Source organism: Lagenorhynchus albirostris, chromosome 1 (assembly GCF_949774975.1).
Source record: "Lagenorhynchus albirostris chromosome 1, mLagAlb1.1, whole genome shotgun sequence".
NCBI lineage: Eukaryota > Metazoa > Chordata > Mammalia > Artiodactyla > Delphinidae > Lagenorhynchus > Lagenorhynchus albirostris.
The window spans coordinates 90,966,126-91,100,473 of record NC_083095.1 but is presented as its reverse complement, the minus strand read 5'-3'; the positions used below and the strand labels follow the sequence as shown (position 1 = coordinate 91,100,473).

Sequence of the window (134,348 nt, the reverse complement as noted above, 5' to 3'; positions counted from 1 at the left end):
ATCTTGCCATCTCATTGCACACGATTCCTAGTGACCTCCTATTGTTCAGGGTATGCAGCAAAATATAGGCCTCCAGAGACAATTTCTATACTCTGTAACTAGACAGTGGTATTTGAGATTATTTTATCTTGCTTATAGCAGATATTATCTTGATTCTTCTCTGCACAGGAAGTGAGCAGATTGGGAGTATGATCAATGATGTATTGGAAATATTTCTACTTAATGGGAAAACTCTTTCAAGCAGAAATCAAACTATGGGTAAGTTTTCCAGCGGCACTGCTAAATGACCTTTTTGCCTCCACCCGGCAAAACGTTTTCATCAGAACTGGTTTTTGAGTTTTGTTGAGGGTAAGGTTTGGCTCAAATCTGTGAGGTGGTGATTATTAAGACAGCACAAACAATTCCTCTGTGCGGGTTCTGTCATTGGTTTTCAATCGGGATGACTGAAAGAGTCCTCCTCGTGTTTTATCAGAAACTATTCAAGTGACTTCCAGTTGCCCGAGCAGCAGAGTTGTGGTGTAACACAGAGATGAGGAACAAGTCTCTGGGGTCGGCATGCTTGGTTCACATCCTGGCCCTGCCACTTCCTATCTGTGTGAACACTGGTAAGTTACTCAGTCTCTTTGTGCCTTTAACTTTCTCATCTGTAAAATCAGTTGTGAATAACGCTGTGCTGTAGACTCATTGTGAGGGTTAAATGAGTTAATTTGTATAAAGGGTTAATGTGCTAATTTTAGAAAGCACTAGTTTGTACTTAGTGCTTGCCTTTACTATATCGGCAATATTGACAAGTTACTGATAACTTTTGCATCCAAGATTCTGGGGTGAATCATTAGCGATTGGGATAGGTACTATGCCTATTAAAACAGGGGGAAAGGTAGGTTGGTGAACAGATAGCAGATTATAGAAAGGAGTCTGGAGATACCTCAGTAAAACCCCTTAGAGGCTCTTAGTCAGGTAACTGTCATGCTAATCAGTCAGGCTAATGTCATGAGGCTGTATCAGAAATTGAGACAGAATTACAGGTACCTATAACTCATTTTGCTCTTAAAGGCCACTGGTGCAAGGCATTTATCTGTTCAACAAAGGGTTCTGCCTTTCCATATGGTAGGTGTAGGGAGTAGTCTCATTTCAGACTCAGCTGGGTGGTGCTGGTTATTTAGATCAGCTAAGATGAGGCTGGGACTCAAAACAAGTATTATTCACCGGCCTTGTAGAGGAACTGTGAACTTACTTGCAGTTATTTCTGCCACTTCTGGTCTCCCTTTCCTTCAACTGTTCCCTCAACTCTGGTCCTCTTTCAGGAGCCCATCTATTTATTCCTCAACCTTTTCCCTCTCCCAAAGACTATGAATGCCTCTGATAGCCATCAATTTCCTCTTTCCTTGCTGACTGACTGCTTGACTGCAATGTAGGGTGAATTGGTTTTGGTCTTAGTCTTATATCAACTAGACATTTTCTCTCTAAGCTTTTTATCTCTAACTGTGAAGTGAAAGTCTTTGTTCTCTATTAAGGGGATTCAGACATTCTGGAGCAGATGGGAGGTGGTTTGGGGTATATGGATGAAATTACACTATCCACAAACCAACCCTGAAAGGCCTTTCAGACAGGTGGGTAAGGTAACAGGGGGAAACTGTCTGGAGGTACTGTCTATCTTTTCTCTTGTCCTCCTTGACAGGGCTCTTGGGAAAAGGCAGCTAGGGGATAATCTGGCTATGACAGTGGACATCTATTCCTAGAAAGGGTTAGCATTTCATGAAATTTCCATGTTCTCCATGCTATAACTATCCTTTATATCTCACATTTTTTCTAGCTCTAAAAATACCGATTCTAACCTCTCTGTCCCCTCCCCTTTCCCCCAGAAAGTCTAAGGTACACAATAGGCCATGAATAAATGCCATGAATGGGGCCTTTTTTGTTAAAAGAATTTCTCTTTAGTAGGATTAGAAATAATACTAAGGTGGAGTTGATGATATCTGAAAAGCTTATGGGTGTTGAACTTTCAGAAACAATGCTCATACTTCACAAAGTTTTCTTATCTTTGGTTTTTGGGGTCTTTTTTTCTTTTTGAGATAAAGATGGGGCCTTGTTAACATCACAGGTCTAGTCACCAAAATGGAAGGTCTTGTTGGGTGTCTTCCTTGGGAGACAAATGGGAGCATCCGGCACCTGGGCATATATCTTAGTGAGTACTTCAAAAGCCTGGGTCACAAAGGAGATGACTAGCATCATGGACATTTACAGCTTTCAGTGTGTCCCGTTGACTTGGTTCAATGAGCTGTTCTTGGACCAAATTACGAACTGGCTACAAGGTATCCCAGGCTGACACTCCAGTACCTACTGGGGTTCAAAGAGTCTCCTTAAGGTGTGAGTTTGGTCCAGAAGATCCGTAGCCAACACAGATGTGTTCTAAATCTACTACGAGATGAAAAGTGTCAGGGACTCTCACTGAGACAGCTGGCTGTGGAGTGCCTTAGACCTGAGCAGTAATCATATTTGTAAGATATGTAGAAATGTTGTGGACAGTGTGTGGGAGTATAGCATGATATTTACAAACAATGACTATGATTTTGATGAGAGTGTAATTTCTAATACAATCACGCCCTAATTTGGTGACCTTGGGAAGTTACTTAATCTCTCTCAGCTTCAGTTCCTTATCTGTGAAATTGAGCTAATAGAATGGAAATAGTACCAAACCCAAAGGATTGATAAGAGTATCAAATTTCATAATAAATGGAAAGCACCTAATTTAGTGCTAACTCTCAGTACATTTTAATCCTTTTTTTTTTTTTTTGGTGTGTTAGGCAGTTCTGTGTTCTCAAGTGACACAAATATTTTTGTATTTATTTATCTCCTGGTATAGTCCTCCATTCAGTTACAGAGTCAGAATTTTGTAGTTGGAAAAAATTTTTAAATTATGTAATTCTATTTTTTTAATTTATCAAATGAAGAGAATGAAAACTGGAGAGGCTGAATAACTTACATTGAGCCATTACTTCTTAAGGTTTGATTATCTCTTTAACAATTACCAACAAGGATAATAAATAATGATAGCAAGTTATGTTTAAACAGTGTTTTCTTTTTCTTTTTTTAAAATATATATTTATTTATTTTTGGCTACATTGGGTCTTCGTTGCTGCGTGTGGGCTTTCTCTAGTTGCGGCGAGCGGGGGCTACTCTTGGTTGCGGTGCACGGTATTCTCATTGCGGTGGCTTCTCCTGTTGTGGAGCACAGGCTGTAGGTGCATGGGCTTCAGTAGTTGTGGCGCACAGGCTTAGCTGCTCCGTGGCATGTGGGATCTTCCCAGACCAGGGCTCAAACCCGTGTCCCCCGCATCGGCAGGCAGATTCCCAACCACTGCACCACCAGGGAAATCCCTAAACAGTGCTTTCTGGGTTTCAAATTACTTTCCCGCTCATTATATGTAACTTGGTCCTCCCAACATTTTTGTAAAACATGTAGGATAGGTTTCTTTATCCTTGTTTTGCAGATATGGAACTTAAGTTCCCATTAGGTAACTTTCTAGGTCATATTGCTTGTTCTTGGCTAGGCAACATTAGAATTCAAATCTCAGAGTTTAGGCTCCTAAACTGAAAAACTTTTCATGACGTCTTAAAAATCCTCATTCATCTCAGATCCCTGGGTTTCCAGGTATATTTGTAGAGCTCATAGGGCACTAGAATTAAAAGGGATGTTGTTAAAAATCCTCTGGTTAGCTTCCTCAATGAAGTCTACAGAGATAAGATGACTTGGCCAAGGTTGATAGCTCTATCGGTGGCAGAGTGGAGACTGGACTTCTTGTTTCTTGTCTCCACCAGGTCATGATGAAAACTCCCTTTTTAATGCTATTTATAAAAGGGGAAGAGAAGGGAGTATCAGTATGATCCCAAGCTAGGGGATTTTATTGCAAGAGATCCTAGAAGGAGAAGAAATAGAAGGGTCAAATTGTGGCATGTGGGGAACTTTATGGCCTATGGTTGCTTGTAGGGTTTGTATGAACATTGTGGACCTATGACTCTTATTAGGAAAATCATATCCTATTTATTCTTTGGACTGAGGGGTCCTTATCTTTGACACCTAATTCTCTAGAGCAAGGGGGGCAGAGTCAGGAATATGGAGAGAGTGTCTGGGTATTGCATAGGGGCAGATGCAGGAAGAATAAAGATATTATATGTGGCTAGAGTTATCCTTATGCTCTATTCATTAGAAACCTCATTGTGAGGACAGAGGAAAGTGAGGAACCCCAACAATGGTTTATCACTTACACAGCATGGTGGATAAATTAACCATACACCTTTATTGAATTCAGTGAATGAAATGATCTTCCTCCAGCACACTGAAGGAAATTACAGTTGTGTCCACCATGTGCCCCAGTGGTATAACCCTAAAAACTATAAAGCTGAAACGCTCAGGCAAGTGCATATTCAAATGTCCCTTTATCAAACTCTTCAACTTCACCTTCCCATGTAGAGGAAGGCATGCTACTATATGGGTCTAACAGGATTTTGAAGCATCTGATGATAAGCAGTCCCAAGAAGATACACAAAATCCCAACAAAAGCGAAGCCAGTTTTTTGCTCCAGAGTCAACGAGAAAGCTGACACTTCGTTGACACTCATCTTAGCTGAAGAGTTGCCACAGTTGGTACTACTCATTATTCACTGTCACATCATTTTGGCTCTTCAGAATTCCTGCTGGAGTCACCTCTTGGCCTAGATACAAAATTGGACTCAGTTTAGTTTTATCCATACATGGTATTAGGTAGGTAATGGTTTTGTAACATCTGGCATTTTTCAAACTCTCTTGACTTAACTCACAAAAGATATATGAAAACATTATCAGATCTGGATCAGGATCAAATTAGTATTGGAGATGCTACTTCTATTGTAGTAATTACAGAATTGCCTTTGTGGACACACAAAACTATACCTCTGTACACTAAATATAAAATCAAGTATGAAGGGGAATAGTCAAATAATTAACCCTAAAAGCATTTGATTCATTAAGTTAAGTCATTGAGTTGATTCATTAAGTTAAGTGATTCATTAAGTCATTGCTTCTTTGACCCAAGTTGTCATCTAATTTTCATTTCATTTTTGCCTGTATCAAAAAAACCATAAATAATTATAGGGTATAAGCTGGTCAAGCTCTCTAAAGTCTATGTTTTAAGGTCTATCTCCAATGCCATTTTGTCTGATAGGTTCTGATCCTTTCAAATAGGTGTAATACCTTCTTTCTTTTTCACCCCCCTCCTTAGCTTTTAGACTTAATGTTCTTGTATTTTCTTTTCCACTACCACTTCATACACTAAATGCTAATTTCTTAAAAAGAGAAATTGTGTTTTTAAAATTATGTTAAAAAGAGCAGTACCCAACATAGTGGCTTGCAAGTAACAAGCCGCGGTAGCTGTGGACCATTAACCATCTCACCACCATCTCCACTGGCTCTCACACCCTAAATAGACATAAAATCCAAGTTAAACAGCATGTTTTCTATGAAATTCAGCTGCAAGTCAAGCTCCCCAGACCCCTTGCCTACCAGATTCCCACTATCTCTAAGCTCCTACTATGTTGAGAGTCTAAAACTACAGCAAAAGTGTTCAAAAAGCGTGTGTTGAATTGAAGCAAAATAGATTTTTCCACTTGCTGTCTTAAAGTTAATTAAATTAACTAATGAAAAATCAAGATTAGTTAATTAAATCAAATGGTTACTAACCCACAGCTGCCCTTCTTGAGAGGACTGTCACCAAAAAGCTTCTCATCTAATAACTGAGAATAATAGACTGCTGGTGTTTTTGTCTTTGTTGTTGCTTCTTTTGATAATTTTAAGGATTGTGTTTATTAAAATGACTGGCCCTTCAGGTTCTTTGGGGTTCAATTTTCAGAAAACAACTGAGACAGAACAAGGAATGGGAGGTAAGGAGTGGAGAAAGGGAGTGATTAATAACAACAAACCTTGTAGCTTTCAAAATTGTTCACCAACTTATACACGAGTTAATATCAAACAATATTTATTTTATACTGGCTTGGATTACAAAAGAGCTCTGTCTTCAAACCTTAAGTGTTAGAAATATTCAATACATTGTGGGATATGCTGGTTATTTGACTTTTTTGTTTAATAGAAGGAAAAAATGTTGTTTCAACCCAATTTGTTGAATTTCTTTACACCAAATCATTTTTTTACCCTAATAAATATGGTATACTGAATATATTTTAATTTTTAAAAATGTCAGATCACTTAAGTGTTTCGGAGTGATTTTTCTGAAGATTGAGCTCTTGTTGTACAATTTATCCTGTAGAAAGTAGGGGAGACTGGACTAAATAATGACCTTGGGACTTAACTAGAACTTTTTTTTCTGACCAGATCTTTAATTTTATTGCTTTGTCATTTAAAGGTCTTTTGTTGAGATTCATACACCCTCTGGTTCATTTTTTTAATGGGTGGACAAACTGAAAAGAAGGATGTTTCTACAGGGAGATGCTGGATCAACCATTTGACTGATTCAGCCAAGTAACTTGTTGAATTTTTTTTTTCACAAGAGCCATGACCTTGCTAGGCTATACCATTTGACTATTTCCTCGGACATGTAGGTAAGAAGAGGCAATAAGCCTGGTTTACTGGTGGACACAGTATACAAACTCCCTTCAGTGAAGGACTTGTTACCCAGCACATGGGAGGGCTACCAGCAGATAATCTTCAGCTGCTAGCTCCTTCCATGGATTGCCTCAATAGCAGAGAGCTGCCTCTCTGTAACCCAAGGTTAACCCAAGGTTACTTCGCTTCCAACAGCAGACAGTTTTCAATGACTGATTAATGTGAAAATTAAAAGGCCTGGCCATCTTGAACTCTGAAGAACCGTTCTAGGGAGGGAGATGCAAGAGTGAGGAGATGTGGGGATATATGTATAGGTATAACTGATTCACTTTGTTATAAAGCAGAAACTAACACACCATTGTAAAGAAATTATACTCCAATAAAGATGTTAAAAATAAATATGTAAAAAAAAAAAAAAAGAACCATTCTAGCTCTAGAGTTCATCCCAGGGAAAACCAAGGCTCTTCTTTCATCACAGTTCAAATTCTGCCCACTCCTGCTTAACTCCCCACTCTTCCACAGGTGTTGAGCCCAAGGGCACTACTCAGTAAACATCCTGCACACTACTCTCTGTCTCAGAGTTTGGTTTCTGAGGAACCTAACCTGCAACAATTGGTATCACTATAATTAAAACATCTGGGCAGTTTTAAAGATCTGTGCATTTTTCAGCTAGTTCATTTTGCCACCATGCAGAAATAGCCTAAACTGAGTATAGTTATGACGTTAGCTAAATTTATTTACATGTTTTTAAAAATCATGAAGTAGACATGTACACAGGGTCATAACTGATCATTAGAAGACTTAAGTCAGTTGGCTCTTAGCTTGTGATTAATCCACTAGACTCTGTTATTCTTATAAAAACCCACCAACTGACCAAACAAACCAAAAGAGACATTTTCTAGCTGTGGCAATAAAACACGCAACTCATTTTTCACCATTAAATTAAAACAAGGTATTTTCCTAGTTAGAGATACAAAATCTCTTAAATTTTTTATTACTATTTGTCTAACGTATGGCAGACATACGTTATATGTCTGTCATATGTTAAAACACAGCATAATGTTTTGTTCTTAGAGTCTTAGGCAATCTCTGAATTGAATTACTTATTTTAATGGAAAAATAACTACTTCTCAAGCAGTTACGACCGTTTCTGGCATGTTGTAGGTATTTAATAAATATTTGAATTGGATTAAACTAAATGTATTGAAAAATATAATTTTTGATGAATAAAGTTCTGGTTTTAAAAAATCTAATTTTTAAATTCAGAAAACGTATTTTAAATGAAATGAACAAGAAAACTTTGATTTAAAAAATATCAGCTTTGGGCTTCCCTGGTGGCGCAGAGGTTGAGAGTCCGCCTGCTAATGCACGGGACACGGGTTCGTGCCCCTGTCCGGGAAGATCCCACATGCCGAGGAGCGGCTAGGCCCGTGAGCCATGGCCGCTGAGCCTGCGCGTCCGGAGCCTGTGCGCCGCAACGGGAGAGGCCACAACAGTGAGAGGCCCGCGTACCGCCAAAAAAAAAAAAAAAAAAAAATCAGCTTTGAAGATACACATTAAAATTCAGCAGCTCATTCAGAGTTCAATGTTTCTGGTTTTTTAAAATAATTCATTAATATAGCATTCCCAGAAAGACTCACATGATTTGTAATATTCAAAGGTAGGGAAAGTAGATCTTTTCTATCAGCCTTGTTAGTTCCCTTTCATTATCTATGGAAAGGTATGTAGCCATCATATTATTTTGGCGTTAACTACCAGGAAGTAGATAGTTACATTTTGGACTCAGTCAGAATGCCTTTGTTAGCTTAAGACTTCTGGTATAATTACCCCTTCTTCCCCTGACTTTGCCTTCTTTATTACTTGGCTGCTCTGGTTACCCTTAGCTAAGAAGGGTAAGATACTTCAAGGATACTTAGCTAAGATACTTCAAGAGCTTTTGGAATTGGGTAGGAGTACAAACAATGAATGGATATATAGAGCCACTGTTAGTAAATGAATAAAGTCACCATGTTTTATACTGTCTTGGAAGAACAGATAAATGGTTGTCTCATGGCTTTATACATAGTTTATAAGCCCTCTTTGGCTATCTATTGTTGGTACCAATATAAATGAAATGCAGGACAAAAACTGGGAGCTGAATGAGGTTAAGGTATTATATAATAATGAATATGGCAATTACATTTTAGTTATTCATTCAACCAGTATATATATTGAATGTCTGCTCCATGTCAGCACTGTTTTTGGTCCTGGATTATAATGGTGAACTACAGAACAACGTGCGCCTGCCATGAGTGGAGAAGGAGACAGACTCAGTTATTTTTAAAATTGTCTATCTATTATGTATCAGGTAGTCATAAATGCTACAAAAGAAAGCAAGCAAGTTAAGAGGAAAGAGAATGATAATGAATAAAGGGCACTTCTTTAATTGAAGAAATCAGCAAAGGCTTTCCTAGGGAGATGACATTTGACCTGAAGTCTGAATGATTTCAAGAAGGGAGCTGTGAAAATATCTGGAGGAAGAGCATTGAAGTTTGAGGAAACAGTCATTGCAAAGGCTTTGAGGTGAGAGGATTTCATACACAATATGTTCAGATAAAGAAATTGACCAATAACACACTAAACTCCCTACTTGTACAAGATGGTTTAATGGTTATCAGTTGACAAAGAAAAGGCAGAAGTACTTTATATACTTCTGTCTTTTTAACCCATGTAGAATGCTCTTTAGAAATGACCCCAAAATCAAACAGTAAAAGGAGACAAGAAAGTAGTAGAATAATGTTTAGCTGCATTAGATGAGTTAAAACTCCCAGGATAAGATGATTTATAACTTGATGAGCAAAAACCTTTGAGAAATACCTGACCATGAGGCGTGCTGCCAGAAGTATGGACTTGGACAGACAAATGTCTCAATTTTCAGAAAGAGCAATGGGAAATTGTGAAAATTATATATTGGTAACTTGGAAGTAATCTTTGTTACAAATCCGTAATTAATTATTTTAATTAATTAAAATTAATTTAAATGCTAATTTGTTAACACTCACTAAAAGTTAAGATTAGGTTAATAAGAAGTAATGCCAAATTCACTTCTCTTTTGGAAAGTTTACTACTAACATGGAATATCAGGGAAATAACATCGACATGGTTTAGTCGATGCAAATAGCACAGCAATGCATTTAACCATCTCCCATGATATCTTTTTGGGGAAGATGGTGAGATATGCCTGGATAACATTATTTTTATGTAGAGTCATATTCACTGAAGTATCCTAATAAAAATTGGGCTCTGTACTCATAGAGACAGCTCTCTAATGTAGTATCACAAAGGTCTAACTCTATCTACATCCTCTTCAGTGTTTTTGAACAGTAACTAGGTTGAAGACATTGAAGTGATGATTATTAAATTTGACACAAGGCGGGGCTGAAAACTATAAGTTAGCTCACAGAATCAAGATTCAAGACAATTCTGATGACTGGAATTCTGGATTGAAACCTGAACATAAAATTTAATAAAAAGAATTTAATAGAAACACTTCTCAAGTCCCATATTTAAGAGGGAGGGAGGGAGATACACCAAACTTAGATGGGGGACACTTGACCTGGAAGTTCGTGTGAACAGATGTTTTCTTAATATCTTAAAAGGAAGAACTCTGACTTTTATATTCATCTTAAAATTCTACCTTACACCAAAGGTGAAAACAAAATAGAAGCCAAGGAGAACACCTGAAAGGGTCGTACTCAAATGCTGAAAAGAAAAAGTCTGGCCATTGCTATAGGCATTGTGTCCACACAAGCAAATAAGTGAAAAGCTAAGCAATTGCCTAACAACATGTTCAGAAAATAGATACCCTTGGGAATTTAAGCCATATATGTAGTGGTTAAAATACCAGTATTTTCAGGCCTAAATTTTTCAAATATTTGCTCAAACTTTCCATTTTGCTTGCTCTATTAAATGAACGACTTGTCTCATTTCAACCCCAAGTCTAATGTTTTTGAGAATATACTGCGAAGTATGCTGAGCTCTGTACCTTTCAATTAATATAGAGCATAATATGATATAAGAGTAATAACAAAATATTAAGAATCAATAGAGGTCTTCAGATGCAACACTGATTTCTTCATTAATTAATAAGGTATCCAAAATTACTGGACAACTGTGGATAAAAGATACATTTCTTTCACTTTCTCTAATCTCTGGAACAGAAGCAAAAAAAAAAATCAGCAGGTTCTGCAAAACAGGCATTTTAATGCCTACCTCAAAGGGAAAATATCTTAATATCCTGTTTATAGGGAAATAGAAAATGAAAGAAATATGTGAGAATTTAGACCATGAAGTTACAAAACTAAATAAATAAACCCTTATGAGAAAAAAAAATTTGAGAATAAAGAAATGAATTTTTAAAATAAGAGTAGAGTGTAAAATTATGTGGTAAAAGTTATTTTTAATATGCGCTGCCACAAAAAATGGGTAAAATTATCAACATTGTACAGTTTAAATATCAGGGTCTATGTGTTTTATGATTAAAGTATTTAAGTATATTTCTGTAGTACTACTGCAAATGATAAAATATTGCCTCAAGCCGTGTTAACTGGAATCAATGTTTAAGTATTCTAGAAATGAGAAAATGAGTTGAAAGCATAGTATTTCCTTCATGGCAATTGTCAGGCAATGGGATTTCTAAGTTCTGATGAGTCATAGGATTGGGCCAAGGGTATACCTGTAGATACCAGTAGGCCCAAATCTCATGGAGCTGCTTTGTAGTTAGTAACCAATAAATAAGCAAACACAGTCTTTCTATGACCAGTCATACAAATCATACTATTGTAAGTAGTCAAGCAAAGATAACAGTATTTTTACACCTGATTTATAGACTTTCATATACATGAATGTTATGTGCAATTTTTTTTCTGTGAAATAAGTTCATTGATTGGAGATATAAAAATTCACTTTTCAGAAATGTATAGTCATTTAATCATGCAACAATGTGTAACTGGAGAAACCAATATTGAAAAGAATGTGCCTATTAAAAAAAGAAATTCCTGTATTTTATTTTAATCAACAGGTTTTTTTCCTCCGGTTTATTCATCTATTAATAATATTCCAAACAATATATCTAAAATAACTATTATAGTGGAATATGGTGTTCTAGATGAAAACTATTATGATACTGGTCATTAGATATAATAATCTCTAATGCTAATGATATGAACATTCATAATTTAATGAAATGAGACATATAGGAAAACCCAAGCTTAAAAAATAATGAATTCTCCCATATATACACCCCTTCAAATATCAAGATTATTAAATCCCATTAAAAGAGGGAAAAGAAGCATTATTGAGGCCACATCTGCACAGAGCTAGTTAGTAGTTTGGAATGGAATATGTTGTAATCAAAGGAAAACCTTAAATAACAAACCCAGATGTCTTCATCATGATGAAGTGCATAAATTTCAGGCCTCCCCAGGAATCCAAAACCTTGAGATATGCCAAAATCAACCTCCCCCCAACCTTTCAGATTTCAACCTTTAGAGAATTTCCCTCTTAAGAGAATCTTTGAATGGCTCCTCAAGGACTCTGACATTCCTTTTTTTTTCCAGAAGCACTGGAAACCTGGTCTGAAAATTCTCAAAATGTCTCACTAGAGAAACCTGGACTGTCATTATCATTCTGCCTTGTTTGTCTCCAGTTCTCTTTGGACATATTAAACTTAAGAAGCGTAGAAATCACCTACCAAACATTATGGAAGAAACATCAGCAAGCACCCAACAAATCCACTTTTTTTTTTCTTTTGTCAGCAGCATCAGCAGAAACATTAGGGCTCTTTCTTCTTTAGAATTTGAACTCAGCAGACCTACAGACTCCTTCCCCCTCTCGTCCCTCCCCACCTCCTTTCCTGCTCCCTAGCTTCAGAAATACCAGAAAAGGAGACATGCTTTTCATCTGGACCTGCATTAGAATCTTGTCAGTTAATGCGAAGGGTAGGGGGAGAAAGTTACTCCGCAGGGAGAGACGTCTCACCTTCCATGCTTGTTGCCATGGAGATGAAATCCAGCCAGTAGATTTAAGTGTTGGCAGGTTTGTCTGTGTTCGCTGATCGGTTCGGTAGCAATGTAAAAGACGTGTCCTGGGAACCTGCGTGGAGTCCCAGTACCGCGGTTATCGCTTTACTGGCCTACGCGTGTAAATGTCTGTATCTGTCGGTGAGGGGCAGAAGACGTGTGCGCGCGCGAGTATATTTGCAGGAAAATGTGCACGAATTTCTTCCATGTGGCAGTGTGTAAATATTTGCGCGCGCGTGTGCGTATGTGAGGGCGTCTGACCGTGTGTGTCTGTGAGAGAAAAGCGGTGGACAGTGAGAGGGGGTAGGGAATCGGCCACGGCAGCAACAGGCTTCATATAGTCCTCAGCTCTGCAAAAAAAATAAGAAGGCTTATTTTCATTCATATCACACTTGGAGGTTAGCAATCGGAGTTCATCACCAATTTGTCTTTCTAAGGCAGTGGAGGTGTTAATTAATGTATTGTTAAAATACTTGTTTTCCTCTTCTGTCTGCGTCAGTAGCTGTGCCGCGGGCATTTTGTTGTGCTCGGTGACTGCAGTCTCAGTCGGGGAGTAGGCAATCAATTCCTATGTCTTCTCATCCTATAAAGGAAAGACGTGGGTGACGGGTGTATTGGTTTAACTGGGGACCGCATGCGTCATTTGGAGTTATTTTTCCCTACCCTTCGCCTTGCCTATGCAAACCCAACAGGATCCCCTCCTCTTCTTAGGAGTAGGTGCGTAGGCGCTGTCCGTAGTGCTGAAATGTTGCGTAGTATGACCTACCTCCCACAGACGAGCTACAAGACAGCAAGCGAGGAACGCTCCGACAAAGCCTACAGGAAGTTGTGAGACACGTTTTCTGAACGGTGTTGAATATATAGAAACCAAACCTAAACCGCATTGAAAGCAAAACAAAACAAAACAAAGACAGGCAAACAAACTCAGTTGTAAGGTTCCAGTTCTGTTCATCTTTGGATACTATATCCAGAACCTACGAGTTGCAAACACTTGTAGATTCCTTTAAAACTTAATTATTGACTTTATGAATTATTAACTATTCAGAGATTGGGAAAAGTGTAGATGTGGAATTAGGTCATTATTCATGTAAAAAAATGCTGAAAACAAGTAAAAGTGTGTTATAGTTCAATAATAAAGTGAAGACAAACTTTATGTTCATTTAGAGTATTTACTAAAGTAGGAAATTTCATGGTCTTACAAAAAATGCGCAACGTATGACTGTGAGTTCATACAAGACTATACTCAAAAAAAGTTATTCTTTTTCATTTAAAACTATTAAACACCCTATAATATAGGCCCACCAAGGAAGAGAGTGGAAGAAGTGTCTTCTTCTGGGAACATGTTCATTGCCATGGTTTTATTGACTCTTTTTTAAGCTTGCTAAGGGCCACATCCATTTTTGGTACTATATACTAGAGCAGTGCTTCTTGAAATTGAATGTGAATCCCCTGGGGATCTTGTTAACATGCAGGTTCTCATTCAGTAAGTGTGCGATTGGGTCTCAGATTCTGAATTTCTAACAACATCCCAGGTGATTCCAGAGGTTGCTAGTCTCAGGACTAAACTTAAAATAACAAGGTTCTAGAGATACTGTGTTCTGGCCATGCAGTCACCCACAGAGTATGCAAAAGGCAGTCATTATCTTTCATCTATTCTCTGTATGTTTCTAGACTGTTGCAAAAATATTCTATTCAAATAAGTTCAGAGATTAACCATTTTATTTGCACAATATTAACAAACTGTTTATGAATTTATCATTTGATTGATTTTGACATTGTCTAGACACATGCTACAGTCTGCTCCACTCTATATTTCCATACTATGATCTGCAACCACCCATTCTCTTTGCAAGCCAAGCTTAAGAAAGCAGAACCAAGTTACATGATTCTACTACTGGTATATGGGCCCCACTCCAAGAATTTGTTATCATGATTGAAGACTTAAACTTGTCATTTTATGACTTTAAATATGGTTCTGTAGTAAATGCTCATGATACTGATTTTTTAAATTTAGACATTATAGATCTAATTCTCACCCAGTTTAGAAAGTGGAAGAGGACCATTGTTTCACAGACCTTTTGAATGAAATCTGATCTGTCATATCATTGACATAATACATTTATACTTAGATTTTGAAGAAATCATCCTCTGGATGATTTTCCGATTTTTAAAAAAATCTATACCTACATCAGTTGTACAGTGCTTTCAGTTAATGCTTTTGAGTTGATGCCAAAGGAAAGTTTTGACTATAAATTAGGTTCCTTGGTGTTAGTTGGTGCATGACCTTGACCTTTTTCAAGCTATATGAACAGTGGTGATGTTCTGAAAAGTCTGCAAAGTGGTTCATTCAGGAAAGTGTAATGGATTAAACATCAATTATGTTCCACTTCCTTTGTTATATGGTGGGATACAAAGATGAATGAGATTTGGTCTCTGCCCTTGATGAGGTATTTTGCAAAACAACATGGCAGATTCTACAAAGTTCTATAGAAGCACAGAGATTAATAATGTATGTTTTATTCTCCATTACCAAAGAAGTGATGAAGCATAGCAAAGTAGAAAAACCCAGGTGTATTTAAAATACAGATGTATTTCAGGTCATTGCCAATGTCTGCTGCCCAACTTTTAATTTCAAATTGTTGAAAGATATGATATATATGAACGCTTTTCTAAAGCACACATGGTTAACCTGTACTTCTGGATTGTCTATGATTTATTTTCAGAGGAATCCAAATTATTAGAAAGGTAAATATATGGGTGGCATTGTTTAGACCTCCTCCAAATTAATTTCCTTTACTATGCATTGACTTTACACTTTCAGCTTATATGCAAGTATTTTATATAAAGCAATCCTTAGCTTACACAGCCTGCTCTATGTCTGCTATGGGATTGTTACTAAAGACTTGCCCAACACATGCTTTACTATTCCTAATATGACATCCCTCAAAAAACATTTTTTTCCATACCAATTTCATGAATTGAACTTTCATACCCCTCCTCTTCACTTAAATCATCCCAAGGTAAGTGGTGTGTTCTCTTCTTATATACAATATATATCCTGTAGCTGATCACATGTGCCTTTTCTTTTAGTTACCAGGGATGTCAGGGTCAAATTAACAGCTAAAAATTAGTAACTATATAAGATCTTCAGGCCTCTATATGTGTGTCCTTTCTTTATTGCCTTGAATACTGCAATTTTTTTTTGCTCAGGTATTGGTATATTATTTTCTTTTAATTATCTGTTTTAATGTGTGTCCTCATATAAATGTCCTCATGGAATCAGAAATGGAGTAAATAAATAAAAAAATAAGTAAATAAGTAAATTTTTTCTTCACTTTTTGGCAAAAAATGTTGACTACGGGGTGAATATATATGGTTGTTTTATAAATTCGTTTTTAACAAGATATTAAGTATAGAAGAAATGATTAGTTAGCTATGAAGATAAAAATCTAACTTATTGTGACGAAATAATAAATGTTAAACTAGTAGAAGAAAATTTCACTTTATATAACTACAGATCAACTTTATTTCAAAACACATTGTTTCCCTGTTTCTCCTTCTATACACTAAATAGTGTCCCTTGTATGACTAGGACTTTTTCTTATGTCAGCGGGCAGAAGTATTTTATCTACCTTGTTAGAAGATGTGGTAACTATAGAAATTTAAAGAACATGACATCCCCATTCTAATGAATATACTATAGTATAAGGGTGTCACAAAGGAACCGAAAGCAAGAATTTCCTCCAACAAGTCAGCTCAGGATTCTTTTCAGAGGAAAATTTTCCTTGCTATGAATTCTACTCACCTTGATTCCAGCTGACTTCTTGCTCTCAAGTTTTCTATAGTGGGATCCTCTCTTGAACTTATTAGGCCAACATGTTACCTCCAGCTTTTCATGGAAATCTACATCTTGTCTGGCTTAAGTTTGTTTATTCTTTCTGAGCTAAAATGTTTGAGAGTAGCTCTGCTTTTCTATTTGAAAAATATTGTTATTTACTCAAATATTGGATACTACAACTTACAAATGCACAACTTAAAAAATATATTAAAGACAAATTTGAATTACTTTTGTTATAAACATTAAAAAATTAATCCAATGCTTATTTAGCTTTAAGTGGTATTAGATAATTAGCTATGTCCAAAAGTCACTTGTTTGCTTTCTAAAAATACATTCCTGTTTTGGAATTTTTAGGTACTTATGCCTTATTTTCTACATAAATGGTTTTAATCGTTTTGGAGGATTAAGAATGATTTTGAAATTTCAATAGGAAATATATGCCCTCTCCCTAAAAATATACACATGTAGATAATTTCACTCACAATTCAGAGCATTCATGGCCACTTGGATGTCCATTTTTGTAATCCCAGAGTAATCCAAGGAATGCTTTAAAAATTTCTGCTATAAATGAATGGTCCATGGTCTCATTCTCAGTTTCACAACTAAGTATTGACTGTCTTAAAGTACTGTATTTTTTTTAACATCTTTATTGGAGTATAATTGCTTTACAATGGTGTGTTAGTTTCTGCTTTACAACAAAGTGAATCAGTTATACATATACATATATTCCCATATCTCTTCCCTCTTGCATCTCCCTCCCTCTCACCCTCCCTATCCCACCCCTCCAGGTGGTCACAAAGCATCGAGCTGATCTCCCTGTGCTATGCAGCTGCTTCCCACTAGCTATCTACCTTACATTTGGTAGTATATATATGTCCATGCCTCTCTCTTGCTTTGTCACATCTTACCCTTCCCCCTCTCCATATCCTCAAGTCCATTCTCTAGTAGGTCTGTGTCTTTATTCCTGTCTTACCCCTAGGTTCTTCATGACATTTTTTTTCTTAAATACCATATATATGTGTTAGCATACAGTATTTGTCTTTCTCTTTCTGACTTACTTCACTCTGTATGACAGAATCTAGGTCTATCCACCTCATTACAAATAGCTCAATTTCGTTTCTTTTTATGGCTCAGTAATATTCCATTGTATATATGTGCCACATCTTCTTTATCCATTCATCCGATGATGGACACTTAGGTTGTTTCCATCTCCGGGGCTATTGTAAATAGAGCTGCAATGAACATTTTGGTACATGACTCTTTATGAATTATGGTTTTCTCAGGGTATATGCCCAGTAGTGGGATTGCTGGGTCATATGGTAGTTCTATTTGTAGTTTTTTAAGGAACCTCCATACTGTTCTCCATAGTGGCTCTACCAATTCACATTCCCACCAGCAGTGCAAGAGTGTTCCCTTTTCTCCACACCCTCTCCAGCATTTATTGTTTCTAGATTTTTTGATGATGGCCATTCTGACTGGTGTGAGATGATATCTCATTGTAGTTTTGATTTGCATTTCTCTAATGATTAATGATGTTGAGCATTCTTTCATGTGTTTGTTGGCAATCTGTATATCTTCTTTGGAGAAATGTCTATTTAGGTCTTCTGCCCATTTTTGGATGGGATTGTTTGTTTTTTTTGTTATTGAGCTGCATGAGCTGCTTGTAAATTTTGGAGATTAATCCTCTGTCAGTTGCTTCATTTGCAAATATTTTCTCCCATTCTGAGGGTTGTCTTTTGGTCTTGTTTATGGTTTCCTTTGCTGTGCAAAAGCTTTGAAGTTTCACTAGGTCCCATTTGTTTATTTTTGTTTTTATTTCCATTTCTCTAGGAGGTGGGTCAAAAAGGATCTTGCTGTGATGTATGTCATAGAGTGTTCTGCCTATGTTTTCCTCTAAGAGTTTTATAGTGTCTGGCCTTACATTTAGGTCTTTAATCCATTTTGAGTTTATTTTTGTGTGTGGTGTTAGGGAGTGTTCTAATTTCATACTTTTACGTGTACCTGTCCAGTTTTCCCAGCACTACTTATTGAAGAGGCTGTCTTTTCTCCACTGTATATTGTTGCCTCCTTTATCAAAGATAAGGTGACCATATGTGCGTGGGTTTATCTCTGGGCTTTCTATCCTGTTCCATTGATCTATCTTTCTGTTTTTGTGCCAGTACCATACTGTCTTGATTACTGTAGCTTTGTAGTATAGTCTGAAGTCAAGGAGCCTGATTCCTCCAGCTCCATTTTTCGTTCTCAAGATTGCTTTGGCTATTTGGAGTCTTTGTGTTTCCATACAAATTGTGAAATTTTTTGTTCTAGTTCTGTAAAAAATGCCAGTGGTAGTTTGCTAGGGATTGCATTGAATCTGTAGATTGCTTTGGCTAGTATAGTCATTTTCACAATGTTGATTCTTGGATTGGAAGAAAGTCCTGTATTTTTTAAACCACCCTATTAGTTTTCTCTTTTCTTTCTTTAGAGTTCTTCCTCTAGGTTATTTTACCATCTCTAGAGAGTAGCCAATGCTGAATATGCTGAAATAGGATTAGAGAGTACTGTAATAAGATGATTAAATTTGATTATGAAATAACGGTGGGATTTTTGTCAACAGTGAAGAAATTATCTAAGTGGACTCATAAGTGAACTGAGCATATGACACTTCAGTGTAGATAATGATCTAATGCAAGTCTATTTGATGAGTCCCATTGAAAATGAGATGTTATGTTTTGGTGGTAAACTTTTCTGCAAAGAAAAATGCACTAAATGTGTCAGTTCAGAGTGAACTATTTAAATGAAGTTTCATTTAATTGATTTTAATTTTACTGCCCATAAGGCTTTCATTTAGACTGTACTTCAAGTCCTCTCTATATTTACTGTTGAGTATAATGAGTATGATAGGGTACCGTGGGCACAATCTCCATGAATGTGTGAGCCATAACCACAGTGTAATATTTAATTGGCGTAAGTTATTTTGCTGGGTTAAAGAAACAGAGAAATAGAATCAGTTTATTCTGCTACAGTGTATGTTTCTGTAATATGAATCAGTTAATATGTAATTGACAAAAGAATGGGGATGTCAAAAGAATGTGAAAATTGGTTGGTTTATACACGACTTTCCCCAATACATTAGTGTTTTGACCACCAAATAAAAGCAGTTTAACTCTAAGTCTACTAACAAAGCTGAATGCAGCAAGTTGTGGAGGAAAGCAGTCCTATACACACTGCTCGTTCACTCCTCCTTCTTCCTCTTGGCTCAATTTGGCCATATGCTCTGTCTTGAAAATGCATATTGAGTAATTATTCCTGATCTTTGTGCATTTGCCCTTGTTTTCATAATTCACCCTTTACTTACACTTTTTCATCATTCTTAATTAAAAAAAATTTTGTGGAGTTCTAGATATATTGTAATGTATATTTTAACTTGTATTTTCATTAGGTTTATAAATGTTTTTGTAGTGTTTTTGTGAAATTTCATGGGTTTTACATTGGTTTTTCCCCAACATGAATTTTTCCCTAAATATTGCCAGTTGTTTTTTAAATTGAATGAACTTTATTTTTTAGATAGTTTTAGGATTATATAAAAATCAAGCAGAAAGTACAGAAAGTCTGGTAACTTTCCTTCACCATTGGTGGGAATGTAAATTGGTACAGCCACTATGGAGAACAATATGGAGGTTCCTTAAAAAACTAAAAATAGAGCTACCATATGACCCAGCAATCCCACCCCTGGGCATAGATCCAGAGAAAACCATAATTCGAAAGGATGCATGTACACCAATGTTCACTGCAGCACTATTTACAATAGCCAGGACATGGAAACAACCTAAATGTCCATCAACAAAGGAACGGATAAAGAAGATGTAGTACATATACACAATGGAATATTACTCAGCCATAAAAAGGAATGAAATAATGCCATTTGCAGTGAGATGGATGGACCTGGAGATTGTCATACAGAGTGAAGTAAGTCAGAAAGAGAAAGACAAATATCATATAATATTGCTTATATGTGGGATCTAGAAAAATTGTTCAGATGAACTTATTTGCAAAGCAAAAGTAGAGTCACAGATTAGAAAACAAACTTATGGTTACTGGGGAGTGGGAGGCAGAATCGGGAGATTGGGATTGACATATATATACTATATATAAAATAGATAACTAATGAGAACCTACTGTATAGCACAGAGAACTCTACTCAGTGCTCTGTGGTGACCTAAATGGGAAGGAAATCTAAAAAATAGTGTATATATGTATATATATATATAACTGATTACTTTGCTGTACAGCAGAAACGAACACAGCATTGTAAAGCAACTAACTATAATCCAATAAAAAAATAAGTTAAAAAAATCACCTGACATAAGTAAAAAAAAAAGTATAGAAAGTTCCCATGTATCTCTTTCCCCCTTACCCAACAGTTTCATCTATTATTAACATCTTGCATTAGTGCTGTACATTTGTTACAATTGATGAACCAATATTGATATATTATTACTAACTAAGGTCCATAGTTTACATTAGGGTTAACTCTTTGTGTTTTACAGTTCTATATGTTTTGCCAAATGCATGTCATGTATCCAGCATTATAGTATAGTTTCACTTCTCTAAGTATTCCTTGTGCTCCACTTACTCATTCCTCCTCTTCCCCCTAACCCACCATGTTAACCCCTGGAAGCCATTGTCTCTATTATTTGTCTTTTCCAGAATGTATGTATGGAGTCATACAGACTCTTACCTTTTTCAGACTGGCTTTTCTTCATTTAACAATAAGCATTTAAGTTTCCTCCATGATGTTTCATGGCTTGATAGCTCATTTCTTTTTATCACTTAATAACATTCCATTGCATGGATATACCATAGTTCGTTTAGCCATTCACCTATTGAAGGACATCTTAGTTGCTTTGAATTTGGGGGAATTAAAAATAAAGATGTTATAAACATCACATGCAGGTTTTTGTATGAACATAAGTTTTCAACTCATTTTGGTAAATAAGTAAGGGTATATTTGTCTTTGTAAGAAGCTACCATGCTGACTTTCAAAGTAGCTGTACCATTTTGTATTACCACCAGCAATACATTAGAGTTCCTGTTGCTTCACATTCCTCATCAGCATTTGGTGTTGTCAGTGTTTCAGATTTTAGCCATTTTAATAGGTATGCAATGGTATCTAACTGCCATTTTCATTTTCGATTCTCTCATGGCAAAAGATGTTGAATATCTCATGCTGATTTTTCATCTGTATATCTTCTCTGATGAGGTGTCTGTTCAGATGGTTTCCCACTTTTTAATTGGGTGGCTTGTTTTCTTATCGTTGAGTTTTAAGAGTTCTTTGTATAGTTTGCAAATATGGCCTTTATCAGATACATGTTTTGCAAAGATTTTATCCCAGTCTGAGTTTGTCTATTCATTTTCTTAAGTTGCCAGATATTTTTAGGGAATGGTTTTGTAGGACATGAGTTGTTTTTGTTTTCAGAAATGCATGCATTGTTAAAGAAGAAACACTTGTATACTTGATATCAGATTTCTAAAACTAAACCAGCTAAACTGAGCTCACACCTCTCATAAGCAAAGCTAAGATGAGTGAGTATTTAGTGAGATTGGAAAGAGTCTACAAAGGGACCTTATCTCAATACTACATAAAAGTTGGTATAAAATAAGTTGAAGCTAGTGGCTATTGTATAAAACAGCACTTAAAACTATGAAGATTTTAAGGACAGATTATAAACCTGATATTTTGAGGACTGATTAATTTCAATATTTTTTACATAGTATTCTGTATACACAGTAATTCTTATATGACTGCCCCTAAGACTTTAGATGATGCTCAAAGCAATAAACAGTTGGGAAGAGTAAGATATGATTTTTCAGAAATGTTTTTGGCACTAGTTTCCAGAAGTACTAGGAGTCCAGATGCAGAAATCAAGGTTGAAGTAAATGGACACTTATGCAAGCCTATATTTCCTTAATGACCTTGGGACTGTCAGACAGAAATACCATGCATAATCTGAAGGATACTTTGGGAAATTCACAATTGAGATTTGTTAATGCACTCAAAAGAATAATATAAATTACAAATGTTTTTACATATTTAACCTTATTTAGAGATGCAGGGATTCCTGCGTCTAACAGACACCATAAATGAATGGATGGATGAACAAATAAATATAGTTATTCTCTCCTTTGTTTTGGGATACCTCCCTCAGAATATATACCAAATGGCTTAAACACTGTACCAAATATTACTTACTGATACTCAGCATCATCCTCACTCTTCTAATCTCTCCCTTGTATGACATTTCTCAGACTCTGTTGCCAGCGGTATTCCAACCTAAATTCTACTAATGAGAGGCACTGGTATAAAATTTAAGGGGAGGGAGAGGAGAAACCACCAATCTCAGCAGAAGCAACCTTGTACGCATCAGCAAATGGCAGATGAGATTTATGCCAGCAGCTTCTGGGCATAAGGAAGTTCTGAAACTTATCTGCTGCCACATGAAACAAAGATAATTGGTGATGGTTCCCATGATTCCTTCCTTTCCTAATTTTTCAAACCCTAGCAATAGCTCCTAGAGCTTTGCTCCATCAATCCTACTAATTATTGTGTAAACCTCTGTCTTTGTGCATTAGCTCCTACATGAAATATCTACGACTGGATCGAAAGCTTTAATTCTTTTCCTGACTGACTACCGAATAAAGCAAGAAATGAAAATCATGAAAATATACCTAGTCAACTTTGTTTATATACATCTGTATGTTTACAGTTGTGTGTATATACGTATATATTTTTAGCATGTTTAAACAGTTTGTGAATTGAAATATAATGACATGAAATCACTTCAGCCTACGATATATCACATTTGTATACTATACTACTGAAAAAATATTGTTTCCAACAAAGTAGGCTCATACGCAGCCATCAGGAATGGTGTAACCCTTGTTTTAAAGGGTTGCAAAAGGGTAGAATTTTTGCATTCTGTTCAGTTTCATGAAACAGGTAACAGAAATCAAATGCAATGCCTAAAGGCAATGGAGGTTCTTTCTCTCCCCAAACAAGAAGTTTGGATATAGGCAGTCTAGGGTTTACACAATGGCTCTGTGAGGTCATCAGTGTTTCAGACTCCTATTTTTCTAATTTGTCATCCTTAGCTTGTGGCTCTTGTCCTCAAACCTGTTACCTCATGGATTCAGAGGGATACTTCACCCTCTAGCCTCACAGGAAACAAGAAATGCAAAGAACTTATTAGGAAAGATCCTTCTAGAATCCAAGTGTATTTATCCTTACAACTTCTTAGATAGAGTTGTGTCCTATGGCCACTCCCAGTATTTTAGCTGGGCATATTGCTACTAGACAAAATTGGGATTCTGTCAGTAAGAAAAAAAAGGGAGAATGGATATCAGGCAGGAAACTTGTAGTGTTCTACAGCATACAGGAAAGGAACAAATAAAAATAAATGTAAATGATGTCCTCAGAGAAAATAAGTTTAAAGCAGTATTTGTGTGACCACACTGTAGAGGAAACTATTCAAGCAAATTGGTTATTACAATAAAAAATTATGACCATCAGGATTAAGTTCAACTGTGCATAATAGAAAGACTCCAAATAGTAGCAAATTAATCAGGATAGAAATTTTCCTCCTGTTGGAAACAAGTTTGAGGTAGGAATGTGAGCGTTGCTACTGTGGCTTCATGGTGGCATCGGAGACCCTAATTCTATTTTCCTGTTCTGCCATCCTCAGTACTTAGCTTTCAGTCATAAGGTCATTTCATGGTCCATCACGGTTGCTATTGGTGCAGACATCATTTCTCCATTCCAAGCCAGCAGCAGAAGGAAGCAAGAGAGGACAAAGAGGCCATTCTTCCAGTTAAGTCAGTTCCTTCTAAGGAACCTCCTACTCAGTCCTCACAACATTTCTGCTCATACCTTAATGGCCAGAACATAGTCACGTGGCCATGCACAGTGGCAAGTGAGGCTAGGAAATGTGGACTTTTGGCAGTATTCACAGTCATCTAAAATAAATTTCTGTTATCAAATCAAAAGAAGAATTGGATTATGTTAGTTATGAAGTCTATCATCACCATTTATAGGATTATATTCAAATATGCAGGACAGTGTGTGGATTGAACTTTATTATTCAACACTCCAAGAAATGTATTTTCCCTTCTAAATGTTGTCATTGAAAATTGAGAATGATATTGCTAAAAGGGGCAATTATTTAAGTTAAAAACAATATTTGCTATAAAGTAACCATTTTCATTAATACTCTTTGAGTTAGGATACCAAATTTGGAATAGTTACAAATATTACCATACAATATCCATGGCTTTGGGCAAATGAAGCCTAATTCATGGAATTACTCAAGAGGAGGGAGTAACTATGCCTATAGGAAGGGAGGTAGGGCAGAGCTGTTTGAAATTTGCTCTTCTGATCTTCCTTTTAATGGAGTTACTGGGGTGAGATTGAGGAAAAGGCAGGGTGATTTAAGTTAAGAAATTAGAACGTGAATAAAAATTGAGACTCAAGTAAGTTACCAGGAATTACAGCAGTCTTTAGTCTCCAAAGAAAAAAACTGTCCCAATATTGCTTACAAAAATCAATAGTAAATCTGTTAATGGGCAATGACCCTAGCATTGTAAAGTGGAAAAATGAAACAATTATCTAAGGAATTCAAGCAAAACTCTTGGTATTATCTGAATTATTTGAATAATTGAGGTGAAAGTGGAATTTCTGCCTGGATTATTCAGATAATTGCTTAATTCTAAACTTCTCTTGTCTAGTAGAGAACTTTCTTCAGTATGTAATTTTCGAATGGTAAATGCTAAAAAATAGACTCCTAAGTTAAGCAGAGTAATAGAAGGAGGGAGAAGGAGAGAGAGAAAGGGAGAGAAAGGAAGAGAGAGACAATAAGTAGTTAATTGTCAGAATAGACCTGTTCTTTCCAGTGACAATAACCAACATCCACTTTTTCACCATAGAATTCTATGGTGAAAAGGTAAATTATATATGGATTTCAGTATAACCTGTTGTATTTTTTAAAGTTATAAATTCCTTTCTAAGTTCCAATTCTCTAAAGTTTGGAAACAGTGGCTTCAAATCCAGCCATTTCATTTTGTAAAGCCAAGTAAACTGACTTAAAAATCATAGCATACTTTTTCTTTGACTTCATATTATTGGTCTTTGCCTTCAGTTCTTTAAGGCAAATTAAAAGGATGCTAGTTGCTACTCTATTCTCTTCTTTGGTAGCAGAACCCTAGGCAGTGAGCCCAGCTGAAAAATTATTTGCCCACCTCCCTTACAGCTGGGTGTGTCGTGTCACCAAGTTCTAACCCGTGAGTCGAAGTGTTGGGTGAGATTTCTGGATAGAATTCTTCCTTTCTGAACTGCTTCTGGTCTCCAACGTGACAAGATGCCTAGATCTCCTGTAGCCATCTTGGGCCATAGGGTGACCTTAAAAATGTTAGCCACACACTAGGATGGTGAAAGGTTAAGATAGTAGAAACCTGAGTTCATGGTCATTGTGGAGCTACTGTATCTGCTCTGGAATGCCTCCCTCTGCACTGTTTTTACTTAAAAGGGTAATAAGTTCTATCTTGTTTAAGACACTGTTATTTCTAGGCTCTGTTACCAGCAGGTGAACACAATTCCTAAATGATACACATATTAAAGTATTATTTGAAAATATTTTGGAATTTTAGGGTTAAGTTTCCAGATATGTATAATGGTTCTCCCTCTCTCTCCTTTCCGTCTTCCTTCTGCTACTCTATTACAAACAACTGTAAACACACACATTTCAATTTGTGAGATAAGACTATGTGAGGTTGTATCGGTAATACATTTTGTGCAATTGCAAAGGAAAGATTTTGCAGTAGGAATTGTGAGAAGATAAAAGCTAAAGCATTAACTCGAGGATTTTTCAGTATGTGTATATGGACTAAAAAAAAGTAAATAAGGAAGGAAGGAAAATATAGAAATGGAATGTAGCAATAGGATGTTAGTAAATTTTTTATTTTTTTCAGGTTTAAGGAAAGTACAATATTAATAGCAAGCGAGGGAGGCGAGCTCAATCTACAGAGCACTCAGACGGAATAGTAGGTATTAATCATTTTCTCTTCAGAAGCTGCCCCAATTCTCTCCATCTTTTGAGATTCAGCTCTTCTATGAAGTTCTCACGGCCCGCCTATAGAAATTAACCTCTGCTGTTTATGCATCTGTCAGGACTAGGGCTAAAGTACAGTGAGGGAGGTGTTTGTCTTAGGCACACCATTTAAGGGGTGCCAGAAAGCTCAGTAATCAAGATAAATATTTTAATGAAATATTTTAATTACCACACTACAGCATGCAAGCCAGTTTCCTCTTTTTCTAAATAAATTTTTAATTACACTTCACATTTATCTCTATTACAGCACTCAAACAGTGCTTTTTATAAATGTTCTCTCCCAACAGAATAGGCTGTACTCATTTTTGTATTCCTCATGTGCCTACTACTCTATTTTAAGCATAAAGACCTCCTAAAAATATTAAATTGAATCTACTGAAGGATTTTGCAAGAATATACTATATTAGAGACTGCAGAGTTAAGTTTTTATCTCAATTCAACAATAGCCAAAGAATAACGAGTGATGAATGTTTTCAAAGTACCTACAATTCAGTTCTATGAATATCACCTGACTTCTCTTTGACTAAAACCCTGCTCAGCCTGGAGAAAGGGAATTGTAATACTACTTTATATTCATATAACACTCTGCCCTACATAAAGTGTTTTCTTTTAATCCTCATCTTAATCTTGCTAAGTAGGTATTATTATCCTTATTTATTATGGAAAGATTGAGAAGTTAAGTGATTTGCCCAAGGAGTTACAGGCAAAAAGTGTCAGAGCTGGGGTTCTAACCCAGGTTTTTTGTGTCAAAATCCAATGCCCTTTCTGTACTCGGAATGCTAAATCTTAGGGGATTGACTGAGGAGAAACAATTCATTCAGCAACTATAATAGCCTGTGTTGTATGTATGAAACAATGTCAGTAGCACCCTAAACAGCAGTATTTTACCAATTGTACTCATCATGATTAAAATTGTCCTGATTCTTACGTGTGTGTGTTTGATGAAGTAGCTCAACTCTTCTGGCATAGTGTTGGATGTTTTATGGCATTTTTTAGTCCAGGGAAAAAACCTACACATTGAAATGTCAAAGAATGGGGGAAAGTGAAGAAATTATGTATTACCTGAGTGTTAGTTTCTAATACAGTTTTACTGCTAATGTGTGCATGATATTCTGCAAAGCATGTAAATCATACATGTTTGTCTCTTTATGAAAAGAAAGATTTGGTAAAGTCTTTGAACTTTTCAGCTGAAAACGTTTATTTCAACATGAAATATTATTATAGTACTCCCAAGTTAGGAATTAAGTTTAATGGGTTTCTTTTTCATACTTAGAGGAAAAACTCTATGACTATATTTTAAAATTCCATACGGTAATTAAATTTGTTTGAGAACCTATAACTGCTTCAAATATAATTTCCATCAGTATATAATAAACACAACCCAAAACCAAAATGTCCATTATTGGCCAATCTAGTAGAAGATTTCTTATGAAAAGTATAGTTTCTCCTCATTGATTGCTACTTGGAGAATTAAAAACTTTAGTCTTTTTGTAAGCTCATGGCGTCATTCTCAAGAACAACCTGAACTCAAAGAAATTCAAAGCCATTCATTTGGTGAATTGCAACCTGTCATCAATAACTATTTATTGAATGTCCACAGGGTGCATAGGCATTGAAGTGGCAAGTGATTTATTTGCATGATTCAAAGGATTTCTAAGGGAAGATCCGAAGATTTGAAGACGTTTTTAAAGATGCAAAGCTGTGTGTGCTACTCTAATTTAAACTGCCCCTACACGGAATGGTTAGAATAGTCTGGGTTTGAGGACTCTAGGGATTTCAAACACCCAGAGCCGACTTTTTTAAGCGAAGACCCCATTGGGTGCCAAACGACAGATGGGGCTGGTGGTGAGAACACGGCCCCACCAGGGGCTTCTGGACAAATCAAGCCCTCCCCGGGCTGAAGCAGGGCCGATTGCGGCCGCGTCGGTCATGGCCCGCCACCCCATCCCATCCCTCCCCTCCCCTCCCCTCCCCTCCCCCCCATCAGCTCACACCATCTCCCAGTCTCCAAGCCCCGACCGGTTCTCGCGAGATCCGGGCAACTGAGCGCTCGGGGCCTTTTCAAATCGGGATCCGTTACCGCTTTCCCAGCCGCCGCCATTGTGGCGCTCGGAGCCCCTCAACGCAGGCGGCGCAGGCGGAGGCCGTGGCGGCGGGATGGCCGACGCCGACAAGCCCGAGGTGCTTAGGGCAGCTGGCAACGACAGCCCGCATCGGCAGCCCGCGGAGCCGCCGGGCGAGCCCCGGCGAGAACCTCACCCGCCCGAGCAGGAGAAGCAACCGCCGCAGCACAGCAGCAGCTCCAATGGCGTTAAAATGTATTGTCTTTTCCTCCGGGGACTGGGACGAGGTGGGGGGGGCGGGAAGTCGACCGGGGGGCCCCACGCAGGGCTGAGCCTTGGGCCGTGGGCGGCGGGAGGTGCAGGTGCAGCCGGCCCTCCCCGTCCGCCCCGAAGCGGGGGATCCCGGGTGTGGGCCCGGGGTCTGGCGCCCCTCCCCTGCTTCTGGCCCAAGACCGTGAGTCACCCCTTCTTCCCTGACTTCGGCTGGAAAACCTTTCAGCAGAGGTCGGCGGCCGCCACAGTTTGCAGAAAAATGGTCCCCCTTTTAAAGGCCAGTAGTTAGTGTTCATCACTAGGGAGTAACTAGGGATGACATCATCGGACATTTTCTCTTAACCACCGAAGACGTTTGTAAAAGGAATATCCCCCCATCTCCCCGTCCTCATTCTGAGCTTTATAAGTTCACTGTTGTTTTCTAAAGTATGTATTCATTTCTTAACTGATATATAGCAAGAGGAAGTTTAGTAATATGCTGTGAGACTGAATCCATTGTTACCCTTGAATTGTTAAGAGGTACTTTAAAAAGGGAACTGTGCGTGGTGCCTTGCTCCGCCCCGCCTCAACTCCCTCCCCCTGTTTGTCAGCCACGCAGGCTATTTTGAAAAAAAAAACTCAGTGCGGGATGGTAGGATATTAATTTTGGTAAAATGGTAAAATAAGATCTTTTTTAGTTGAAAAAACCCCACTACTTTTAAGATTGCAGCTGTCATCAGTACCGATAAAGAATGTAGTCGATTCGAATCCATAATAATGCTGTGCTCCCCTTTGTTCTTGTTATATAGGGGGAATATGAAGTCAGGCATTTGATTTGCACATGCCCAGCTCTTTAAACCTGAAGTTGAAAGTATGTTAATAATTTAGTGAAAACACTAAATTTAGTAGAAAGTGAAAGTGAACATAAGGTTCACACAAAAATAGGAAAGGTAAATGTTCTTACTTTTCTTTTGTATAAGAACCTGTGTAAGAACAGACCTGGACCAGTCTGTTTAAGGGTTGACTGCAGATAGATAAGGTAGGTCTCCCAGCTCTGTTATGTACTCTTGCTCTCAACTGGATTTGAATAGGATAGGCAGTATCTTCCAGGCAAAATAGAGGTGGAACGTGGTGCACTTAGTAACTGAAGACCCAGAAAGTGAATGAAGCACTTTCTACCCTGCCTGCCAAAATGTGGGCTTTCAGGGACTTGGCATCATAAATACAAATGAAAACTAGGAGAATGATAAAAGCATTTTGTTTATACCTAAATATGGGCCTGCCACCTCCTGAACAAAAAGTACAGCCTTGAATTATGGAGAGAAGCCATGCTATAGTTGGGTATGATTAGTTTAATAGTCTTGGTACAGATAAAGCTGGTATCTAAACCTCCATTAGATCTAAAAGGCTCTAATCCCTTTTAAAGTCTCACTGGGGTTTAGCTAGACAGAAGAGGACAGAGGTGGGAAAAGAATCCCTTTCACTTCTGATTGAGGAAGAGGAAAACATAAGGTGAAGCAATGTTACCAGTAAATACAAATGCAGATTCTTTTCATATTGCTTATAATTCATCTCTCTCCCTCTTTTCCCAGTTGAGTAAAGAAGCCAATTTACTGTCAGAGGTTTCTTGTACTGCTTATTCCTTAAGAACATATAATGGTCTATCATGGGTCACTCACATTGAATAACTAGGGACATTTACCTGCATCAGTCTAACAGCCTTTTTTTGTTTTGACCCTGGGCACCAACTGGAGTAGTTTACAACCCAACACATAAACCTTGAGTTGATTCACCATATATTTTTAATGATAAGAATTCATAGAGGTGATTAAAAATTACCAAATATTGCCTTAAAATATATGTTGCTTAAAAGTGGACAGAATGCTGTTTGTCATCAAGACTGAAATGATTTTTACTGAGGTTAATTCATAGTAATTAAGGATGGAGGCAGCTATGTCAGAGACAGCTATGTCTTAACTCCTGTTTGTATTTCCCAAGTCCTTATATTTAAAAAGGTGCAATAAACATTTAAGAAATGCAGAAGTGAACTTATATGATCATGAAACTCATGTACAGAGGATTTATTTGGCATGTTCACATCTTTTGACAAGAAATTAAAGATGTTTCCGTAGGTCTCGTCTTTTTCTTTATGCCAAAATGGTATACTAGCTCTCCTTAAGTGAATAGAGAGAAAAATAGCAGTATTGTTATAACTCTTTATTATTCATGTGTGACTAAGTAACACCTTGGAGCATATGGAGATTCAGAGTTACATTACAGTGGTTGTATAAAATATTAAGTATTGGTGCAAGGTGTAGTGTTTGAAGTAGAGTAGTATTTTTTATTATATTAGGAGTAAAGAATGGAACCGGGCTTGATTTTGGATCTCATAGCATTATGCTTTTTAAGTCACATATTGAAACTGTGTGTCCTCATTTGATGTTGGATACTGATTTTTCAGAAATTGATGTTAATTCGGGTAGACATAATTTAGTCTTAAGAGTAGATAATGTTTTTGTGACTTAGAATCATCACAGTCTTTATTTCAAGTACATTACAAGGGAGATTGCTTAGATGAATAGTTCTGGAATTATTACATGGAATTCTGGATATAGTGCCAATATTTTGATATTATGTAGTATCATTTTCCTACGAGTTTTCACATATATCTTTACTGTCTTTCCCATAGTGTATTTATGACTTAGAAATGAGTTCAGAAATTGAGTAATTACAGTTCACTTTCTTAATAATCAGACTACACCTCTAGCAACTAAACTGATCTACCTTCCATAGTAATCTTAATTTATGCATTGTAGATGAGCAGTTTAACAGTGTCTTTAAGATGCCACTAATTGGGGAAAGCTTGAAGAAATCTCTCCCTCTGGTCATCCCTTGAGTAATAAAGAACATATCCTATATAATAACTTTACCTCTTAATGAAATTGTTAGATTGTTGTAAGCTTACAACATCCATGTAAGAATAAAAGAACATAGCGAGTGATTCAGAACTTTGTTCAGTTTTCACAGTTGGTTTCATCTAGGAATAAAATAGGCAGGGGAAGGTGTATTTGGATAGGGACTGTATAGATGTCTGCTCACCTGAACAGAGACTTAGTTTATTTTAAAAAACCTTCATTGAATTCAGCCTGTTATGTAAATAGGTTCTTTGGGGGATTAAAAAGAAGGGTTTGTTCTTGTATCCACTGTACTCAGAAACCAGAGAAAAGTGCTCTGTGGCTTTTTGACTGCTTGCTGCCATTTATAGGAGTGCCACTCTGTTCAGACAGGTAGGTACTTGCTAGAGTTGGACAGTTGAGAAGACTGCTTCCAGGCATGCTGTTTCTGATGAGGGAATATGTTTGATAGTGAAGGTGTCCCTGTCAAGGTCTAAAGAGGTAGCAAAGCATGTTTGGCTCTAATGTGTCTTCCTTGATTTTAGCAGTTTTTCTGGCAGACAGTAGCATCATCTATGGGTTCTTAATTGACTATTCATTCAAAAATTAATATTTATCAAACACATGTTACCACGCTAGATGCTGCTGACACCAATGCAGATAGTTTTTGTTCTCGTAGAGTTTTACATACTATATTTATGGCTGCGTTGTTACCTGCTCAGAAAAACAGTGTCTGAAAACTTCACTATATTGTGGAACAAATGACTACAGTAAGAGGTGTGTGTGGAGCACTGCAATGTATAGATTCCCACAGTCGCTTGGCTTAGAAGATAATATAGAGCCTGGATTATGAAACCTGATTGGTTGTCAGAATAATCCAGAAAGCTTTAAAAGATTTAGATTCCTGGATGTCATTCCCAGAGATTTTTCTTAGTATATGTTTGTGAAAAATTGCTTTAAAATCGAAGTTTTAATTAAATAGTTTTAAATTCACTAGGGTAATTAGTGACTTAAAAGAAATATATTTCTTCTGTAAAAAAAAATTACTTTTGAGAAGTAAATTGCATTTTTAAAATGTATCTCCAGATTTTTATCTTTAGGGTTTGCTTTAAGTGTATACTTAACATGTTATAGGTGCTTGGTGGATAGCATCATATAGTTGTAATGTGATTGCAATCTTATAAATTAAATATTTTTCCAGTTAGGACCTCATTAAAAAGTAGATTTGTAGGGCTTGCCTGGTGGCGCAGTGGTTGAGAGTCCTCCTGCCGATTCAGGGGACACGGGTTTGTGCCCCGGTCCGGGAAGATCCCACATGCCGCGGAGCGGCTGGGCCCCTGAGCCATGGCCGCTGGGCCTGTGCATCCGGAGCCTGTGCTCCACAACGGGAGAGGCCACAACAGTGAGAGGCCCGCGTACCGCAAAAAAAAAAAAAAAAAAAAAAAAAAAAGTAGATTTATAAAATTCTGGTTCATGTTGCATTTAAGTACTGCTTCCCTTCTCCATCCCATCCCACCATTTTAGGTGATACTACTAATAAAAATGGCATGATTCTATGAAGTATGCTATCCTAGTTTATAGATTAAAACACAGAAAATATTGGGCATGAAAATAGGATACCTTATCATTTTTCTATGTTGACCAATTTGGGAAGAGACAAAAATTATGAGAGTCGTATGGGAGTATATAGATAAAATTATGTTTTAATTATGTTCTTAAAGCAGTGGAAGAGGAAAGTTTTGGGAGGAAACCATTAACCTTTAAGAGAGAAACTTTTTCTGGGTCTCATTTTGCAAATTAATTTTTGTAGAGTTCTGAATGAGGCCCAGAAAGTTAATTCTCCATTAAAGGTGGAAGTTTTAATATACTCTAGGAATAAAATCACCCATTTTACCCTCTTGTCAGGTTCTAACAACGTTTATTAAGTAGTATGATGGGAAAAACTAGGTTTGTTTGAATGCTGCAGCTATTTAATACAGAATAAAAGGAGGGTTGTTAAATGAGAACTTTGGTAATATGCCCAAATCATTGCTTTGAAAAGACACTGAGTAATTTCAAAGCCAGTAGGCTGACTCTCCAGCTGCTTTGCTGAGGTCTAACTTAGGGGAGAATTTTGTGAAGTGAAGTGATAAATATGAAATATTTATTTAACGTAGACTTACATTATGGAAGCCCTGCTGAGGTTTTCTTTTTGTTGTTCTGTTTTTTGTTTTATTTTTAATTCACAGGGAGAATGATGAATCGGTCAAAGAAGAGAAATCTGAATTAAAAGAAAAATCTACAGGAAATAAGAAAGCCAACAGATTTCATCCTTATTCAAAAGATAAGAACTCAGGCACTGGAGAAAAGAAGGGTCCAAATCGTAACAGAGTTTTTATTAGCAACATCCCATATGACATGAAATGGCAAGCCATTAAAGATCTAATGAGAGAAAAAGGTAACTATTTTTGAGAAACCCATTGTTGGATAATTTTCATATAGAATGAGAGGGAGCTAAGCAAACTTTTTTTTATTCCTCTTAGCCACACAGACTCAAAAAATTGATTTTTTTGACACATAAATTAATCTTTTCCTCTTCTTTCACTTGACACAATTTCATTACAAGGTAGTACGGATAAATGAAGTTTTTTTTTTTTTTTTTTTTTTGCCATTTTAGTGGGGTAGTAGCGAACCAGCATATGCATGCCACCAAGAATTTTGTTAAAGTGATTGCTTTGTCTAGTTGAAGTTTTTATAGATTTTTAAAGGCCTATTGCATTAGGTAAGCAATATATTTAGCGTGTTAACGTATGAATAATAAGGTCTGATTATTTTTTTTTCCAAAAGCTGTTTTGTTATTATCTTGGTGGAGTCTGGAATCTGGCTGTGGAATTCATTTTGTTTGCATTGTCATGAATGCCATGATGCTGTCTCTGCAGTTCTATATTAAAATTGTGTTACTGCTGTTGCAGTTTTGTTTTCAGAATAACCTGAAAACCTTCATTTTATATACACGGTTGATTTTGGGGAAAAATATTTTTAATACTTGATCTTGTAAAAGTTAGTTTTGTTATCTCTTGAAAAATTGAGTTTCAACAGTCCTGCAAACTACTTACTTGGTTTTGAGGCTGATCTCTTCTAATAAATAAAAAAAATTTTGCATTGGTGTATCTGTTGTAAGGTGACAACTATTTGATTGGTTTTATTCATTGACTTTATTTAGAAAGTGTGTGGCTTGCTGTGAAGCATGACTTGTAAATTTAGTTTACTGACGGCAAACAAGATTGAAGACATTCAGGTAGAAAGTCACCTTAAAACAGCTGTTGTGTGTAGGCGACCAAAGTTATTTGAAAAGTGCTAATGTTGATGTTTTTAATATGATAGGCTAAGGGACCATTTGTATGTATATGTGCATTTGTTCACCAACTATATCATGCTGGCCAAAATATGATCTGTAGCATGAATTAGGTTAATATGGTTGTTAGCTTTTTTAGAGAATGTGGATGATGTACATTTCTGAAAATTAGTTAAATTTACATAGCCATTGACAGGAGGTATGTTGGTCTGGTTTTGATTGTTGGTGAATAATAGGTGCTTTTCTGTAGAGTTGTGCACAGGTGTGCAGTAAAGCAAGATATTGGTGTTTAAATGTATTGTTTCTTGGTATCTTCCTTTTGTATGTCTTATGTAGTTGGTGAGGTTACATACGTGGAGCTCTTTAAGGATGCGGAAGGAAAATCAAGGGTAAGTGCTGTGGGCAATCATCTGCTTGAGGTTTAAAAGTTCCTCAGCAGTTTACTTTTTGTATAATACTTGTACCAGTTTTTGGAAACTTAAGTTTCATTTTGCTTTACTTTATTATGAAAGATTTGAGGCTTTATACTAGCAAGTCTGACACTTATACAAACCAAACTAGCTGCCTTGAAGGGATGGGTTTTGTAAATGCTCATAAAGGGCATTCACTTTTCTAATGCTCTAAGGTAATGCTTCTTAGCCAATAGATTTTAATATAGGATATTTTTTGTTGTGTTTTGATGTCTTTAAGGATATTTTAAAAATCACTGAATTGATAATATTTCCTAAGAGTTCTATGAGAGGCCTATAGCTTAAAGGTGTTAATTCAGAATGTACATTTGAAACTTGCACTGAAGAGCCTAATTTGGTAGCCTGCAGGACTACATAAAAGGCAGTGCTCTGACCAATTGGTATGAATAACATTGATGATTAAATTGACATAGAAGGAATTGGTTGATAGTAGATTTTGAATTTTAGCAAGAAAGCAATATATTGAGGAATATAATGGAAAGCTTTTTAACAATGTTTAATTATACTAGCAAAAACCAGTTGGGTGCATGAGAAATAAAAACTTTGTCATCACATTCAAATGGCACTTTGAACAGTAATATTGACAAGGAATTATATAAAAAATGATTCTACTAATTTGTTTCTTTAGCATAGTTCTTTTTTTAATATACTTACAACTGGATGCTATTAAATTGTGTGCAGCCAGTTTTGAGAACTTTAACATTAGATTAATATTTCCTATTTTGATTTTAATAAAATTGAAAATTTTACATTAAAAATTATTTGTGTACCATATATCTTTCAAAAATATTCATAACAATGTAAAGATAGGTATTTGAGAGCCTTCAGTTACTTCCTTGAGTTACTTTTGATTGAATTTGTGGGATGACATTACTTTAGTTTTAAAGAAGAATCATCTAAAAGTAAAAATGTGCTCCAAACTTGTTAGATGCTAGATTCTACAATCTTAAATAGATAGATCTGAAAATTTACAGAAAATTTGTGGTCACGTGCCTGTTATATTCTGGAGGTCTAAAAGACAAAGAATGATTGTATTATTGATTTTTAATGATTTAAATGTTAGAATCTGCCATTAACTTCGTCTACTGATCCAGAACTTTTTTTCTTTTGCATATATTGACAAATCTACCTGGATATAGGGTTGTGGGTAAGAATTTTCTTTTTTTATGTATCTTAAGTCAAATTTAAACTTATGATTGGAAAAAAATCTTAGTACATAAACATTTCCTATAAATTTTTTCCCCATTAAGTGTGGTTGAATTCAAAGATGAAGAATTTGTCAAGAAAGCACTAGAAACTATGAACAAATATGATCTTAGCGGAAGACCCTTGAATATCAAAGAGGTAAGATTTCTTATATTTGGAATAATTTAAACATTTGAATTATAAGGACATGTCTTGTTTGGATTTTCATCTAGTAAGGTTATTTATCTGATTACAGCATTTTTTTTTAAAGAGTAGATGCTTACTAAAGCATTATATAATTGATGATAGTTTTGCTTGTACATGATTTTCCTATTTGCCCTTAAGCTGTATCCTATGTATATGATTTGTTCCAAGTTATTATAAGCAGGGGTATATGATTTTAAAAAATTACAGGACACAGAAATTTAAAGATGACAAACTTAAGGTGCTGACTTTTTTATACCAAGTTTATACTTGGTATAAACATTTTCAGTTTTTAGACTGTGTTATTAGATTTAAGAAATATTGTAGATATTCTAGTTGATAATTAAAGTTTGCTTAATAATGCAAATACCTTATGGATTTGAATAAAATTGATACTCACTTTTAATAAAATTAACCTGAAACTATCCCAGATTAAAATTTAAGAAAAGTTATAAATCGGTTAGTGAAATTTATAACTGGAACTTGGAAACCTTTAAAGTGGAGATGTTCCCGTTGTATGAAACAGTGTATAAATATGTTGACAAAAAGAATGATTGGACAATACATGAAAACCTGTTTACAGTTAGGTGTAATTTACCTTGGAAATGATTAACTTGAATAGAAGTCATTTTCATGTCTTTCTTTAGTTCATATTGTTGATCTAACTGAATAGTTGATCACAGACCACATAGGTATATATCCTTGCTAAAGTCTATAGTAAAAAATGATAGAGGATGTAACTTTGGGTCCCTGAAGAGTTTCCACCAACATGGATGCAAATCATTGTAGAGCAGTACTGTCAGTCACAATTTAATTTAGTATGGTATTGGTTTGAGTCCCAGATCTATCACTTTCTAGCTGTGTACTTAGTTGAGTTATTGTCTAAACCTTAGTAATTATAATAGTATACAGATAATACTTACCTAGTTAGGGTTTTTATGAGGATTAAATGGAGATACATTTATGAGGATTAAAAAAACTCAGGCTCTGGCATCAGAGAATCTGACCCAGGGCAAATTACTTAACTCCTCTGTTTTCTTATCACTAAAATGGGTATGATACTAGAATCTATCTGATAGTGTTGAGGACTCAAAGAGTTAATATATATAAAACAATAAATGTTACATATTTGTTATAATTATATAAAGCACTTAGCACAGTGCTGAAAATATTGTAACTACATAATAAATGTTAGCTGTAATAATAATTTTTTTTAACTTAAAAAAATTAATTTATTTTGGCTGCATTGGGTTTTTGTTGCTTTGCGTGGGCTTTCTCTAGTTGCGGCTAGTGGGGGGGTTCTCTTCATTGCAGTGCACGGGCTTCTTATTGCAGAGGCTTCTCTTGTGGAGCACAGGCTCTAGGTGCACGGGCTTCAGTTGTTGTGGCACTTGGGCTCAGTAGTTGTGGCTCGCGGGCTCTAGTGCACAGGCTCAGTAGTTGTGGCGCAACGGCTTAGTTGCTCTGCGGCATGTGGGATCTTCCTGGACCAGGGCTCAAACCTGTGTCCCCTGCATTAGCAGATGGATTCTTAATCACTGTGCCACCAGGGAAGTCCCTGTAATAATAATTTTGATTGTTGTTATTCCTGCCCAAGGTGGGAGTGTTACTGGTCCTTGGTCTCTTGTTCCTGGATATGAGATGATAATAGCTTAAAATTAAAGGCCATGCTGCCAACAAATACAGGTATCCCATATCCCTTTATTGGAGTCAGCTTCTGAATTTCTCTAATTCTATTTGAGCCTAGGGGCTTATTCTTTCCTTTCTTTTTAAATATTTTGACTGAGATGTAGAAAATTGGTAGAGAAAGTTTAGACTGTTGTAATCTGTGCCAGCCATTTATTTGGTAATTTTTATGCATAAGCCAGGACCAGTTTTCCAGAAATGTGCTGATACCCTAATAATTTCCCATAAGGGTGACATTTGTAGAATAGCCACCATTTGGGAAATTATTATTTTGAGAATTATGACTTGCTTTTTTATGATGTTTCCTATTCCTCTTCAAATGACCAGTGTTATATGGAATTTCCTGGCAGTCCAGTGGTTAGGACTCCGTGGTCTCACTGCCGAGGGCTGGGGTTCAGTTCCTAGTCGGGGAACTAAGATCCCACGAGGCTCACAGTGTGGCCAAAAAAAAAAAAAAAAGACAAGTATTATAGATTCTGTGTCTTTTTTTAACTGGAAAAAAAGTTTATTGGATGCTAAAGGCCAAGCCCGTATTGTTTGTGTTCTTTTAAGTTTTAACACATTGTAGATCCTCAGTAATATTTCAGAGACCCTATAATAGAGTTATGTGATCCAAGTTGATATAGGATACTCCCAGTTTTTACTTCCTAAAGAGAAAAATGGTTGAGTTTGGCCTGGCTAAATGATGAGGTGTTCTTTATTCAGTTAACTTTTTCGGATTAATATCTCTAAAGGTCCCTTTCTTGGAATTATCTGATTTTCACGTGGGTGGCTGGGGTCAGTGCTGAGAAATACTAGTTCGAGTCTAGGGAAAAGTATACTTCCGATATTCATTAACAGATATTAGAATTGCATTTTTAAATTTAATTAAGTGAGGTTTAGTAGCAGTTGTAAACTTATTAGAGGCCCTCTCATAGCAGTAGCAGGCAGTGACTGGCAGGCTGACATCTAAGGAGAAAAGAGGAATGAAAATCATGCTACATAGTAGGTGGTTTTACATAATTTGTATTTTATATATGTTTTACATGTGTGTTCATATTTTTGTGTGTATATATGTTTATATATATATCATACCTAAAAAATCAAAATATAACAATGTTTTATTAATGTTAAGATGTGAAGGACAAACAATCTGACTATCGTAATGGTTCATGAAGCATCTTCCCTGCTATGTCCTCCTCCTTCCCCCATAGGTAACCACTATTCTAAGTTTTGTATTTGTGCAAGATTTTGAAACCTTAGACCTGAAGCATTTATTTGTTAACTTAAAAGAGTTTTATAGCATTCTTCAAAACATTAATTTCTTTGCTTTTGTATTTCTTTTTATTTCTTCATGGTGATGGAATACATTGGATGCCAGAATACCTTTATTCTTACATTCATTTCACCTTCTATTTTCCAGCCTTCCTAGAAAATTTATTAAAGTCATCCAACTTTCTTTTTATTAGTATTCCCAGATGGAGGCCAGCAGAGTAGAGTTGATGGTTACATATATCATAATCATTTGGTATTGCAGATGATAGTCTATCTGTGTGTTTATTTGGTTTTTGTTTGTTTTTTGTACTCTACTTACTGAGATGAGTGAGAAGTATGTTTAAGCTTGCCTTTTTTGCTTTGTTTAAAGGCAGCATATTTCTCTTAAAAGTCAACGAACTTAAGAAAACAAAAACCAAACAATGTTTAGTACCATTCTTCATGCCTTTCTTTATGTCCCTTCTCCTTCCATCTCAGATCATAATCATTGTTGAGGATGGAAAGAGGTTGGAAAGTGGATAATTGTATTTTGTTCGGGAATGAAATTTCCACATTATAACAGTTCCCCTCTACCCCAGTATTCCTGGGTTTTATAACAGGCTGTTCTTCTGTTGAAAGCTTTGAGTTAGTATGAATTTGTCATTACATTGGGCATATAGTGGTGGGAATAAGAGTCACAGTAAGTATTTTGTTCCTCTTTGAGTTATGTGGATTTATGTGTGTGTGCCATATACTTGTATACCTGTATGAGGGCAAAATTAAACTAATTTCAAGTTCTTAAGTGACTTTAGTGATTGGAAAGAGATATTTAATTGACATCCCTGGAGACTGAAATCTCTTGTCTATCCACAGGTTTTTATGGGACTGAATTCTCTGGATGAGAAAAAAGCTCACTCTTCAAGAGGGCCACTAATTTGAGCCAGTTGGGATAGCTGCTGTAGAATTTGAAGTTGTTATTTTAGTGATATAGACTTACTGATGTATCTGGTGGCATTTAACATTCACTGTGTGTTATAGGATCCTGATGGAGAAAATGCTCGTAGGGCACTGCAACGAACAGGAGGATCATTTCCAGGAGGACATGTACCCGACATGGGATCGGGATTGATGAATTTACCACCTTCCATTCTCAATAATCCAAACATTCCTCCTGAGGTTATCAGTAATTTGCAGGCTGGTAGACTTGGTTCCACAATTTTTGTTGCTAATGTAAGTTTAAGCTTTACTCTAAAAATTTGCCATTCAGATATTTAGTTCTAATCATGAGATTATTTAATTAGATGAATGGGTCATAGGTTTATAGAACATTTTGCTTGTTTTTGACTAAGCAAAACAGTAATTATTGTAAACTCAAACCCAATTTAAGTCCATAAATATAAGGTCAGAGTGTAAATACAAGTATTTAGTATTTTTTAAAACGGAACTGTGGAATTTATAAACACTTAAGCAGTTCTTGAAATTATGTACTTACATTGTGTGTGATTTTTGTTCATATTGGTAAATGGATTTCTTTCTTTAGCTTTGATACTTGATATTTGTGAATGTACATGTTGTAGTTGGTTTGTCATTTGTTCTAAGCTTTTGGAAGTCAGTGATATCAACCATACTTTCCAAAATCTGAATTTCTGTCAGTAAAAATAGATATGAAAGTTTCAAATGTACAAAACAGGATTGAGCAGCTCTGAGAGACTGTTTTGGGAATTAAAAAAAAATAAGGGTAAGGAACAATGTAGATGTAGCTTAACCGATCTTTAATAATTTAAGATGTTTCTACGTGAATACTATTGATATACTGTTTAACAAGAATTATAGTTCTTTTTGAGAGTTTAGAAAAGACTTGTATTATTTATAAGTGGGGAGAGGAGTTAATAGGTGTGTAACTTTATATAATTTTATATTAAGCTTGACTTCAAAGTTGGTTGGAAGAAGCTAAAGGAAGTGTTCAGCATAGCTGGAACTGTAAAGCGGGCAGATATTAAAGAAGACAAAGATGGCAAGAGCAGAGGAATGGGCACAGTCACTTTTGAACAAGCAATTGAAGCAGTTCAAGCAATTTGTATCCTGATTTACACTTTAGCATTATTTAATAAGGTTGAAGAAGTTTGATACCGTTTTGTGGGGATTATGGAATTTAAGGTTGCCTGGCTTAGAAATATGTATTAGAATTTGGTCTCCAGCACATAAAACCTTTACTATGTCCAAGTACTAAAGTCACTCTTAAAACTTGAATTAGCCATATTGTATAGGCCTGGTATGAACTTTTTTCTACTTTCTCTTCCTACCACAACTAATTGTGTACATGCTGTTGACAGTAATGTAATTCATTGTACGTTAATACAGTTGCTTTAAATGAAGCCTTGTTAATTTTCTTTTTGCAGTGGTTGAATTAAAGATATTTATAAAATAAAACTATAAGGCAAAGAACTGAAGATTTTTGAGTATGCGGAAGAGACTAATACAAATAAGTAAAATACTAAGGATGTTTTTTAAAATATTAGAGATAGTCTGATGCTAAATATGATTATTAAAAATGTGTTTGTGTTCAAGTATAATTTCATAGTTGCCTAACTGGCTTTCCTTGACTGAACCAACAGCTATGTTCAATGGGCAGTTTTTGTTTGATAGACCTATGCATGTGAAAATGGTGAGTTCCTGTATATCACTTCAACTCTCCAACCTCTTCAAATGCTCTCTTCTATGTTACAGATCTTTTTAATTATATATTAACCATATAATAAACTTTTTTGCAATTAGGATGACAAGTCTGTCCCTCATGAAGACTTCCGTTCACATGATAGTAAAACACCACAATTACCACGTAAGTAAAAGCTATTATTAGAAGTAATACAGACTATTCTTTTTCAATTTCATGATATGCTAAGCAAAACTTCATTTTTGTGCCTACTTCCCAAGTTGCCCACAGTTTGGTGTTTGGAGTTATGGAGCTAGTTTGGCATAATTGATTATATGTGACAGACACTTTTCTTTCTTTTTGTAGTTTTTCCTGATTATAAAAGCAATATATACTAAAAAATTTGTTAAGCTCATATGTGAGGGGGAAAAAAAACCGTTGTGATTTTACCACCCATAAGTAACCTCCATTATAACATTTTTGTGCATTTCCTTCCGGCCTTTCCTTCTAGGTGTATTTTTTTACACAGTTGAGAACTACCATATAAATAATTTTCTATTTTTTTGTTTAACAAAAACATTATTCTATGTTAAAAATTCTTTCCAAAATTTATTGGCTGTTGATAATCTATCATATGGATGCTCCGTAACTATTTCACTGTTATGTATATTGTAGGTATTTTAACATTTTCCCTTTAATCACCAATAGAGTTTTTTCTTTTTCTTTCTTTTTGTATACAAATCTTTGGTATGTTTTTGGTTATTTCCTTAAGATAGATATCTTTATGTAGATTTACAGGTTTTCAGGTATGCTTATTGATCAGTATTATCAAATTGTTTTCCAAAGAATTATAAAACAGCAATATGATGTACTTAACATCTGTGTCTCAATACCCCATGTTCAAAATGAGGATGCTTGATAGTACCTACTTCATGGGGTTGGCATGAGTATTACATGAATTAATATATAGTATATGTAAAGCACTTAGAACAGTTCTGGCATAATGTAAGCACTCAGTAAATACTACCTCGTGTTTTTACTTTTTGTTGTATTTTCTCTGGTTATTATTAAAGTTTTTTTTCCATAAAATATTTAAAATATACAAATATAAAATCACTCGTGTAGCTGTGTAGACCATATTTGTTTTAGGTGATTTTTCTTTAAAATAAAATTTTACAGATAAAGATTCTTCTCCCCTACCACCTCCCACTAGATACCTTACCTAGAGGAAACAACTTATGAATACAGTGTTTATCATTTAGGTTTTAATAATTTGATCACACATTTATACATCCATAAACATTATATGAAATTGTTTTGCTGGATTTAAAATTTGGTGTGAGTGAAATTATATTGTGCCTATTATTCTGCAACTTGCTGGTTTTGGTTTAACATTGTTTCTGAGATTCATTTATGTTTGCTAGATTGTAGCTCTAGTTCCTTTATTTTAACTGCTAATACCACATTTTACATATATATTTTTTAGGTTATTCTAATTTTCTGTTATTAGAAACAATACTAAGTTGAGGAGTGTTTTGTTCTTTTTCTCTTAGAATAATACGTTCTCAATGTTTGCTAGAAATTATTTGTAAAACTGTCTGGCCTTGTTTTATTGTTTGTGGGAAGATTTTTAACTATTTATTGTTCATATTTCCTATTGCTTCTTGACTCAATTGTAATTTCTACTTTTCTGAGAATTTTACCGTTTTTCCTCATCTTCAGATTTATTGGCATAAAATAGTCTCTAAATTTTTGCCACATCCATAGTTCTTTTTTAAATTCCAGTGGTTTGCAATTTCTCTTTTTTTCTTTTTTTTTTAAATTTATTTTTTTTTTGCTGCGTTGGGTCTTCACTGCTGCGCATGGGCTTTCTCTAGTTGCGGTGAGCGGGGGGGCTACTCTTCATTGCGGTGCGTGGGCTTCTCATTGCCGTGTCTTCTCTTGTTGCAGAGCACAGGCTATAGGCGCGCAGACTTAAGTAGTCGTGGTGCGTGGGCTCAGTAGTTGTGGCTCGCGGGCTCTAGAGCACAGGCCCAGTAGTTGTGGTGCACGGACTTCGTTGCTCCGCAGCACGTGGGATCTTCCTGGACCAGGGCTCGAGGGCGTGTCCCCTACATTGGCAGGCGGATTCTTTTTTTTTTTTTTTTTTTTTTTTTTTTAGTTCAATAATTTTTTTTATTGGAGTATAATTGCTTTACAATGGTATGTTAGCTTCAGCTTCACAACAAAATGAATCAGTTATATACATACATATATTCCCATATCTCTTCCCGCTTGCGTCTCCCTCCCTCCCACCCTCCCTATCCCACCCCTCCAGGCGGTCACAAAGCACCGAGCTGATCTCCCTGTGCTATGCGGCTGCTTCCCACTAGCTATTTACCTTACGTTTGGTAGTGTATATATGTCCATGCCTCTTTATCGCTTTGTCACCGTTTACCCTTCCCCCTCCCCATAACCTCAAGTCCATTCTCTAGTAAGTCTGTGTCTTTATTCCTGTTTCACCCCTAGGTTTCTCATGACATTTTTTTTTAAATTCCATATATATGTGTTAGCATACGGTATTTGTCTCTCTCTTTCTGACTTACTTCACTCTGTATTACAGACTCTAGATCTATCCACCTCATTACAAATAGCTCAATTTCGTCTCTTTTTATGGCTGAGTAATATTCCATTGTATATATGTGCCACATCTTCTTTATCCATTCATCCGATGATGGACACTTAGGTTGTTTCCATCTCCGGGCTATTGTAAATAGAGCTGCAATGAACATTTTGGTACATGACTCTTTTTGAATTATGGTTTTCTCAGGGTATATGCCCAGTAGTGGGATTGCTGGGTCATATGGTAGTTCTATTTGTAGCTTTTTAAGGAACCTCCATACTGTTCTCCACAGTGGCTGTATCAATTTACATTCCCACCAACAGTGTAAGAGGGTTCCCTTTTCTCCACACCCTCTCCAGCATTTATTGTTTCTAGATTTTTTGATGATGGCCATTCTGACTGGTGTGAGATGATATCTCATTGTAGTTTTGATTTGCATTTCTCTCATGATTAGTGATGTTGAGCATTCTTTCATGTGTTTGTTGGCACTCTGTATATCTTCTTTGGAGAAATGTCTATTTAGGTCTTCTGCCCATTTTTGGATTGGGTTGTTTGTTTTTTTGTTATTAAGCTGCATGAGCTGCTTATAAATTTTGGAGATCAATCCTTTGTCAGTTGCTTCATTTGCAAATATTTTTTCCCATTCTGAGGGTTGTCTTTTGGTCTTCTTTATGGCTTCCTTTGCTGCGCAAAAGCTTTTAAGTTTCATTAGGTCCCATTTGTTTACTCTTGTTTTTATTTCCATTTCTCTAGGAGGTGGGTCAAAAAGGACCTTGCTGTGATTTATGTCATAGAGTGTTCTGCCTATGTTTTCCTCTAAGAGTTTGATAGTTTCTGGCCTTACATTTAGGTCTTTAATCCATTTTGAGCTTATTTTTGTGTATGGTGTTAGGGAGTGATCTAATTTCATACCTTTACATGTAGCTGTCCAGTTTTCCCAGCACCACTTATTGAATAGGCTGTCCTTTCTCCACTGTACATTTCTGCCTCCTTTGTCAAAGATAAGGTGACCATATGTGCGTGGGTTTATCTCTGGGCTTTCTATCCTGTTCCATTGATCTATCTTTCTGTTTTTGTGCCAGTACCATACCGTCTTGATAACTGTAGCTTTGTAGTATAGTCTGAAGTCTGGGAGCCTGATTCCTCCAGTTCCTTCTTTCGTTCTCAAAATTGCTTTGGCTATTCGGGGTCTTTTGTGTTTCCATACAAATTGCAAAATTTTTTGTTCTAGTTCTGTGAAAAATGCCAGTGGTAGTTTGATAGGGATTGCATTGAATCTATAGATTGCTTTCGGTAGTAGAGTCATTTTCACAATGTTGATTCTTCCAATCCAAGAACATGGTATATCTCTCCATCTATTTGTATCGTCTTTAATTTCTTTCATCAGTGTCTTATAATTTTCTGCATACAGGTCTTTTGTCTCCTTAGGTAGGTTTATTCCTAGATATTTTATTCTTTTTGTTGCAGTGGTAAATGGGAGTGTTTTCTTGATTTCACTTTCAGATTTTTCATCATTAGTATATAGGAATGCCAGAGATTTCTGTGCATTAATTTTGTATCCTGCCACTTTACCAAATTCATTGATTAGCTCTAGTAGTTTTCTGGTAGCATCTTTAGGGTTCTCTATGTATAGGATCATGTCATCTGCAAACAGTGACAGCTTTACTTCTTCTTTTCCGATTTGGATTCCTTTTATTTCCTTTTCTTCTCTGATTGCTGTGGCTAAAACTTCCAAAACTATGTTGAATAAGAGTGGTGAGAGTGGGCAACCTTGTCTTGTTCCTGATCTTAGTGGAAATGCTTTCAGTTTTTCACCATTGAGGATGATGTTTGCTGTGGGCTTGTCATATATGGCCTTTATTATGTTGAGGAAAGTTCCCTCTATGCCTACTTTCTGCAGGGTTTTTATCATAAATGGGTGTTGAATTTTGTCAAAAGCTTTCTCTGCATCTATTGAGATGATCATATGGTTTTTCTCCTTCAGTTTGTTAATATGGTTTATCACATTGATAGATTTGCGTATATTGAAGAATCCTTGCATTCCTGGAATAAACCCCACTTGATCATGGTGTATGATCCTTTTAATGTGCTGTTGGATTCTGTTTGCTAGTATTTTGTTGAGGATTTTTGCATCTATGTTCATCAGTGATATTGGCCTGTAGTTTTCTTTCTTTGTGACATCCTTGTCTGGTTTTGGTATCAAGGTGATGGTGGCCTCGTAGAAGGAGTTTGGGAGTGTTCCTCCCTCTGCTATATTTTGGAAGAGTTTGAGAAGTATAGGTGTTAGCTCTTCTCTAAATGTTTGATAGAATTCGCCTGTGAAGCCATCTGGTCCTGGGCTTTTCTTTGTTGGAAGATTTTTAATCACAGTTTCAATTTCAGTGCTTGTGATTGGTCTGTTCATATTTTCTATTTCTTCCTGATTCAGTCTTGGCAGGTTGTGCATTTCCAAGAATTTGTCCATTTCTTCCAGATTGTCCATTTTATTGGCATAGAGTTGCTTGTAGTAATCTCTCATGATCTCTTTTATTTCTGCAGTGTCAGTTGTTACCTCTCCTTTTTCATTTCTAATTCTATTGATTTGAGTCTTCTCCCTTTTTTTCTTGATGAGTCTGGCTAGTGGTTTATCTATTTTGTTTATCTTCTCAAAGAACCAGCTTTTAGTTTTATTGATCTTTGCTATTGTTTCCTTCATTTCTTTTTCATTTATTTCTGATCTGATTTTTATGATTTCTTTCCTTCTGCTAGCTTTGGGGTTTTTTTGTTCTTCTTTCTCTAATTGCTTGAGGTGCAAGGTTAGGTTGTTTATTCGAGATGTTTCCTGCTTCTTAAGGTGGGCTTGTATTGCTATAAACTTCCCCCTTAGAACTGCTTTTGCTGCATCCCACAGGTTTTGGGTCGTTGTGTCTCCATTGTCGTTTGTTTCTAGGTATTTTTTGATTTCCTCTTTGATTTCTTCAGTGGTCACTTCATTATTAAGTAGTGTATTGTTTAGCCTCCATGTGTTTGTGTTTTTTACAGATCTTTTCCTGTAATTGATATCTAGTCTCATGGCGTTGTGGTCAGAAAAGATACTTGATACAATTTCAATTTTCTTAAATTTACCAAGGCTTGATTTGTGACCCAAGATATGATCTATCCTGGAGAATGTTCCATGAGCACTTGAGAAAAATGTGTATTCTGTTGTTTTTGGATGGAATGTCCTATAAATATCAATTAACTCCATCTCGTTTAATGTATCATTTAAAGCTTGTGTTTCCTTATTTATTTTCATTTTGGATGATCTGTCCATTGGTGAAAGTGGGGTGTTAAAGTCCCCTACTATGAATGTGTTACTGTCGATTTCCCCTTTTATGGTTGTCAGTATTTGCCTTATGTATTGAGGTGCACCTAAGTTGGGTGCATAAATATTTACAATTGTTATATCTTCCTCTTGGATCGATCCCTTGATCATTATGTAGTGTCCTTCTTTGTCTCTTCTAATAGTCTTTGTTTTAAAGTCTATTTTGTCTGATATGAGAATTGCTACTCCAGCTTTCTTTTGGTTTCCATTTGCATGAAATACCTTTTTCCATCCCCTTACTTTCAGTCTGTATGTGTCTCTAGGTCTGAAGTGGGTCTCTTGTAGACAGCAAATATATGGGTCTTGTTTTTGTATCCATTCAGCCAATCTGTGTCTTTTGGTGGGAGCATTTAGTCCATTTACATTTAAGGTAATTATCGATATGTGTGTTCCTATTCCCATTTTCTTAATTGTTTTGGGTTCATTATTGTAGGTCCTTTCCTTCTTTTGTGTTTCTTGCCTAGAGAAGTTCCTTTAGCAGTTGTTGTAGAGCTGGTTTGGTGGTGCTGAACTCTCTCAGCTTTTGCTTGTCTGTAAAGGTTTTAATTTCTCCATCAAATCTGAATGAGATCCTTGCTGGGTAAAGTAATCTTGGTTGCAGGTTTTTCTCCTTCAACACTTTCAATATGTCCTGCCACTCCCTTCTGGCTTGCAGAGTTTCTGCTGAAAGATCAGCTGTTAACCTTATGGGGATTCCCTTGTGTGTTATTTGTTGTTTTTCCCTTGCTGCTTTTAATATGTTTTCTTTGTATTTAATTTTTGACAGTTTGATTAATATGTGTCTTGGCGTATTTCTCCTTGGATTTATCCTGTATGGGACTCTCTGTGCTTCCTGGACTTGATTAACTATTTCTTTTTCCATATTAGGGAAGTTTTCAACTATAATCTCTTCAAATATTTTCTCAGTCCCTTTCTTTTTCTCTTCTTCTTCTGGAACCCCTATAATTCGAATGTTGGTGCGTTTAATGTTGTCCCAGAGGTCTCTGAGACTGTCCTCAGTTCTTTTCATTCTTTTTTCTTTTTTCTGCTCTGCAGTAGTTATTTCCACTATTTTATCTTCCAGGTCACTTATCCGTTCTTCTGCCTCAGTTATTCTGCTATTGATCCCATCTAGAGTATTTTTAATTTCATTTATTGTGTTGTTCATCGTTGCTTGTTTCATCTTTAGTTCTTCTAGGTCCTTGTTAACTGATTCTTGCAATTTGTCCATTCTATTGTCCATTCTATCTCCAAGATTTCGGATCAACCTTACTATCATTATTCTGAATTCTTTTTCAGGTAGACTGCCTATTTCCTCTTCATTTGTTAGGTCTGGTGGGTTTTTATCTTGCTCCTTCATCTGCTGTGTGTTTTTCTGTCTTTTCATTTTGCTTATCTTACTGTGTTTGGGGTCTCCTTTTTTGCAGGCTGAAGGTTCGTAGTTCCTGTTGTTTTTTGTGTCTGTCCCCAGTGGCTAAGGTTGGTTCAGTGGGTTGTGTAGGCTTGCTGGTGGAGGGTACTAGTGCCTATGTTCTGGTGTATGAGGCTGGATCTTGTCTTTCTGGTGGGCAGGTCCACGTCTGGTGGTGTGTTTTGGGGTGTCTGTAGACTTACTATGATTTTGGGCAGCCTCTCTGCTAATGGGTGGGGTTGTGTTCCTGTCTTGCTAGTTGTTTGGCATAGGATGTCTAGCACTGTAGCTTGCTGGCGTTGAGATGGAGATCTCTCAGAGATTTTTGCTGTTTGATATTATGTGGAGCTGGGAGGCCTCTTGTGGACCAGTGTCCTGAAGTTGGCTCTCCCACCTCAGAGGCACAGCACTGACTCCTGGCTGCAGCACCAAGAGCCTTTCATCCACAGGGCTCCTTAATTTGGGATGATTCGTTGTCTATTCAGGTATTCCACAGATGCAGGGTATATCAAGTTGATTGTGGAGCTTTAATCCGCTGCTTCTGAGGCTGCTGGGAGAGATTTCCCTTTCTCTTCTTTGTTCTGACAGTTCCCAGGGGCTCAGCTTTGGATTTGGCCCCGCCTGTGCGTGTAGGTCGCCGGAGGGCGTCTGTTCTTTGCTCAGACAGGACGGGGTTAAAGGAGCCGCTGATTCGGAGGCTCTGGCTCACCCAGGCCGGGGGGTAGGGAGGGTCACGGAGTGCGGGGCGGGCCTGCAGCGGCAGAGGCCGGCGTGATGCTGCAGCCTGAGGGCGCCGTGCGCTCTCCCGGGGGAGCCGTCCCTGGATCCCGGGACCCTGGCAGTGGCGGGCTGCACAGGCTCCCCGGAAGGGCGTGTGGCTAGTGACCTGTGCTCGCACACAGGCTTCCTGACGGCGGCAGCAGCGGCCTCAGCGTCCCATGTCCGTCTCTGGGCTCCGCAATCTTAGCCGCGGCTCGTGCCCGTCCCTGGAGCCCTCTCAAGCAGCGCTCTTAATCCCCTCTCCTCGTGCACCAGGAAACAAAGAGGGACGTAAAAGTCTCTTGCCTCTTCGGCAGGTCCAGACCCCTCCCCGGACTCTCTCCCGGCCAGCCGCGGCGCACCAACGCCCTGCAGGCTGTGTTCACGCCGCCAACCTCAGTCCTCTCCCGGCGCTCCGACAAAAGCCGGAGCCTCAGCTCCCCGTCCCGCCCGCCCCAGCGGGCGAGCAGACAAGCCTCTCGGCTGGTGAGTGCCGGTCGGCCCGATCCTCTGCGCTGGAATCTGTCCGCTTTGCCCTCCGCACCCCTGTTGCTGTGTTCTCCTCCGCGACTCCCAAGCTCCCCCACTCCGCCTCCCGAAGTCTCCACCCGCGAAGGGGTGTGTGGACACTTTTCCTCCTTCACAGCTCTCTCCCGCTGGTGCAGGACCCGTCCCTATCCTTTTGTCTCTGTTTAGTTTTTTCTTTTGCCCTAACCAGGTACGTGGGGGGTTCCTTGCCTTTTGGGAGGTCTGAGGTCTTCTGCCAGCGTTCAGTAGGTGCTCCGTAGGAGTTGTTCCACGCGTAGATGTACTTCTGGTGTATCTGTGGAGAGGAAGGTGATCTCCGCGTCTTACTCTTCCGCCATCGGCAGGCGGATTCTTAACCACTGTGCCACCAGGGAAGCCCCCTTAGTCAGTTTTCTTAGAGATTTGTCAGTTTTATTAGTGCTTTCAAAGAAGTGAATTCCATTTTTTATATTTTAATTTATTCTCTTAGTTTTATTTCCTTCTCTATTTCTATGGGTTTAGTCTCTTATTTTTGTCCTAACTCCTTAAGTTGAATGTGTACTTCACTAATTTGCAGCCTTTTTTTAATACAAGTAGTTATGACTATAAATTTGGCCACTATATACAAGTTTTGCTATAGAGTGTCTTTATTGTGATTTAATTTTTATTAAATTGCCATTATGATTTCTTCCTAAGTCATATATTTTTGAATTTCCAAATGTATACTTTTTTCTTACTAACTTCTAACTTAACAGTGTGGTCATAGAAGATGGTCTCTGTGATTCCTTGGAATCAATCAATTAATTTGGACTTTGCATTGTGGCCTAATATATGATACATTTTAATAAATACTTCAGGTGTGCAGTATACTGTTCTGTATATGTCCATTAAATCAAGTTTGTTGATCATTTAAATTATATCTCTGCTAGTAATTTTGTCTGCTTGTGCTATCAATTACTGAGATAAGTTTATGGTAAAATCCCCTGCTATAATGGTGAATTTGCATATTTTTTCTTGTTTTTACTTGAACTATTTTGAAACTAATTCAGTAGGTGCATGCAGGTTTAGAACTGATATATTTTCTTAGTGAATCAAGATTTTATCATTATAGAGTGATTTCATACTTAGTAACTACCTTTAAGTCATTTGTCTAATAGTAATGGAGATACAACAGCTTTGTTTTGTTTATTCACATTTGTAGATTTATTTGGATTAATTCCCATTATCTTATTATGTGTTTTATTTTTCTGTGTTTTACAAATGTTTATATTTATTTTTTTCCTATCTTTCTCTTTTGGTGGTTATCCTGGATATTTTAATATGCCTATATAAAGTCTGAAGTTAATATAGTTATTCTCAATAGTAGAATGACCTTTGAATGCTCTAATTCTAATCACTTTCCTACCGAATTATATGCTATTATTGCTCAATGTTTTAGTTATATATTGCTTTGCTTCCAATCCCACAAATTAGGCATTATTATTACTTATCATCTGCTTTCACAGACCCTGGCACTATTTTTTCCCCCTGAAGCATATATTTTAAAAGCTCTTTCAATGAGTATCTGTTGTTAGTAAATTCTCTTAATTTTGGTTTGTCTATAAATGTCTTCAAAGATAGTTTCACTGGTTATATAGTTTAAGGTACTTATTTTCTCTCAACACTTTAAAAATATTCCAGTCTACTGGCTTCTATATTTGCTATCAAGTCAGCTATCAGTTGAACTGTCCTTTCTTTATAGATAAGCTGTGCTCTTCATGTAGCTGATTTTAAGATCTTTATCTTTGGCATGCAGTTTTACTACTGTGTGGATGTGGATTACTGTTTATTGGGCTTTCACAATTGAGAATTCAGTTTTTTAAAATAAATTCTCAGCTTACATGTCTTTGAATATTACCTGTTCTCCCTTTGTAGGGCAGTCCTTTCCTGCCCTTCCTTTATCACTCAGGGTGTCATCTTTTAATATCCTGGTTTTATAAAGTAGGGGCTTTCGATTTATTGTCCACTGTTAGTACTTTTCAATTTATTTAGATTTAAAAATTACATTCATACTTTTATATCTGTTCTTTTTAAGATTTATGGTTTTATGTACTCTTTTCTATTGAGATGTAATATGAACTCATAGACTTTAACAGAATCAGTTTGTTGTTTTAGTTAAGTTAATTATTATTAACCTCCCTATTTTTTGCCTTTCTCCCCAACCCCCCCACTTCTTTTTCTCAAATTATTATAACTTGGCAAGAGGGGACCTCTCATTTTCTATGCCTCTGCTATTACTTTCTGGTGAGAATGGGATTTCCCAGATCCATGAAGATTTTTCTTGTTCAAAGACATGAGATTGGCCTACTTTCAAAGAGGCCTGGTTCCTTTTAGTGAAGAATGATATCAGAGAAGAAAATAAGAGTTTTAGGTGTAGACATGAGCATTGTTGATAGTGAAGTGTGCTATTGCTTTGAACCATTTTTAGGGACTGAGCTAAAAAAGATATTTCTTTTACCAGGTCACATTGATCTTTCTCCAATTTAACACGACATGCTTCTGTACTCTTTTTAAAAATATATATATAGTATATGGTTTTCTCAGCCCTTACCACTTACTAATTGCTACATTGACTAGCAAGAACTTTTAAGTCAAACTCAGATTTAGTAGAATAAAACAGTTCCTACTGTCTTTAAGTCATCAGATTGTCTTCTTACAGTCTCTTTTCAGTGAACTTAGTTTAAGAGAGAAAGTAAAAAGAATACTGGATTTAGAGACAGAAAAACTTGAATTCTAGTCTTAGCTTAATCACGTAGTTAAATGGCATTGTACAAGTAACTTAACGGTCTCAAAAATTACCTCATCTGTGGATAATAGATGTGAAAACACTGTATACCATAGTATATAAATAAAATACCATATAAATATAAATAAATATATTTGTTTATATAAATATTTATTTCAGTGATAAAACTAGGTAATATAATGTTTGCTTTATTCAATGTTTTCATGTTTGTTGACTTTTTAGTTTGATTTGAACCATCTGAAAAGTAATTCCTAGGTTTTAAGAGGGTCTACAGATTCAAGCAAGATTCTTATTTTCAGATATGTATGTCATTTATAAGGTGGTTCAAAATCCTCTTGGTATTTCATTACTCTTTTTCAGTATGCCTTTAACTGGGGTATAAGATGGATCTGCTTCATAAAACACTTCTCATTAGTAAATGATATTATAGTGAGGCTTCAGTGTGCTGCATTCCAATGAAAACAAGAACTGTGGTGCTCTTATTTACAAATTTGCGAAATTTTAGAAATACTACTACAGGCATATAGCTTTAAAAATTTTTTCAGTGCCAGTTAGTTGATCATATAAGAGTTGGTAATATTCTTATTTGTGTTTTAGGTGGTCTTGGAGGCATTGGAATGGGACTTGGTCCAGGTGGACAGCCTATTAGTGCCAGCCAGTTGAACATAGGTGGTGTAATGGGGAATTTAGGTCCAAGTGGTGAGTATTCTAACTTTATTGTTTCTTTTTAAATGATACATTTGCTACATTGTAAAGCTTATATTTACTAGTTTGTAATAATATTTAAAGGACTGTAGTTTATAGTTGAATATTTAAGATGTTACTTTAGTCTGAAAAAGGAATGAAACCTTTGAGAGCAGAGAACGTGAAAGAGGTTGAACAGAAGGTTAGGAGGGTTCCTCTGAGGGCAGCCACGTTACAGCTAGCCTTTTAGCACTTTTAGCTAGCCTTTAGCCTTTTAGATTTTGAATTGTCTTTAAGGTAGAAGGAGAATATTCAACATAGTCTATGCCTTGTGTATCATGGATATACAGTATTTGTGGAATGGCTGAAATACTACCATATAAGCAATTTAAATTTGAATATCTAGTTGGGAGGGTAGCTTTTCAGATAGCTGTTTGGCTATTCACGTAGACTAACCTACAGTTTATGTTTGAAGATTGATTTTTAAACTTTTTGATTTCAGAACCCTTTTATACTCTTAAAATTTGTTGAGGACCCCAAAGTGCTTTTGCTTATGTGGTTATATTTGTCAATATTTACTGTATTTGAAATTAAAACTTAGAAATTTAAAAACATTTACATATTTATTTAAGATAACAATGATAAACACATTATGTGTTAAAATAAATGTAATTTTTAAGAAAATAAATTGTATTTTCCAATACAAAAATTAGTGAGAAGAGTGATATTATTTCACCTTTTTGTACATCTCTTTAATGTTTGGCTTAATGCAAGACAGTCATGCTCTTGTATCTGCTTTTGCATTCAGTTTGTTACAGTGTCATCTATCATGTAGTTTCTGGAAAATTCCACCTTATACTCATGAGAAAATGAGAGTAAAACAGTCAATATCTTAGTGTTATTTGGATAATGAAGGAGTTTTGACCTATTGAACCCTCAAAGGTCCTTAGACCATATTTTGAGAATTGCTGTTTTAATTGATGGACTAATTAATGCTATCTGGTTTCTATTTTTGTTGAGATGCTATAGTTACATTTTAAATTGTGAGGGTAGTTATGGTAATCATTATGGTCTAAACAGATGGAAATCTTCTCCCTTACTCTTAGGCCCTCTACCCTCCTAAACACATACTATTTTTATTCTTTCATTTTTTACTGCTCCCTTAGCTGCCATGTTTAAAGGAGTCCTTACTTTCTGACCTGATCTCTCAATCTGCTGTAGTGATATTTGTGTGTCTGAGCTGAAAAAAAAATGAACGATTACCTAGTCCTAGATATTCTCTAACTGAATGTGAGTATGACCAGTGAATTTTGTTTTCTTGTCTAATAAATATTCAAAGAGGCCTTTTTGAAGACTCATGATTAGACACCTGCTGTGGCATAGCACTTTAAACCGTCCCATCTGTGCCCTGCTGCTTCTCTAGTATTCCACTGTGACTAGACCATTGGTATCTATTTTGCTGTGTTGCATTATGTCATTCTTTAGTCATTAAAATAAGATTTACTGAAAGTACATACTGTGTATTTTATTTGAGGTATGGGAATGGATGGTCCAGGTTTTGGAGGAATGAATAGAATTGGAGGAGGTATGTATAAGCATTTGTTTTCTTGTATGTACCCATCACCATGTTTAGTAAGTTAGAAACTATGTTGAGAATTCCAAGGGAAACAAAAGTCATGGTTTATTGTTGGCTCACGTCCTAAAGGCTGCTAGCAGAAATTGAGCCTGGTACATACTTAAGGGATATGGAAGGTGATGTGTTAAGAAGCAGTTGCACAAGGTAGGGTGGATGAAGAGCTTACTGATGAGACTTAATATTTATAAAATATACCTTTCAGCTATATAACTGACAGATCTCAAACTTAACCTTTATTCCATAGGAATTGGGTTTGGTGGTCTGGAAGCAATGAGTAGCATGGGAGGATTTGGAGGAGTTGGTCGAATGGGAGGTAGGTAAATGTATATAGTGGGATGTGTATACTACATTTCATTTTCTCCATTATTAAAAATGTCCCCCCTTTACTTAGGAATGGATACTGTAGATGTTTTCAGAGGATGTATGGGCACCAGGGGTAGGGACAGGCAGAGCGGAACTGGGATATCTGTGGCATGTGAAGTAGGTTGGGTAAATCATGGACTTCTTGTATTGTGGCTTTTGCTGTCATTACAGTTTAGTTTCAATAAGTTCCTAAATGGATTACTGTTTATTGATAATACTTGAAAAAGGGTTAATTTGTTGCATAATCTTTTCAGAGCTATACCGTGGTGCGATGACTAGTAGCATGGAGAGAGATTTTGGACGTGGTGATATTGGAATAAATCGAGGCTTTGGAGATTCCTTTGGTAGACTTGGTAGGGCTGGCTGTTTACTTCTTTTCTTTTTGCAGGTTGTATTTTTTCAAAGTTTGGCTGTCTTTTTTTTGTATGAAAAATTAGAAATTTATAATGTTTCGTGCAATTTATTACTTGAAGAAAAATACTTCAGAGGTTTTAATGTACTAGCTCTCTTTTTCAGTGTCTTACATATTTGAACCCTATTTGTAGAAGACTTTATACTTTTCAGTTATTGTACATCTTCTGAGAGCATAATACCTTGGGAATTTTAAAGTATGATTATTTAAATTAATTAGTATATTATCTTTCCATCCTTGTTTAGGCAGTGCAATGATTGGAGGGTTTGCAGGAAGAATAGGAGCTTCTAACATGGGTCCAGTAGGATCTGGAATAAGTAGGTTTAAATTTTACTAGAATTTTACAGTAATATTTGAATACTTGCAAAAAACTTTGCAAGAGTAGTTACTGTAGTATTGTAATACTTTGTTCTTATATGTTGATATGACTTGTCATAATTTAGAGAAACTTTGATATTTATTGAGCTTTACTGTTTTATTGCTGTTGGAAATTTCTTAACTAACTTTGAATTTTACTTCTTTGACATTTCTAAACTAACACCAGAATATGTGTTAACTGTCACCCAATTCAAGAACCTTTATTCCAACTAAAGAATCTGGGGCTTTTTCTGATCATATGTCACGAACAACATTAGCTTTAGCACCAACTCTGTTTCTTTGCTTATTCTCTATAACTGCTGTTGGAGACTAGCTTATTTCATTTGTGAAAAAATATTGTGTCTTTTGGTAAACGCGGGTGAATCGCCTCAGATCTAACACTTCTGGAGACCTCCTGAGGTTGAGGGCAAGGTTAAAAGAAATGCTTATTTCCTTGCTTCTTAAACCTTTTCTTCGATAGAATCAAGAGTACTATTGTTGCAAAACTGGGGAATGCCAAATTTCTTCCCTCTGTTTCCACTAGTACATTTTAGGCCTTATATTAACCCTTAACACAAGGCTTAGTTTTTGACCCATGTTGCTTACTGAACCATGTCTATGTGAGCTCTCCATAGTTACCGACTTCCTTTAATTGATTGAAATCTCACAAATAGGAAACAAAGTCTACTTGAACTCTTCTAAGAGTGAGTTAAAAAAATCTTGTCAGCTGAAGATACTTCCATTGTACCTTGCTTCTCATTTTATTCCTTCTTTTCATCATCTTTTCGGCCTTGGCCATTTTCCTGTTAATCATAACTTCCCTACCTTCCTTTTTCACCTCAGTGTTTATACTTCTGTTCCCCTAATTTTATATATGTTATTCACAGAAAGCCAATTTGAGGGTGATGTTAATTTTTAGAGTGGGGATATTAGGTACGAGAAAAAAGGATACGATTGAGAAAGAGTAGGATTGGAATAGTTAAAGGGGACTCAATGTATAAGAATCAAGTGGGTACGAGCTACAAGCTAGATTTTTAAGCTCTGGCTAAAAGACTGTGATTCCAGTTTTTGTTGTTATCTCCACAAGGTCTGTATAACATAGAGACTAAAAGTTAGCTTTTTCTGTGGTTATTGAAAATTGAATTGATATGAAAAGAGCAATTGTATACAAAACAAGATACTGAGGTGAAAGGTAAGCTAGGAAAAGAATATTATGTAGGACAGTATGAGAGCAACAGTTGATATGTTGTAGTTGTAATTATTTGAATTTACCCCATATGTCTTTGTTCTAACAATTACTAAGCTTGGTATTATTAAAAGATAAAAGTGAGGATACAAACTACTATAACATTAATGAATAAAGTCATTGATAGAAAATTTATATAACTTATGTTTTATGATCAGGATATAATTTTTTAAAAATGTATATGTATAATAGTATGAACAGATTCAGTTAGCCATTAACATTCAACTAACTGAATATATACAAAATTAAAATCTGTTCCTTGGAAGATTGTTATATTGTGTGTATAAAAATAATTTTATTTATATATTGTCTAATTACATAAATGAATTAATTTTTCTCTCTTTCTTTCTCAAAAATGATTCTCTCCCTCCTCTTTCTCTCCTTCTTCCTCTTCCTTCTCCTTTTCCTTCTGTTCTTAAAACAAAAACACCAAACTCCCAAATCCTCCCTTCCCTTCTTGAAAATCCAGGTGGTGGAATGGGTGGCATGAACAGTGTGACTGGAGGAATGGGGATGGGACTGGATCGGATGAGTTCCAGCTTTGATAGAATGGGACCAGGTATAGGAGCTATACTGGAAAGGAGCATCGATATGGATCGAGGATTTTTATCAGGTCCTATGGGAAGCGGAATGAGAGACAGAATAGGCTCCAAAGGCAACCAGATATTTGTCAGAAATGTAAGCAACTAAATGTAAAGTATACTTAAAATTATTTTTTTCCTTGTATATCTGTTACTAATACCTTTTTTCATTCTAGCTGCCTTTTGACTTGACTTGGCAGAAACTAAAAGAGAAATTCAGTCAGTGTGGTAAGTATGCCAATGACTATAGATATATTGATATTGATTATGGAGGAAAAATTGATTTTAAACTTTTAAATACTGCTTAGACCTTTACCTGCCCAGATGCTTATTCCTGGGTAGTATGACAGGTTTAATTCCACTTCAAAGAAATGAATTATTTTGCTATCCTCTGACGTACAGCAGTGCAAATTACTACTAAATAACAAGATTTAGAGTACAGTCTGTCACTGTCTCCTGTGGATAAAGAAAGGGCTTATTTTATTACCTGATTTTTAAATGGTTACTATATCATCATTGCTTGAATTTAAAAGGATGTTTTTTATGTGGGAAATACTAACGAATGGTATATGTATTTCTTTGTTTATAATGTAGTACAGTGCTTTGCCAACATGACCCAATGAAATGCTGACTTCCAAGTGATATGGAGTTAATAGATGAGACCCGTTCTGCGCACTCTGTCACCTATACAATAAAGGAAACTTAGCTGATAGCGTAGAACCCACTGCCTAGAATGCCTTAGACAGGTACATTCTGGCGGTTTATTACTTTTAAAAGGTGGTTTAGGTGGTTTATTAATTTTAAAAGAGGGCCTTTTTTTTGTAATGATGAGAGATTTAGTGTGAGTAGAACAAAGTAACAGATTTCCTGCTCGTTTTTTTTTGCTATTGCATGGTAACCCAGAGAGTATTAATAGTACAACTATGTCGGTGGGATATAATGATGAAAAATAGCTAAGTAAAAGTGGTATATTCAACCTTTGAGAGTTAATGGAAAGTTAAGAGTATTTGGAATATATCTTTAATTTCTGGAGATCATGAAGGGGATAAGTTTAGTGTTCTCCCACAAAAGTAACCTTTGTAGCCACTGTCACAGGGGATCAAAGTGATCCTTCTGGAAACTGTTCTCTAATGTGTTCTCAGAGTACTTTATACCTAACGTTTCTTGCGGTAATCTGTTCACATGTTTTCTTCCCTCCCAGATGGAGGCTCTTGAGGGCAAGAACCATCATCTATTTATTCTAGCACATTTCGTTGCCTCTGCACGTATAGTAGGAGTTTATTAAATGTTATGAATGAGTTAAGCATTCTGAAAAGATCTTCATTCATTTATTTGGTTATTTATTAAGTAAATCTACAAATATTGTATTTTTGGTAGTCTGCTCATCATTAGGATTAGAAAGGGAAGAAAGTAAGATATTACCCCTGCCCTCAAAGAACATACAGTGTGGATCTGTCTACAGTGTTCTAGTGGCTCCTTTTTGTTGATCATCTTTTAATTTATATTTATTTACATTTTATTCAAAGAAGAGAAAGATAATTTTTATTGATAAAAAAGTTGTTGTAAACAAGTCAACTAGTAAATAGTTGCTACTAAGAGAAAGCAGAATTATCAAGTTGTTTTGAGGTGTTGGTAGTCTTTGTAGGAAGGAGATCTACCAGGATGAGTAAGCAGCATCTACCCGTGAATCCCATAGGCTACAGGGGAAATGAGCATATTACGGCCTTAGTGAGATCCATCAAATGAGGAGCGGTGGCAGCAAGTATAGATAATCCCTGCTGTTGTAGTTTCAGTGAAGAAGAATCTCCAGATGACATATGACTTTATTTTAAAAAGTAGAAATGAAACAAGATAAAGAACAAAGTGGGGCAAACAAATGACATTAGTGAAAATGTGACCAAAACTGAGTTGACTGTTTCCTTGTACGTAGGCAGATTTCCTTTCAAGATTAGATATGAGCAAGGCTTGCAGCAAATTTGAGGTCTTTTGGTGGGCTTCTATACTTGTTGCTGGCATTGTTTTGACAGAAGGACATCAACAATTCAAAAACATTTTTTAAAAGGAAAAACTAGTCCCCAAATCTACATTTAAAAAATCTGTACAACATTTTAGCCAATAAAATAAAGTGCTTAACTCTGTTATTTTAGCTCTATTTTTATGTCCCTTTTTGATCAGTCTGTATTATATCATGAGAGTAATGCTTTTTGGTTTTGTTTTCTCAATTCTAATTGTAAAAGCTTTTGACTTTCAGATTTATATTAAGGTAATACCATAGTAAATAATTTCCTACCATCTTCCTGTTTTTAACCTTGAACTTACATTGATGGAAAGGAAGATAAGTTACAGTAATAATTTATAGAATTAAGTGTCCAGCTATTGACAACTATGGAAATTATCTGGCTTGTATGAACTGAACCATCTGTTTTTCTGCCACATATCACTTTATTTATTTTCAAATCTTAGCTTTTCTTTCTTAGAATGGAAAGTTTCTTTTTAACCTGCTCCAAGCCAGTAGTGCCCCTTTTCACAGTAGAAGTCAGTTTTTTGCTATTTTTTTAACCCCCTGAGCCCAAGGTGAGTAAGTATATTCTCTTGATTACTTCTTAGTAGGAGTCTAGTGGTACTCCATGCTCTCCTCTAGACAGTAACTGCTAGTAAATGGCCCATCAGCAAGCCCTCTGATTATTAGATGTCTAGAGTGGTTAATTGTCCTTGGTGGGGCAATTACAAAGATCAAGAAAATGTTGGAGTATGAGTTAAATAACCCTCTATACAACATTTCCTTAGCAGGTATAATTCAGGAAAAAATGTATTCATATATCCCCAAATATAACAAGATGAGAAGGAAGTGAGTATAGTAAAGTAGATCTTCTTTTATTTTGCTCTATGTAATTCCTCAATACACATTTTTAAGAAGACTGAGTATAAATAACTAACCCATTCAGAGTTGGACCCCGCATTAGTTAATGTTGTGTTAATGAAGGTTGTGTTAATGAAGTCAAATAGGTGTAGTTTTTCAAACTTCCATATTGTCTGTACACTTTAACTATACTCTGGCTTAGTGTGTTTTAGAACTGCAGAACAAGGAAAGCCCATTCTTAATTATTCCTGCTATAAACCATACCAAATATAACGTTGTTCCACAGGTTTCCATTATTTTCATTTTTTACATCAGTATGCTACCTGTTACCTGCATAGAGAATGGAGACTTGTGGTGGATTTTATTTACTAAAACACATGGTGCTTCAAGCATGGCTAGTGGACTCTAGATTAAAATAACAGTAAAAATAATGCAGTAAGAGTAAAAACAATATATGAAGAATATTCATAGATAGTCACTTTCTTTTGTTTGTAAAGAAACACTCAAACTTTGTTTTTTGTCCCCCATATCATAATTATAGTTTCTTGTAGAATATCTGATTTTGCTTTCTTGTCCTGTGGTTATGTTACAGCTGTACTTTGGAAGTAGGTTTTATTAAACCATTTATTTATTTATTTATTTATGCTTTAATTTGGTCAGTTTTTAGGTATGCTTTTACATCATCATTTTCCAGAGTATACCCCACAAGATTACTTAATAGGCTGAGTTAAATAAAGCAGAAAGGTTTCTTTTATTGCAGGAGAGTCATTTTTTGTAGTTAGTATATGTAACAGCAGTATTTTTGATTACTGTAATACTGATTTCTCATTGCATACTCTTTTATACTGTTGCTAAAATAGCAGCCCTATTTTGTTTTTCTTGGAATCACACAAGATCAGTAGATACTTCAGTCATTTAAGAGTCCTCGGAGCATGTACAAAACCAGAGAAGTCTGATTTTAATTAATTAAAACTAAATTTTTTTCTCCTCAATTATTTATCTTTAGAAAAGCATATATCTCAGTTGATGTTTTTATGGGATTAAGAAGAAAGTTAGAAAACAGAACTTTCTAGTTCTATACCTAGGGGTTTTTTGGGGCAATCTAACCGTGAAACAAGTATCTATAAGTTACTTTCTCTATAAACCTGAGTGTCCAAACTGTAAGAAGGTTCAAGTATCTTAGCTGATAGACCTTGTCAGCTAGAAAAGCCTTGAGATCACTGTGAGGTCAGGAATTTGGGGGTTTGAGTCATGATTCCTAAAAAGAGAGGAAATTTAAGAGAAAAAAAGAGAAACTTGTCCTGGGAGATTAACGGATTTTGCAAGAGATTATTACATATTTTCCTTTGAAGTTTTGAAGATTTCTTGCTTGAGTGAACCTTAGTATTGCTAATAAACCTATGGTGGGATACTTATGTTAAGAAAAACCGATAAATTTAGGATAATGAAGAACATTTAACCTTAAAAGCTCTTGAAAATTCTCCACAGTCCTCTTCAAAATCACTGTAAAGTGCTCCCATTTACCAAGGTATGCTTCTTTAATTAAACTTGCTTTTTTTTCAGGTCCCAGCATTTGAGATACTAAGAGGACTGTGACTCTGGAAATTGCTCTGCATTTGTCTTTAAAGCTTTAAAAAAATATATATATAGTCTCCAGTTTCATTTTATGATGTTTGTTAGAAAATGTGATTTCTGTATTTTTTTTTAATTTTTTTCTTCCAGTTTCCTTGAGATAGAATCGACATATAGCACTGTATAATTTTAAGGTGTACAGCATAATGATTTGACTTACACATATAAAATGGTTATCACAAGAGTTCAGTGAACGTCCAAAGAGATAGAAAAAAAGATTTTCCTTGTGATGAGAGCTCTTAGGATTTACTCTCTTAACAACTTTAATATGTAACACTCAGCACTTATCATGTTGTACATTACATCCCTAGTACTTATTTATCTTATAACTCGAAGTTTGTACCTTTTGACTCCCTTCCTCCAGTTTCCCCTCTCCACTCCACCTGCCACCTCTGGTAACTACAAAATGATCTCTTTTTTTTTCTATGAGTTTGTTTCTTTGCTTTTGAAGTATAATTGACCTACAACCCTATGTTAGTTCCTGTTACACAATATAGTGATTCGACATTTCCGTACTTTTCAAATGATCATCACGATAAGTCCAGTTACAATATATCACCATAAAAAGATATTACATAGTTACTGACTATATTCCTCACATTGTACTTTCCATACCCGTGACTCATTTATTTTGCAATTGGAAGTTTGTACCTCTTAGTCTTCCTTTACTATTTCTTTCTTCTCTCCAGCCCCCTCCACTCAGACAGCCACCTGTTTGTTCTCTGTATAACTGTTTCTGTTTTGTTACGTTCATTTCTTTTGGTTTTTAGAGTCCACATATAAGTGAAATTATACAGTATTTATCTTTCTGTGACTTATTTACTTAGCATATAATACCCTCTGGGTTCATCCATGTTGTTGCAAATGGCAAGATTTCATTCTTTTTTATGGCTGAGTAGTGCATGCTTGGGTGGCTTCCATATCTTGGCTGTTGTAAATAGCGCTGCAGTGAACATAGGGGTGCCTGTATCTTTTTTTAATTAGTGTTTTTATTTTCTTCGGATAAGTACCCAGGAGGGGAATTGCTGGATCTTATGGTAGTTCTATTTTTAATTTCTTGAGGAATTGCCATACAGTTTTCTGTAGTGGCAACACCAGTTTACATTCCCACTAATGGTGCACAGGGGTGTGTTTGGTTTTTTACCTGTTGTAGGTTAAAAAGTTTTTGGATCTACTTTAACCATTATAATAATTTCTCTGGGAATTAGTCTGTTTTATAACTTTTAGAACACAGTTAAAGACTGCCTGGCTTGGGTTACAGATCATGGTTTTGGTTCAGTGTGATATTTATTAACTTGAACCATTTAATTAGTATTGAGTGGGTGAGTGATTACCTATCAGTTGGTTTTTAAAAAACGCAGTAATGGGGCAGGGCAGGGATGGATGAATAAACAAAAGAAGAAAAGTAGCCTAGGATGTTGTAGAAATCATTCAGATCAAAATTTAAACAGGAAAAAAAAATCTTACTCATGCATTGGGATTAAAAGTTCATCCCATCGCCTGGAAAGGGCTTATGCAATTTTTTGATAAGCCCTTTTTTAAATTAATTAATTTATTTATTATTTTGGGTTGCATTGGGTCTTTGCGCGTGGGCTTTCTCTAGTTGCGGCGAGCGGGGGCTACTCTTCATTGCAGTGCGCAGGCTTCTCATTGCAGTGGCTTCTCTTGTTGCAGAGCACAGGCTCTAGGCGTGCGGGCTTCAGTAGTTGTGGCACGTGGGCTTAGTAGTTGTGGCTCGCGGTCTCTAGAGTGCAGGCTCAGTAGTTGTGGTGCATGGGCTTAGTTGCTCCACGGACTGTGGGATCTTCCTAGACCAGGGCTCGAACCTGTGTCCCCTGTATTAGCAGGTGGGTTCTTAACCACTGCGCCACCAGGGAAGCCCAAGCCCTTTTCTTTTACCTTCCCCCCTTTTCCTTTTTTTGTCCCTTTATAGAACTAAATATGTCTGACTGTTTGATTTTATTGCCAGACTAAAATTAGCCCATAGTGATCTGGCAACTATAATATTCAACGGGAGGGAAACATGGCAAGTAGTCACCTCACATCTAAATCTGTGTGAACTGGGTTATCATACATCCTTGTATGCCTGGGGATAGTCTCAGTGTTTACATCTGTTATTTGTGTGTAATTATTATTAACTCTCTCTTTTACTCTCTGAAGTTTCTGGTTTGGATGATGGATTTTTATGGCTACGTATTTTGATAAATGATATTCATTTATTTCAAATACCAGTCTGTATAGAGTCAGTAATGATATTAACTATAAACAGAACCATTGTCTGGTTTTCCTCCTCCTGGAAGTTTCTCTGAGGTTCTTCTTTGTGCTCTTATCATCACTGTTTTCTACTTTTATTGATTTAAATCTACAGTATCTCGTCCATGCCTGTTTCTGTAATATACTTTACATGTGGAGTTCAAATTGTCATATTGAATAAATGACTTTGGCACTGTGGTTGAAAAGCAGAATTAGCGGAGCTCTTTGTGGCCTGGTAAAAATTAAATTTCTGGGCAGTTGCTACTGTTTTCAGGGATAAAAGAGTGAAATGGAGGATAAAAGGGAGGGAAGAGAGATTAGGGGACTGGGCATAAAAGAGCAATTGTTTTTCTAAAAATAATTTTGTTTGAATTTGTAAGTTTGTTATTAGGCATGGTGACTTGGTGTCATTTTGTGCTAGCTTACCTTATCTTGCTATAAAATTCACTTTAGAAGTAAGGATTTAACATTAAAAATTTTTATTTTAATAAAATATTAAATCCTAAGCAAATTTATTTTGATTTCAATTTTGTATATTATAACCTGTATATATTCATTACTTTATATGAATTGCATTATATTCAGAATATAAAATGATGAGAATAATGCTTATATGATGCGCTGTTTTAAAATCATTGATGTTTTTAGCCAAGTTATCATTTCATTGGCTACGAGAAATTTCAAACCTGTGTAGTGAAATGGAACCTGTTTAAACAGACTAGTAATTCTATAATTTTTATTTTATAGGTCATGTAATGTTTGCAGAAATAAAAATGGAGAATGGAAAGTCAAAAGGCTGTGGAACGGTCAGATTTGACTCCCCAGAATCAGCTGAAAAAGCCTGCAGAATAATGAATGGCATAAAAATCAGTGGCAGAGAAATTGATGTTCGCTTGGATCGTAATGCATAATTTGAAACCACGGTTGGAACATTCTTACATCTGTTTTGCTGAATCTCCTAGTAAAAGTCATTTTTTTAAGTAATACTGTATGCTTACAAAAGTTGTAAAGATGAACTTTTAAAACTCCCACCAGCTTTTAACAGTATAGTGTTAATATACTGTGATTTTTGTTAATCTCAAGTTTGGATTTTTAAAGACAGCAAGTCTGGTCATTCAGTTTAAATGAATGGTTATACTATTTTTAATGAAATAAGCCATTTTCTTGTTATTTTCAGTTCTGCATAGTGGGATTTGTTTGTTCAAGTGTCCCCAGCTTTTATCAACTTATTGTAAGGTAAAACATAGATGGTTTTTTCAAAACTTCTGTTTAATATATGTAATTGTCCTTGAAAAGAAAGGTCTCAGACAAATTAGGATATGATTTTGGTTGGTTTTAAATTTTTCTTGGTGATAAAGAATTACTGTAAGTAAGTTTTAGATTCTAAAGTTCAGAATATTTTTTATTTGACTTAAATGGAGAAATGGAGTTTTCCTTCTCTGCCCTTCCCCATCATTCACATTTTCCACATAACATTAACCACCACAGCCCCTTATTTTATTATTTCCAATAATTCCAAGTTCATACAGAACTGATAATGTTGCAAGCCCCAAGTATAATAATAGGCAGACTAGTCCCAACTTTCTGTCTAGTTTCCAGCCATTAAGGTGAACTGCTAAGAGAAGAAAAATAATTGAAATGTTGAGAAAGATGGTTATGTAAGTTAGTCCTCTACTGTTCACTTCTACAGGAGCAGATGCATTTATAAATGCAGTTTTAATAAACCATGGAACTCCTAGGCACAACATATCGAACACATTGGATCCCACGATGTTAGACATAGCCATATCTCCTTTGCCTGTAAAAAAAAAAGCATGTTGTTAAAATATGCACACCAATACTGTATTTTATTAATAAGCTTCATAAGAAAAAACACTGGATACTTTCTCTGTTTGTTTTGGAAAATTGTTGTATTAGAGGAAAAGTCTTAATGAATTTGTATTTTTAAATTTTGGGGGGTTAGTATTTAAAGTCTTAACATTTATTTATCTAATAATAATTATCTTTATTTATTAAACCATTTTTCAATAAGGTATGTAGATTACTTGTTGCTTTTCATTCTAACATGGTTATGATTTAATGCACATTTCAGATGAATATTACTTGGGCGATTAGATTTAGTGAAATTAATCTGCTATTAAATAGTAAATCCTTCCTCTGAGTCACTCCTTTTTTTTTCTTCAAAGTATGTTACTGAGGAAATAAATATTTTAAAGTTACCTTTGCTCAGTGTATTTCAGCCAGGCTTTTAAGAAGGGCACTGCAGCTTGAGGGACCTACTTCTTACCTTTTCTTGCAACCAACACACTTGCAATCGTGTCTGGTATGCTTGTTCCTGCTGCTAATAAAGTAAGGCCCATTACTGTATCTGGAATTTCTAATGTTTCCCCTGAAATAAACATAGATATTACAAGTTACAAATCTTATAGATTCGCTAACTGTTCTCTGCAGATATTTCAGATATTTCTTTCCTGAAAAAGAAAATAGGCATATTTAGATTTCAGAACCAATATGTATTTACTTAGATTTTAGCTACCAAAATATTTGAATAATATTGGTGAATTGGTAACCCAGGTAGCACAGATTTTTAATGACAGATATCGATATTTAATACACAAAATTCTACCAAGGAGTAATTTCCTTGCCTGGTATGCTTACAGAAGTTTTGGCTGTCCACTGTTGTCAAGGCTGTTGCTTAAAATATGCTAACGAGATTGGTCATTTTCTCTTTTCCCTTTTAAAAACATTTGCTAAAGAGGTCAGATTTAAGCAAATTATTTGTAGCTGTTTTTAAGCTGTACATGTGTTAACACGGTATGCGTTTTTAAATTCCTACTTTAGTGACAGACCTTAGTTTAGTGTTTTCTTTGGGAAATCATAAATCTGAGGAAAACAGAATAGGATTCGGCTTGAGTCTTTCTAACTTTATGGTCCCAGTTTAATACTTGTGTTAAGTCTGATGTCAGTTCAACATTTTTCATAAATGTATTCATTTTGGGAAACAGAACTAGAGGGAAGTTTAAAAAAAAAAAGTAATTGTAACTGCTCTTAATATTGTAATTGAAAACTTACTTTAGAATTTTTTTTTCTTAAAATGTTAATTAGAAGAACTTCAAGTAGCATATTTATTGCATGCTTATATATTGATACTGGAATTGTAATTGGTTGTTAATTTTGTTACTGGTTTGCCAGAGTTCATATGTACATAAATAACACTAATATTTATCATCTTGGGGACTGTTCTATGATCTAGTACTTCATTTTGTTCTTTTCTTGCTTTCCTAATGTCAAATGTGATCTGTCTGAGAAAATTTAGAGTTTTAATATGCAAGCTATTGGACTTTTTCATCTTACTCTTAAAAAAAATAAAAGAAAAAGAAATAGAATAGCATACTATTCTAAGTCATATATTAATTTGAGAAAAGTCAGAGGTCAGCAAATTTTTTTCGAAAGGGTGAGATAGTAATTATTTTAGGCTTTGCAGGCTATATGATCTCCGTTGCAGTTATTCAGCTCTGCCAGTGTAATGTGAAAGCATCCATAGATAATATATAAATTGATGGGCATGACTGTGTCCAGTAAAACTTAACTCTCAAAAGGAGACTCAGTGATTTGGGCACACAGGTGGTGGTTTGCTCACCTATGATATAAGTCCATTCAGCTTAACCTTTCTGGGAGAAATTCCTGATTTTTTTGTTCATTGTTTATATTCAGTTTTTCCTTCTGGACTAGGAGTTCTGTGGGACTAGAGCTACTTATGACCAAGCAGTAATAGTTAAATCTTAATCATGAAGGTAGTAGAAACCTAAAATGAAACTTTATTTTGTACCCTTTTTATTCATTTCATACTACGTTTATATTCCCATATTAAAAAGCAAAATAAAATGTAATCCAGTTAAACGGTGAGTACCCATCGTTTTCTCAAAACACTGGCACCTTGCTATATTTTTTATTATGGAATGGAATTCAATATAAAGACTATATTGTGCACCCATGCAATGTGATTTAATTATTAGCATAATAGAAAGACATTCTGTGAATTTGATTTCATTTATAACATGTACATTCCTTTGACTTGTACCCCTGGGCTGTATATAACAGTGAGAATATAGTTGACATGTGATATACAACTCACAAAACCTGAATGAGCTTGTTGGTGTATTAATATTTAATCTTTCTGTAAATAGCACTAATCTTTAGTCTTTACTGAAAAAAATTTTGCTCTTTAACTAGACTACACTTAGTGAATATATGCTTTGTTCTTATATAAAACTGATTATTTTATTTTTAAATTGTGCTCTTATGCTTAAGATACATACCAGTTATTGTGACCATCCAAACCAGGATATATGTAAATGCAGATATCCACAGTGCTGACATGAAAAAGGTTATCACAAAGTAATTTTTCCAAAACTTTCTTCTACAATCTGGTGTGGTTAGAAAAAGTAGTATAATAATGGGAAGGGATAGTACCCAAAAAATTCTTTTCAAGTCTGCTTCAGGCATGTTGAAAACACTTGGTGGATCTGTTAAGGAAAAATTAAACGATTTTGAGTTTTCTCAAGTGGCCAATTAAGTTAGAAATGTTCATTTAGAGAGCTGTATTGAAATAAATTAGCTGTATCAGTTTTTAAGAGGCTATTTAAAACATTCGAATACCTCATTACTGATATTGCTGGCAAAGAAACTAATTGAGACTTCAGGGCTGATGGTGTAAAATGTGATACTCAGCGTTTCTTGATTTGGGGCCTTAAATCCATCAAAATGTCTTGGATCATTCACTAAGTATGTTAGAGACATAATGTTTATGAAGTGTCAGTTCAACATCTCTTGGTTTTCTACAGTGTGGATGGTCTTTAGTAACTTTTGCTTATGGGATTAACTGGCTGTCTTACCTTAGCTATCCCCGTTGTTTCCATTTCCCAATATTGATGGTACCTCCAGCCTGCCCTATGTATCACATAATGTATACTTAGGGAGTGTAAGATAATTATAGCATAATCTTTTTATTAAGTTGAATATTTCTAATTCTCATTGTAAGTGTCTTTAGGGGACTTGTTTCATTATTTTCTTTGATTAATTTACCAAACACAGAATTGACCACAATTCTTAGAAAGAACCTTAAGAAAATAGGCACTAGTATAGAATATGCAATGTAACTTATAAGACTTGAGTATGTTTTTTAAATTAATACTTAGTGGAAGACAATAATATATTCGATAAAAAGGGGAATTCACTTTAAAATTGTTTAAAATTTGTATGGCATTTATAAAATACTATACCCATATTAGGTCACATTACAACGAATGCTAGTAAAATAACTCATAAAAATTTTTTTGCCAAGCCTCAGCCAATGGGCCAGAAAGTAACAGATATAATTTTAGTGTGATAAAAAATGTTTGGACTGGTTCTTTTGAGTTTCTTGTTACAAAATTTAACTTAGACGTGTGTACCTCTTGCGCCTGAAAGACTAGAAACTATAATTTTTGTAAGAAGGGTAAAAGTCATACTTTAACTTTTTAAGGTAATAAATTAGAATAAGTTCCCTGTCTACTAAATAAAATTTAGAAACTGTTTCTTACAACCACTTTATAATAAAAATAACCACCAAATTTGTATTTCTGGCCATAGCTGAATTCGACTTCCTACTAAATATATTTACTTAAGTGTTTTGCTACTGCTTCAAATGACATGTTTAAAATTCAACTGTTTCCTTCCTACTTTCTTTTTTCCCACACCAGCTTTTCTTCCTTAATTCCTAGTTTTTGTAAGTGGTGTTCTCATCTTCTTAATCAGTCATGATCAAAAGCCTCAGAATTATCTCTGCTCCCAAGTAGCCCTTCAGTGGCCTGGTCTTGGTGATGCTCCCTTTGCAATGTCTCACATCTGTTCTCTTGTATCCCCCCTGCCTTCACTTTGTCTAGACATCTGTTAAACACATCAGTTGGTTTTGTAGCCTCTTAAAGACCTCCATGTCTTTTATCCCATATTTCAGTTCTGATAATTTCTCTGCTCACAAACCTGCAAACACTCTTAATTTAGCATTTAAGACTCTATCCTCTTCCTTTCTATCCACCTTTCTTCTGCTTTCATTCTGCACATGCAGTGCTCCAGTTATGTTAGTACTTGAGCAGGCCTTTTGCTCATGTTATTTCCTTGTCAGTCCATGGAATACTCTTTACTCTTATCTCTGCATCATTTACTTATGACTAATAAGTAACAGCTATTGAAGTCTAGACTTCAATAGCTGTTACTTATTATTCAGAAATCAGGTTGTTAGTTAAAATCTTACTATTCTACAAGGCTTAGTTTTAATGCTCCCTTCTCCGTGATAATCTTTCCTATCTAACCATCTTCATCAAATTTTATACCATCTGTCCCGTTTAGGAACCACAGTTATGCATTATTTGTTTCTCTTTACAGTACTTAAATGTTCACATTTTAGCTATTTGGGTTTTTTTTTCCCCCCTGTAGTATTGGAAGCTTCTTTAGGGATAGGTCTGCCTCTTGATCATCCCTTAATCCCCGTAGTGTTTTTTACATAGTATATAGTACTTAATGAATTGAAATGAAATTAAGTTTTGCTAGTGAATAGACTTAATAGTGGCCAGGATGTGGTTATTACCTTCAGAAACCTGACTAAGACCATGTAAACTTATGGAAAGCTGGGAGTAGCCAGAATCTTCATGAAATACTCCACTGTCAGTTCTTGATTGCCTACGAATGAATGGTTGATCCTCATCTTCCCATCCCATCAGTGGCTGTTGTTCACTTCTCTCTTCCATTGCTTTGGCAAGGCAGGTGCAGCAAGGACTGCATTTCTTTATAATATATTGGTTAATTTTAATGTCAAAACACAGCACCAAAACATACAATCCGTATATCAAAAGCAGTGAAGTTCCTTCATACCTATAAATTAGAGAAATTTGTGTGTTTTTCAATTAAAAATGTGAAAGTTATTTTAGAGTTAGTAGCTTTGGGGCAGTATCTGTTTAATTTTCTAATGCAGCAATAGAACAGAAATGTTCTACATATATTTTGGTTTTGCAGATGTGTCCACCTTTGGTTACAGCATTAATAAAAATGTATTATTGAAAGCTTGACACTGTCCTTTCTGTATTTCAAAAACAAAGATTATAAATTCATTGTCTTAATTTGTAGAATCCTTCCTAATGGCAGGCATAAAAAGTTCTTTAAACATAATAGTAATTATAGACTTTCAAAATAAAAGTGAAACTAATGAATAGTGATGGGCATTCTCCACCTCAGGTCATTGGAAGAATATAATAATTATAAGAACATATAGTATCTGTTCATTTCAATTGTATAGGAATTTTGTGTAAAATATTCAGAATATATTAGACTTTGGCTGGAGCCTTTCAGTTTGCTATACAGAGATTTTTCGAAGATTTTAATGTAAATGAGTTTGGCTTGCATTCACAAGAAAGCAAGGATGTTCTCAAAAATAAAATTATACCTAAGGCACTGAGAACCGTTTTCCTGTACTCTGGCTTGCTGTTTAAAGGATTTTCATTAGCTAATACCATCACATTTGAACCTTGCATTTACCTTTTATTTTATAGCCATTGAGTCTCTGCTACAGCTTGAAAGCACGGAGTTCTTGATTTCCCTAATGGGGGGGAGCATTAGCTTGGATGCTCTCACAGTCATTGTCCCCTTACAGACAACTACTAAGTCCCAGAAGCATCCCCATTGTAACCAACAGTCTTTCCTTGGGAGACAGGCTAGATTTCAGGATGATTCATTTAAAAAATTTGCTCCCTGCGAGGTTTAAAGTGTTTTGATAGCAGGTATTGATGCAGCACTGCCAAATTGTAGTATTCCAGAGGGGTGCCGTTTACAGTGTTTTCTGGTGATCTCTGGCATTGGGCAATGTACAATCCGTATGGCTGTGTTTTACATTTCTTTATCCGTTAAGATTCCTAGTGTAGTGATAAACACCTACTCGTTAGCTGAAACGATTACTATCTGTTCACTAAGTCACCCCCTTTTTCATTTTCTTGGGACAGCAAGGCATGGGGAGATTATAAAGCAAACAGGTTTGAATATTGAAACCTAAACGTTTCTGATTTTTAGAGGAAGAAGGCTATAGTTCCTCTTACTAAATGAACATCAGGGAGAAAGTTGGAGGAATTTAAAGGAACTTTTACTTCCTTTGTCATCTTCTCCAATCTTGTGACCATGGTCACTTTTAACGGAAGCAAGGTAAACCACCCAATAGATGAAGAAGCCACCTGTTAGGGCTTTAACAGACAACAAAAGTTGGGAGATCTTCTCAACAGAAAGTCAGTGGAGAGAACGAAGGGTGGTAACATCCAGTGGTTAGATAGAAAAAAGACTGACTTGACTAAAGAATTGCAAAGAAGGGAGAAGAACCCAACTAGCAATGGTGGTGAGGGGGTTAGCTCAGAGACCTACAGGGAAAATGTACGGAAGTGGCGGATAATTGAGAAGTGATTGAAATAACATTTTTGAAAAAAAAAGAAATGTTACTAAACCATCAGAATTTTATAAAAATCCTCTCTGTAACTGTTTTACATTAAGAATAATGATTATTCAAGCTTACCAGTAAACTTGGTTGTCAAATATTATGGCAAGAACTGCTGCTACACTAATCATGTATGCTGCACAGTCTCTGAATAGGGGCCAACATGATAGCGTTGAAACCTATAAAAATAATTAATGTTTTCCATTACACTGTAACTTCTTCAAGTACTTGCTTAGTGCAATAATAAAATTGTTTGTATATTTGTAGCTAAATATTGTTGCCTTTTGCATATTGCATAGAGAAAGGAATTTTAAGAAAAATTGTGTTTCTAAACCTAGTCTGATTTTCATAAATTTGACCAAGAGGTATTTGTGGGTTAACTTAAAATTGAATACATGTTGTTTTTCTACCGATTAATAAATTTAATTGAACGCATTACTAGTGCCTTGTTTGTTCTAGACTGTGAACGGTTCTTATAATTTGTCAAGGCAATAAATTTTGTTGAAATAAAGTTGTTTTACATACCACGTTAGATAGTAAGCCACAGGCTGCACAGATGCCAAGGAGATTATAAATTGCAGATCCAAGAATGGTGCTAATGCCAATATCGCCCTGTGTGATAAATACACCTATAAGCAAGATCGTAGCTCAGTTAGTATTGACTTGGAGAAGATCAAATCACATGGAGTAAGAAAAAATATAAGGAGCAATATTTACCTAGGAAAGCAGTAACCAATTCAGGAGCTGAACTACCGGCTGCCATAAAAGTTGCACCTGCAACATTCTGGGACAATCCAAAGGCTGAAGACAAACGAGATTATGTTATGCCTGGTAAAGTGACAAATGAAAGTATGTCTTTATAACTAAATAGATACATATATCAAAGCTACACCTTCACAGAAAATCACTAATACTAACTTTAGCTGGAAAATAGCCAATAGAGGCAGCGTGCTAGGCATTATTTACCCTTGGTCAGAAAGTTAGTGTCAAAGTTAGAACTAAAACTCAGGTTTCCAAGGTTTTGATAGCAATCCTTTGTTGATGTTTATTGTTTGCTATATCTACTGATATTTGACACTCAGTCTTTCCAGACTCTCAAACTCTGGTGTGCTTTGTTGAGTCCCGTTCACCTGTGGTCAGTATTTCCTTATTCTTGCCTGTGGGGACCGTTACCTGTCGCTCACTCTCAGGTCCACATCAGGTTCTACTTCTCTGCTGAGACATCTACCTTTGACATTACTGATTCTTTTTGTTGTTGGCGGTGTGACAACAAAACAAAAGTAGCTACGATATTTCTGCCCACATGATTTTCCAGAACTTCTCCATTCCCTATCAAAAAACCAAAACAAAACAAAAAACAGGGTGGAGTTTATGTTTACGTCATCTGAGCCTAGATGAGCCTTTGTGACTGCTTTGACTAACAGTATGGCAGAGCCGTAATATTTCTGAAGCTAGGGCATAAAAGGTGACAAAACTTTCTCATGGTTTTCTCTCTCTAGGAACATTTGCTTCAGAGCCCTAAGTGATCGCATAAAAACCCTGGCTACCATACTGGAAAGACCTTGTGAAGAGCCCACATAGAAATAGAGATCCCTGAGGAACCCCGGCTGGTGCAGCCCCCCAGTTTTGAATCTTCCCATCCCAGGCACCAGACATGTGAAGGAGGGAGTTTTCAGATAATTCTAGTCCTCTCTTCTTACTATAACTGCATGAGAGACCTCAAGCAAGAACCACTCAGCTGAGGCCAGTAAACCCCCAAAGCTGTGAGAGGTATGAAATGATTGTTCTTTTAAGCTAATAGTTTTGGGGTGATTTGTTAAGCAGCCGTAGATAACTGGAACACCTGACTATTGTTCATTTATTTGTTATTTATCTATTGACTACCTAGTATGCCAGATGCTTTTTTTATGTGCTAGGAATGTGGCAGCAACAAAACAGACAAATGTTTCTCATCTTCTGGAATTTAATTATAGTGAGAACAGACAGGATAAGAAAACTATGCATCATGTTAGGAGCAAAAGCAGGGTGGGGGGATATAAAATGTCATGGAGGAAAGATTGTAATTTTAGATTGGGTAACCAGAAAGGACTTCACTGAGATGGTAACTTAACAAAGACTTCAAAGTGAGGGAGCTAACCTCACATAGACCCAGGAGTGTTCTAGGCAGATGGAGTGAGTGCAAAGGATTTGAGGTAGAAGCTAGCCTGTGTGTTCAAGAAACAGAAAAAGACTGGAGTGTCTGGAATAAAGTGTGTGAAGGAGAGCTGTAGATGATGAGGTCAAAGGTAATAGGTGGCTAGATCATGTAAGGCCTTGTGGATCCTAGCAAGGACTTGGACTTTTATTGTGAAGAGTATGGGAAGTGCTTGGAAAGACATCCACAGTGTTGCTTGCTGGTAATACCAGCCGCAGTCATCTTTTTTATCCCCATGAGATTATCTGGTCTCAGAGGCCCAACCAGCTAGTTGGGCCACCTGTTAAGCCTCCATTGTGAAAAATCCTCTCAGGATAGTCGGAATTATCTAATCCAGTCTCTCCATCCTATTCCTTACTATTTTCCTTTGGTCACCTTGCTTGATGAACATCTACTTGTGGTGACTAATGAAGGGAGAGAAGTAATCATTTATGTAAGTGACATTTCATAGCATTTCTTTTACTGGTTAGAGTAATTTTACATATAAATATGTAGTATATATATAGTATATTGTATTTATACTCTTACTACAACTCTGATATGTAGTAGGACCAATTGGCCATGAAACTTAAAATAGAACAAGATGAAGCATGTTGTTCTGTTCTTAACTTTTTCATTTTATGTACGAAGTAAATAATATCTTACATTCATGGTATACAGTTCATGATCATGTACATAATTTAATCATCTCAGCTATCCTCAGATGTGAGTGGTGGTATTTCCATTTTACAGATAAAGAAACGGGTCCAGAAGGTTAAGTAACTAAAAGTTACATGGAGAGCAAGCATCTTAAATGGGAGGGATTAGGGCATAAACCACAAGTCTGTTGCTTCTAAACCCAGTGCTATTTCTGTTTCATCACAGAAACTCAATATAATATAAGAATGGCACTTAGGCCAATTATGGGGGACAATTGAGTCATTTTCTTTCCTGCCTCATGGCACTGATACATAACTACCACTGTTCCATTCCTTGCTAGGGGGAAAATAGCTAATGGGAGTCAGGAATAATTTGGACGTTTTCCAGCATATTCCAGAGAATGTATAAATTTAGTGATATTACCATGAATTCTCTTCTCACATCAAACCAGGGCTCGATAATATGTGGAGGAAATTGAAAAAGAACAAAGTGCTTTATCTTGAAGTAACTGTCTAAACTCAGGGCAGCTGAAGTGTGAATGGCCAATCTTCATTTAATGCTGGCTGAAGAATGCTTCATTAGAAAAATTCAGTCTTGAGAGAGAAAGGGTGATCCATCCGGCTGTTGCAAGGTAGGAAAATAGGTGGCCCTTTTGAGCACTTTCACTCTCAAAAGGCAGTAACAATAAAGCTTGTTGCTATTCACTGGGCTCTATTTGAGTTATGAAAAGAAAGGTTCTGTACAGATGGATGTGTAAAACTTCAAAGATATTTTAACAAGTTATATCTTAAGGTTCTGAGCATATTTTATAAAATGGTTTATACCTTTGAACTTTAGAATCGACTGGCTTTGTCTTCACTGACCCTTGGGTAGCATTTCTCTCTGCTATAGTTTATTATTAAAGATAAATTGTTCTGGTTTCCCCCCTCTCCCAAGAGCTTTTACTTTTTTCCCTCTCTATTACTCTAAAGGAATAATCATATTTCCTTCAGGATATAGTAGAAATGTTCAAGGTGAGTTTTCTTTATAGGTTTAGATATTACATTGTTTATATAAAGTGCAACTTTATGATAATGAACTGATTACTGGAACTCATCAGACTTTTTCTTAAGCATGTTCTCTTCTCTGATACCATGTTGGAAAGTTTGTAACGGTTTTTGAAAATCCTCTTCTGGAAATATAGTAGAAAGAGTTTTAAACTAAAATGGAGACCTGGCTTCTGGCCTTGCCACTACCTTGATGTGAGACTTTAGATAAGTCGTTCAGACAAGTCTTGTATTTTGCCATCTGTAAAATGGAGGGTTGGACTACACAGTATTTAGGTATCTTCTAATATTATCAATTTTTACAAAAAATATAAATTCTATGCCTTAAGCCTCTGTACTGCTTCTTACTGTTAAATCAATTCCTTTTATAAATAAAAATCCCCTTTGTTGCTGAAAATTTAGAAAATGGAGGAGAAAACAATGGGGAGGATCATTTATAATTTTAACATTGTATTTTAACCACCGCTACCGTTCTTTATGTATTTCCAGTTCTTTTCACAATGTGCGTTTAATAGAGTTACAAGAGAAGGCTATACGCAATTTGGTGTCTTCTGGCACAATTTTGTAAAGTCCTCAGTGATAGCAAATTTTCGTGCCTTGTGAATGGATTTGAATTTTGGAAGCAATTAAAAGTCATTCAGACCCAACTCTAGTGACTAGGGTGGGTAGTCATGCTGAGTAATTCTATTCAAAATGAAGTATGACAGGGCTTCCCTGGTGGCGCAGTGGTTGGGGGTCCGCCTGCCGGTGCAGGGGACGCGGGTTCGTGCCCCGGTCCGGGAGGATCCCACATGCCGCGGAGCGGATGGGCCCGTGGGCCGTGGCCGCTGAGCCTGCGCTTCCGTAGCCTGTGCTCCGCAACGGGAGAGGCCACAGCAGTGAGAGGCCCGCGTACCGCAAAAAAGAAAAAAAAAAAAAAAAAAAAAAATGAAGTATGACAGCAAACCAATGTCTTTTATGATTTGCAAAATTGGTTCTGATACTAATTCCAAATATATTCTAGAAATGTTTTGAGTGAAGTCAGCATCATTGAAACAAATGCCTAGCCCCTCAATGTACAACTGCATGTATATCTCTGTGGTGCTTTTAACAGGAAATAAAAACATTTGAAGTACTTTAGAGTTATCATCTCATATTTTGTCTGAGCTATAACGGAATAAATTCTGAAACTCTGTATAATGTTTTGAAAGGCCTGATTCCACTGAAAAAGAAAGACTCCCCCATGGCCTAATCTAACAGCTTTAACATTAATTAATTTCCACTTGCCCTAAGTCTATCATATAAAGCATATGTAAGACATTTTATCTCCAAAGCTCACAATTACCTGAGTTTTGTCTCCATAACTTGCCCAAAGTCACATAGGTAGTAGTTGCAGAGATGGGGTGGGCAGCTAGACCTTTTTGAATTTAAAAAGCTGCTCTTTCTGTTACCCATGTAAGTGAAGAGATTAATACATAGCTTTATTATTATCATCATCATCATCATTGCCTGTTCCTGAATAGCATCTTGGTAATATCCAGACCACTTAGCACTTATTTAGATCCATATACCTGGGGTAGATTTAGATGCAATCCAAGGTGACCACAATGTATTTATTTATATTTTAAATTTAGATTAGTTTAGATCAGAGGGAGAAGAAAAACAGAGAGGATGAAAATGCTCTTAAGAGGAGAATGAGTGCCTGTGTGGCGGGAGGAAGTGCTATTCTTAGATTCTTTGTTCTTTGGAAAGGCTTTGCCTCTGTAAATTTCATAAGGATTAAGAATCAAACAATCCCCTGAAACTGTCGGCTATCCAAATGCCATACTCACAGAATTACTCCACTCCCTTTCAATTTTATCAATTTAGAATTAATTCTACCTGGAATTAAAACTTGCCTTTCTTTCTTATTGTCTATTTCTGAAACACAAAGTAGAACATGGGCAAATATTAGCTCAAAGCAGAGTGAATAAGAATAAATTTTTAATAAAAAAGTAAATATTTAAGTATGTTTCTGAAAACCTTACTAAGATCATTTTCACTTAAGACATGTTATACTTCAAAGGATCAACATGGTGGAGGGATTAGAACTACTAACTGAATAGCGTATTAGTGTAACATTTAAAAAGAAAAGTTTCATAACTAGCTCATTGTGGACTTTGGGCTATATCAAGTGACCAGTCACTAGGGGTTCTCATGTTTCTCTCTAGTTAGCTTAGGAAAAGTTAAAGAAAGGTGATTTAAACAGTGGTTAAATAACTCTAGGAGATCCCCATTACATGTTAAAACAATACATAAAAAGGATTTGTTTTGACTTTATACTGAACTCTTGTGTTTCTAAAAATGAACTGCTTATAAAGATGAGAGGTAATAGTCCCTACTATTTGGGCTACAAGTTAATATAGTTTATATTATATATAAATGTGTTCAAAGAATCATCTTTAGTCTCTTTTCCTTTAGAACTTAAATGGATAAAAGAAAATAGGATTAGAGGAAGGGGGTATAGCAACAACATTTTCTTGTATTGGTTCTACATAGTTAAGATGACAGCAAAATGTCTCAGGGTATGTGCTTGCTTTTCCAGTTTTGTGGTGGGGAGGAGAGGTTGTGTGACTTTGATGGTCATGAGTTGAGCAAGAAAGGGAAGGATCCTTGTTGAAAGCCTCAAGTGGTGGTGGTTCTAATGGTAATTGACAGACCAGCATATATAGCTACAGACAGAGACAGCTACACTTGGCTGAGTTGGCCCTGGCCAGGGTGTCGGCAAGAGGCTCTGCCCTCCACCACTTCCAACTTATCCCCTGCATGGAGACTCCAGTCCTGAGCCTTTTCTAGTCTTCACCTTGCTGAGGACCCTTGTGCTAACCAAATGAACCACTGTTAGTGATTGGAGGAGGGGTTCCTGGGGTGATGGGGTGGGCCGGGGGTGTGCCAATTCAACCATTGTATCCTAGGTTGGGACTCAGACATGTACTCCATAGAAAGTCATTGCGTTATACATGATGGTTTGGTTCCACAGTACTGCACTATGATTTCATGTACATCATAGACAAAATGCTCAGTTCTCAGAGTCTCATTATTGCAGGTTACCATTTATAACATTAATTTACAGCCCCCAGTAGGTTGCTAAAATTCTTAACTGATTTTTTTAAGTGACTTGGTGGATTCTCATTATTTTGTAGTATATTTCCTCTGTAGTTACAATGAGTATTTGATGTATTTTTGTGGTCAAAATTTCCAGTGCCCTTGGGAGGAAAAATACCTTTTAAAATTGTTCAGAAAGAACAGTTCTTCTGAAACAACCATATTACGGCAGCTAATCTCAAACAAGGACGTGTAAAATTATATCACACAGCAATTGAAAACATTCTTGGGTTTTGGCATTAGAGAAACCAGGGCTCTCCTGTGTACTGGCTGTGTAGTCTTGAGAAATTATATATTCTCTCAGCCTCGATTTTTTCATTAGTAAAACCAATCTAATAGTCCCTACTTTATAGGGTTTCTGTGAAGACTAAATATAATCATATATGTTTAATTTAGAACCATGCTTGGTCTTCTATAATTGTTTTATGATAAATAACTATAATAAGTATATAAATAGTTAATAGCATTCCAGTACATTGTAGAATGCTCTGTAAATTGTTCAGAGGATTATATTAATACTTATTAGTTGGATGGGACTATTATAGCTTGTCAAAGAACTATGGGGAAATGTAAAGCATTTGCAGACTTTCTGAAGTTAGTTTCTGTGGATGTAAAGAAATTCCAGAGAAATTGTTTTTTATTGTTGATGTCCTAATTTGGACAAGACCATACTAAGACCTTGGAAAGAGAAACGACAGAATTAATTTAGAGGCATTTAAAAAATGAATCCAGCTAGCACTATTTCCATTTCATTTCGTTGCCAGCATTTTCAATGCTGAAGACCGGGGTCAATTCTTAGCAGCTGAAGATTTGGCAGTGATGTGGGCATCCATCAATCACACATCCATAATAGCTACTGTGTTACACTTCAGAGCAAAGAGCTATTCACTTGAGAAATGAATGTTTGCTGATGATGTTCCAAAGTAATTCCACAAATGGCATGGTGGAAATCATTATTATAGATATTTTATGAAGTTGCTTAATGAAGATTATTTTGAAGTAGCAATCTAAATTTTAATGCAGTAGTTTCTTCTGCAGGGCTAGAAAGTTATCTGTTTATTTACCACTCCCAAGACAGGTTTTTATTTAAAAAATTCTTGATGGATTTATTCTTTCAGTCAAGTCATTGTTTGGAAATGTGAAAACGAAAAACAAGCAAAAAAAAAAGTGATTTTTTTGTTTGTTTGTTTTCCAGGAAGAGAACGATTCTAAGTGGGGATATGGTACCTTGAATTTTTAATTTCTTAATTTTATATAATTAATATGATTTAGTTTTTCTAATGAGAAGTGTGGTACTGGCACAAACATGAACAAATAGATCATTAGAATAGAGTATAGAGTTGAGAGTATAGAAAATGGATCAACTTTTGGAAAAAATAGCATTGTATCCTATAGCAAAACAAATTCTTAGTGGAAGAAATAAAAATATTAAATATAAATAAATAAATAAATGTAAAAAAAAAAAGAAACTATAAGTAGAAGAAAAGATGACAATTTTTCTGACCTAGGGATAAAAAGGTATAAAACCAAAAGGGGAGTCATAAGGAAAATATTTGTAAATTTACTTAAAAATATGTACACTTCAAAAAAAAATTAAAAAGTACACTTCAATGTGATAAACACATAAAATACAAAACCAAACAAACCATAAAAAGTATATCATATAAAAATTATATTAGAAAGAGTTAATACCCTTATGTTAAAAAAAATCTTGGAAATCAGTAAGTAAAAGACAAATACTCCCGTATTAGAACATGGGCAAAAAACACAAAAGCAAAAACCAGAAATTTTAATACACATATAAAATTTTCAACCTCACAAATAGTAAGATAAATACAAATTTTATAAAATAACTTCCATTTGAAAGCAATTAACAAAGACATTTAAAATGATCCCAATAAGAATTATTTTTAAAAAAGGTATTATTCATGGTTTTCTGGAATGGAAGCTACCACACATTGTGGAGGTTTTCGTTGGCACACCCTTTGTGAAATGCTTTTGGAAATGTATAATATAAAGCTTAAAATATGCATAGCTCTGTATCTTTACCAGGAAATGATCAGAGAAGTTTGCAAAGATTTGGTACAAGTATGGGCATAGCATCATTTAGAACAAAAAATTAAAACTCAAATGTCTAATAAGATTAATAATTTTAAAAATTGTGATAAATTTCTACTGGGTGCTTATTATGTATAAAAGCCAGTGTTAGGCGCTCAAATCGTTTCCAGAATCAGGAACTATTGTGCTGCCATGAAAAGTCATGTTTTTGAAGGGTATTCAATAATATAGGGAAATGTACATGATCAAATATTATCTTAGGAAAAGGAAACGACCTCAAATTGTATATGTAGCAAGATCTAAAAGACTGAAAGGAAATACACCAAATGATAACTGTGGGGGTCTCTGGGTGATAGAAATGTAGAGGAATTTGTTTTTTCTTCTATTCTGCTTGCATTTCATCAGTCTAAGTAAAAGTATTATGTTAAAGTAATTTAATTTCTGTTAAGGAAAACTATCAATGTCAATGTCAAATGTAGTATCAATGTGAAACTATATGTATAAGTTAAATAATAATTATAATAAACTTACACTGACCTGTTCTATAATTATTTTTCATTAGAGAAATAGGTGTTGAGTGCCTCTGCTATTGCCAGATCCTGTTTTAAGTCCTAAGGATACTGCTGTACTGCACTGAACAAGAGAGAAAATGACTTGTATTTCAGCAGGGGTGGGGGATGGGACCATGAGAAAAGGGAGGAAGGGAGAGTTTACATTCATGCTCTTTCCCTGTGAAGAAATGCTAGCAGTGTGTGTGTGTGTGTGTGTGTGTGTGTGTGTGTGTGTGTGTGTGTGTGCGGGGGGATGCTATTTCTGTGCAGTCCTGGGAGTACGCAGTGGGAAATCTAACCCTTAACTTTGACCTTCCCTGAAGTGAGCATGCTCAACCAATTAAACTAATTAAGCAGGAGACAGAGACTGGAAATGCTGGCACTTTCGCTTATTTGGCATAAAACATCACTGATATCCTGATTTTAGGGACCAGTGTGCTAATGTAAGGTCTGTGCTCAGAATTCTGGGCGATATACATGATTGAAGGGGTAGAACTGAGGGGCTTGGCAGATCTTATTTCCAGAAACCAGTAACTGAGCTTAATGTTTAATTACCTGATGCCGAAGGGCACTTTACAGAAAATGCAGGACTTATTTATTTACTTATTGGTTCATAAACATGAATTAGTTTCCTTACTGGTAGGAGGCTGGGAAAGGAAGAGGGAGGAGGGCGGTCCTTAAAGGTATTTGTTTATCATCTACCTTTAAAAAAGTTACAGAGATTTTAGAGTAAAAATGAAAAAAATTTTTGAAGTATTTGATGGCAAGTATTAGAAGTCCAGTGCATTAGGAGTATGTACCAAGTGCATGTGTATGAAACGTGGAACAGCTTACTAACAAACAGCTAGGCAGTACGATAGACAAACTGCAAGTTTCTGGAGATAGGCAGTATAACAATAGTTGCTCTGTACTCATTTAAAGATGTTCTGCTGCACATGAACTACCAAGAAAAACCATACTCACGCCAGTCCCTCAAGGTACAGGACACCACGACACAGGAGTCAGTGTTCTGCAGCCAGTTGAGGTGGACAGGATTGCTGCAGAGCTACTCCAAAGACAGCTGTATATGTGTGTGGCACTACTGTTCTGGAAAGTTGTAGAGAAGATTTCCAGCTACTTACATTCACTGATGATTTCCAAGGAGGGTAGGAAGTACTCATCACAGACAATAGACATGGCCATGAACATGTAAAGGATAATTAGGAAGTAGATTATGATGCCTCCATCTGCACGCTCCTGTTTTGTGAAAAACCCTTCAGGAAACTCCGAAGATGGGGACATAACACATTGGGTGCTATTTCCTGGTAAGGAAAAGGAGGTGAAAATTTGAAGGATGTTCGAGTCACACATTCCAAGCCCACAAAGAGAAATTCCTTAAAAAAACAGGAAGTGTGGGATTAAATCACTTTTGAATATGATGTAATTGTAGATCCTTAAAAAAAAAATTAGTCTTTGGGACCTGAAAGAGGTGCTTTAAATGAAATAAGATAATGATAGCAGGTGAATTAAAAAGAGGAAATAACGAAATCAGTCTTCCTTGTCTGCTTCATTAATAAAAGGGAATTCTGAGCCCCTTTTCCTCCTCAATTAGAAACTGTTTTTTGAAGATAAAGATTCCTAATATCTGTACAATTTCATTTTCCCATTTCAGAGCCCAAGTTGTCCGCAAAGCCCAAGGCCCACAAAGAATCATCCACTGTTGCAGAGAGAATTGCTAGGATGAAAGGTTTCTTTTTCCACGATGAAGTCTCCAGCAATAAAAACTGAAGACTCTCCTGCTTCATGACGTCTGTGAATGATTTCAGAGCTATCTTTGAGAACTTATTCGAAGGATCAGAAGTGTTTGATAGCCTACCAAATGCTAAAACTCAGAGCAAATACAGCAGGAAGCATAAGCAGAAGTGAGTCAAGTAAGAATTTCCCTCTCCTTGTCTGTTTATCCATATGTGGCAGCAGCAGCAGGGGTAGCTGAACCCAGCGTCCACCTACCTGTAGCCCTTGGAAGACGTTGGGGCAGGGAGGCACCTGGGGGAGGCAAGTGTGCAGTAGCCCAGAGGATGCCGAGGAGCAGGGCCCTTCTCGCCCACCGTGGGCCCCCTTTGGTCTGCATTGCTGCAGCGGTCTTTCTGCAACGTGCAGCCTTGGGAAGGGAGAAGAGGAGGATTAAGCTGGATCATGTGAGGAGTCTCCTTCCTGCCCAGTGCCCTGCCCAGGGCACATCAAAGCAAGGCCAGTGGACAAGGGAGGGTGATTGGAGCCAGCCAAGCTACTCTGATCAGGAGCCCTAAGCCCCAGAGAGGCTGGAGGAGGTAGGGAGGAAGCAGACAGTCCTGTGGCCCACAGTCCCCGAGGGCAGATCCAGGCGGCTTGCTCTTTACAGAGTGATGTTATTTATTGTCTTCATACTGGCTCTGCTTTTGACTCTCTCTAGATTTTTAAGGACCTGAGTTTATAACTGCTTCCACCTCTCTCTCTAGCCCTCGCTTCTAGAATTTGCTGGAGCTCGTGTATGTGCATTCTTTGGCTAGGCTGTCACCCTTTTATATTTCTGTTTTGGCCTCTCGTCCTCTCTCCAATTAGGAGACTCCTGCAATAATCTAGTGGAGAAATGGTGGCTTGAACCGGAGCAGTGGCAATGGGGATGGAGAGAAGTGGGCAGCTTCAAGAACTAGTAAGAGTCGTAGTGGATGGAGGCTATTTGATCATTGCTTAGCTGTGCTCTCTGCCAGAGGTTCTAAAATGCAAATTGGACAAGCCAGGGAGTGTTCAAGTATAAACTACTATCCTCCCTACCCTAGCATTTACTGGGCTTGCCAAGATGTTAAGAACTTCTGGCAGTATAGAAACATGTGGCGAATAGCACAGGCTCTGTAGCCAGACCACGTGGCTTGAGTCCTAGCATTGCTGTTTAGTACCTATATGACCTTGGGCACGTTATTTAACCTCTCTGCTCCTCTGTTTCACTCTCTGTAAAATGGGAAGGTTTTAGTGCCCTCTATTTGGGTTGTGTGAAGATTACATAAATGAATGCATGCAATCTGCTTAAAACAGCCTCTGCCCCATGGTCAATGTTATCTATCTGTTGTCTATCATCTATATTATTATTATTAATGTATTACTTTTGATTAAGATAGAAGCTTCTTGGCCATAGAGGAATTTTTTAGTTTTGCAACTCTCATGGTTCCTTTGCAGAAAAAACATAAAAATTGATGTGCTTGCTAAGTTTTAAATTTAGAAACTGCGTTTTTCTGGTGGAAAGGAGTCAGTTTGTGATGTTGAGTTGGTAAAAATTCTCAAACACTCTTTTGCTTTGCTGGGAATTGCTACCCATTATAAGCCTCTCTGAAACCGTCATTTCCAGGAACTGACTATCCAGATACGTGGTGTGGTTGTGAGGCTGGGATGATGAGTCACCAAAGTGTAGCCCAGTAACAGAGCAGATTCCCAGCAAGCAGAGTTCTGGCTGCTGACACCTGCAGGAGGTGGTGCCCTGGACCACTGGCCTTTGGCCTCAATGCCAGCAGTGCTAAGCCCCAGGGAAGAGTCCACTTACCTTTGTGTAAGTGGAACTGTCTCGTGAAACTTTCCTCTCCAAACTGCAGTAGTTCAATCAATTAATAGAACTAAACATTATAAACAAACAAAATGACAGGAAAACTCAAACCCACAGTGAAAGTGAATACTTATATGATATATGTTGTTAATCCAGGAAACAGAGCAAGTATCTGAATATATAAGCCAATTACAGTGAAACAATTCCAGTGGAATCTTGCTCATAGTAGGTACTTAATAAACATTGGTTGATTAGACTGTAATGATTCTTGAAAACACATTCCCAGGACACACAGTATACTTGTTCTGAACAAACTATCCAATAAAATATAGGTTTACCAAGAAAAGAGAATTTAGGAGGCTAATTAGATTTGCTTTATACATTTATTCTTCATTTTGCAAAAGAATCTGAAAAAGCTTTATTGTAAAATAAAACATTAAAAAAGCCACATAAAATAAATGTATAGTTATTATATTACTATTGTTGTTATTTATTTTTATAAGATGGACTTCCTTATAAACTCCCCAAGTCAAGAAATAAAAGTTTGCCAGCCATCCCAGAAATCCTTTCACGTGCTCCAATCCCAACTTATCCTTTTCTCTGGGAGTAACCAGGCTCCTGGCTTCTATAGCAGTCACCTCCTTGTGTGTATATTTCTAATAGTTTATCGCTCATCCCTAATTGAGGGCATGCTAGGGATACTATAGCTTAGCCGTAAAAGAAGTCGTTTAAGTCTCTTTTAGTTTATAGGTTTCCCCTACTTCTTTTTCTTTTCCCTATAATTTATCTGTTGGAAAACCCCAGGACATTCGATCTGTAGAGTTTCCCACAGTCCTGATTTATTGATTGCGTCCGATGATATAGCTCAATGTGTTCCTCCGTTTTCTATATTTTTGTTGATGGACAGCTGGATGCAGAAGTTGTTCAGACTCAGTACTGCCCCTTTGGCAAGACTAGCTCTGCATGCTCAGAATCTGCTCTGCTACTGGGCTACCCTTTGGCACCACTAAGGTGGTGGTGAGGTCTTTCCCTCATAAAGCACACAGTATCTGCTTCTCTCTTTTGTGGTGATTTTAGCAGCCATTCATGCTCATTACCTAAATCTGTTAATTCTTTAGAGCTTGCAAAAGAATGACATTCTTATTCTACAATTTCTCCTTCATTTATTACTTGGAATATTTTACAAGAAGGTGATTTCAAAAAAAAAAAAAGAAGGTGATTTCTATCATCCACTTTGCGGGTACCCAGGGGTACTCAGTTTAGGTAGCAATGACAGTGTATATGCTTGACTCTTCTTTATTTATCACTTCTCAAGATGTTTGGCGCTCTCTTTTCCTTCCCAAATAACCAATTCTATTTAAACAATTATTATGAATTAGGGTATTTAACTACATTTGATGGGTTCCAATTGTAATTATTATCCTTTCTGAAGTTCAAATTGTTTCATCTTTAGCCAGTGGGAGCCTCTTCAAATTGACTTCTGAGAGCCTTTGACATGATCTTAATAGTTTTGGTAGCTTTCTTACTACCTGATATAAAAAGATGTTCTAGGCTCATCTTATACCTCAAACCAGCCATTTCTCCAAAATGCCTCTTTATTTTTTTAAATGCAAAGTACATCAAGACCATGACCTAAGAATCTGAGTTGCTAGGCATGCTCATTGTCTCTCTCTGTCTGTCTCACAGACACACACACACACACACACACACACACACACACACGTACACACACACGTACACACACACGTACACACACACACCTCTTGATAGAATACATCATGAGTTCATACTGGTACTTCTCATTCAAGGGTCCCAGTTCTCAAGAGTCCCAGTACTTAGGGGACAATAGAATATCCAGTGCTTCATAATTACTCATTTACTGGTGCTATTTACATATATGAGTCTCAAAATAATGGTATTGATACCACCACTACTCATATAATTGCTGAAAAGAGTTTTAAGATTTTGCATATGCTCTTTCCATTCGCTTTCTATTCTAAGAGCTATAGCCTATCTGCATTGCCTGAGCATATAGTCATTAAATATATTCTTTCTCCCTTTAACCCTCATCTAGTCTTGGTACTACAAGTAACTACATTTTTAATGCTTGCCAGCATTCTTAGGTTGATGTTTCTCTAGATATTTTGATGCCCAAATCTTATATTCTAGTAGATTCTTTGGAAGGGTTCATGGGAACAATATTCCCTGAGTTCTTTCATGTTGATAACATTATTAAACTCTGAACTGTGGTTTGTACTCACAACGACAATTAAAATAAATAAACAAAGAAGCCCAGAACAAGCCATCTGTTGAAATAGCCAAGTAAGCTAACCTGTTAAAATCAGTGTGGAGATGGTTATTGAGTTGAGGTCAAGGTATAGACTGGTAGTCGTTTTTTTCTTCTGAGGAGTAAAACCGTCAAAATCATCTTCTTCAGCTCTTCCTTGCTCACTGACCAGCTTCACCTTCACAGTCTTCTCCCAGATACGTGGACCTCTGCTGAGTTGGCATCTTTTATGTTTGGAATCAAAGCTAACAGTAAAGTTATGTTTACTAAGCATGAGGTATTCATGTGCACTATTCAGTGTAACTCTCCCACTAACCCTAAAGGATAGAGGAGTAGTTTTCACTGGCTGCTCAGTAGAAGCATCTGTGGCTTTTAAAATTATTGATGATTTGATGCTTACCCAGATCAATTGAATCAAAATCTAGGGAGTGGCTTAGGCAGGGATATTTAAAAAAATTTCCCAGGTGATTCTAGGATTGTTGAGAACTACTGGGATGGATATTTCTACCCCTGTTTTATGGATGATAGATTGAGTCAATTGCCTAAGATCTAAGGTTACATAGTTCCAACTAAATGTCAGAGCCAGCATGCAGACAAAGGTCTGTCTAATGCTCAGGTGCAGGAACGTCCTTACCTGCTAAGCTAAGCCAGTTCTTCAGAATGTAATTTCCATGAGGGCGAAACTGTGCCTATCTAATTTCGTCCTGCATTTCCAGTGTTCAACACAGTGTTGGGCATGTGATGGGCATCTACTAACTATTGTTGAATGAATGAATGAATGAATGAATGAAATAAGTAATTCCACAATGATTTTTCCGTGACAACGTCCACAGGATAAGAATACACAGCATCTTCTATAAGTTGATCCTTTTGTCCCATCCAAGTGCTGTCTGCTCAGTTCCCCAAGCATTTGTCTAAAGTGTCCCCTAACCAAGGGGGCTCAGTCCGCTCTCCAGCTCCACCTGCTGGTGCTCCAAACACGGTTGAGCTTTCCAACTTCCGGTTGGAGGGACTATGGAAAATCTACAATGAGGAACCCTGTGAAATCAGTCAGTTGAAAAGAGATTTCAACTTTCCTTCATGGAATGAGAGCTAGGAATGGTGGTCAGCCCCTGCCTTTTATTATCCGCACCCCAACCCTGAAATGAAGGTTTTTGTAGGCTGCCCCAACTACTGTGAAGACAGAGGAAGGGAAAGGAAGCAGGTGGCTAAGGCTGGTCCCAGGCTCTGACTCCAGCTTGTCATTATTACCTTTTTATTTTTTAACTTTTTGTTAAAATATATAATATACCTACAGAAGAGGGCACATACTTTGCCGTTGCTTTTTCCTATTTAAACAGGCAGAGTCAAGCCCCATGGGCACCCCTTAATGAGATGAGTGATTGATTGTCACCATGTTGAGCACAGCCTGAGAGAGCTGGGGTGCAGTGAGTGTTGCCTGTAAGCGCATGGTCATAGGGAGCCCTCTGTGTCTCAGTTGCTGCTGGCCCATGAGTGGCTCTCCCTCAGGCTGCTTTCCTAAGAGAGTAGCCTGGGAATCCTCATGACAAGGAGCTTTCAGCTCAGCCTACTGAGCTCCCTCATTTTTTATCTCTAACCATCATAGAAGTTGCTAGCTGGGGCCATAGCCATGGCTGTGAGTGAGCAGCAGTCTGCTCAGTGGTTCACATATTCCAAAGGTACCTGCCAGTTTTCTCACATCCTCATCCTTAGTGGGTTTATCAGCAAAAGCCCAGGGTCAAGCACTGGCTGAGAGTATGACTGAACATTTCCAGTTTCCAACCCAGTTCAGATTGGTCTTATTCACTGCTGTGTGGGTCCAACTCGGTGAAAGTTATTTAAAACATTTTGAATTCCTAGAAGGCCTTCAAAGTTTTCTCAAAAATTGTATTTTTTTTTCTTTTCCTGGAGGGCGTATTCCAATTCTCTGAATACTAATGGGGGGGTTCGCGTTTTGCAGATCAAATATGATTTAAAATAAAAAACGTTTTAGAGTGGAAATAATTTTAGAATTAGCTAAACCTGGGTTAAAGCTCCCTCCTCCATTCTTTTTGAAACTCAATAAATGGGGATGATACCACATGCTTTTTAGGCTGTGGGATTACAGACATAGGACATAAATATTCATCCCCTTTCCCTTTGCACTGTAACTCCATGAGAGCACGTTCTATGTCACCAGAACTTGGCAGAGTGTTTAGTGCTCAGTGAAATTGAATGCACTGGGCAGGCCATGAGCTGCGGAAAAAATAAATAGATAAGGGATTTTCATTAGCTATATTTACCAAAAAATGGAATTTTTCTTTTAGCCTGCATTTTGATCCTTGTTCCACCCACTTCATTTGTGCTAGCCTTACTCTGTCTTTGTTCTCAGAGTTTAGATAGAAAAGCCTTCCGAAGTGTTTCAGTACTTGGTGGTTTAATGAGTGATCTGGAAAAGGGCCTGCCTCAACCCGGCTTTGTCGTTTTCTCTTCTAGCTCTATTTCATTGGGGTGTTCTGAGGGGGTGGCAAGTGAGACAAGAGGAGGGGGGACCCTGACTCAAACGTGCTGGAGTGAGGAGCTTTAGTTTCTTCACTTTAATATAATAAACCCCCTCAGGGTTTGAGCTAGCATCATCATTTTTCCTTAGTCTGCTCTGTGAAGGCTGCCACCCCTATGTAGGGAGATGGATGCCTCCTTTACTCTAAATAATTGGTTCAAAGGCATTCATCAGGGATTCTTCCAAATTTGCTGGGCTTAGAGTTTCTCCCCTAGGCTTGGAACTCAAGAGCCCTAGAGCTCATAAGGACGGAACATAAGAGAATCTGGTCTTGAAGAGGGAACTCCAGTAAGTGCTCTGTATTTCTCTCCATACTGGGATAGGCTATACACATCACCTCATGTGCGTCAAAGTCCTTCCTTAGCAAGTAGAGGTGGAAGTGGTCACAGCTCTGCCACTGTTGTTGTCGTGGAGGGTGTGGAGCTGGAGGAGAAGCAGGGGAGTTGACCAAGAGGATTGACCACTGTCATACGAGTAGCTTGTACTCCATGCCCATGCAGGCCAGGGTTGTTGTTGGTACTGTGACTGTGGTCATTCTTTGTTAAGACCTGCAGGCATGGTTGGCATAAGTCTCTGTGAAAAGGACGCTTGCTTTCCAGACTGCGGGGCTACTCAGTCTGCTGTGTCTTTGGCTGGATATTCCCAAAGAACTAGAACTATGTTACTTTTTTCTAGAACCTAAGGACACACGTATTTCACCTCTTGCCCTTCTCTCCCGCTTTTTCCAGTTCTTCCCCAAACCGGAAGTTCCCTGTAGGAGACATGGATGTGTACCTCCCAGATACCCCTTAAGGGAGGACTTGTTGCCCCAGCATGGGGGGTGCTGTCAGCAAATGGCCTCCAGCTTAGTCCCTTCAGGGACTGCCTGAGCTGCAGAGTCTCCTCACCTGAGATCACACCGTTCCCAGGGCAGCCCACGTCTAAGTAAGGCAGGGGTGTAGAAGCCCAGCCATTTGAGTCCCAAGCAGACCACTCTGACAGGTAGTGCTCATTTCAGAGCTCCCCACTGGTTGGACCAAGGCTTCATTGGACCTGCCTTGAAGTTCAACTTCTATAACTTCCAAATCCTGCTTCCTCCCTTTCCTCTCATGGGTGCTGAGCCCCAGTAAACATCTTATACCCCAAACTCCATCTAAATGACAGCTTCAAAGAACCCTACCTGTGACAGGCCCTAGCTTACCTGATAGCTTGGTAGAGTTTTATGCTCAGAACTCCAAACTTTACCCTTGATATGTGAACAGTGAGTTTTAGATTTGAGAAAATGCCTTTCTCCTTCAACGTATCTTGGCTTTCAAAAATGTCGTCGTCTGTGGGTAAGAAAAAAACAGATTGAATTTGAAACTCAAAGTAAAGGAATAACTCCTTTGTTTTAGACTGTGTGTACCCTTTTCTTGAAGCAATGAATGCCACTGATACCATGGGCAGGTTTTTGGAAAATTTCTAAAGGTTGCATTGTATGCAGCCCATTTTCCTTCCAACTTAATCTTAGTGAAAGATACTGCCCTGGTTGTCATCCATGATTCCTACTTCTCCCATCCCCTGCCGCCTCTATCAATCACCAAGTCCAGATAACTCTTTCTCCTGAACATCTCTTGGGTCAACACACTCCTTTCCGTATCCATTGCTACCATCATCTGTTGCCCAGACTTCTATAAGTAGCCTCCTGACAAGGGTATCATCTCTCTCGCCACCAGCTGTCCTTCCAACACCTGTGTGTCAAGTGGGCAGTTGAATATAGGAGTGCATAGCTCAGAGGTGCAGCCTGGCAGAGGAAGAGGAGCCAGCAGGTGAGTTTCAGAAAGAGGGTCACTGAGGCAAGAGGGAAAACCAAAGGAATGTGGTATTCCCAGAGCAGAAGATGGGCAGTTTTCATTGCGGACTGGTTAGAGGTTAAGGTGAAATACAAAACACAGAGCAGAGAGATCATGGGTGATTTTAAGAGGGAAGTTTCCCTGGAGTCCTATGGGTAGAAGTAAAGCTGGAATAAACCATGAGAAGGAAAAAAGCCCAGGGTTTTTGTTTGTTTGTTTTACTGTGTGTGAAAGAGAAATTGAGGAGCTGGACGGGAATATTGGATGAGGGAATTGGGGTTTTGTTTGTCTGTTTTTACCATGGGACATTCTTTAGCATGTTTGTGCATTGATGGGGATGATCCAAAAACAAGCACAAATTGAAAATGCAACAAAGAGAAGGGAACCCTTGAGAAGGTGCTGGGGTTAGGGTTCCAGAGCTCCAGAGGGTAGATGGGCTTTTGTTGGAGAAGCTCTGCTTCCTCCATTGAAACAAGAGAAATGGAGAAGATGGATATAGATTCACAGATTAGGTGGAGAAGAGGATACATAAATTCTTATCTGATGGTTTCTATTTTTCAGTCATAAGGAACATTTTAAAAATCATGTTTAATTCATATTTGAGGAAGGTTTGAGAAGAGAAACGGTAGATGGTATGAAATAATCTTCATGATATTGGAAAAGCTAATTTACCAGGCAAACATAAGAGGAGTGTTGAGTGTTTTATTCAGGTTTTTGATCATGAATTTAAAGTGAAACTGGTCACCTGTATTTTGTGTGTGTGTTTATCCTCCAGTAATATTCTAGTTTTAAAATGCAAGTGTGGATAAACTGGACTCCATCAGGCATGTTTTGTTCCACGCAAGTGTTGACAGATGAGAGAGGTATAAAGGAGGAGAGGAAATTTTCAAGGAGGTGATTATAAATTATAGACTATGTGATCTAAATGAATAAGAAAGAAAATAAAAAGAGGGGACTGACTGGTGGGTAATGAGAACATGGCTGATGGTTTGGGGATGTCAGTGAGGTTAAAAAAATCATGAGGAGGTGTGAGTTAGAGATCGGGTTTTCAGAAGCAGATTTGGAGGTGGTGCTGAATGCAGTAATAACCAGGTAGTGTGTGGTAGTAAGACTAGATCGGCTGTAGTAAAGTGGAGGAAAAAGCAACTGGAGATGAGAAGGTCAAGGAGCTGAAAATCCAGAGTTTGGATGTCCTCTCATCTTGCACACATCTCAACGTTTTGTAGTTGTTGGTCTATCTTTCCAACAAGTATGTTACTCTGTGAAGGAAGGGACGATGTTTGTCTTGTCAGTACTTCCTCCCTAATGCCCAGCATGGTACCTGACCCATAAAATACTCAATAAATATTCACTGAATGAACAAATAAGTCTATTATTTTAAAAAATTCTAAAAGTTATTCCTGAATTGAGAGGTGCATCCTGGGACACCACTGTCTCGACTCCTCATGGACCACTTTTTGTGAGCGGCCTTGTGGGTAATGACATTTACTGCTGCTGTGGATGCTGTGAGAAGCACTCCTGTTTAATTCTCCATGGTATTTAGTATAGGGGCTTGCTGAGGAAGTAATTCACTCCCTTACACATTATCCCCTCCATTAAGACCCACAAGGGAAATTTTTTCTAAGATTTCATTGCTAGGAAGACCTGTGACTCTCCTGAGTGAACAGACAGTTTGTGAGTCTCATAAGCAAATATGTTTTCCTTTTTGCTCTGCCCATTACAGCCAGATGTGTGGCTGAGGCTCGACTTTAGCAAGTGCCCAGAAAAATACGGTATCTGTTTGTTATGAATTATTTTACCCTTTGCTTTATCTGATTAGCTTTTCCTGATTTCCTCATCTTGGTGATTTCTTCTCATGTTTTTGTTTCTATTCTGGAATCTTTCTTGAATATTTAATGCTAGAGTGTTTTCCCAAGGTTCAGCCAGATGAAGTTTTCTCTTGACCACTTCAACTGGTGCAGACTTCTGGTGATCATGTAGAAAGCAAGCCTGTTATAAACTATCATAGTGAAGATTCAGATTAGGTCCATTTATAAACAATACGCATTTCTGAGGCTTTATTGAGCTAATTTGAGTTAAGCTTAGAATTTCTACAATATATAATATTCAACGTGTCATCTGTCTTGGACAATACCAGGTACAAAATTGTTTACGAAAAAGTAAACACATTTCTGAAGATTTATCAGTTAAATCAAAGGTTCCTATCTGAGCCTTTATTAATTTAATTAAGGAATTTTATGAATTTTTGACATATATTTGCTTAATCTAATAATTTAAGAAGTGTAAAAAAGAACTAAATCGCATCTAAAGACTCTGGGAGCCTGATAAGAAAGGCAAATGTGGTAGTAAAGCAGAGATCAAGATGACACATATGGACAGAGGCCACTGCGGGATGAGAAGAATAAATGGAAATGAGAAGACGAGTGAAACTCTATAGAACTAACCACATGGGAACACTGAACACAAAGATCTACACACTGTAAAGGGAATGAAAGGGAAAAACAGGAAACAGGTTACAGCTGTGAGCTTTGCAGTACACCATAGTGGAGAGTCATTAAATACATTAAGCCCATTAAATACTGTCATTGTGGGAAACTGTATTCCAGAACACTCGTTGACACCTATTGTATTTTATAAGAGCTGCTTTCCTCAGATGGAGATGCGAAGCTGGCAGGACAGAGAATGAGCCCAGCTCAGCAAGGGTGCTCACGCAGTGGGGCAAGAGACCAATTTGTTGGGGACAGCTGAATGCTTCTTTCTCTAAAGTTTGATCGCTAGTCTCATTAAGTGTTGTGTATGAGAAGAATGAGATTGTTAATTGTGTTTGCCGTGACATATATGAGTAAGCAAGTAAAACACATTAAAAATGTATTGACAACTGTAAAAATATTCCAGAATAATGTAACTTATGTTGGTACAGCTAGTTTTACATATTTTTGTAAACTACCTAAAATCCTTTTTTTGGGAGAAGCTGGGTTATTCATTAAAGAATATAAAACAGGACTACATGAAGTCATATTGCCACTACTGATTTTAAAAAATGACTCTAGGGATGGAATGTTTATTATTAGTGTTATTAAAACTTAGAGTTATCATACACTGTGAGCTTCTAATATGCTAAGCGATATGCTAAACAATTTTTTTTCTTTTTTTTTTTTTTTGCGGTACGCGGGCCTCTCCCTGCTGTGGCCTCTCCCGTTGCGGAGCGCAGGCTCAGCGGCCATGGCTCACGGGCCCAGCCGCTCCGCGGCATGTGGGATCTTCCCGGACCGGGGCACGAGCCCATGTCCCCTGCATCGGCAGGCGGACTCTCAACCACTGCATCACCAGGGAAGCCCTTATGCTAAACAATTTTTGTGAGTTTAATCCCCATAGCAATCTGATGATGGGTACAATCACTATTCCCATTCAGGCATTCAGCAAGTATTTACCGAGTTCCTAATACGTGCCGGCAACTTTTCTAGAGTGACACAAAGACCTTGTTTTCTTGGAGCTTCCCTACTAATGGAGGACAATGAACAAATACTAACAGAATATAGAGAGTAACAAATGCCAGGAGGCATCTAAAGCTAGCCGAGGGGATGGAGAGTGGCAGGAAGTACCATTTTTGAGTGGTCTAGAAGGGCTTCTCTCAGGAGCAGACATTTGAGAAGAGACTTGTATACAGTGAGAGAGTGAGTCATTTTATAAAAGAGGTGTCAAAAACTCAAAAAAGGCTAAGTAACTTGTCAAGGGTCACACAGAAAATGGCTGAGCTGATTTCAGGCCTGGGGTATCAAACACGGGAAGCTTCGCCTTCAACCGTCATACCTCATGCCTCAGAGTTCTGGGCTAATCTCACTGCAGGCCTCAAGGGCAGTTTTGAAGGTAGGATCTCAACTCCTGGAATGCCAGCTTCCCACATCAGGGTTTGCCGCTCCCCGAGGCTCAGTGGCAGCCCCGCTCTGGCCACGGCCGTTTGGTGAGGCTACAGTTTCATGGCAAAAAGAGAAACAGATCTTTGATTAAAATGTATCGAAGAACAGCTGGGAATCTAATTTTCACATAGTTTTGCTGTGTGAAAATTAGCAGGAGGGGAGTGTCCTTGGGAACTGCGTGTGCAGTGTTAGCACTTCTAAAGCGTTACCTGATGTACCTGCAGATGTTCACACGGCTTGAGGGCAATTCACATTGGGCCCTTGCCTGAGTCTTGTGAGATACAGTTGATAGGAGTAGAAATACATTTCCCCCTTTAATCCCCTCTCATTTATTTTCCCTGTCATGCTATAGTCGCTGCTGGAAGGGCGTGCAAAGACTCTGTCCCATTACACTTACCAGACCAGCTTTGCTCAACTAGAATCGCTGCAACCCTCCCTTCTCTCCCTGGAACCCTCTGCGTGGATGGCAGAGAGTCCCTGGCTGGTCCTATGGCACTGTGTGTATGGGCTGGGTTTAATCCCTTTCTTTCCCAGTCCAAGAATGGGAACTAGTGGTAGGTGCTTGTTCTTAAGAAGGACGGAAGAGCATACTCTTGAGAGGAGCCTGGATCTGGGATAAATCCCGGAAGAAACCCTGACATCTAGATGTGCAGAATAACAGTCTTCAAGTTGATGTAGATTTGAGTAAATCTCTGAAGTTTTTGGCGATGTCACCGATGGACTCAGAAGAATTGTAACCTGTGCGCTCATTTGCACATTTATCAAATACTTATTAAAAGCACATTGGATATGCACATCACAGTTCTTAATCCAGGAAATGTAGAGAGCACACAGTCTCATGGGAGGGACAGACATAAGAAGATCGTCGCATGATGGTGTAAGACAGGCAGAAACGGGGTGACGTGGGAAAAACAAAGACTGACTTTGGTGGGGGGAATCCCAAAAAAGATTCACAGAGAAAGTGCTATTGGGGTTGGGCCTTGAAGGACGAGAAGAATTTGCCACAGGAGATAGAAAAGGAGGGTGATATTCTAAGGTAGAGGGGATAGCGTGTCCAAAGACACAGAATTCAGAAGTGACCTGGCTCCCTTGGGAAACAGCAAGCGGGCAGGAAGATGCTCCTGCAGGAACCGGTGGAGGGATGGCTAGAGAGGACGCTGGGCCACACGAAGGGCCTTTGGTTCCCAGCCAGGGGTCCGGGGCCTTTTTCTCTCCCATTGTGGCATGGAACCGTATATTTTGGAACAGAAGGGACCTTAGAGAACATCTAGTTGATAAAGAAACTGAGACTCACACGGTGACTAGATTAAACTACGTACTTAAAAATAGAACGTGATTTAAGAGTTCATTGCCAAATGAGAATCTCCTGAAGATTTTTGTTTTGATTGAACACATGTATATTACTTATCATCATATTTTTTTTCTCAGGTATGCTCCTTTGCAAATGATGGACAATGTGTTGTTAGGGCTTCAGATCCTGACAGCCGTAAGAAGTTGGGTCTGTCAGTGCATTTACTGCACAGCATTAAGATTAATGCTTTGGACACTCACCCACACCATGCAGGTGGGAGTATAAATTGGAACAGCTCTTCTGAAGGGCAGTTTTGTACATCAAAACAACTATGAAATCTGAACAGCATGACCTCAAATTCCTTTTTAAAGAATTTCTCCGAAGGGACTGGCCAGAAATGCGTCTAGAGTATATTCATTCATTGTAGCATTGTTTATAATGTCAAAAAACTGGAGGTAACCTACATTTTCTAATAAATTATGGTACAATGGAGTGCTCCGTCAGTATTAAAATGATTAAATAGAAACTTGTTTACATAAAAGTATACTCCTAAATGAAAAAATAGGTTACAGAATAGCATGTACAATGACCCTAATCTTGTAAAAATTAGATATATAGTCTACTTATGTGTACATATGAAAAAAAGTCTGGAAAAATTTATACCAAGATGTTAATAGTGGTTATTACTGGGTGGTAGGATAATAGGCAATTCTTAATTTCTACTATTGGCTTACCCATATAACTTCTAGGTTTTTTGGTTTAACAACAAACAAGCATTACATGATTACTTGCATAATAAAAAGTTATACATTATTTCCCCACGTGTGTGCAGACTGTTTGCCTGTTTACCACACCTGTTTAAGATTCTTTGGTTGTTTCATCCAGGACCGTTTGCCCAACAGTTAGGGAAAATGAAAAAGAAGCTTGGGGACAGTATATTATGGCTCGAAAACTTCTGCCTGTGTAGGTTGTGTCTGAGATGGGAAAGATAAACTAGGTTTATCTTCACTCCTTTTTGGAAAGCACAAATCTTTAGGTTAAGCACGGCTGGCCGACTTCCAGAATCCATTTCCTTAGTAACTGAGTAGCATGATAAATTGGATAAATGCATCTGATAGTTTTCAAATTGTCTATGTCATGCAAAAGTCTCACCCGGTCACCTGGATCCCCTTTCAAAAACTGTGATTTTTCATATTCTGCACATAGAGATGGAAATAATCTGGGGTTAAGCCAGTCCTCTTAGGGGGCATTGCTTATTTGGTTTTGTCCACTTATTTGGACTCTGGTGTTCAAGTGTGCATCGTCCAAATCTATGTCTGTTTCTAATACTTTTAGAAAGGATTCTGTACCTTGGGTTTTATGAAGATGGTAAATGTATTGTGGAGAATGAATTGAACCACCGCTCATTGTTCTTATGTATAGACTGCAAGCTGCAAAGGAAAGATATATAGCAGATTCTGCCCTTTTCTCTTTTCCCTCCTCCCTAAGGAACTTGGAGATAACTTTTTACTAGACTAGCTCTGGTCCAAGCTGGTTTCTTTTCTGCCTGTCTCATGTTGCTCTTATCTGAAAAGCTCCCACCTGCCCTGGGATATCTGCATCTTGCTCTTGCCTTTATTACAGTCTTTATTTATGGCAGAATAAAGGACTGATGTATCAACTGGTGTGAGTTTTCCAATTTTTTCTCCTCCTTCCCTGTTTCAGACGGGAAACAAGGTTGTTCTTATTTCTTTACCTTGGAAACTTTTGCATAGGCGGAGAGAAGAAGCTGCTTGAGGTCCAAAACTCTTCAAACGTGTTTTAAAATCTTGAGCTCGTCACAGAAGTGGTGTTGGGTGTTCTGGAGAAGAGAGATGCAGAGGGAGCGTCTCAAGGACAAGGTGAGAGCAGGGACATCCCAGTTATTAAGAAGGTCTGGAGGCTGTTTAATCTGGAGAGCAGTTGGGACCCATGCCCTGCTCCCAGCAGAGCTCTGGGACGGGCAAGACTTCTGAGGTAAAGGTCACTGGAGCACCTGAGCAGGATGGGCATGGGCTCTCTGCTTTGAGCAGTCAGACTTCAAGGGATCAGGTGGACATAAATCTTAAATATGACAGAGGAAGTCATTAGAGAAATAAGGACTTGCCCCTACTTTCTGGGTCCCTTGTAAATCTTCCAAATACTGGGGAAAGAAGCTGGAATAAAGTCTGAGAGACATTGTCTCTACAGCCCTGAATGACATGTGCTTTGAGGTATACTTAAGCTGATGAGAAGAAAATGCTCTTTCTGGCTGTGCTGTCACTGGCTCTGAGTCCATCAGATGTACTTTTTAGAAGACCTTGTTTCCCTTCGATATTTCTCCAACATGCTGCCTATGGGTCATAAGATTTCTGAGTTTTGTGGCTCTAAGAAGAGATGGATTAGACTGCTGCATTCCCTTTGTAAGGAGGAGCAGCTTGGGGGCCAGAAGCTGAATTTCTAAGGACTGTGGTTAGTAATGAGGTTTGCATCCCTTTGTGTGAAAAAGTCACTTCCAGGTTGGAGCTAAGAATAGATAACCAATTTCTGTAGCTTCATGAGATTTCCTATTTCACCTTATTGAACATCAGCCCTCTCCTGCATAGCAGCTCCAGCTGTAATTGTTTCTCTGTGCTTAGGAGCGGGTAATCCATTTTAGTTGCACTATTCAAAACTATGCCATTGATTATTTCTTGGTTTGTGTCATGGTTTCTGAGGCTGTGATGATATAAAGTCACTGTAAGGTTGGATCTCATGCATCAAATGGGGCTGTTGATGCAGGCTGGAGCAATAAGGATGACACAACATGAAAATAAACATGGATGACGAGCTGCGGACGAGCAATAGAGGTGGCAGCCCTGACCTCAGGTTTCTGACAGCCCAGTGGAAAAGTTAGAGCATAGTCACCAAGACCTGTAACACACAAATAACCTAAAACAAGGCAGGAATTAAGAAAGGCCAGAATCAAGTTACAAGGCATTATGGGCATTTAAAAAAGAAGGAAGCGTTTGTTCCTGGATGAAGTATTTGTAGAACAGTTTTGAATGATGTGTAGGATTTGTGTTGGCAGAAGGGAAAAGGTAATTCATATGTCTGTTTTTGGTGAAGTATTGCAAGTAAACTCTGTGGATTTGGTTCTTAAGTCACAGGCTACACAATCTGCCATATGCCATATTTTTCAACCATGTCTTAAACTTGAGTTTGGGGTAGATTGGAACAAGGTAAAATCATGTTTCATTTCCTTTTAGGAGAGCTTTAATTCCACTTCCTTTTTCCTTTTCTCTCCTTTTAACTGAAGATTTAACGGAGCCAATGGTGTCCATTCAGGCATTCTCCAGAGATGAGGGATGACTAGGGATGAGGGGAGGTTTGGGACCTCCTTTAGCCCGCCCTGGCCCTCGCTATTCTGCCTGTACTTAAGAGCAGTATCGGAGTAGAGCAGAGGAGGAGATATTAAAGAGTCCATGTCTCCAGGTTGTTGAGATATAAATTTCTGGATACCAAACATGGGAAAGACCCGAGGCAGAATGAGCCAGCGAAACGTGGGGAACAGGGATCAACAGAAATGTGCTTTCCACGCACAGATCGGATCATCGACGAGGCCATGGCGAAATGGAGAAGCACCTAGATAGGAAAGTTTTCAGATATAATAGTGCCAAGTCCAGTTGTTGTATTGCAATATAATTATAATAGGTAATATTTACTGAGCACTCACTTGCTGCCAAGCTCTTGACATGCATTGTCTCATTTACTCCACGTAACTATCCCATAAGAGAGATACAACTGTTCTTTCCATTTTACAGATGAGGAAACTGAGGCAGAAAAGTTAAGACAGTTGGCTAAGGTGATTAGCTAGGAGCGAGTGGAGCATTTCAGTCTGGCTCTTGAGCCTTAAAGCATAATTCTTAGCCACATTGACTGTCTGGTTTCAGGAGAGCAAAGACGGTGTGTGTAGAGAGAAGTTCTGCTGGTGATCCCAGTGTGCTGATGGGTAGTAGAGGTGTTGCTGACTTGCATCATCAGAGATCATTTAATGGACCTTATTAAAACAAAAGCAATGGTTGTACTCACAGAATTCATGTCTCCCATTTCCTCAGATGTTTTCTCTTTTATCCTCTGCCATCGATCGGGTGGTGGCTAGATAGTGGCGTTTTTGAAAAGCGTCAATAATGAATTAAAATAGCTTTTTGATGGAAAAACTATTGATAGCCTATAAAAGAGCAAGACTCTTAACAGCTCATCTGGAGTTGATTGAAGAGAGCAAATGAAACAAATTTGCAGCATGTTATATTTTGCTCGTTTCGTTTCTGAAAAATAAATAAGCCAATAAACTCTACTATTGAAGATTGCTGGCTGTGTATGTCGAGTTACAGGACTGTAATAATTATTCACCAATCAGGAAACATGAGTTTGTATTCCTAAACATGGCTTTGCTTCTCAGACACATATTTGTATAATTTCTTGACTTCCTGTAGGAAGTGATGTTGAACCTATCTCTTATGTTCAATTGTTATTTACAAGTTCACAACCAGTTCTAGACTCTACCTCTAATACTAGAAAAGAGGACACATTTCTAAGAGAATTTTCAAATTTGCATCTCCAACAAAGTTGTGGCACAGGGCTTCCCTGGTGGCGCAGTGGTTGAGAGTCCGCCTGCTGATGCAGGGGACACGGGTTCGTGCCCCGGTCCGGGAAGATCCCACATGCCACGGAGCAGCTGGGCCCGTGAGCCATGGCCGCTGAGCCTGCGCTTCCGGAGCCTGTGCTCCGCAGCGGGAGAGGCCACAACAGTGAGAGGCCCGCGTACCACAAAAAAAAAAAAAAAAAAAAAAAAAAGAAGTTGTGGCACAAATACATTGGAATTAATTGGATATTTAACCTTATGCCCTCCTGGAGTTGGCATGCACTATTTTCTAGGACCTGGGTGTAGTGGATCTGTTAAGGGCATATATAACCTTAAAAAAACAAAACAAAACAAAAAAAACCCTTATTTATGTTTTGGTGAAAAGGTAACGCATGCACCCAGCACAAAATACAAAAGGTGTTAATCATATAGCTTGAAAATTAAGCGTCCCCCAGCCCCATCCCCTGGCCACAGAAATTACTGTTTTCCTTTCTCGTGTCACATGACATCTTGATTCAGATAATTTGATATGAGAATAGTTTGACTTGATTGAAAAACAATTAAACTTCTATCTTTAAAGAAACTACCAAATAATAGTCATGCACAAAGCATCATTGCACTCCTCGCCTCCTCCCTTAAAACCAGTTCTTTCTTTACCACAACTCTACTGCTCACCCCATTAAGGGTGAGATAAGGGCCAAGGAGGGCGTAAGGGATACTGTGAGGCTCAGGGAGGGGCAAGGGCGATGGGGAGTCAAATCCAGGTAGGATGAGAGATGGAGTAAGAACCCGGACTGTGTGTTGTGCAGATTAACTTTTAAAATTCACCTTTTAAAACTCAAATCGGCTGGTTCATAATGTTGTACTTTAGGTAAGTAAAACTTTAGTGACAGCCCTCAGGTGAGCTCGGAGCCTGATTTTGGGATATTTGGTTAGTTAACACAACAGGAGTTCGTGACGTAGCCCTGATGGTGAGTAGGCAGGTGTTATACTCGTCCCAGCCTCTGTCACCAGTGGGCTCGGGCTGCACCCACACTTTAAGCAGCATGAACGGGGGAGGTAGGAGGCTGTGGTCGGATGTGTTCCCAGAATTCCCTGAAGCTCTTCCATGCCCACAGGCTATGAATATTTTTGTAACACTTGCTCTTATCCTCCCCATCAAAAAAAAAAAACACCCCAAAACAGTTTACCATCACTTCTAGTTCTGATTCATTACAATGTAGCATAGAGGAAATAAATATATATATTTATATATATATATAACTGTAACCATAACTTTAACCCTAGCCCTAACCTATGTGTGTGAATATGTGTATATATATATATACATATACACATATATATATGTATATATATAGCTCGTTGCATTTTCCAGCAGGCTAAGAGAAGGTGGAATATAGGTAGGGGATAGCATGAACCAAGGCATGGAGCAGTGACAGCCCCTGTGTTTGGGTGATGGGCAGTGGAGGCTGTGGCTAGAGTGTGGGTAAGGAGCACAGAGTGACCCATTTCTCTAGAGGAAGCTTGGGCTGCATTCTGCATGGCCTCGTATGACATGAGAAGCCTTGGGCCATTTGAATTCACAGAATGGTCACAGTTCAGAATGACCTCTTTGGTCACAGCAGGGAGGGTGGCTTGGAGAGAGAAACCAGAGTTGTCAGTTTTTACCATGCATACTGGCTAGCAGTCCTAAATGCTACTGTACCAAGAATGCAGGAATATGCTTAAAGCAAATCCTTCATCATATCTCACCAGAGACATGAGGAATCTGAAAGCCAATTATCATCTTACATATCAGGCTTTGCGAGAAGTGTATCCAGCCATCTGGCTCACTCTTTGGACACTAGCTGGTTTCATTACCATCTGTTTGGGGGTTGGAACTGGGATACTTTGGCCTTCTCCATCATGTCTCAGTTGTTTATGTTTTTTTAGATCCCTGAGTTAAGAACTTAAGTTAATCTCTGTGATTGGGCAGGTCAAGATTGTCAGTTTTCAGGTAGATGTACCATGTCCCAAATAGGCGGGAAACATGCTTGTGCAATAACGTAGGCACAACAGCAATGGCAAGGGCCAAGGTGAGATTTCCAGTGTTGGAGCTTTGCAGTATAGCTGACTCACTCCTTCAGAGCTGTGCTCGTGTGACCCAGCCCCACCCAGCAGGACGTGTGAGGACGGTGGGCCATGGACATGTCTGAGTGGTTCCTTAATGGTGAGTACAGGTGGGTGATATGGAGTGATGAGGAGAAATGCTAGGAGAATATATGCTCCAGAAGAATTTCAAGAGGAGCAACACAAATAAAAAATGATGAGCGAGAAGCTATAAGAGCACAGTAGGCCAGCTCGCAGCACTCAGTGTGGCCCATCAAACTAACCACAAACATCTCCGGGTGACCTACTGTGTGCTCGGTACACAAGGCAGAGATGGGGGAGAGTAAGATATGCTTTCTGCCCTCAAGCATCTCTCCATCTTAGGGGGAAACAGAAGAGGTGGTGGATACATGAGATGGTTTCTCCCTCAGAGCTTCCACCAACACCTTGACTTGGGACTTCTGGCCTCCTGAACTTTGAGACAATGAATTTCTGTTGTTTTGAGGACCTACTTTATGGTAATTTGTTACCACAGGAAACTAATCTATAGATAAACTCAGCAGTGGCACAGCCTCATTTCCCAGTAGAAATCAGGGTCTGACGTCCCACTGAGAAAAGGTTGGAATGTTCGCGATGCCAGGCACATAACAGCTTTGCATGCATGGGCCCTGTGGAGGGCCAGAGAAGGGGAAAAAAGGCTTCGATGTGAGGCTTCCAAGGGGACACCACATACAGAATTCAATGGCAAACAGCACGTTGAAAATAAGTGCAACATATATGGTAGGAAAATAAGGGTTGATTTCCTTATATGAAAAGCTGCTATCAAAAAATCAATGAGGAAAAGATAAATACCCTTTAGAAAAGTCAGGAAAGTTGAGAAACAATCAATATACAAAGGAAAAATGGCAAATGACTAATGTATCACCACCTGGATGACCTGGGCTCATTGTACATCCTGCCTCCTCTTAAACTGGTACTCAAGGTTTGCTCTTTCAAGTGTGTCCCAAAGATGCACGTTCAGGACCCGGCTCGTGAAGACCAGAGAGAAGACTTGTTTCAGGCCAGATGAAGTAAAGGTGGGCACTGCACAGCTTGCTGCATCAGCAGGAGAGACGCTGCAGCACAGAAATGGTTGCAAACCTGGAGCAAAGGGTGTTGTGAAATAGGAAAGCATCATCAATTGATGGATCAACACACAAGCATTTGTTGAAAACCTGTTTGGCTCCAGCACTGTCCTGTGTCTTGTGGGGAGCACGAGAACACCACGCTTTGCCCCAACCCCCCACCCCACCACGGAGGAGAAAAGACTGAGGGATAAGAAATAACAGGACAACAAACCCCAGGAGGAATGAATTCTTTGGCCTAGATTATATGAGTGGTTTCCAGTTCTGGCTGCACATTAGAATCCCTGGAGAGCTTTTTAAAAATACAGATGCCTACTGGAATGTTCATAGCAGCACTGCTTGTAAGAGCTCCAAACTGGAGACTGTCCAAATGCATATCAGCAGTATGGATAAATAATTATGGATTATTCGAGTAATAGAGTACTGCTTAGCAATGAGAATGAAAGATCGACAGCTACGTGCAACAATGTGGATAAATCTCTTTAGTATAATGTTGAGTGAAAGCAACCAGATAAAAAAGTGTCACGGTTAAGTGGACCATTGCAATGTAAGTTGCTAACAATAGAAAAAACTGGGTGTGGGGTACACTCGAACTCTGTACTTCTTTTTTTTTGGCAAATCTGAACTGTTCCGAAATTTAGAAGTTTATTTAAATATAAAAGTCATAAAAAAAAAAAAGTCATACTCTATGGTTCTGTTAATGTCAAAGACAAAAATATTCCGCCTAAGCTATTAGAAGTCAGGAAAGTGCTTACCCTAGTAAGAGTGTGTCTGGAAGGGTACACGAGGGGACATTGGGGTGGTGGTAACGTTCTGTGTCTTGATCCGTGTGTTGGTTACATGGGCGTGTTCCACTGTGAATATGTATCAAGCTAAACACTCATGTGCACTTTCTGTATGTAATATTTTATATCAGTAAAATGTTAAAAGCTATGCCGATCCTACCTAGACTGATTAAATCAGATTCCTTAGAGGAGGGCCTGGGCGTTAGTATTCTTTAAAAGCTCCCTGGATTATTCTCATGTGCATCCAGGATGGAGGACCATTGCTATTTGTCCTGTGGGCAGTGAGAGGAGCCAGAAACCAGTACAGACTGGAGTTGTGGGTACAAACTTCCCTGAGAAGGCGGAACTTGTATGGATTCTTAAAGGCTGGGAGGGATTGATGAGGCCAGCGGGGCTCCACTATAAATGAGAATTTCAAGCCCAGGAAACATTCGATTTCCAATTCTCATTTTTCTGTTTTTCTGGTGGTGGCTACACTTTTGCTTAGAAACTTGATTTCCCATCTTAAATGCTCTTGTCACGTGTTGACCCCTTAGGTTCGAGAGCTGTGAACAGGGTCTCACTGGGTTTCACGCAAATGGAATTAAAAAGCAATTAGTCTTGTGTACCTTAAACACTGTATTTTATCTAATTTGTACTCTCTTGTATTTCTGCTCAAGCCTCAGTAAGCCCTCAAGAAAGCATGCTTATAATAAATGACTGGAAAAACAAGCCTCAGCATTTAGGTTGGATCACAGACGCACTCTGTATAGTGTTAGCAATCAACTGCTAAGACATAACACGTTTAAGTGTACAAAATTGGGGAAGGGAGACTTCTTTGGGGCAAGGTTTGATGGATTCCTGGCTTATGCAGGAACTTATGTCTGAGTGTATGCCAATACTGATGATTATTATTAGTCCAGACACTCCAGTGGACTCTCTGATAAGTTTCTGAGACAGGCGCTGTATGGAATATTCACTAAGAGCATTTGTGAACTTACAGTGCCGTTCTGTTCTGATAGCCATTACTTCCTTGGACTCATTCTAGGTAATTAATGATGGTAACAGCCGGCCTTTTTTGAGTGCTTACATCACGCCAGGGACTTTGCCAAGCCCTTTCCATGAATTATCTCATTTAATCCTCCCTTCAATCTTATGAATCCCCCCCTTGACAGATGAGAAATCTAATGCCCAGGATTAATAATTTACCCAAGGTCCCACCACCTCTCAGAAGCAGAGCCAGTTATGTCAAAGCAGTTGACTTCCAGACCATGCTTTTAACCATGGTGTGATACTGCCTACAGGTGTCCTGCAAAGTTGGGATGATGGAACCCTGTAACAATTTGTCCTTAAATCCCTTCTCTCCCCTCCTTCCCACCTCACCGTAGGTCTCACAATTTGTCACCTTGCCCTTTCTTCTCCCTCTTTTTTTTTCCCCCTCCTGGTACTTGCATTTATTCTGGAGAGCTGTTTCTCCTCCGCCCACTTATCTCCAGAAGAGTGGATGATAAATTAAATCATGCTAAGACATTTGGGATCTGCTGAGTAATTTCTCTCAAGAGCGATTGCACTTGAAGAGAAACTCCACCAGGAGGACAGTGCTTACCATCCGTGAGTGCTTATGAAACTAAGCAATGATGTAAGCTAGCCCAGGGGACAGAACCCGCAGCCTGCTGGCCAGATCCTGTTTTGGTAAATAAAGTTTTATGGGAACACAGCTGCGCCCCTTCGTGTATTTAGTATCTGTGGCTGCTTTGGCGCTACAGTGGCAAGGTTAGGGTATTAGGACAGCCTAAAATATTTGCTCTCTGGGCCTTCTAGAGAAACTTTGCCCACCCCAGGGACACTATGGGAAGGCTCTACTGCAGAGCATGGCGCATAGATGCTTTATAAATGGCAGTTCCCTCTTCCGCAGGTTTCTGGTGTCTTCCTCTGGTGAATTCGGGGCAGGAGGAGTATTCTGAAATCACATTCACATGGGTCACTGCTGCCCCTGCCCATTCGTGACAGGCATCGGAGGCCACAATCCTCACTGAATATTCATCTGTACTTTGGCAAGTGAAAGAGTGACACGCGTCCTCACAGAAACAAAATGATGTATTATTCATTTTTTAGAGGGTGTTTCCTGGAGTGCAAGCAGCAGGAAAGCCCCAGCTGGGGTGGAAGCAGACTGAGAGCAGGAGCGTCATCTCAGTGCCAGGACCAGTGAGCTGGGCTACGGGATTGATGCCTCAGCGCCACAGATACAGGACAGTTATGTGTCCTGATAGCTGCTGCCTTCCCAGATAAAAGAAGACAGTTATTTTCTCTTTCAGATTGTGTTTAAAACCTCCAAAACTGAAATTAGTCTTGAAACACTTCAAGTGAACGGCTTGTCTGCTTCCTTATATATATATATATATATATATATATTTTTTTTTTTAAGGACCACTTTCCATCATGCAATCCTTGTTTTCCACTGGTTAGCGGCAAGCGTGGCCCGGAGTTGTTGTAGACAGTATCAAATGGCCAGGCTGCACAGATACTGCTTCTAGCTCCAGTCCAGGAAGCCATTAAATTCAATCTCCCAGTTTCTCCATGAATTCTAATTTCTTTAATTTGGGGAAGTGGTTTTTTTTTTTTTTAACATCTTTATTGGAGTGTAATTGCTTTACAATGGTGTGTTAGTTTCTGCTTCATAACAAAGTGAATCAGCTATACATATACATATATCTCCAAATCTCCTCCCTCTTGCGTCTCCCTCCCACCCTCCCTATCCCACCCCTCTAGGTGGTCACAAAGCACGGAGCTGATCTCCCCGTGCCATGCAGCTGCTTCCCACTAGCTATCTATTTTACATTTGGTGGTTGTATATGTGTCCATGCCACTCTCTCACTTCGTCCCAGCTTACCCTTCCCCATCCCCGTGTCCTCAAGTCCATTCTCTATGTCTGCGTCTTTATTCCTGTCCCACCCCTAGGTTCTTCAGAACCTGTTTTTTTTGTTTTGTTTTTTTTAGATTCCATATATATGTGTTAGCATACGGTATTTGTTTTTCTCTTTCTGACTGACTTCACTCTGTAGGACAGACTCTAGGTCCATCCACCTCACTACAAATAACTCAATTTCATTTCTTTTTATGGCTGAGTAATATTCCATTGTATATATGTGTCACATCTTCTTTATCCATTCATCTGTTGATGGACACTTAGGTTGCCTCCATGGAAGTGGGGTTTTTGCATTTGTGGACCATTGTCTCCAGGAGCTGTATTTCCCATTCTAGGGATACCCATGTACCTGGACCTAATACTTTCTCCTGGATAACTTAGAAGGTCTTACCTTCTTAACAGGTCACACATGATTAGATATTTTCCATCGTGCCTCTCAGCACTCAGTAAGATATAGTCTCTGTGAGGTTGGTAGAGTGATGGAGATTGGAATTAATATGAAATTTACCCTATTGTCTTAGCCTGTCTTCCCCAGAAGCCCAGCCTTACTGGAACAACATAATTCCAGGGAGCAGGAATGAGGGCAGAGGGCAGTGAGGCAGGAGGGGTGAGGTGGGGATGGACTGTAGAGACAGCCTCCCCTAAGTCGCTTCATCTCATGAGGTCATTTTCTAAGAAGAGGTATAAATTGGATCTCGAGACAGTTGACCCTGAGGCGAGAGAGAGCAAAGAATTGATCTCCCAGCTTCTGTCTTCCCTGCCAGTGCCTGCCTAAAAGGTTTACTCCATGAGTTCTTTTTTTAATTATTATTTATTTATTTATTTATTTTTGGCTGTGTTGGGTCTCCATTTCTGTGCGTGGGCTTTCTCCAGTTGCAGCACGTGGGCGGTGCGCGGGCCTCTCACTGTTGTGGCCTCTTCCGTTGCGGAGCACAGGCTCCGGACGCGCAGGCTCAGTAGTTGTGGCTCACGGGCTTAGTTGTTCCGCGGCACGTGGGATCTTCCCAGACCAGGGCTCGAACCCGTGTCCCCTGCATTGGCAGGCAGATTCCCAACCACTGCGCCACCAGGGAAGCCCACTCCATGGGTTCTTAATGCCCCTGTGCATCCTGGCTGCATGCGTGGGTCCTGAGTAGGGCCCTGAGAAGTCCCAGGGCTCCTGGTCATGGGCGTAGCCACTTGGTCAGGGCCTGCCATGCCCCTTAGTGCCCCCGATTTCCCTGCGCACCCTGGCTTTCTAGGCGAGCACCACCTGTAGCTCTCTGCTTTCTTGGGTTGAGGAGCAGGCCCCGCCCACACACCAGGGAGTTAACGTCCCAGAGAGCCTGAGAGTCGCTGGTGGCTAAATACGCTAGCATCCTTGTCCTTGTGTGAACCCATGATGAAGCCTGTGCTGCATGTTATTCCAGAGGCTTCCAGTGGTCGAGCCTCAATTACCACTGCAATCACCTGCTCATTACCACACCCTTCATTGGCTTTCTTCTCCTCCCATCTCACTCCCTGACTCCCCTTTCAGTGTTCCAAGGAGCATCTCTGTGTCCTTATCTAAGAGTCGGCTTCTAGGAGAACCCAGCAGAAGACCACAGAGAGGCGCTCAAGGAGGTGAGAGGCCCGGGACATGGGCACGCGGCCGGGGCTGCTCTACTGCACCTGGGCGAGTGCTCCAGCTGCAGTGACAGCTGGGGAGGGAGTCAGGGGAGGCCGAGAGGATCTGAGGTGGAGCAACAGGTGTCCAATGGGCACGTGCCATCTGGCAAGATGGGTTACAGTTCATTGATTTGAAGCAGGCCTTGGGTATTTACTGTGTGTAGAGACCACACTGAGCACTGCCTGAGGGTCAGTGCACTTAAGGCTCACCGTTGGGAAGCAGGCCCCGTTATCGTTGCCCACGTTTTACGAATGAGAGAACAAGCTCAGCAGGATGAAGTAAAGGCCTAAGGTAACTCAGCGAGAAAAGGGCAAAGGCAGGACTGAAAGCCGAGGCAATCTGCCTCCAGAGCCTGTCCCTGTTAACGGTTAAGGATGATGCATCTTAACCATTACTTTTTGCAGGTTTACCGTGACCCAATTTAATTTTAGGGGACAGAGCCATTCAGGCATCCTGTTCCATTGACCTCCTACCAGACTGAGTTCCTTAGTTGAGTGTGTGTGTGTGTGTGTGTGTGTGTGTGTGTGTGTGCGTGTGTGCGCCCACATTGGGTGGTGGGAGCGTGGGAGCTGGGGGTTAAAATGTAGAGACCGCCTTCCCCACAGTGTTACCCAAAGAAATAACCTCTCACTCTTTGCAATCAAAGCAGAAGCTGGTCTGAGTCTTGTGTCTGGGTTTGGTTCCTTTTCCAAGACCAGAGGCTGTTTCTAAATTAGACTCTAACTTACTGGCCAGCAAATAGCACAAAACAAAACAACTTTTTTGATGATTTAAGTGTAAATAAGTCAGAGGCAGAGAGATTAACTTTCCCCTCAAATACACAGGGGTTAAAAAAAATTATAGTCTCCAGAGAGGCTGGCTCCTTGAGGACTGAGCTTTTGCCAAGTCAGCACATTCAGGAAAGAGTTTGTGACTCTCTGCAAACCCCAAGCGCCACTGGCCTCCTTGCCTTAGCTACTTGCTGAACCCAGGAGGAGTTCATCTTCCTAAATCCTCACTGTCTGTCACAACCGAGAGCCCATTTCTGTGCAAATGATTCATTGTTATAACTTGTGCCACCTCTTCACAGACTCAGGGACTTTTCTTTTTTTTTTTTTTACCGTACGCGGGCCTCTCACTGTCGTGGCCTCTCCCGTTGCGGAGCACAGGCTCCGGACGCACAGGCTCAGCGGCCATGGCTCACGAGCCCAGCCATTCCGCGGCATGTGGGATCTTCCCGGACCGGGGCATGAACCCGTGTCCCCTGCATCGGCAGGCAGACTCCCAGCCACTGCGCCACCAGGGAAGCCCGGGACTTTTCATTTTTTACATCAATTCCTGTGTAGTATTTCAACAAGTCCCTTTTTCTCCCCTGCCTCCCTCTTGCGCCTTCACCATCTCTCTGCCAGCAGATTCAAAACAGGAGTTCGCGACAGGACTTTCTTTGAGTCTAACCCCGAATCTCACTTTGCCTTTGGCCGTATATTTCTGACAGGTGCACAGCAGGCAAGAGAAATGACAGCATCATGCAGAATGCAAGCGAACACAGTACTGTGCATCATCATATTTCCTGCTGGTGTCCCTTTGGGTTACCATGAAATCACCTATTGGGACAATTTTTGTTCTTTTACTGAAACGAAGGAGTCACTGTGGACATCATTCATCCCCCAGTTCCACGTTTAAGAACACAAAAATTAGAAAAGGATTGGAATGATTTTGACTATCTATATTCCTTCCATTCCAAGGGTTGGGGTAACAATGTATCCCCCACTGTAGGGTGGCTACAGAAGTGACAGGGCGGGAAGTCCATCGAGGTGTCCCTGAATATTAGCCCCAGAGGGTAGCGGGACCGCTTTGAGAAGGAGCACACCAAGCTGATCGCTGTGAACACAGCACAGAGTGGACACAGTTTACTCAATTGCAGGCAATTCTAGTTCCAAGGTGGGTGAAATGAACAACCTAGAGCCAGGAAAATAAACCTCTTCTCTTTGTATCTTAAAACCAGTGAATACGGTTTCCGAACCTGAGCCACTGGCCCTTGCCAATTCCTTGGCGTTTGGCAGGGGTTTTAATGGGCACCAGAGTGTAGTTGTCTCTCACAAGCTTTTTGCAGGGTATCCAGACGATGCCTCAGGAGAACTCCCCTTGTAAAACCTACGGCGTCCCCACCTGCAACATTCCAGAGAGCGTGTCCACTCAGACGCTTTTCGTTCAGTGGCTCCTGGAAGACTGTTAGATCTGAGTGTGGAACAAATTCCAGGGACCATGCACATCAACTTGTCAGATGTTCTGCTGGGTTGGTGGCCTACTCTGGCATAGAACCGTGCCCATTTAATGGCCTGCGTGCAGTTCATGAACTGCAGATTCCGAAGTGCAGCCTGCTCTGACACGGAGCAGCCCGCAGGGAAGCCACGGTAAAGTTGAACAGCAGATGGAAAACTCCACCGAACCTTTTATTGGCCATATGTCACTTCTGAGTGTTGGCCAACAAACTAAATTTGCAGCTAATATATAATGATTTAAACAGCAGAAAGAGCAGCTGCACTTTGATTTCTGATGCCTTTCCTCCAGGCTTCCCCAGCTCACTGGAGTTTCTTGAGCTACTTTCCTTAACCCTGCGCGAGCGCTCTGAATCTTCACCAGGTAGCACCACCTTCGGAGCTATGCTGTTGGCTGCATCCAGCTTAGCTGGTGTATCCCTCCGCTCTTCCTTCCTTGCGGGCAGTTTTCTGACTATTTTGTGATGATGATGATTTTTTAATTTCGTAAGAAAATGCTACAAGACTCAAGTATTTTTATACTTCTGCCTGCTTGGCCGTTTCTCTTCTTTTCTCAAGTCCCTCTGGTTACAGGGTCCATCGCGTTCTCTTTTGGAGTGCCTAGGCTGGTCATCCGCTGAGGCTGCAGGGCTAGTCCTTGGAGTAGACTGTGGGAGGGCAGCTCGTTCTGATTTATGAGGACATGACCTGGGATGGAGCTTCTCTGCAAAAATTCAGCTCTCTTACTGTCAGAATCATCTAGAAGGAAAGGATGGATAGCAGGAATAAGGAGAACAGGCCACCTCTCTGGGTCTTCTACCCCATGCAGTGGAAGTGCCAAGTCTCTACTGCCAGCCGTGGACATGCCAAGCTGGCTTAGTGCTTGAAGCCTCACGGAAGAAGAGGCTCCTTGTAAGTTGAGGGTTATACAGTTGTTTCTGGGGTCAGGGTGCTGGAAACTGACAGGAAAGGAGTGGGAGAACAATACCAATTTAAACTTCCATGACTGCCACCCACTAACCCAATAACTCCATTTAGGAACATAAGATTGCTGAAGCTGTACGACCATAAAATGGCTCTATAGTTGTCACTCTAACGAACTCCAACTCAGGTCTCTATATTAATTCCTGCAAAACTCAGCCACTTCCCTCATGTTATTCGAGAGACTTTGAATAGCACTGTGAATAAAAATTATAACAGACTACATCAAACTCAATGATTTCTATAACATCTGGAGCAAAGCACATTAAATGGGGAGTAAAATGCACATTCATCATGGGTGTTTGGATTTGTTTTCTATTTTTACAGAGAGAGGAAGTAAGAAATATCTTTCCTATAGGGATTTTTAGTTATCTGTTCCTGTGCTAAACTGGACACCTAACAGAAGAATTATAGCCTTGATTTCTGTGTTTATAGGTTGATTCTCTTTTTACGTCTGATTAAGACGTTGTCCTGTAGGAACTTCACTTTGGGGAATTTATTCTACAGAAAGAACCGCTGTGTGAAACAACATGTGTACATGGTTAACCATCCTAGCATTATTTATGGAAGTGGGAGATTGGAAACAACCCAAATGTTCATAACTGGTGAACAGATTAAATTATAATATATCCACACACTGGAATGCAGCTGTATAAAAGAACGAAGATACTCTGTACATACAGAGATGGAAAGAACTCCAGGACGCTTGCTAGGAAAAGTCAGATACAGAATACAGTGTACAAAGTGAACTGCATTTTAATCCATGTAATATTTGTATATGCGTAAAGGAAGTTCAGAAGAATACATGAGAAAGTAGGCTACTGGGAGAGCGAGAACAGAGCTCATAGGAGGGAATAAACCACTCACTCATTTATTTATTTTAATTGAATATATTTGACATATAACATTGTGTAACTTTAAAGTGTACAAAATGTTGCTTTGATACATTAATATATTGTAATATGGTTGTCATTGTATCGATAGTTATCACAATACATAATTATAGGACACTATTGTTGTCTGTATTCATTCTACAGTACATTAGATAACTATGGCTTATCTACTACTCCTTGCAAGTTTGTACCCTTAAGCAACATCAATTTTATCCCCCCACTCTCCAGTAACCACCACTTTACTCTCTATTTTTCATGAGTTTGACTATTAGATTCTGCATCTAAGCTATACCGTACAGTACTTGTCTTTCTCTAACTCACCTCACGTAGCATAATGTGCTCAGGGTCGAAATGGCAGGATATCCTCCTCTCTCGTGGCTTAATAATATTCCATTTTATATATATCTCACATCTTGTTTATCCATCCATCCATTGATAAGCATTTCGGTTGTTTCCATATCTTGGCTATCGTGAAAAATGTTGCAATAAACATGAAAGTGCATATATCTCTTTGAAATCCTGTTTTCATTTCTTCTGGGTATATATAACCAGCAGCCACTCACTTCTTAATCTCTTGGAATCTGGCTTTTGTATCCACTGTTCTGAAGGACATTTTCCTTACTGACTCCCCTATAATGTCCTAAATGCCAAACTCTCAACCTCCTTGATGTCACTGCCCACTCTTCCAGAACGAAGTAATGCCAATGTAGTTGAATCAGAGATTCTGCCACTCCTTAGATTTGTGTGCATGGGAATGCCACTCAACCTTTATGAACCTCAGCAGATACACAGAGGAAAGAAGGAGGCAGCTAGTATTTCTGAGTGCTGGCTATCTTTTAAAAGAAGTATCTTTCTTTAATCATTACAATGGCATTATGAGGTAGGCACTATTATAATATTGTCTCCATTTCACAGATAAGGAAATTGAGGCTCAGAGAGCTTAACTGACTTGCCTCAAGCCATATAACTCCTAGGTGATGGAGGCAAGATTTGAACCTCAGATGACTAGCCTCTAATACAAGCTTATGAGAGCACTTTGTGAAGGCAGGTACAGCAGTGCTTTCCTTCACCACTGTCTTCTCTTCTCTCCGACTCTCTGGACTATGTCTTTCACTCTAGCTGCTCCTCATTTCCCGATTCCTTTGCTGGCTCTTCTTTCTTCTTCTCCTCAAAGAAGATTGTCTCCAAGGTCCTGCCCTCATCTTCCTCTCTCTAGCTAATCCCACTTCCCAGAAGAGTTTTGACTCTCACCCTATGGGTTCACCTTCCAGACATTTATTTCCACTTGCTTGATGGACGTTTCCACCTGGACATCTTGCTGGACCCCAAGGGCCAGTATTTCCCAAACCATATATATAATCTTTCTGTTCACAATCTGATTCTTCTCCTTCTTATCCTTTTCTGAGAATACTATCCCCAACCTCATCATTCCTTAAGCTCAAAACCTTAGAGAAGTCTTTGATTCTTTTTTTTCTCCCTGGCTTCCAGTTTCTAATAAGGAAAAAGTTCTGCTGTTTTGACTTCGACTGCCTTCATAAAACTCAGTCCTGCATTAAATCTTGTCTGAGGAGTGCTCTTTCACCTGACCATCCCACTTCCAGTTTTGTTCCTCTCCCAACTAGCTAACTATCTGACAAATGATCTTCCTATAGTATGACACCCAAAAGACCTATGTGAGGGAAACTTTCAAATGCTAATGAGAGACACACACACATAAAAAGACTTCATAAAGAAGGAAATAGTTGTCCTTGGGAGAAGGAGCATGACAACCCATGGGCACCTCAAAACCATATTCACAAGAGTCTGGATTTGGAAAGAAAAGGACAATGTAAAATTTTACCTTCCTTTCTCAACCTGGTAATGCAGAGATCTTGGAGAGCTGACCCTAAAACATAGGTGTAGAGAGACCTTCAAGATGGTGGAGGAGTAAGACGTGGAGATCACCTTTCTCCCCACAGATACATCAGAAATACATCTACACGTGGAACTACTCCTACAGAACACCTACTGAACGCTGGCAGAAGACCTCAGACCTCCCAAAAGATACATACTTTTTTTTCCTTTTTCTCTTTTTGTGAGTGTGTACGTGTATGCTGCTTTCTGTGATTTTGTCTGTATAGCTTTGCTTTTACCATTTGTCCTAGGGTTCTGTCTGTCCATATTTTTTGTTTGTTTGTTTTAGTATAGTTTTAGTGCTTATTATCATTGGATCATTGGTGGATTTATTTTTTGGTTTGGTTGCTCTCTTCTTTCTTTTTTATTACTTTTTAATTTTTTAATTTTTAATAATCTTTATTTTAATAACTTTATTTTCCTTTCTTTCCTTCTCTCTCCCCCTCCCTCCCTCTCTCCCTCCCTCTCTCTCTCTCTCTCTCCCTCTCTCTCTCTCTCTCTCTCTCTCTCTCTCCCCCTTTTCTTCTGAGCCATGTGGCTGAAGGGTCTTGGTGCTCTGGCCGGGTGTCAGGCCTGAGCCTCTGAGGTGGGAGAGCTGAGTTCAGGACATTGGTCCACCAGAGACCTCCCAGCTCCATGTAATATCAAATGGTGAAAATCTCCCAGAGATCTCCATCTCAACACTAAGACCCAGCTCCACTCAACGACCAGCAAGCTACAGTACTGGACACCCTATGCCAGACCACTAGCAAGACAGAACACAACCCCACCCATCAGCAGAGAGGCTGCCTAAAATCATAATAAGGTCACAGGTACCCCAAAACATACCACTGGGTGCGGTCCTGCCCACCAGAAAGACAAGGTCCAGCCTCATCCACCAGAACACAGGCACTAGTCCCCTCCACCAGGAAGCCTACACAACCCACTAAATCAACCTTACCCACTGGGAGCAGACACCAAAAACAACGGGAACTACGCACCTGCAGCCTGCGAAAAGGAGACCCCAAACACAGTAAGTGAAGCAAAATGAGAAGACAGAGAAACACATAGCAGATGAAGGAGCAAGATAAAAACCCACCAGACCAAACAAATGAAGAGGAAATAGGCAGTCTACCTGAAAAAGAATTCAGAGTAATGATAGTAAAGATGATCCAAAATCTTGGACATGGAATGGAGAAAATACAAGAAACGTTTAACAAGGACCTAGAAGAACTAAAGAGCAAACAAATAATGATGAAAGCACAATAAATGAAATTAAAAATTCTCTAGAATAGCAGAATAACTGAGACAGAAGAATGGATAAGTGACCTGGAAGATAAAATAGTGGAAATAACAGAATATACAGAATAGAATCAGAAACTGACCCAAATGCTTTTATAAGAATTTAGGATTTGATCAAGTTGCATATTTTAATCAGTGGGAAAAATTTACAATTAAATAAATGGTGTTGGGACAATTGGGTAGCCATCTGGCAAATAATAAATCTGTATTTCTCCCAAGTTTTATACCAAAATAAGTGCCAGATGGACTACCAACATGAAAATTAAACTACCAAGGTTCTAGGGAAAAATGGAAAAAAAATTAATAATCTTGGAATAGAGAAGAACTAAGCATCATAAAATTCAGGAGACATAAAAAAATATTGATAAGTTTGACTCTAAAGATCAAACATTTCTGCAAGGTAGGAAACTCTACAAATCCAGTCAAAATACAAGTCATAAACAGGGAAAAATCTTTGTAACAAACTTGTCAGAAGAAGGGCTAAATTTGTTAAAATATGAACTCCTACAAATCTATAAGAAAAAGATCAACACTCTAATAAAAAAACTGGCAAACAACATGAACAAACCTATCACAAAAGGAAATACAAAATGGTGCTAAGATAGTTGAAAAGATACCTAGGTTCCCACACAATAAACAAATATAAGCAAAAACTATATTTTTCACTTAATATCCAAAGTTCCTTAAAATGTATTTTTGACAACCTATTTTTGACAAGGTTGTAGGAAAACAGACATTTATACATTTTTGAGGTATGTAAATTGATACAACCTCTAAAGAGGGCAATCTCAGAATATTTCTCAACATTTAAAATGTGCATATCCTTCCACACATCAACTCCATGTTTAGGAATCTCTCCTACAATTACATTTAAGCTTGTGGCTGGGGAAATATATAAGTATATTCACTGCAGCACTGAGCATAATAGCGTATTTTAGCATCTCAAAAAAGAAATGAAAAAATAGTAAAGCATGGAGCCTGCCATGTTTACCGTCTACTTTAATCCCGTCATTGTTTTCCATCAGCTATTGAGATTCTTGTGATCTGGCTCCAGCCTACCTGTGCTCTCTTGTATCTTGCTTCTCTCTACACCCCTTACACTGGGCCCAATGAGCAAGCACGTTGTTTGCCCTGCACACTCCCATCTCCGTACCTCTCTTTGGGCTGATCCTGTTTTCTGTTGCCTGACATGCAGTTCCCAGCCTCTCCTATCTTCCTCATCTATGTGAATCCTAATTATCCTTTATAACCTCACTCACGTGCTACCTTTTCCTGAAGATGTCCTTGGACCTTGGATCCTCTACAATGCCCTATCCTTAGTTGAAAATTTCTACCTGCTCTGACTTTTTAATTTATTTGGCTTCTCATAAAATCGCTTTAGATTCCAAACAAACCAAAGCAGAGAGAAGAGGTGACCCCAAGTTAATCCGTCCACTCGTGAGCTGGGTCCCCAAGTCTCCAGCTCCAGCCAGCTGGAGCGGCAGACAGGGCCGGGGTCCGTGGCCCTCAGGCACCGCCTCCACCCCGCGCCTGCGCCCAGCACGCTAGCGGCCCGCAGGATGCGACAGCGGGCGGGGCGGGGCTTCGCTCCAAAGCAGAGGAAACCCAGGGCAGGACCTGGGGGCCGGCAGCGAACGCCTACCCGAGGTAGTCGAGGCGGCAGAGGCGGCCGAGAGTCCGTACGGTCCGGCCGGCTGAGGTAAAATTTGTAAGCTTGTGGGTGGGGATGCGCTGTCGGGACTCCTCGTGGCCCGAGTCGTCCTCGTCGTCCCCGCCCCAGCTGCGGGCCTCGGCCTGGGCCTCGCCGCCCTGTAGTCGTGCTGGTAGAAGAGGTCCGAGCCCTGGTCGGGCACCGGGCCTGGGTCTTCCCGCAGCACTGGGCCAGCGCAGTGGGACCTTCCCGCCGTCCCGCTCCGCGTCCGCCTTGGTCCCCAGGACCTGCCTCCGGTTCACGTCCGCGTGCTCCCGGTCCTGCCTTCGCTCTCTTCCGGCTTCGTGTGCATCACGGAAGCGTCCACGTTGGCAGGTGGAAACAGTGTTGGGTTCGCTGAGGAGGGAGGTGATGCTCAGGAGATGGTACTGTGTTCTGGGTGGGTTCTGCCGCTCTGAGGGCAGCTCCCCGCTCAGGGGGTAGGAGGTAGTCGAGCGGGGGATGGAGGGTGGAGATGCATACGTCCGCAGCCTCGTAGACGTTGGGGCCCCGCATCTTGGTCAGGAACAGAAAGGCTGGCGGGAAGTAAGGGTAGTCGATGGCTATCTTGAGACATGCCTTCAAGTAGCTGCCCTCGGAGTAGGTGTTGGGGGGCCCGAAGATGGCCGCCTCCCATTTCAGGTCACCCTTGTCCACCAGGGTCATCCGAAGCCCTCCACCGGCTCCCCCAGCAGCAGCACCTGGGGCGAGCTGGGCGGCAGCGGCTGGGGGGAGGGGCCGCCTTCCTCCTCTGCGCCCCTGGGTGCTCCCCTGCTCTGACTTTTGACATGTGACCCTTTTGTCACAGCAAGTTGGGACCGGCTCTGGAACTGGAATGACAGTGATATTTTGATGTCCTCCCTTTGATGCGACTGTTTTAATCTGGGGATATGTTGATACAACCTATGGAAGACAATTAATGTACATCCTCCCCCCAAATGAAAGTATCTTCTGTTTCTGATTATATAACATGCACGTACAGTTGACCCTTGAACAACGTGGTTTTGAACTGCGTGGTCCACTTATACATGGATTTCTTTTTCAGTAGCAACTACTACAGTACCACAGGAGTTGCAGTTAGTTGAATCTGAGAATTCGGAACCAGGCATAGAGAGGAACCCCGGATAATGGCGGAGCCACATAGACAGAGTGCCCTACTGGGTTCTCTGCGCAGCGGGTCGGCACCCTTAACCCCCCAAATTGTTCAAGGGTCAACTGTACTTAGAAATGTGGAAAACCTTAGGACTCACTCCCGTGTGTGTGTGCTGTGCTCTGTGTATGTGTATAATGGAATAAAAGAAAAATAAATTTCCCGAAATAAATTACTGAGTCAAAGAATATACACGTTTAAAATGTTAACATGTGTTGCCAAACTCATCTCCAGAAAGATTCATGATTCATTCAACATTTATTGAGATCCTAGTGTGTGCCAAGTACTGTGTACTATTTAGGGTACAACGGTGAGCAACACCAGGTGTGGTCCCCACCAAGTGTGGTCCCTGCCCTTGTGGACTCTGTGTAAGTATTACTAGGAGAAGACACATATACTGTTAGAAAGTACAGTCACGTGAATTCCTTCTAGTTGGAGAGTTCAAGGATGACTTCCTGGGGGAAGTGACATTTCAGATAAGGCCTGAAGCTTAAGTAGGAGATAACTAGACTAATAGGGGAGATAAGAGCGTTTTGGCCTCAGCCTGTGCAAATGTGGCTGCTGGGGGAGTTGAAGAAGGCTTGTTTGGCTGAAGTGGAAAGAGAGGGGAATCACCGGGCAAAATGAGGCTGGAAAAATGGGTAGGGAGCATGCCACAGGTGGCTTCACAGGTCTTGTTAAAGATTTTATTGTTATTCCAACAGCAAGGAGAGATAAAAGCAATGACTGGGGATTCTCTGTGTTTTAAAAAGATAACTTTGGCTGAATAGAAAGAACTGATGAACAGAGGCAAGAATGAACAGAGGTTGACAAGTTAGGGGGCTATTATGGTTGTCCAAGTGACAGGTGATAACACCTTAAACTAGTTTGAAGTATAGATAATAATAAGAAATCAAGGCAGAAATACAGGAAAATGGATGCTTTTATGATTTTTACCAGTTAATACCACTATTAGACTGAATATCATTGATCATTTTTGTCTTTGCCAATCCAAGGGGTGTGTGTAGAGTATAAATTATATATAATATGGATTGTAGATACAATTTATAATATGGATTATGTATACAATTTTCCTTTGATTGGAAAGTAAGGTTGGACTTCTTTTCCTTTTTCATTGGCCATATTCATTTTTATTCATTTCTTCTTTTGAGTTATCTGAACATATACTTTTGTCCATTTTCTTCTTCGGTTCCAGGATCCAGTCCAGGATCCCACATTGCACTTAGTTATCATTTCCCCCTTGTTTCCTCTGGTCAGTGACAGTTTCTCAGGTGTATATTTTTATTAATCATTTGAATAAACCATTGTTACACTGATGCAGGGCAGAGCTTGGTAAGAATCTAAGTGCATAATCAAGGCAAACTTAAACCAACTTAAAAGAAAGAAGATGACAGTCTGTGATATATGTTGCAAATATTTTTCCAGTTTTTTTTAACTTGGTTTGTGTGTTTGTGTATATGTCTGTTTATGTGTGAAATCACAGTCAAATCAATCTTTTCCTTTATTATTTCTGCCTTTGGTATAATGCTTAAAAGTCCCTCCATCCCAACAGATAGAACTATTTCTGTGAGTTATCTTCTGTCAACCATACATTGTCAAGTTATATCAAATAAGATGCAAAACGTACATCCTAACCCTATTCCTTATTCTCTCCAGCCTCAATTTCACTAGATGGGGCAATAAAAATCAGTACTTAGGTGGCACTTATGATATAAAATCAGCAGTGTCAAAATGAAGATGTCATAATGTCTTGCTCTGCTCTGAATTTCTTTGTTGCACCTAACTTGGGTCCTGACCAAAGCCTCACCCGTGTCAATGCTATTCTGTAATTGTCTTACCAATCCTACCAGATCATGAGTTCCTTGAGGGCAGGAACCACATTTGTCTCATTTTGTGTAATACATCTGTGACTGGGCCCTCCTCAGCGGACTCTGCCAACATAGCATTTTAGTGCATCTATTTCCATGAAGAAAACAGAAACTCGAAACACATTGATGAAAATGTAGATTTTTCTCAACAGTTTTGTGAGGCATTTATTGGAAGTAAGAGTCCATCATACATCATACAGCAGGACAATCAAATTTCTACACCAGGCAGCATTTCTCTCCCCTTGCTCTACAACTTCTCTCTAGTGAGAGTAAAAAGTCTAGTCAGTTGGGCTTCCCTGGTGGCGCAGTGGTTGAGAGTCCGCTTGCCGATGCAGGGGACGTGGGTTTATGCCCCAGTCCGGGAAGATCCCACATGCCGTGGAGCGGCTGGGCCCGTGAGCCATGGCCGCTGGGCCTGCGCATCTGGAGCCTGTGCTCCGCAACGGGAGAGGCCACAACAGTGAGAGGCCTGCGTACCGTAAAAAAAAAAAAGTCTAGTCAGCAAAATAAAGCTCTCCAAGTTAGCCTAATAAGCACCACGTATTTTTCTTCAAACTTAGGGTTCATCTTATCACAACTGTGTCCCTTGATTTTTTTTTTTTTAATCAGAATACTTTGGGCATGACAGAGAGTCAGTCAGTGCTTGTGGGAATCAATGAATTGGGCCACATTGCTGCTCTGATAGTGGATTTATGCAGTGACTTCTAGGAGGTAAAAAAGACTATTTACTTTTCTAATTCTTCCTTGTTTTCATTTTATGGAGAGCATTAGGACTCTATTGGAAACCCACCATAATTTTACGGGCTACCAGGTGAAGTAAATTATAATAAGGCTCCATCTTAAATTCCCACCAAAGGGCTTAGTTACTGGAGCAGCATTTTCTTAAATGGGCCGTTAGCATGGACCCAGAGGACAGTGTTATGGAAAAATGAACAGATGGTCTGGATGAGCTGAGAATATGGATATCACCTGTCTATTCTGGGTGGCCAGCCAGAGGCAGATCCATCTGGAATAAAGCCTTTGGGCTAGAAGCCAACAGCCCCCAAATGGGACGTTTTCTCTCTTCCCTGAAGAGAGAGAAGAGAGGAGTTGAGAGGCTAGAGCAACACTGGACAAAGTAGGTGTAAACAATCTTAGTCCTAAGGAGCAAGCCATGTGCACCCGGTTGAGCAAATGAGATTAGAGGTGGCTGGGAACGTAGCTGTTTAGCTTCACATCACCTGCTGCCTCACTCTCAGTTGGGTTAGGAGTGGAGCCATGGAACGTTTGAATATCAACTGAGCACCAGGGCACAAGGTAGGGTCCAGTTCAAGTTATTAGAAGGCTTGTGTCCTGGCACCTAAATTCTGGCCTAATGATGAGTGGGGTCAGTGCCCCTCTTTTCCTCCCCTCTTTAATTTCCTCATGGCTTCACCCTGCTTCCTGAGCCCTGCTCATCCTTAATTTACCTATAGCAAGTTCCCCTTATATGAACTGATCTCTTGGTGATAATGTGACCTCTAGAAAAGTCATTGTGTCTCTCTTAGCCTCAGTTTTCTCATCTGGAAAATATAAGGAAAATAATGAAAGATAATGTGGGTAGAGCAACCAGTACAGTACTGGGCACCTAGTAGGTGCCCCTGTTGTTCGTCTTAGGAGAAGCTAAGGCTGCTTCCAGCTGTCAGGACACCTGAGGCTTCACCTTCTCTCAGGCCATTGGAGGGGGATGCCTTGAGCAGCAGGGACAGCAGGAGCCTCGCTTTTCCTGATTCTTTGCTGCATCAAAGTTCTCAGCACTTAGATTTCTTGCTTATTTTGATGCCCAGATGATGGCTCCCTGGTATCTCTTCGAATGCCTCAGCCCATGAGTTATAGCATCTGCTGACCTCTCTGCAGGGTAGGACAATGGGCTAGCGACGGCTGAGGGAACCACGGTAAAGAGCCAGCAGAATCAAAGCTGCAACTGTGTTAATGACACTGTGGCGTTGGGGTAGCTGTCTTGAGGACTGTAAAAATAGGAAGAAAAGGAAGAACAGAAATCCAAGCCCCAAAACAAAGACAGATGTTGTGACTTAGGAAAAGAACATAAGGGGATGACAGTTTAGAAATTTGTTTTCCTAACAGCAAGTAGGTACTTAATTGTGTTAAAATAAATCGAAAGACCTTCTATAGTTACATCGAAATTAATCAAAAAAGGCAGATAAATGAAAATCTAGTTTTTTCTACTCCTCCATTTCCCCTTTTCTTTCTTCTTTTTCCTCTCTTCCTCCAATACAGTAAAACGTTCCTCCTCTTAATTATTCCACAGGGCTCAGGTAGGCTGGAATCAGTGCTATGGTAGATGTAATCCGTAAATGGGAATCTTGGAAATTTCACCTCCCCCCAACTTCTGCTGCTAAGTGTACTTGAATCTGACTGAGGCAGAAACCTCTGTTCATATAAATGTGAGTTTAGTGCGCTAAACTCACAGTTAGAAGCCCATTCTGGGGACAAGTTGGGTTTAAAATCCAGTCTCTGCTCCCCTTGCCAAGACTCTGCCTGCCCAGAGAGGGTGAATTGCTGAGGCCTTGGTAATGGGCCTGAACAAAGGCCCTCCTGGAATTGGGGCAGAGATGAAGAAAAAGGGAGACATCTTTGAGAGACTGGGACCTGAAAGCCCCGTGACGTGACTATGCTTGCAGAATGGTCAAGAGGGCCCAAAAGACAGGAGAAGTCTGCAGTAGGCAATACAGTCTAGGAGAGTAGAGAGGAGGCTGAGAGTCTAGTGGGGAGAGCAATCCAGGGAGAAGTCTTCAGGAGGCTGGGGAGGAGCCCTTCTCTGAACGTCAGGGTGACTTGGAGCACAGCCTGTCCTCAATGCAATGGTAAGTCGCAGAGAAGCCAGAAGCCAGATGGTGCATCCCACCAGCCACACAGTGATGACAGATGTTATGTTTTGGCTGGGGTGGAGTGGAGGGCCAGGCTCTGGGGCTGGGGACAGGGAACAGGTGGAAAGAGGGTGGGGATAATAGTAGAACACGAGAATGAAACAAACTCCAAGCCTATGCTTTTAGGTCCTGGATAGCTGTGACTTATCTACTTTTATGTAGTTGAGTAGAGTTTGTCCTTTAGAGAGTCTACACCCTGTAGTAAAGTGGATTTGCTTTGTGCCTCACTGAGCGTGACTGTCTGGCCTCAGGTTGTACTGCACGGTCCCAGGGTGGAGAGGTGCTGAAGAGAAGTGATGGGGGAAGTGGAAGGCCCAAGGTGGTGTTCAAAATAAGAAAGACCTTCTACTTGGAATACCCTAGACCTGCTTTGTCTTAGAGGGTGAGATGGATTATGGGCTGCAAGGCTAGGGCAGGAAACATGAAAAAAAAATTTTTTTTTAAGTGACAGCAGAGAGTGAGGCTGCAAAGAGATGGGTGAGTCCTAGACTGACTTAGGCGTCTTCAAAAGGGGAGTAACTGCGTTCCTGGATGGCCAAAGAGAAGATTGAGGGCAAAGTAAAAAAGAAAGAAAGAAAGAAAATAAACTGCTTCCCCAAATACATTCAGATGTGTAGGACCTGGGAAAAGTGGGAGAGATTCTGGTTGGAGAATCCAGGGCAGCAGATGGGTACCTTAGAGTGAGAATACCATGGAGATGAGGTTTTTGATGTGGGAGTGGGAAGGAACATTGTCTGTAACATTGTCTGTACTCAGAGCTTGGCCAGAAAAGCATTGCTTTAGCCACGTGGGACACAAGGAGCAGCCAGCGAAGTAGGGTCGCTCTACAAACTGACCTCCACACCTGGCTGAGCCAAGCATGATGTGGGACTTGGTGAAACCCCTGTGTGGCTGTCAGTCCAGAGCCTGCACCCTGGACTCTCCCAACATGTGCTAAGGAGGTTTTCGCGTGAGCTGTGTGATCTGAGGGCCCACGTGGGGCTTAAATTATCTGAGAAGGATGTGGAGCTGGACAGGAATCCTGTTTTACCACCTGGTTTCGAAGCTGAGGAAGACAAGGGGAAAGATGCAAGGAGTTCTGTCGTGGAATGAAAACACACTGGGTTGGTTGGATGAGTTAGATGGTGGCTATAGCCCTTCCACAGGCAGCTGGTCTTGTTTACTGAATGGGCCCCTTGGTTTTGAAGCCTCTTTTCGGTTCTCTGAAACTGAGGCAGACCTCACCCTCACTCCCCTTTACTTAATACACTCAGCCCGGTCTTCACGAAGTACCAGAGGCTTGTCCGTATTAATGTCATCCCAACAGAGGCGCCCCAGTCACCCTGCACGGAAAGCCAGTCTCCAGACTTCGGGGCCTGATGTGCCAATCCTGTGTGTCAGCCCTACACGCCACAGAATGCCCCTTTGTCATGGCCACTGCTATCAATGTTAGCACACACTACCCAGAGTCATTTTCTTATTTAGCAGATGAGAAGTTCAGAGTTCAGGAAAGGTAAGTGGCCTGCCCAAGGTCATAGAGCTGGGGGTCAAACCAGACTGTGTTTTTCCTACTCTACCTTATTCCCCCCAATTAAGTCCTTCTCCACACTCACTGCTGAAGTTGGTCTCATTTCCTCAGACTCCCCAATTGTCATTTCACAAAACAGCATTCTGTTCCTCGTAGCTAACTCTAATACCTCCACAGAAATAGTGGTCACTGGAACAGACACACTCACAAAAACCCAGCCTTGGAAGACATTGTCAAATTCAGATTTAGGCCAGAAAAGAAAATCAGACTAAATTATATTCTTATGTTTCTTTAATCCTACCATAAAACCAAAAACCTCCAATGAACCAGAAAATCTCTCCACAAAAATCATTAAGTTAAAAATAAACTTTAAAAATTGAATGGCAGTCAACAAGAATAATAGAAAATGTAAAACCTTCAGACCACAGCAGTAATTATCTTATTGATTTGAAGGCTAAATGGGAAGAAAGGGAACTTGGGGATAGGCTATGACTAATGATTGTTGCCCTTTGGCTGGAAACTTCCAGGCATGATGGGTGATTAAGTTTTAGGATCCCAGGTGGAGGCTACTCTCTCCCCACCTCCACCATGAAGAAGTTTATTCAACAGACTGGACCCCAAAGCAGTTTTGCCAGCAGTTCTAATGCGGCCACACAATCAACTAACAGTTCTTTGTAAACTGTGATAGGCATTACAAAGGCAGGTGGTACCTTATAAGGTCCTGTAGTACCTTGGATCTGGACCACTGTTATATCCTCAGAGGGCCTGGACTTCTTAAACATTTGTTGAACAAATGAGTCAAATAGTCTACAGATAATACCTTTCTGATATTACTCCTTCTGATTATATGCAAAGATTTGGATGTGGGGTGGGGACAGGGAAGATACTCATTTACCATCTATTTGCAACCTAAAAACTGCCCTGATCAACGACTGTGGGTTCTTACCCTGCTTGGAAGGATCCTATAGAAAAGGAGTCCTTTTACTGAGAAGGAGGTTGGAGAAGATGGCATTGCCAAGATTCTAGAATATGTGGACTCATCAGGGTTCTCCTCGTGACACCACCTTGCTCATTGCCACCCTCCTCTGTAGCCTGGCTGGGCTCTCTCAGGACGTTCATTTCAGCACCTGGAAACTCCAACATCACTTGATTTCTGTGATCCAGTCCTTGGAGTTTTCCTTTCCAAAACATAAATAAATCCACAGAAAGTACACTGAAGAAGTTTTTTAGGTTTCTCTTGAGGATAAACTCCATTCACTCATTTATTCAGTAGATATTATTGATGACTTACCAGGTGCCAGGCCCACTGCTATTACTGAAGACCCAGCCCTGAACATTACAGACTAGTGCCTCTTCTTAGGGATCTTGAATGTTAGTGACTGGGAGAAGGGCCCCAGTGAAGTGGGCTCTGCCGTGACTGGGCTTCACCTGCCTCCCATCCCAGGGCAGGTTTTGCAATAGGAAAGGGAACAGTAGCATGTCTGCTAACTTTGGGTAAGTAACAGAGGAGACATCAACAACCTCACTCTCAGCAAATTTAGGCTAGTTCACCTTGTTTTTATATGGTCTCTAGGATTCTTTACGTTCTGATTAGCCAGAGGACTGGGCTGCAGGTGCAGGTGGCCCTGTAGGGTAGAAGGAACTGCTCCCAGCCATGACTGCCTCCCAGCCTGTGCCTGCACCGCCCTTGCACCTTTTCCCTGTCTCTTGGTAGGAGCTGTGCAGCATACGTTGAGTCTGATATTCATTGAAACTAGTTGGGTTGAGACTAAGGGACAGCATTTGCTATCTTGGCCTCAAACTGCTCTGGTGTGAACCTTTTCTTCTCTCTGTGGAGCCGAGTATTATAAAACCTATTAAGCTCCAGGTCTCAGCTGTGCACTTGGGACTCTTAAGGACTCTTTCTAGAGTCACGGTAGAGCAAGGCTTTACTCTGCTCCAGGAGCTCTGTGAGGATGCTCGGCCTCATGGAGCAGTGAGCTCTTGCCACCCCTGCCTTGGGTTCCTGCAAAGAGCTTGTGGGGAAGGTGGGGCACAGCCCGGCCCCGCCACCAAGGCTCCTTGCCTTCTTGGGCTGTAGGAATGTGTATAGTGAGGTACTACCCAACCCTCCAAAAAGCTCTGATGATAGGAGCTGATAAGTCAGTGTTTGGGTTTCCCTCAGGGGTCTGTGTGATGGAGTATTTCACCCAAACCCTGGGATGACTCCAGCCAAGTTGTCAGTTTCATTTTTGGGAGTCCTTGAACAGTTCTGACCTGGTCATCAGAGCTAGTTTGGGAAGGTAGCGCCATATCCTATCTATTCCCAGGGAGCTTGAGTCATTTGTTCAAAGATTCTTGATTGTTTCCTCAATTGTTAAAATAAATTAACCACAGGAACTTCTTGAAGCTACCTAAATCCATTCTTGAACAAGGTGAGGTTATAAATACAGAAAATAATCAAAATAAAGAACTGGTGGTTGGTGGTAGGGAACCATGGAGAGAATGAAAAATTTCCACAAGACGTGCCTTCGCCGTAACAAGAATTGACCTTGTAGGGCTCTGTCCATTTCACCCTGTTCTGTTGCCTGATGATGTACACAGCTCCTTCTCAATAGCTTGAATTCTGCCTTCTTCTTTCCATTTTCCCACCCCTCCCTTGAAGTGGGGAAGCAAACAACCAAAACACAAAAGGAACAATGCCCCAAACTACAAAATATTAATGGAATATTCACTCCAAATGAGATTTTACAGAGGCACTTTAAATGCAGCAAAGACCTAAGCACTAACATCAGTGTTCCTGTAAGCAGAAAATAAAATCTACAAATAAAGTTTCAGTGGAAGGTGTATCATTTTATTTCATTAATATTCATATTCCAAACTCATATATGCAATGACAGAGAATTTCATGAGATAATTTTGCTCCTAGGAAACAAACAACAGCCTCAGACCAGCCTAATAAACATTCAAAACATCATCCACACCAGGCACGGGTGTTCTCCAGTTGCCGCCTGTACTGATGTTTAGTGGGCTAGAGCTCTAAGCAGCATCATAACTGGTGCTCTGGTTTCGCATCCCACATGCTGCTGGAATGAGATGGGCTGATTTGTCCTGCCTCTTTGTTGGAGGGTACAGGGTCTCCAGGATCTTCCTAGTAATATATGTATTCTGGCTTTCCATATTTGTGGTCAGAATGACACTTCTCCCAGCCTCCCCTGACTGATCAAGGACAGGCTAACTCTGAGGAAAGGTGCTTGAGAGTCTTCTGGCCTCTGACTCACAGCCAAGCCCTGCTGAGGTCTTTAAGTCTGGACTCCAGTGACCTGCTTTTTGCAGGTGCAAGGTGGTGAGATAATGTACATACCACACCCAGAGCCAGGAGAGTTTGATTTTTAGACAAACTGACCTGGCCTTAGAGAGGATCTACTGGACTATAGGAAATGATGGTCTTTGCTGCTTATAAAGAAGGGATATACTCACTGCGTTATTCAACCTTCACGGTAGTGTTCCCGTTTTGCCCCTGAGGAATCCAGAAGTGACTTTTCCACTTTACAGGCTCTGAACACTGGGCTTTTGTTCCCAAGTTCAGTGTTGTTCTCCTCATGCCAAAGCTGCTCTAAAAATAAACTGAGGAGCATTATGAATTCCCAAGGGAATTTCGTCCACATTTAAATTCCTTACAGTCATGTGGGAAGGAAGGCCAACAGAAGAGAACATTCAGATTAGAGACACGGGGAAGAAACATGAGGGAAAACCAAGGATTTCAGCAGAATGCGTTTGAATGGGAAGGGATCCTAAAGACACTCCAGGGGGGGGAAACCACACAGCTTGCAGCCGAGAAAACTGGAGAAGTGTCCGACCCAGATCCGTAAGGTTTCGTTTAATCTCTAGATTCTGGTTGATTAATTCTCAGACTGTTTGCTGTCAGGTCTGCACAATTAATTGGCCTACGGAGATAGGGGACCTGTTTAGATGAACATCGGAAAGAAAAAAATAGCACATTCTCTGGTGGAAGTGTCAGTTTTTCTTAGCTGACAGGCAGGGAAGGTAGGACAAAGAGGAAATGCCTGAGGGTTCCACCACATTCCACCTAACTGGACAGATCCCTCTGACTTCCGGAGCCTGGGTCCACTCACCTCTCCCCACTGGGCTGGGTGAGAGTAAGGAGGAGATGAACTGAGGTGAAGAGAGTGAGAGCACCGTGAACCCAGAAGGCACTGCAAGGGGAGGGCATAACTTCCTTATAGGTCAGGGGACTCATCTTCACCCTCAAGGAGCAGAATAACAGAGTGCTTCAGAGCACAGGCATCGGAGACAGATTTTCTGGGGTCACATCTGACGCTGCTGCTCTAACTTGGGCAAGGGCCTTAACCTCTCTGTGCCTCAGTTTCCTTTCCTGTAAAATGGGAATAATAAAGCTGATGTGCACGTGATCAAATGAGTAACCTTTGTTTACAGCAGTGCTTGGCACATAATAAGTGCCATAATTATTATTATGATTACAGCTACTGCTATATTTTCTGTGACAGCCTCCAACCAGAGTTCATTTATCCAGACTCTTCTGTTTCAATAGCTCCTCGCTGTTTATGGTTCCTGGACCCAACTGCCGATCTACAGAATCAGAATCTCAGTGGTAGGAGACTAGGAATCTGTATTTTAATCAATGTCCCAGGCAAGTCTGGAAAATACTGGTCTGCTGAGCAAATTCCTCATCTGGGCCCTGGAGCCAATTTAGGATCAAGCTTCCATCACTTAGGCCCACCTTGCCTCTCCTCAGCTACTCTGCCCACTGGCTGTCTTCCTCTGGGACCATGAAGTGTTCTATTCTCTCATCCTCGTGTGAGGAATTGCTCTTCTCCTCCAGGTACACATGGACGTTCCTGCATCCTGGCTGTGCTCAGCTATCCCCACTGCCTGAAAAACTCCCATTGCCACTCCTGTTGCCAGGCCTTCCCCAGTTGTCACTTCCCAGTGTAGGATGTCACTTTAAGCATTTTTTCTTCTCTGCCTCTTCCCCTGGGCCAGCAGAAGTCCTCATGCAGCAGAGCCAGCGGTGGTTGTCTCCCCCAGAGATCTGTCTCCCAGCTCATCTACAATCCCTTCTACGCTGGAAATTGCATCATGAGAAACTAAGGAGCCGTGATCCTGTGTTACCAGCTGCTGGCTCTTCACCCGGTGCTGGTGGGGTGCAGGTGAGATTACCTTCTTCTCTCAGGAGTCAGATCCTGCACTTATTCTTACACTCGCTGGTACTGGGCCT

The 134,348-nt window shown here is 38.9% G+C and overlaps 3 protein-coding genes and 1 long non-coding RNA gene across 5 annotated transcripts; 2 read left to right on the top strand and 2 right to left on the bottom strand.

Annotated features, from left to right (window-relative positions):
• Positions 1 to 4,409: 4,409 nt before the first annotated feature.
• Positions 4,410 to 4,700, bottom strand: CTXN2 (cortexin 2). Its single transcript, XM_060169043.1, has one exon. It carries the CDS (start codon positions 4,653 to 4,655, stop codon positions 4,410 to 4,412), a length of 246 nt encoding a protein of 81 aa, XP_060025026.1. The 5' UTR covers positions 4,656 to 4,700.
• A 24,016-nt stretch (positions 4,701 to 28,716) lies between these two features.
• MYEF2 (myelin expression factor 2) lies at positions 28,717 to 74,958 on the top strand. Of its 2 annotated transcripts, XM_060149453.1 has the most exons (17): positions 28,717 to 28,948; positions 34,068 to 34,276; positions 35,510 to 35,562; positions 36,783 to 36,790; positions 36,894 to 36,987; positions 40,990 to 41,181; positions 41,875 to 42,028; positions 42,567 to 42,616; positions 42,727 to 42,790; positions 54,588 to 54,689; positions 56,209 to 56,259; positions 56,555 to 56,623; positions 56,928 to 57,026; positions 57,331 to 57,402; positions 59,158 to 59,366; positions 59,446 to 59,497; positions 66,762 to 74,958. In XM_060149453.1, exons 1-17 carry the CDS (start codon positions 28,788 to 28,790, stop codon positions 66,923 to 66,925), a joined length of 1,803 nt encoding a protein of 600 aa, XP_060005436.1. In that variant the 5' UTR covers positions 28,717 to 28,787; the 3' UTR covers positions 66,926 to 74,958. The 2 variants fall into 2 exon arrangements, with proteins under 2 accessions (XP_060005436.1, XP_060005442.1); XM_060149459.1 differs by lacking the exon at positions 57,331 to 57,402.
• Positions 67,445 to 86,244, bottom strand: SLC24A5 (solute carrier family 24 member 5). The gene is made up of 9 exons (XM_060149470.1): positions 86,124 to 86,244; positions 85,256 to 85,435; positions 75,241 to 75,324; positions 75,049 to 75,152; positions 74,602 to 74,702; positions 72,640 to 72,923; positions 70,334 to 70,540; positions 68,302 to 68,403; positions 67,445 to 67,812 (listed from the first exon to the last, which is right to left on the bottom strand). The coding sequence occupies exons 1-9, from the start codon at positions 86,242 to 86,244 to the stop codon at positions 67,490 to 67,492; spliced, it is 1,506 nt and encodes a 501-aa protein (XP_060005453.1). The 3' UTR covers positions 67,445 to 67,489.
• Positions 76,048 to 110,098, top strand: LOC132520754 (uncharacterized). The gene is made up of 4 exons (XR_009540613.1): positions 76,048 to 76,293; positions 85,786 to 86,035; positions 101,237 to 101,412; positions 110,045 to 110,098. It is a non-coding gene; the product is annotated as an uncharacterized LOC132520754 (long non-coding RNA).
• The last annotated feature ends 24,250 nt before the right edge of the window (positions 110,099 to 134,348 follow it).

What these genes read in the sequence shown, in the direction of transcription:
- CTXN2 (XM_060169043.1), bottom strand. Translation starts at nt 4,655, where the DNA reads ATGAGTAGTACCAACTGTGGCAACTCTTCAGCTAAGATGAGTGTCAAC.
- SLC24A5 (XM_060149470.1), bottom strand. Translation starts at nt 86,244, where the DNA reads ATGCAGACCAAAGGGGGCCCACGGTGGGCGAGAAGGGCCCTGCTCCTC. An exon ending in ACGTCTTCCAAGGGCTACAG is followed by an intron (nt 85,436 to 86,123) that starts GTAGGTGGACGC and finishes TTTCCTTACCAG; the next exon opens with GAAATAGCACCCAATGTGTT. An exon ending in CTTGGAAATCATCAGTGAAT is followed by an intron (nt 75,325 to 85,255) that starts GTAAGTAGCTGG and finishes GTTTGTCTTCAG; the next exon opens with CCTTTGGATTGTCCCAGAAT.
- MYEF2 (XM_060149453.1), top strand. Translation starts at nt 28,788, where the DNA reads ATGGCCGACGCCGACAAGCCCGAGGTGCTTAGGGCAGCTGGCAACGAC. An exon ending in AGATCTAATGAGAGAAAAAG is followed by an intron (nt 34,277 to 35,509) that starts GTAACTATTTTT and finishes TGTCTTATGTAG; the next exon opens with TTGGTGAGGTTACATACGTG. An exon ending in GACCCTTGAATATCAAAGAG is followed by an intron (nt 36,988 to 40,989) that starts GTAAGATTTCTT and finishes TGTGTGTTATAG; the next exon opens with GATCCTGATGGAGAAAATGC.